The 142,849-nt window shown below is 35.0% G+C and overlaps 12 protein-coding genes across 15 annotated transcripts; 7 read left to right on the forward strand and 5 right to left on the reverse strand.

The window, feature by feature from the left end:
- Positions 1-13,583: 13,583 nt before the first annotated feature.
- LOC117907289 (receptor protein kinase CLAVATA1) lies at positions 13,584-17,445 on the reverse strand. The gene is made up of 2 exons (XM_034820790.1): positions 14,420-17,445; positions 13,584-14,160 (listed from the first exon to the last, which is right to left on the reverse strand). The coding sequence occupies exons 1-2, from the start codon at positions 17,019-17,021 to the stop codon at positions 13,808-13,810; spliced, it is 2,955 nt and encodes a 984-aa protein (XP_034676681.1). The 5' UTR covers positions 17,022-17,445; the 3' UTR covers positions 13,584-13,807.
- A 7,120-nt stretch (positions 17,446-24,565) lies between these two features.
- LOC117906744 (synaptotagmin-2) lies at positions 24,566-33,127 on the reverse strand. Its single transcript, XM_034819916.1, has 12 exons — positions 32,651-33,127; positions 30,426-30,524; positions 30,265-30,315; positions 30,052-30,175; positions 27,765-27,883; positions 27,528-27,629; positions 27,047-27,121; positions 26,626-26,702; positions 26,278-26,524; positions 25,795-26,145; positions 25,228-25,359; positions 24,566-24,902 (listed from the first exon to the last, which is right to left on the reverse strand). The coding sequence occupies exons 1-12, from the start codon at positions 32,759-32,761 to the stop codon at positions 24,771-24,773; spliced, it is 1,620 nt and encodes a 539-aa protein (XP_034675807.1). The 5' UTR covers positions 32,762-33,127; the 3' UTR covers positions 24,566-24,770.
- A 6,168-nt stretch (positions 33,128-39,295) lies between these two features.
- On the forward strand, positions 39,296-40,709 carry LOC117907113. The gene has a single exon (XM_034820501.1). The coding sequence runs from the start codon at positions 39,747-39,749 to the stop codon at positions 40,410-40,412; it is 666 nt and encodes a 221-aa protein (XP_034676392.1). The 5' UTR covers positions 39,296-39,746; the 3' UTR covers positions 40,413-40,709.
- Positions 40,703-47,435, reverse strand: LOC117907114 (DNA-directed RNA polymerase I subunit RPA12). The gene is made up of 6 exons (XM_034820502.1): positions 47,351-47,435; positions 46,892-47,028; positions 43,169-43,209; positions 41,226-41,309; positions 41,086-41,145; positions 40,703-40,978 (listed from the first exon to the last, which is right to left on the reverse strand). The coding sequence occupies exons 2-6, from the start codon at positions 47,007-47,009 to the stop codon at positions 40,901-40,903; spliced, it is 381 nt and encodes a 126-aa protein (XP_034676393.1). The 5' UTR covers positions 47,010-47,028; positions 47,351-47,435; the 3' UTR covers positions 40,703-40,900.
- A 2,484-nt stretch (positions 47,436-49,919) lies between these two features.
- Positions 49,920-55,773, forward strand: LOC117907555 (ABC transporter B family member 13-like). Its single transcript, XM_034821137.1, has 10 exons — positions 49,920-50,275; positions 50,490-50,544; positions 50,674-50,849; positions 50,969-51,169; positions 51,816-52,075; positions 52,189-52,502; positions 52,652-52,875; positions 53,014-53,806; positions 53,927-54,168; positions 54,262-55,773. Exons 1-10 carry the CDS (start codon positions 49,997-49,999, stop codon positions 55,480-55,482), a joined length of 3,765 nt encoding a protein of 1,254 aa, XP_034677028.1. The 5' UTR covers positions 49,920-49,996; the 3' UTR covers positions 55,483-55,773.
- Positions 55,774-58,087: 2,314 nt separating this feature from the next.
- Positions 58,088-63,591, forward strand: LOC117907073 (rac-like GTP-binding protein 5). Of its 2 annotated transcripts, none has more exons than XM_034820441.1 (8): positions 58,088-58,204; positions 58,360-58,611; positions 60,011-60,098; positions 60,190-60,299; positions 60,403-60,466; positions 62,818-62,882; positions 62,997-63,062; positions 63,160-63,591. In XM_034820441.1, exons 2-8 carry the CDS (start codon positions 58,513-58,515, stop codon positions 63,259-63,261), a joined length of 594 nt encoding a protein of 197 aa, XP_034676332.1. In that variant the 5' UTR covers positions 58,088-58,204; positions 58,360-58,512; the 3' UTR covers positions 63,262-63,591. The 2 variants fall into 2 exon arrangements, with proteins under 2 accessions (XP_034676332.1, XP_034676333.1); XM_034820442.1 differs by having other exon boundaries at positions 58,370-58,611.
- Positions 63,592-64,424: 833 nt separating this feature from the next.
- Positions 64,425-88,911, reverse strand: LOC117906648 (vacuolar protein sorting-associated protein 35B-like). 2 transcript variants are annotated; one of them, XM_034819763.1, is made up of 22 exons: positions 88,595-88,911; positions 88,426-88,522; positions 88,214-88,337; positions 86,544-86,729; positions 84,372-84,459; positions 84,116-84,172; positions 83,935-84,024; positions 83,712-83,834; positions 82,937-83,011; positions 82,809-82,868; positions 72,241-72,357; positions 71,660-71,899; positions 71,482-71,547; positions 71,181-71,270; positions 69,830-69,919; positions 66,876-66,965; positions 66,376-66,444; positions 65,769-65,849; positions 65,577-65,684; positions 65,377-65,480; positions 65,012-65,125; positions 64,425-64,903 (listed from the first exon to the last, which is right to left on the reverse strand). In XM_034819763.1, the coding sequence occupies exons 1-22, from the start codon at positions 88,685-88,687 to the stop codon at positions 64,693-64,695; spliced, it is 2,373 nt and encodes a 790-aa protein (XP_034675654.1). In that variant the 5' UTR covers positions 88,688-88,911; the 3' UTR covers positions 64,425-64,692. The 2 variants fall into 2 exon arrangements, with proteins under 2 accessions (XP_034675654.1, XP_034675655.1); XM_034819764.1 differs by lacking the exons at positions 86,544-86,729; positions 88,214-88,337; positions 88,426-88,522; positions 88,595-88,911 and having other exon boundaries at positions 84,116-84,249.
- An 8,639-nt stretch (positions 88,912-97,550) lies between these two features.
- Positions 97,551-101,419, forward strand: LOC117907699 (probable serine/threonine-protein kinase DDB_G0282963). The gene is made up of 10 exons (XM_034821327.1): positions 97,551-97,848; positions 97,918-98,058; positions 98,165-98,220; positions 98,301-98,460; positions 98,534-99,442; positions 99,562-99,810; positions 99,898-100,049; positions 100,152-100,379; positions 100,495-100,644; positions 100,851-101,419. The coding sequence occupies exons 1-10, from the start codon at positions 97,800-97,802 to the stop codon at positions 101,061-101,063; spliced, it is 2,307 nt and encodes a 768-aa protein (XP_034677218.1). The 5' UTR covers positions 97,551-97,799; the 3' UTR covers positions 101,064-101,419.
- Positions 101,420-101,705: 286 nt separating this feature from the next.
- LOC117906712 (DNA ligase 1) lies at positions 101,706-104,980 on the reverse strand. 2 transcript variants are annotated; one of them, XM_034819867.1, is made up of 3 exons: positions 104,696-104,980; positions 102,914-103,253; positions 101,706-102,782 (listed from the first exon to the last, which is right to left on the reverse strand). In XM_034819867.1, the coding sequence occupies exons 1-3, from the start codon at positions 104,774-104,776 to the stop codon at positions 101,869-101,871; spliced, it is 1,335 nt and encodes a 444-aa protein (XP_034675758.1). In that variant the 5' UTR covers positions 104,777-104,980; the 3' UTR covers positions 101,706-101,868. The 2 variants fall into 2 exon arrangements, with proteins under 2 accessions (XP_034675758.1, XP_034675759.1); XM_034819868.1 differs by having other exon boundaries at positions 101,706-102,779; positions 104,696-104,979.
- A 5,513-nt stretch (positions 104,981-110,493) lies between these two features.
- LOC117907922 (prostaglandin E synthase 2-like) lies at positions 110,494-115,284 on the forward strand. The gene is made up of 6 exons (XM_034821602.1): positions 110,494-110,854; positions 110,980-111,114; positions 112,719-112,806; positions 113,129-113,223; positions 114,569-114,736; positions 114,845-115,284. Exons 1-6 carry the CDS (start codon positions 110,533-110,535, stop codon positions 115,003-115,005), a joined length of 969 nt encoding a protein of 322 aa, XP_034677493.1. The 5' UTR covers positions 110,494-110,532; the 3' UTR covers positions 115,006-115,284.
- Positions 115,285-117,306: 2,022 nt separating this feature from the next.
- LOC117907571 (probable BOI-related E3 ubiquitin-protein ligase 2) lies at positions 117,307-118,585 on the forward strand. Its single transcript, XM_034821159.1, has 2 exons — positions 117,307-117,865; positions 117,974-118,585. The coding sequence occupies exons 1-2, from the start codon at positions 117,548-117,550 to the stop codon at positions 118,514-118,516; spliced, it is 861 nt and encodes a 286-aa protein (XP_034677050.1). The 5' UTR covers positions 117,307-117,547; the 3' UTR covers positions 118,517-118,585.
- A 3,374-nt stretch (positions 118,586-121,959) lies between these two features.
- LOC117906665 (protein FREE1) lies at positions 121,960-142,845 on the forward strand. Its single transcript, XM_034819787.1, has 10 exons — positions 121,960-123,008; positions 123,936-124,022; positions 124,149-124,280; positions 124,837-124,968; positions 128,726-128,791; positions 128,891-129,001; positions 134,265-134,354; positions 135,226-135,259; positions 142,334-142,404; positions 142,525-142,845. Exons 1-10 carry the CDS (start codon positions 122,052-122,054, stop codon positions 142,600-142,602), a joined length of 1,758 nt encoding a protein of 585 aa, XP_034675678.1. The 5' UTR covers positions 121,960-122,051; the 3' UTR covers positions 142,603-142,845.
- Positions 142,846-142,849: the final 4 nt, after the last annotated feature.

A 142,849-nucleotide genomic window follows, 5' to 3' on the forward strand; every position in this document is an offset into this window, starting at 1 on the left:
ATAGATGAAGTGAAACTCTCAATTTATATATTTATAGTCTCATGAGCCAAAATGCCAAAAAGTAGCCTTGATCGGTCGAGCTAAGACTAGTCGTTGGGCAATAAATGCATGGCAGGCGATCATTAGGCCTCAATTAGGCCTTGATCGGACATCGATCGAGAAGGCATAGCTATCAACCGAGAATGCAAGGATACTAAAAAGAATGCAAGGATACTAAAAGAGAGAATATATATATATATATATATATATATATATATATATTTGCATCTCTCAACTAGACCTCGACTAAGAAGGTATAACCGGTTGACCGGTACCCTAATCGATTGAGTCTGTTGATCAATACCTCGACCGGTTCATCATTTTTTGCCTGAAAACCTATATTTTTATATTATTTTCACTTCTAATACTTAGGCAAGATCTTTAGGTAAATTAATATGTCAATTTTGAAACGATTTGTCTAAAGTTCATTTGATAAAACTCAGGTTTTGATGAAAATGTAACTTTGATGCATAAATTGAGTTTTTAAATATGCATGAAAAGATATGAAAATCCTACGCGCACCCATGCATTCAACTTACATATGTTTCCTATGATTAAAGGGTCTTCCATTTGTCTTGATCTTGCATCCATTGGGTTAGTTGATGAATTTCTTAGATATCCTTTTGAATTTCCAAACTAAAACCTAAAATTCTTTATAATTCAAACTAATTAGTAACTTAACCATGGTTTGGCATCATTAAAATGTGATTAGGAAAACCCTTAGGCTAACACAAATAAATTTTAAAAAGGTTTTAACACACTTTACGCCCTCAACCTATCATGTGTTTTGCACATTGCTTCTTTAGGTTTAAAATCAAACACATTGCCCATTTAGGTTTAAATCGAACACATTGCACCCCAAGCTTATTAAATTGCAACACTCTACATTTTTCTTTGGACGGTGTTAATTTAAGTGGATGGAAGTGTCACATGTTGTACATGTGTCTGACCAATAAATGGTGGATTTGTAAATTCCTAAACCCAAAAAGCCGCTCCTCCCTTAGTCTTTGTTTTCGTTTAAGTTTGTAATACATTGTAGCCCTAACCCTGTTTGGTTGTTGAGAAAATGTAAAAACAAAATGAATCAAAGTTCTTAAATTGTAATATCCATCGATCTCACAACAACTAGTCAACATAGTTGAGTAGAGATTTCAATTTCCTTCTAGAAACTAGATCAAAGAAAACCCATAACAACCTAAAATTCCAATCTCCCATTTTTTCCACCACTTTCTCTACAACCAAACAACAACATATAAAGTCAAACCACCCAAATCCCATATTTCACTGAACATTTCACACACAAAAACAATTTCGTCCAAATGGTTGCACCAAAATACAAAAAAAAGTCATTCCAATAATCACACCAGAAAATGCCCATTTACAGACCCTCAAAATTCAAAACTTCAAGTTCCCTTAGTCATTCTTTGAAGGTGGAAGATCTACAATGCCTAAGAAAAGAATGTATGATTAGGGTTTGAAGATTGGAGTAAGAAATAAAGACAAAATGTTGAAACTGCTAACCATCTATAAAAGGGGAAAATGTTGAAAATTGCACCCCAAACAGGCTAGGTTTGCAATTTGTTGCAAACGAAAATGAAAATGAAGATTACAAGAAAGAGAGTTGTTTGAGGATTTTTGGGTTTGAAAATTTACAAATCCACCCTTCATTGGTTAGTCACGTGTACAACACGTGAGATTTTCGTCCACTTAAACTAACATCATCCACCAAAATGCAAAGTACTGCAATTTAAGAAGTTTGGAGTGCAATGTATTTGATTTTAAAACTAAAGGGATAATGTGCAAAACATAGGATAGGTTGAGGGGGTAAAGTGTATTAAACCCTTTTAAAAATATACTTTTTAATAAAATATGAATAGTAATATTATGATAAAACCATAAATTATATATATTTTTTATAAACATTTTTAAAATATATAAATATTGACGTCTTATAAAAGTATTGTTGATTTATTTTGTTAAAAATAAATAATAATAATAATAATTTAAAATCGATAATTTCTAATACTATTTTTTTTTAAATGTTAACTTGTAATTGTCTTTTTAAAAATGGTTTCTCAAAAATGGCAACCAAACACTAGTATTAATTTTTAAAAATAGATTTGTTTTTAAATCAAGAGGCCTAAATAGGTTTTTATTATTTAGAAAAAAACTTTCAAAAATATTTTTTTTAATGAAAATAAAAATGATTTTAAACTGCATATAATTTTTTTAAAAATACAAACAAAAGATTGTTTTAAACTATTGTAGACCTCTCTTTTGGGCTTGGTTTTCATATATATATTCTCATTTCATTTATTTTGGGGTCTTTTTCCTGCCACTTGGGAAGCACCTGGAGAAAGGCGTTTGAAGGGGGGACCGAGCTTCTAAGAAGTGAGCCGCATGGAACGCGTGGAGGAGCAGGTGACCGTCGCCATGGCGGTGGTTGAGGCTCCTGAGGATGCTGAGCGGTGAACAGTGGAGTAGCTGATGGCTTGCGGGGGAAGTGGTTTTGTCGGGGGATGGTCTTCGGGTTTAGGACTAGGAGGGGGAACGAGAGGAGGAGAGGAGAGTTCGAAGAGTAACCTTTGGAAAAAAGGTCCTGATCTCGGCATCTTCCAAAAGGGTGATAAAAACAAGGCTCGAAGTCAGGTGAGCTTCCATCTGCGATGAAGCTTTTCAGGTATGGATCCTGTTCATTACCTTCTCTATTTTGTTTTTGGATATCGATAAGATTCTATTTTGGTGTTTGGATGCAAGCATTGAAGATTTTATTATGTTCTTATGGAATCTGAGTTCGTTTGCCTCCATGTTGTGCTTGATTTCTAACTTGGCTTTCAACTTGTTTACACCGACTATTTTAAACTGCTCTACTCTGTTTCTTGATTGTTTGCGGGTTATCCTCGATGCCTGGAGTATACTTACTCATTCTCTCTGTTTTGGAAAATTTTGAGAGAAGATTCATCACATGCTTTTGATTTGTGGGGTCGTGCCTGCATTTCTTTTATTTATTTATTTATCATTCCACCCGGGGAAGAATTCGGTCCGACCGACGTTCCACCTTCTCCGGATATCTCACATCCGGAATTCTGTCCGGCCAACGTTCAATCTTCTCCGGATATCTCACATCCGGAATTCTGTCCGGCCGACGTTCCACCTTCTCTGGATATCTCACATTCGGAATTCTATCCGGCCGACATTCCACCTTCTTCGGATATCTCACATCCGGAATTCTGTCCGGCCGACGTTCTACCTTCTCCGGATATCTCACATCCGAAATTCTGTCTGGCCGACGTTCCACTTTCTCCGGATATTTCATATCCGGCGCCTAACGCCGGATAGGAAAGGAGGGCGATTCAACTTCCCCCGTCATACATGTCCGGATCATTTGATAGCGCTTACCCGGAGAGCATCCGCATCCGACAATTCAGATTCCCTGGACAGCTTGGCTCGTCAGACACTCGTGATTCGCCGCATCCATTTCCGCCCACAATAAACAAGCAAACTCCGAAAATACTGACGACCAAGTCTCCTGAACTTTCACTCATCTTTAATGCAAGATAGATTGGGCTTTGGTGGGGGGCCCCACACGCGTGATTTTATGATCGATTGGTGGATTGATTGATTTGATTGCTATATGTGATTGATTTACACTACTCTATGACATGCATGTGATTATTCTGTGTTTAATTGCTAACATTCGCTTTCATTGAAGTAAACCGATTCATCACTTAGGTAAATTCTTTGCCTCTTCTATTCATTCAATTATTTTGTTTTGAGTAATATTTATCTGGTATCCATGCTCGATTAATCAATTGTCATGATTGTTTCATTTTATTAGTAGAGACCCACTTTAGGGACTTAGAGGGGTGTTACGGTCTTTACCGTACCTTCCTGATAAGTAACATGATCCCTGAACCTGATCCGGTTTTTCACAGACCACCTTTTCCAAAGTAAGGAGTCACACTTAGGGTTTTTCTTTCTTATTTTGTTTACCCTTTAAAAATAAAACAAAAATAAGTGGCGACTCCAAGTTAGTTTTCTTAATCAAATAAAATCAATTTTTCAAAATAAAAATCGAGCTCGCCTTCTAGTGGGAAACGCATGAGCCGAAATGCGAGGTCCACAACTATATTTATAGATATTATTGTCAAATTATTAATTTTTTAATTCTCATTCATATTGTTGCCTAAAAGGATAAATAGGAATGAAAATAAAATTTTCATTCTTGTTCCTCATTCCCATATACCAAATATGTCATAAAAGTCATCCTATTAAATTTTGAAATATAATAGCTGGTATAAGAATGGTTTAGTCTAGTTTTATAAGAAAATCTGGATATTAATAGCCTCAAATAAATATTTTTGTAATTTAAATACATAACATAAACCCGCTTATAGAGTTACAATTAATATTGACGAGTCATATTTATATCCCGTCGAAGGTCATCATGTGATACAATAAATCAATTGAAATATGGCGTGAATAGTAATCAGATAAAAATATAAATTCAAATATGATTAATAATCAAATTGTATTATATGATATATAATTTGTGTTTTATAATCTATTTAACTTATTTAATGATCAAATCAAATTGAAGTCTATTTTATTTATCTCATAGCCCTAGATGTTTATAATTCAATTTTGTTTTATTTATTCAAAAACAATTCATAAATGAGTCTAATGTGAGTAAAATAAATTAGAGTTATGATCAAGTTATTCATCAAGTAGATATGGTGGAAATTATTAAAGTGGCTCATATGTGTTGATTAATTGTAAATTATTAACCATTTTTTTCAACTAGCCCATTAAAGTGATCTAGTAAGTTTTTGTTTATTTATTGGGTTTGGATATCTCATTAAGTGTGTGCTTTAATGTGTAGAGACCGTTTACTTTAATTTTATTTTTTATGATGAACCAAAAATAAAATAAAATAAAATAATATAAATAGGTTGAGGTTTGAAACCTAAACACGTTATAAATTCTACTCATATTTTATTGTTAAGTAAAATAAGGTTTTTCTCTTTGGAGAAGAAAGGTTTAGATGTGAAAGACTAAAACTTCATTTCACTGCATCACAATGGATCAAGGTACTCTTTCAATTTATTTTTCTTGATGATTTAACATGATCTTGATTTTGGGGTTATAACTTGATTTTATTAAATAAGGTTATAACTTGAACTATTAATATGAGATCTTAAATATGTTATAAAATGAGATCTAATATTTAGATATTCCTGTAAGTAGTTTGGGTAATCCGTACAAAATAGATTCAAGTTAAATTTATATTATATAAATTGACCAATAAAATAACTTATTTATTAAATAAGGTTATATACGATCCTATGAATTTGATGGCAATAGGATTAGACTCAATCCAAATTGATAAAAAAATATATTAAATTCAAATTATATTGAGAAATCGTCTATCGCTTTTATATATGGTCGTGAAATTTCTTCAAGAGCTTAAGGTTTTCTCGCAACCTCTCAATTCATATCATGTAATGTTTAGCTTAATTAAATTCACACAAGAGGTGGAGATTTCATGTAATCCAAAACTCATATTGAACCTTTGATGGACCCATGGTTCTATATTCATTGCTCTCGATTTTTTTTTTTTTTCCACACTTTACTTTCTAGAAGGGCAAAAACAAAAAGAAATTTAAACATAACCAAAAGGATTCTAATTCAATAGCAACGTAATCACTATTTCCCCCGCAACAACAAGGTTAAAGGGAATAATTTTCAAAGAAAACCTCTACGTTCTCTTAATCCAAACAGTAACACAACAACGAACTGCAGTGATTTTGCTTTATTCTAATAAAAAATGAATTTTATTTATAATTTTGTTTGTTAATTGTTTTTGAAACTGTTTTAAACCTTATTTTTTAATGTTTTCAAGAATTAATATCCATTTGAAAACTTAAAATATTTTTTTAACTTATTTATATATTTTTAAATAAGTTTTAAAAATAACTTTTATATTTAATATTTTATTTTTAATTATTATTGTTATTTAAAAAAATAATTTTAAGAAAACAAGTGAAAATGGTTAAAAGATACTCTTTTAAATTAAAATATTTTTTTTATTTTGAATAACAGAAAATTAATTTTTAACTTTTGGATTGGTTAATACGTTTGGCTAATATTTTTTTTGTTATAAGAAAAAAAAATTATTTTCAAACAGATATAGCTTTTTCTATTTTCCCTCGTTAAATATGCCCCTCTATTCATCAAAATATCAATTCTATTCATCTATTGGCTTCTCATGACATCATCACATCGATGTTGCATGTTTCATTGAATCATACTCATCCCAAAGTAATTATAATTTAATGTATGATTTAATTGGAGAAGTTGTGGAAAGATTGGGGTTTCACATAGGGTTTGCTTGGTTTTTTCATTTAACGTCTTAGACATTTTTATTAGTATGTGATTTAGTTTTTCACTACGCTAGGAAAAACAATTTTCATTTATAATAAAAAAGAACTTTTTTAAAACATATTTAAAAACATAAAAAATAATTTTAAAGTATTTCGATTCGAAAAGCAGATTTTTGAGCTTTAAGTTTTGTTTGGTAAATATTTTTTAAATAATTATAAAAAAATGATTTTTAAGAATAGTTTTAAAAAATTGTTCTCTAAAATATTTGTAAAACAAATGTCTGTTTGAGAATTTGAAACTTATTTAACTTATTTTCTATGTTTTCAAATATGTTTTAAAAATTTTATGTAATACTTTATTTTTAATCATTTATCATATTTGTATGATTATTTTTTAAAACATGTATTAGAAATATAAATAAAAATAATTAAAAAATATTTTCTTAAAACAACATCTTTTTTGTTTTTTGTTTTTTGACCGTTAAGCGTGTTTTCAAAAAACGGTATTTATTGTATAACTCATCCACTTATAAATCAAATAAAAATTTATAATATATTTTTTAATTCACATTAATAATATATTTACATTATTAAAAATAAATTTACTATCAATTTTCAAATTTCAACCACATTCAATTTAAATAAATCAAATTAAATCAATTATTATAAATCTTGTAAATCTCTTTAATTAACACTTACATATATATAAAATTGAAATTCCAAAAATTAAACTAATCTTAATGATTAAACACATTGCAATTATAAATCCATATAATTTTAAAGACAATATATAAAATGTTTTTGAAGATAGTTTTGAAAAATCAATTTATGAGAACAATTTTTAGTAGAAGTTGTATGAGATGAGAGTCTCATGCATGGTTTTGAATGAGAGAAAGAAATGAAGAATTCTCTTTTTGACTCTAAGGTGGTGTTTGTTTTTTTACTTAATTCTAAATAGAACCTTAATACTTAATAGTATTAAATATTAGGTTATTTGTTTTTGTAGTATTTTATTTCTATTAAGTATTAAAAACTAAAAAAAATCATTGTGTTATTTTTTCTATTTAGAAAAAGTTACATAATTTGGTTTTTTCTATTTAGTAAAAAGTTTATAATAAGTCAAGAAAAAGTAAAAAAACAAACAACCTAAATTCTAAAACTAAATGGTTTTCAGTAAAAAGCAAAAAAAACAAACACCACCTAACTCTCCTACTCCTATTGTTGTTTTTCTTTTTGTTACTTTCTCTCCTACTTCAATTGTTGTTTTTCTTTCTGTTACTTCGAAAGTAGTTGTTTAAGCTTCAACTCTTCTCTCGTACTTGGTACATTTATAAGTTTTCCCCTTATTCACTCTTCCATGAATAGTTGAAAATGAAAATTTATTCAAGATCTATTAAATCAAATAATTCAAAAGAAGAATAAACTTTATATTTAGAGTACAATCAACACAAGGACACTTTACCCCCTATTACTCTTCATGAATTGAAGTAAATTTTTTAGGAAAAATCAATATAATTAAGGAGGAATCAATGAAAGGACATCAATCCAAATCTTGGATCCATAGTTTCAAATGCACAAGGTGAGGAATACTATTTTGTGTCTTAAGCAAGGATGAAAATATCGGTAATCACGGATATATTGGTACTTCAATTTTACGGATATATCGAATATATCAGATATATAACGGAGGATATTTTGGAAAAAAATATCGGTAAGCTTAAAATTATTAAAAAATCATGAAAATGCAAGAAAAATCTCATAGTAATATAATTAGAAGTATAATAGACATTTTAAAGTTGTTTTATTGAAGAATTTGATATACATATGATATAATTTGTGGTATTAGATGTAATTATATCATGTCGATCTATAAAAAATGTTAATTTTGTAATTGTTCTTATTATAAAGTCACATAAAATACTTCATTTCATTAAGTATCAATAATTTTTACACATTACATTGCAATGTCCCTTTAGTACCAAAATGAGAATTGATGTGGTTCAATGGGATTGATAGATGAAGGAACCCCGTCTTGCTGTTGGAGACAATATTGATACCAACTCAATGAGCCTCGATAATATTGGTTAAAAATTAAAACATGTCATGCATATATCTCTTGAGTCTTGCCCACTACCTCTACATGGATATGATACTCAAAGTTTACCCATGTGTTAATGCCAAATCCTCCTTTCATCTGATATGGAACTTGGTATAGCATTTGTCTAGAGGGAAACAACATGATATACCATAATCTTCATCGATTGAACTTGAAAGTTGACCATAACTCATCACATGAGGAGGGTAGACGTTAGCCTCATTCGAGGAGTCACTAAATTGAGTCCTTATACTCATAGATTCAAAACTCCCTGAAAGTAAATCTTGGTTCCATCATTCGTTCTCTTCCTTTATAAGACTTCCCAATAGCTCCTATGCTTGGACCAGCTCTTCTAGAGCCACGGTCTTCATCCTGTGTGCAATGTGTGAAATCATTTTCACAGGTAAATGGGCTGATTGGATATTGACTATGTTGACATTCTTAAATATCTCCTCCTACATTATCCCCTCTATCATCAGTTCCACCACTTGAACCATCGTAACTAGATACAAAAGTACCTACAACACTAGGTCTACTACTATGACCAGCACTTGTGGAGTCAAGCTCTTGGTGGGAATTCAATGCTGCCTTAACTGAATCATCAGTATCTTTGTTAAAACTTTCAGAGTGAACTTCTTCGGACAACACACATTCAACATTAACTCCAAATTCTTGAGCATGAGCAGCAATTTGTGGATCAGGATTTCTAACTTCGTCATCTAAGTGTATAAGCCTAACCTATTGGAACAACTGATCATCTTCTTCTTCACCCACCTCGATTGAAATGTTAAGAAGATCAAAGTAATCTTTTTTAGCAACTCGATCATTTTCTGCCTCCATATCGCATAACTTTAACCTCATATTATAGTAACAAAAAACAAATTGCTCCGATCGAGGGTAAGCCAAACGATTTCGTTGCTTTGTATGGATAAGAGCAAACGTGCTCCAATTTCTCTCACAGATAGAAGATGACGCAGTTCGTGAGAGAACTTTGATGGCTAACTTTCTCAATGTAGGTGTTTGATTTCCATACATAAACCACCATTCAGCTGCAACCAATTTGATAATCGTATAAATACTTATGTGATGAATTTACAATAATGATAATCAAAATTTTCATATAAAGACTCATCGGGCACCATGGTTGACCTTGCTGCAATCATCGCTCAATCACCGAATCCTCTTTTTGCATCTCGAAAAAGCACAAGCTATGTATTCAATATTTAATTTGTTAATGTCATATTTGTTAGTAAACGTTCAAATAAATTGATGAATGAAATTATTGTTTTATTGACAAAAATAACATTTTTTTTATTTACCTCATTTCCAAATTGACCAAGCGATTCAGTAGTTGGATCTAATTTTGTAAAAACATCATGAACCACTTGAAGTAGTTCCAGATCACTACCAACTCCGTGCCTATATTGAAATATTGGATTCAAGAAGTATGCTACAATAAAATTAAGTATAGTTAGTATTTTTTTAAAGAAAATTAAATACATAATAAAAACTTATAAAGATAGATAGTACTTAAGTACCTACTGCATGAAGTGGATGTTTTAGTGTTTTCTCTCAACGATCTTTTATTATTTTGAAGATCCAATCTCCAGTTCCTTGACAAATAAGGTTCTCTTTCATCACGTGCATAAGCTTGTACACAACTGGCATTGTGGGAACAACTCCAGAATCCACAAGTCGAAGCACCACGTATAATGGCTCATATAATGAAACTATATTTGTCAATCTGTCCCAATACGTATGGTTAAACAATAATTGCTTTCATTCTCGTCTAAGTTTTGCTCGACTGAGCTTGTGTTGTGCCCATTTATCACTCATAAACAATTTTTTGAAATCAACCATTTTTTTTTAAGAAGGTTGTCAATACTTTCTCATTTGTGCAAGTAACCAACCATGATTGTAAATGAAGTTAGTTATCTTGCAAGTATTGTTTATCACATCGATAACACTGAGTCTTTTACCAATGTCTTCAAAGATTAAGTCGATGTAGTGCGTCGCACACGGAATCCAATATAAGTTATACTTCTTTATCAATTGTTTCCCTACTTTCATGAACGCCAACCCATTATCTGTGACAATTTGGACCACATTTTCTTTACCGACTTCTTTGATAATAGTCTTCAATAGCTCATATATATACTTATGGTCTTTGATATAGTTCGATACATCAACTGACTTAAGGAACACCATGATCCTTTTAGAATAAACCATGAAATTAATAATACTTAATTTCGTGGGCCTTGTCCATCAATCTGACATTATTGTGCACCCATATGTCTTCAATTTTTCTTTTTGTTGGTTCACATAAACTTCCATTTCTAAGTACTTGTTCTTTATTTCATATGGAGATGGAGGTTTGATTCCCATTCTTGCACTTCATATATAAAAAAATATGTAAAACATGTCACAAAAGACTATACTTACTAAAAGTGTGACACAATATAACATTTCAAAAATTAGTAATTACCTGCTTCTTGTGCATCAATAATCATATTCTTGAAGTGATGAGACTTTGCTTTTGCAAGTGCGACGCTCTCATAAATGAAGAATTTGTTAATTAAGTGTCCCATCGTTTCTTTAATTGCACCACCCTTGAATATATCTTTGATATTTTTTTTGTCTTATTATAGAAGACTTGTAAAGCAAAGGGGCAACAGGGGGTGATTGGTTCAAATGTCGCATACTTTGTGATTTTCGCATCGCCGTCGGTATGCCAGTAAACCATGGAGACTCCCCCATTTTGCATTTGCTTCCTACAATATTCTCATGTTGTTCACGTTCCCATTCTGATGCTTTCGAGGTACAAACTGCAGATCGATATGCATCCTGCTCATCTGGGTGCATATCTGTCGGATACATATACACATCTTTATCATCATCATCTTCGTTTACCAAATATGTATCACGAGTCCCCATTATGTCACGTAATTGAGCACGAATGTCTTGAATATCAACAACTTTATTTGCTTTTGCTTTCTTTTTGTCATGCACTAGCAATCGTATCTCTTTTTTCACTTCGAGAGGCACTATTGGACACTTTTTGGTGTTGTTATGCGTTAAATGGAACTTGAATCGTGTGATGCCTCCACTTTTCATCAACAACCCACATAAATTACAAATTGTTTCATTTCTGTTCCCCTCAATTGGTGAACAATACTTCTAATCTGGATCTTGCCCTGGCATGGTAGAACCACTTTCACTAGCCATGATAAATCTATTGCAAGAGAAATACACTTGAATGTGATTTCAATGTAAACAAAAATTAAGTCAACATTTAAATTTAAATCTATGAGAAATCTACAAAATAATAATAAAAAATGAACATATTTGATATTCCAAATATACTAGTTCATGTTAATTAAACTAATTAAATAATTTATCTAAGTTAATTTTTTGAATCTAAATGTAATTCTATGAAAAATTTACTAAATATAAAAATTAATCATAATTGAATATGAAAATAAATCTCAATAATCATAAAAAATGAACATATTTGATATTCCAAATATACTAGTTCATGTTAATTAAACCAATTAAATAATTTAGTTAAGTTAATTTGTTGAATCTGAATGTAAGTCTATGAAAAATTTACTAAATATAAAAATTAATCATAATTGAATATGAAAATAAATCGCAATAATTATAAAAATTGAACATATTTGATATTCCAAATATACTAGTTCATGTTAATTAAACTAATTAAATAATTTATCTAAGTTAATTTTTTGAATCTAAATGTAATTCTATTAAAAATTTACTAAAAATAAAAATTAATTATAATTGAATATGAAAATAAATCACAATAATCATAAAAATGAACATATTTGATATTCCAAATATACTAGTTCATGTTAATTAAATTAATTAAATAATTTATCTAAGTTAACTAGTTGAATCTAATTCTAACTAGAATGAATGTGAAAATAAATCACAAATAATCATCTAAAATAAACATATTAATTTATAATTAAATAATCAAATTAACCTAAGTTAATTCAATAAAAATATACAAATTAATTACAATTGAATGTAAAAATAACATTAAATCATCCATATTGCAAATATACTAATTAATTGAAAATATGTTAATTAATTACAATTGTAAACAAAATTAATCACAACTTAAAACAAATATACCTTAAATTGATTGAATAATTGAGCAACCTTATAAAAAATTGGAATAATGAGAAAACAAATGAAGAAAGAAATCAAAGGTGGATGAAATGGATGCAAAATGGGCTATTTATAGGAGAAATTTGGGCCAAAATAGCCGTTGGAAGATTATTTTACCGTTGAAAAACAATTTTGGCTGTTAGATCAAAATCTGGGCGAAATCTGACCATTGGATCATAAAATTACCATTGGAATCTCATCCTAACCGTTGTATCAAACCCATATTCAATATGAGGCGTTGGATAGATGACCGTTGCAGGCAAACGTGGCGGAGAACATCTGGGTTGTCAGATCAATATGGGTGTGATTTGAGCCTTCGGATCACGTTGAAAAGAGGAACAGATATTTCGCCTAAGTATCGACAATTTATCACCAATATATCGATGATTTTCTTCCATCAGGGACGCTTTTTCAATTAAATCGATGATTTTCTTTTTGATTTTTAGTGAAATTTCTCATCTCTAATTTTTCTTTACAATATATCATGTTGATGTCTCCCGAGACACGATACTTCGTTGATATATCTCAATATTTTCCTGAGGAAGAGTAAGGGAATAGACTAGAGGAGAATGCAGCCGTTAAGAAACTCAATTAGTAAACAAATACCAAACAGGACTTTAACTTCCAAGGTTTCCCACACTTTTTTTTTAGGCAGCTAAATATAATTAAAACTGTAATTAATACTCAGTTACCATTCTTGGGGCCAAATTGACGGTTGTACAGTTTCTTCTGACTCCACGGAAACCACACTACATGATTAGACTCGCCTTGAGACCACTCTACTCAGGCTATACCCACACCATCAAATCATCGAAATATGAGCTGGCCTCGATTTATTGGGGTGAATCGACGGTTTTTCTTCTGATGCGATAATGGGTCCATATTTTGATTTTGATGAAATTTGAAAATACCAATAATAACACTGCTCTTCGAAAACCAGAATGTTGACAATGACAAGCATGCAAGCAAACATCTTATATACAACTTACGATACAACAACCACAAAGAAAACAATAACAACCACATGCTGGGGAGTCAGCAAAACTTATTACACCTTCTACTTGCTATTATTCACTGAAAATAGGAGTGCCAGCATCCATTAAAGAGTGATGAGGCTTGGAGCATTCTGGGGAGGATTGGTGAGCATGTGAACCACCTCTCTCATGGTGGGCCTTGCAGAGCTCTCATCCTCAACGCACATCATTGCAATCTTGAACAGATTTATGACACCTGTCAGTGGGTACCCACTAAGCCTGGGGTCCACTACTGCCAGAACCGAAGCTCTATCCGACGGCTGAGATATCTCCGATGTTGTTTTCCGGACCCACCTCACGATGTCCACCCCGTCGCCGAACTCGCCCACTGGCTTCCGCCCTGCGATCAACTCCAGCAGCACCACACCGAAGCTGTACACGTCGCTCTTCTCATCTACTTTCAACGTATAGGCGTACTCTATTGGGGGCACCAAGCGCACAACAAAGCAGGCATTTAATATTATTCAGAAGTACTACGGGGCGGTCAGAAGGTACGTCGTTAAAAATGGCCAAGTTCAGGAGTGAAAGAAAGAAATAAACAATGCACCGCGAATTACGTTTTGAAGACCGTTGAGACAGAAGTGGTCCATGCCAGTCACGTTTTAATCAACAGAAATCGAAACAGAAATGGAGCTGGTACAAAGGCATTAATGGAAGTAGAAGACGAGATGACAAACCTGGGGCGATGTAGCCGTAGGAGCCAGCGATGGAAGACATGCACTCGGAGGCTCCAGCGTCCTGTAAGAACTTGGCAAGCCCAAAATCAGCCACATGAGCCTCAAAATCCGAGTCCAGCAAGATGTTGTTGGACTTCACATCCCTGTGAATAATGAGTGGGGAACAGTCGTGGTGGAGATAGCACAGCCCCTTCGCGGCCTCCACTGCAATTCTATACCTGGTTTCCCACTGCAAGTGGGCTCCCTTTGACCCATGCAGTATCTCTCCCAAGCTTCCGTTCGGCATGTACTCGTACAGCAACAGGTTGGTGTCTTTGTTCGACACGTAACCCAACAGTCGAACGATGTTTCGGTGTCGGATTCGTCCTAGCGTTTGGATTTCGGCGGAAAAGCCATGGTCGCTTCTTCCGCTGCCGCGCCCCACTAGTCTTTTGATAGCCACGTCAACCCCGTCTGGCATGGACCCGCGGTAGACGATCCCGGCACCGCCTTTTCCGATGATGTTTTCTTCCTTTAAGCATTCAAGCACGTCTTCAGCTTTGAAGTCTAGCCGTTGGAACGCTGTGAGCTTCCAGGCCTTTGATTTCTGATGCTTCTTTCTTCGGATTCTGAGAACTGCGAGGGTTAATACCAACGCGAAGGCGACAAGGGCAATGATCGTGATGACGAGTTTTGAAGAAGTAAACGATGACGTCTGCCTTCTGCCGTGAATTTGGGTTATATTTTGAAGCGATGAACAAGGGACACGCGGTAGGCAAAGGTTCGGGTTTCCAGCGAAGGAGCTAGAGTTGAAGACTGGAAACTGCCCGCCGGTCGGAATGATACCAGAAAAATCATTATAGGAGAGGTCCAGTGTTGTTAGACTAGCCATAGATTTGATTTCACTCGGAATTTGGCCGTTCAAGTGGTTGGTTGACAAATTCAGTATGCCCAAGATCCCAAGCTTAGCAATCCCCTTTGGAATTTCTCCATTCAGGCTGTTCTGGCTGAAATCAATTGATGTTAGTGAAGTACAAGAAACGATGGATGCTGGAATTTCACCGCTTAGGTTGTTGGCGCTGATATTGACCTTTGAAAGCATCTTTAGATTGAAGATTTCCCCAGGAATTTCATCGGAGAATCTGTTAATTTGAAGCGCCAAAGTCTGCAAACTAGACAGATTGCCAATTGCCGGAGGGATTTTTCCAGTGATCAGGTTGTTAGAGACCGTGAAAATTCCAAGCACGTCGCCCGAAATATGCGCAGGTAGTTCTCCGGTGAATAAGTTGTCGTCCAGCTCGAGCATGTTTACCAACGGTAAGTTGAACCACCCAGCGGGAATAGTTCCATTGAAGAAGTTCTTCATGATTCTTATTCGAGTCAGCGATTTGCATTCGCCGAGCTGCTCAGGGACCGGTCCGAAGAAATAATTTTCCATCAATATCAACGTCAGCAACTTTCCTCCTTTGCACAAATCCCGAGGTATCGTTCCGGTGAGATGATTCGTCGCAACGTCGAGGTTCTTAAGCTTCCCGTTACGACCGAGACGTTCAGGGAGTTCAAATGTGAAGTTGTTCTCCCAAACCTGAAGTACCTCGAGGTTTGGAAGGTCGCCGATAAACTCTGGAATACGACCGCGCAGTTGGTTCCCAAACAGATTGATCAACGTCAATTCCCTCAGCTGTGAAAAGCTTTCTGGTATCTCTCCAATGAGCACATTGTTAGAGAGATCAAGTGATTTTAGATTCACCAAACCTGACAGTTCTTGAGGTATGTGCCCTGAGAGCTGATTAAGTTGTAGAAACAACGAGTGTAACATCTTCAAACGGCCTAGGCTCGGTGGAATCTCTCCGGTGAGGTTGCAGCTCCCCAAGTCAAGAACTCGGAGCGAACTCAGCAACCCTAGCTCAGGTGGAATACCTCCTTCGTAAATATTAAAGTAACCAAGGAACAATCCTTGGAGGTTCGACAACCGAACCAAACTAGTCGGGATCCTGCCGGAAAGATTGTTTCCATTCAAACCCAGCAACTCCAAGCTGTGAATATCTGAGAATACTTCCGGAATATCACCGGAGAAGTAGTTGCCACCGAGATGCATGTGCTTGAGCTTCTTCAGCTTCCCAACCTCCGTCGGAAGCGGACCCGTGAAATTGTTGTTATACATGTCCAGAACCTCGAGCTCCTTCATTCCCACAAGAATACTCCCCGGAAACTCACCATTAAAATTGTTATTCGAAAGGTTGACGAGCTTCAGAGACGTGAGCTTCGCCATCTCCATCGGAAGCTTCCCGGTGAGATTGTCGCATGCCAGCGTGAGATTAACTAACTTGTTCAACATCCCGATCTCCGGCGGTATCGAACCAAATAGAGTAACAAACGAGAGGTTGAGAGACACCACTCGAGAATCCTCATCACATGAAACACCGGAGAAGGAGCAATGCGGAAAGAGAGACGACGAGTCATCCACCCAGTCCTCCAGACCAGAACCCTTCGGCCCTATCATGAAAGACCTGAGCTTCAACAGCACTTGTAGATCACCGTACGCAAAGCCCCGTGAAAACATCATCAGGCATATGAAAAAAGGAAGAGCATATTTCAAGGAGGCTCTCATCTTCATCTCCATCTTCAAAGAGGAAATCTGTGGTTGGAGTAACCGTTGTTGCAGTGATTCAAGCTCTGTTTGAAGCCATAATAAGTAGAGTTGAGTTCGGTAAAAGAGAATCGAAGACTGCAAGGATCAAACTTGAATGAATAAACAATTTACAAAAACAAAAAGGAAAAAAGAGATGGGATGAAAAGGAGTGGGGATTTCATGCGTGCTCCCGTTGTATGCAGCTCCTGCGGCCTAGGCATGACAGAGGCCGTACGCTAGGCCACGGAAGTAACCGAGATAACGGAGAGGTAACCTTTTCTTGGGATATTTTGATATTCTACTTGACGGAGTTAAAAGTTAAAAGCCGGTGATGGTAAGTACTAAGCACTAGCCCAGTGGGTTCTGGGGGTGGTAAGGCCGTGATGGTAGTCATTTGATAGGTGTATTTTGACGGCTGGATCTGGCGGTTTGAATGACAGGCGGATGATAATTTTGCTGGTCTGCTCCCTCCTCAGAACTCGTAGGGGCCAGTTGTTGTGCTGCTGACCTGCTTTGTCTTACTTCAAAAGCCCATAATGACAAGGCAAGATTTTACAACTGCCAAGGTCATTTTTATGCCAGGTAAAATCGGTTCTCCTATTTTGGATTTAGGTCAAACATCAATGTGGATGCTGTCCTTTGGGATAGAGAGAGAAATTAAAACACATGACTGGGCCTTGGAGGGTTAGAGCATTAGTTGGGCCCAGAGCAAAGGCCGCCCGTGTCTTTTTCTCACACAGACAACTTTCTCCTCTGACTCCATTTGGCCGTGTCCAAAAAGTCCACTCTTTATCGACTTCCTTTCCTTTTCAATCAGTCTTCTGCACCGTGGGCCCCCTCAGTCAAATGGCTTGTTTTTTCAATCACATGGTTCAGCATTGCGGTGTGTTTCTTTCTCGAGTTCACCACTCGTGACTCACTGAGTTTTCAACCGTGGACTTCCCTTTGATTAATATTTTGATTATATTCTCTTTAATAAAGTGGCTTTGCCAAATCCTTTATGCTGTGTGATTAAATTAAAGAAATAATTGGTCAAAGCACAATAAGTTGTGAACTTGTGATAGCCGAGGCAATGGCATTTATTCCTTTACGCCCACCAGCAATACTAATCCACTGGAAGTGGGAACAGATTCATATTCTCTATAAAGCTTCGGGAAAATTATAGGGAATTAGAATCCCAAGTTAGTGTTTTGAAGAATAAAGATGTATACTTTTGGTGCAGTTAAACGTATCTGAGTAACTAATTTCGCCCACTTGCCCTGACTGGTCCCATGCAACTCACCCCTACTAGAAGCTTCTAGCACAAGATAGATAAAACAGCTGTGCCGGAAGTAATGAAAGATACGTAGAGGTTTTGTTTTTGCGAGGAATGTAATAGCTTTCCTTTCTCCCTTCTTTATTTTTTAAATGTTACTTGTTCTCCCGGAATTTACGACTTTAATTCCAACGGCGTCAAAAGCACTCAATGCTGGTTGGAATTGGGTCTGGAGGCCACAGGCCACTAAGTGAGAGAGAAATCTGCAATGATATCCTACTTTTACTTGTTCTGGTAAAGGCAGCCTTTTCTAACATTTTTGGGAGCTGTGGGTGCGATTGATAGTTGATGGACTGGACGATTCTCAAGCTTCTGCTCTTCAACTGTGCAATGATGATGATGATGGAATAATTCTCGAAACACTCTTGTTCAATCTCAACAACTTCATCTCATCCAATTCCACAAATCCCAGGCCCAGTCTTGGCCCATTTGTGGCCCACCTTAATCCCTGTGTGACCACACTTGGTTTCAATGATATATTCCTTCAAGGTCTCAATCTTCTTCCAATTAAAGTTTCAGAAAACTTTGTAAGAGCACCAAGTTTGGATGTCACTTGATTGGCGAGTAAGGTACAATAATTAGTAGTAGAAGGTGCAATAATTGATAATAGCAAGGAAAACCTAAATGATGCCCCAGAATTACAAGAAACAATGACAAATAGGGCCAACTTCGTAAAACAGTCCATTCTCATTTATGAACATGGTCTTGGGCCGATTTTGGGCTTTGAGCCCAAGAAAGGCGAAGAGAAGAAGCCGTTTTAACTGACTTGGACTTGTCTGTAATCAAAGTTGGCTAAGTGCTTCTAATAAAAGTATTTGAAAAACTTTCTTGAGAGGTTCCTTTATGTAAACAAAGATACCCGTTTAGATACAATGAATTATTTGTAATATAACAAAAAAAAAAAAGCTTCTAAGTATTGATTAACTATCAAAATGACCATTATATTGAACTAGGCATAACGAAATAGCCCTTGTCTTGATGACACGGAAGTCATGATAAGATACTTATACGAACTATCCGAAAGTCGTATTGACATCACATAATGAACAAACCGTGTTAATAAGTTTTCGTGATGACTGTGTTAGTATCCACATGAACCATTCATCTGCTCATAGTAGTTGTGTTATCACTAACATGACCACACAAGTCCAACAATCAAAAGATAACACATGAACCTTTGATACAACATAAATACCAAAGATTGTTCTAGAAGAAAATTTTCTGTTATGGGTAGTTACAAATAGAAAATGACATGGACTCTCCATACAACATAAATACCAAAGGTTATTTTAGAAGAAACAAAAGGAAATTTTCATGTACTTATATATAATAATAATAATAATAATAATAATAAAATCTTTCTTTACATATTAGCTTAATTGTCATACTTTATATTAATAAACATTGGTAGCTAGCCAAAAATCTTTCATTATCATAAAGAAAAGTAAATAAATAAATTCTTCTTATAAAGGATTTTAACAATAAAAAACACAAAACTTTGCAATTTGGGCACATTCCTGTTCATTTATCTAATGACATGGAGAAGATAAGAGTTAAAAGAAATAGAATTCTAGATAGAAGGACTTCCAAATGGGAAGTTTTATTTGAAATTAAAGATGACAATAAGACGAGTTCGGGATGGGTTAACCCCATTCCAACCCTATCCCATATATTCAAATTTTTTTATCCTTATTCCATTAGAAAAATTAAATGAGGCAGGACGAGCTGGTATTTTATGAAAAATTCTCATACATGTCCCATTTGTTTTACTTTATTTTGAAAATTTTATAATTTTTTTAAAAAATAATTAATTTTTAAAATTAAATTAAGATAAATGTATTTTATGAATAATTAAAATATTATATTTTTTATAACTTATTTTAAAAGTATTTTATTTTTATTATATATATTAAAAAAATTAAATTAAATAAAAATTTGAAATTAAATTTATATATGATAAGGGTAGAGTGGGGCAAGACAATACTCGAATTTATACCGAGTTTTTAAAAAAATTTCAAACTCATCCCAAATCTGTTTATTTTAATTTCAAATATGTCCTATTAGAGGTGGAGCAGTTACTAAAAAAACCTTCTCCATTTTCATCACTATTTGAAATATTAAGCTTTTAACCATATGGTGGATGATTGTGAGGTCGAATCCACAAACAGCACAAGTGTTGTGTCATTGAATAATGTTTCATGATTTCCCTTGATATTTATCTTCTTGTTCTTTGCCACGCAATCTCTTAGTAAAAGATTTTATTGTGTAACGTTTAGTGTTATCCATTTTCTCGTTAACACAAACCATCATGTTAGCAAGAACATGGAAGTCATGGCTTTCTTTAGCATGACTATTCATTTGAACCTTTTAGACGAGTTGTGTCGTGGGTCACCGTGTTTATAAGCCACCCTCTAGGGCTTCATATAGAAAAAGCTTTATTTGAAATATTAGGGTTTGTTCTTAAACTATTTTTTAACTTAAAAAAATCATTTGACTATTTTTTCAATAAAATCGATATTTCAAGCGAGTGGATCACCTCAAATGAAAAACCTTCTTCATCCTTAAGTAGTTATAGACCACTTGTAATAACATAATTTTCCAATTACCTTTTGATATTTATAATTATTGGGAGTCTATATGTTATTCTCCGCTTGGAACAAGCAATAACTTCTTATAATAAAGATGAACCATGTTATTGAGAACACAATGTTTAGTTCGTGTTTTTGATAATATGGTAATTGATTCGTTTTTCTTAAGAATAATGTTTAGTTTGTGTTCTTGTAAACACAACTTGGTTCATATTTTCAAGAACACAACTACGAAATATCGTTTTATGTAATTATAACAAAACCTTTTATTAATAATCCCTTCATACCTCACAAAGTATCAATCCAATGTTAATTATAAAATATATCATTTTTTATATAATTAAAATTGAATAAAAATCTCATTAGTTGCTTTCAATAATAAATGAATTTAAAATATAATTAAAACGGAAGATATGTAAAATAATAATAATAATAATAATTATATATATTTAAATGGATAAAAAAATGTGACTCAGAACATAACTTAAGGTGAATGCTCTGGAAGTCAAAGTATTTCAATTCTTTTTGGGTATCAATTTTTATTTCTAATGCTAAGATTAAAAAATAAACTTAAGAAACAAACTTATTTAAAATTTTAGTTTTCACTTAAAATTATCATTTTTTTTGTACTTATTTACCTTTCCTTTCCATATCTTTACTCAATTTTGTTTTTTTATTTAACATGAATTCCTTAAAAAAAAAAAAAAAGAGTTAAACTAAAAACCAATAAGAATAATAGAAAATAATGCATCAAGTCTTCAAAATTACCGAAACAAATAAAATTAAAATGATAAATTCATGAAAAATATAAAAAATAAGTGAAGATTAAGCATTAAAAAAAAAAATAATAAGAGAGTTTGATAATTAAAAAGAAATTGGAAAGAGATAGAGACTAATTTGTAGTAGGGATTAATATTTTATTTTTATATTTTTAGTTTTAATTATATTTCTTAATTAAGCTTTTAAAAAATTAACAAGAGAATTAAACATAGAAAAAAAATAGAAGATAAAAAAAATTAAATAAATGAGAGATATTACTTTGTAACGAGAATTAATATTTTATTTTTATATATATATTTTTTTCAATTATAATTGACAACGCCTAACCAAGATTTTTTAATTTGAGGGGATTCCCACCCGTTTTTCTAAATTTTGTTGTAAAAACATATATGAGTAATATTTGGCCATGCAATTAAGAAACAATTTTCTGTTTTTAAACATAAAAAAATTATTTTTAAAAACTCAAAATACAGTTTGGCCATTATTCTCCATTTTCATTTTTTAAAAGTAAAGTGAAATAAACATAATTTTTACAGAATAAGAAGAAGTTGGTTTCATTGGTTGTTATAAATGAAAAGGAAAATATAAAGGAATTAAAAAAACCATAAAATAAAAGTAAACATAATATTATTATTTTTCTCTCTCCATTATCGAATACCACAAAAAAATATTTAAATATGATATTCATTTGAATTACACATATTTTTATGAATTTCCTTTAGCTTAATAAAAAATTTCATTAATCAATTAAATTTCAAATCAAATTATACTTTATACATAAAATGAATTAATTTTTAAAATAATTTAAAACTCATAAATCAATTTAATTAGTATTAGAAAACCATAAAATTCAATAACATTAAAAAGTTACAGATCAAAATTCTTTTTAAATGTCTTGTCTTAACTCTTATTTGTATGTAATCATATTGTTGCAATTTTTTTTTTCACTAGAAAAATAAACTCAAAATCAAGTAAGTCTTAATATGTTGGATTCGATTGATGAATTAATAATTTTTAAAAATAATATAAAATTAAAATAATGATCCAATTAATACAAAAAATTTATGGACAAAATTTGATCTAAAAAAATTCTATTGTTTCTTTTATAGATAAAGCCATAATTTTCTTCTTGTTTACACTAACTAAATAAACTTGAAATTTAATAAGATTTAATGCATTAGATTTATTAATAAGTCTAGTAATTCTTAAAAATAATTTGAAACTCAAATAATGATCCAATTAATACAAAAAAATTTATAGACAAAAATTAGTGTAAAACAACTTTATTGTTTTCCTTTTATGTAGAATCATATTTTTATAAATTTTTTATTAGGTAAATAAAATCTAAATTAAACAAAATTTAATGCATTGAATTCATTAATGAGTTTAGTAATTTAAAAAAAAATTCAAATAATGAACTTATTAATATATGAAATTTATAGATAAAAATTGGTTCATAATAAACTTTATTATTTTTTGTATATGATTATATTTTTATAATTTTCTCACAAGAGAAATGAACTTCAAAGCAACACTTTATATTAAGAGTACGTTTGACAATAATTTTAAAAAGTGTTTCTAGTATTTCTAACACTTGAATAATGAAAATTTTCAAGTTTTAAAATTATTAAAAACACTTCTTAAAATCACTACCAAACGGACTATAAATTTGATGATGGATTTAAAAAAATTTAAAAATAATTTGGAACTCAAAAAATAGGTATAAGCATAACAAAAAATAAATGGACGAAAACTTATATGTTATAAATAATGACTTTACTATTTCTCTCATATAAACAATTATATTTTTAAAATTTTCTCACTAAGTAAATAAATTCTAAATTAAGCGAGACGTAATTAATGATTTAAATTATTTAATGAATATAAAATTAATCTTATTAATTGAATATTAAATCAAAATATTCTAAAATATCGTATTCATAATTGAACACTTAATATGTAAATATTCACTCTCAATCATATAAATATTATCGGTTTTGCGCCTAATAGGTTTTTTTAGCTTTAAAATATATCTATAAGATTAAAAGGAGCCAATAATGTACAACATCATGAACTTTTCCTCCTATATGGCATGGGATATCACAAAATATGTGCATGTGATGAAAATTTTGTTATATTGACATGTTAAAAAAAATTTAAGATTGATTCGTTATTCATTTTGAATCAAATATTATTAATAATTATTATTATTCATTTTTTAAAAAAAAAAATCAATTATTCTCTTACAAAACTCTTAACATCCATATTTTTCTAATATATACTAAAATAGTTTTTTTTAAAAATATAATTTATGATTTTATTATAAATTACTAAAAACTATTTTTAATTTGTTTCTAATTATAAATCTAATTTCATTTTTAATAAGAATTAAATTAAATTAAATTTACAATGTTTTACAAGATCAAAATAGAAAAATTATTTTTAAAAATAAATACTTTATTTTTTTATTTTTAAAAACAATTTATCAAACACCTTTATTTTTATAAAATTTTTAAAAACTATTTTTTGGCCTTTTATTTAAAAACACTTTCCAAAAACAAGTATAGGAAAAAAAATGGTAAATCAGACCCAATAACTTTTTGAGAACAAATTTGAGGTGCTTAATTTTTTTTGTCTTTTTTTTTAATAGAATGTTATAAAAAAAAACAATTAAAAATATTTTAATAACTCTTGCATTTATAAAATATATATTACTTCTACATTGTTGTTTACATTAGAGTTTCTAAATAAAAATTTTACTTTCAAAATATAATTGACAACCGTGTTGGATAAGGCTTTTGGCAGTGGATGTGGGTTCACATCATTGGGCCCAGTCCAAAAGGCGGTCCATAAGAGGACAAATTGAAATTTGGAATAAAGGAAAAACAAACCCGCAAGCCAAAGATTCACAGAAACTTAAAGATTCCTTTTTGGGGTAATTTACAGAGCCAATTATTAAAAATGCCTAACATAACATCGACACAGAAACAAACGATTTCATTCGGTTTCCCTCATCAAACACCAAGTTTAAAGAAATGGGAGAAAAGCATTTCCCTCTTATGTTGAAGTTCGCCATTGCAACTCGATTTGAATCTTTCCGTTCTTTGAGTCAATTAGATGGTATTTCTCGTTGATCCGTTTGTTGCTAACAACGTCTGAGAGGTTTATATCCACATAACCCAGAGTTTCCTGTTTGTGAAAGAAGAAACAATATACACATCATTGCAGTTGCTAAATACAATAAAAAAGTATTTGTTCATGCAAACTGTGTACTGGTTGAAGAACCCAATTCTTATTTCCATTGCACTTGAATGCAAAGGTTTCTAATTTGGGTCATCATCAAAACAATAATTAAGAAAATGAGAACATTCCCCACATACTGAAACAGACTAAATCTGTGATAATGGGGAGATAAATGAACCCATTTTGAATATTGTAAGAAATTGCTTTGATGTCAGTTCCATTTTGGTTGAAGGAGGTATTTATAAAGATTAAAGAAGAGATGTAATTGTACCTTAGGATGTAGTAAGCCCATCCTTGATGAGGTGCTAACAACTTCTACATGTATTCTATCGTTGGTAGGTGGTTCCTCCAGCATAAATGTAAACTCCTCTTCCCATCTGGGGTCTCTGTTTTTCTTTATATACTGTGCATCAAATGCCAAACATGATCATCGAAGGATAGATAAACAAAATTGAAATCCATGAAAAAACTATACAGTCAAAAAGGAAGAATTTGTGACTCCAAGAAAAGGCCATCAACAAGCTTTTAACAGAATAGAAGCACTATTCTGTTATAAGAGGTGACTTATTGCTGAATATTTTACCAATGCTAGATTGAACAGAGGATCTTTGTCTAAGAGCAGCTTCACATTCACTAAAATAACCTTTTTATCATAGAAAATGATGGACCATCATCATTCATTGTAGACTAATATAAGCAAGAGAATGCAAGAAATAGAACACGGATTTTTGTAGCAAGGGGCAAAAATCATTGAAGTGTAGACACTGGAGAAGTATGGATCTTGCTATCACTGCTATAGACTGCAAACTTGTTACATGATAGAGATGTTAAAATTTACCTTGGTTTTTCTCTCCTCTCCCCTGAAAAGTAATCGAACATATGGATTTGTGTGATGCTTTCCCTCAACCTCCTGAGCTTCATGGACAATGATTACAAGCAAACCACCACCAGCAGGTGTTCCGTCAGGGGCCTTTTCTATCGCATTGGGATCTTCAAGATCCTTTGGTATTTCAGTGTCCTTAAAAGGTTTGTACAGAGCTTCTAAAACAATCTGTCCCCGTGACTTCTCATTTTGAACATCATTCGGGTCCAAGTTTTTTAGTAGATCAAGTGTCAAAACTTTTGGCTCATCAGGTGTAAGCTCTTTCAGGGGAATGACATTCATGCCCATCTTATCATGTTTACCAACCTAGGTAAAAAGGCAAATACAGCATGAGAAACAAGAATAGAAAGAAACCTATGGAACACAAAACAAGAACCAGACTAGGCCACAGAGGATCTGCACAAGTCAACCATGGGCTGTTAAAAATGAGAAGTATACCTGTTCCCAATCATAGACGTTGACCTCTAATGCTTGAGATTCTGGATCTTTAACAACCATATTAAACTCCTCATTCCATTCAGGATTCAAGTTTTTAAGTTTCACAGTAGTTTTCTTTGAAGGAAGTTTGTCCTCAGTCAACTTCATTTTAACATAAGGATCTGATGCCCCCATAAGATCCTTCTTTTTTAGCTTCATTGCCCTAACAACCTTCACACTGAGAATGCCAACAGGCTTTTTCATGGCTCTGCCAATTTCAAGGAAACAATGGTTAGTTTCAATCAAAGACTCTAAAAGGACATATAAAACTGTGATAGTTTGAAACAAGGGGAGCACACAGGAACTTACTTTGCAGGATCCATTATTGGAACTTCAAGGGTTTTGGGCCATAGGTACATATTTGCAACCTGATCTTTGATAAGCTCCTGCAGAAAAAGGAATAATGAGGAACTAGAACAGAATTACAAAATACAAATCTATAAATTCTAATAGAATAATTAAAAAGAAAAAATGACCTAAGAATACTGCACAATGGACAAATTTCCACCTATATGAGATTATTTAGATCTTATATTCTGTGCTTTATGGCATTGGAGGAAAAAAAACTATCTTTACAATGCAGTCCTTACAAAACAAAAAATCAGACTAAGTACAAAGAATTTGGATAGGCCACCAAGAATAAAAATAAGAACATAGAAGTCACTAGTTTTCTTCTTGCCATATTATTTTGAAAAAGGAACATCCAATGAGGCAACTAAAAGGATCATACCTGCACCAACCGATACAGGCCAGGAATGGCCATTACGTCTGCTCCTAGCAGCTTTAGTCCAAAGTCAACATGTGGCTGCAAAATTAGAAAATAATAATAATAATTATAATCACAATCATCATCGTCATCATAATGACAACAACAACAGTAACAACAGTAGTAGTAATAATAAATAGTAGAGAATGAAAGAGCGAAAACTATCTGACTTTAGATATAACCAAATACTGATTCTGGTGTTTGTGCACAATATTATAGAATCATAGATTATCTTGGACAAAAGATTTAGGTGAAATTTGTTGACATTAAAAAAATAAAAAATCCTCAAGTTTCATCTTAAGGCTGCCTCCATCATCATCAAGACACAGTACATATTCCAGAACTGAGTATGTTAAGCACCAAATTATAAAAAGATTCCTCAGCACAAAATATGTTCTGTCCAAATAAAGATGATTGCTTAATTGATAAAATTGTTGTAACACACCTTCTCCATGAGAGACACAAATATATTGGCGAAACAAGGAAATGATGGAACCAAAGGCTTCAGGGTGATGCGAGGAGCAGCAAATACTTGCAAATCAACCACCTGAAATACTCTGAAGGAATCAATAATTCATACTATATTCTATCTAGCATGCAGTAATAACTTCCCTCTCCCACTCATCACATCATATAACAGTGATGTTAGTTTATTTTCATTGACAATCATAAGGGCCAATACCTGCACAGTGGCTCTCAACCCAAATGCTTTTACTGCAACAGTGATGTTAGGATTCCCTGCCCACTTCATGGATAGTTCCATGATCAACTCCTTTTCATCAGTAGCATAGACTTTCATTCCTGACATGAATCCAAATCAAAAGTGAGCAATGTACTACTAAATACTGTGGAGATTAAAAAACCAACAAAAGGAAGAAAGAAACACAAAAGGTATAACTTTTTCCTTAATAACTTGGCCAAGAAAATGAATGGCATAAACTGAATGTTAGGAAACTTGCTAATAAAGATTCTCCAAGAATGAGAAATTGCCATATTCCAACTCTAAATGTATGACCACAGACAGTCTATTAGTCTACCCAAGTAATGACAGAAGAATGAAGAACAGTACTACTAACCCAACTGTGATAATTTCACACAATAGGCCACCTCAAGTATGCTACTACAAGTCAAACAATAAGTTCTAAGGTTACATTCAGTTAAACAACAATAGTTGCATACAATTATATTGGAGTTTCCTCCTGGAAGTGATGTGAAAAATGGGATTTCTTATAGGGGGAGGGATTCTTAAGAACAAACCACATCTATTGAAATGGTCAACTATTTGCAAAGATAAAAAGAAGGGGTGTTTAGGCAATAAGGATTTGTCCATTCTCAATAAGGCACTTCTAGATAAATGGTGTCAATGATTCACCTTGGAAAGGAATATGCTTTGGAGACAGCTTATACTGGGAAGGTTTGGAGAAGAACCAGGAGGATGGTACTCTCGAGTAGGGACAAAGGTTATGGTGTGGGCTTATGGAAATCAATTAGAAAAGGGTGGGGAAATTTTAAATCCAAAACAAGATTTGAGGTGGGCCATGAGAGAAGAATAAAATTTTGGCACAATGTGTGGTGCAATGATATACCATTAAAGGATTCTTTTCCATTGCTATCCACCCTTGCAACTTTCAAAGAGGCATGGATGTATGATGTTCAGGAGGTTAAGGGTGGGATGGTCACATGGAACCTGTGCTTCTTAAGGCACTTTTAAGATTGGGTGATGGATACTATTGAGGAGCTTTTTCTAAAGCTACACGTGTTAGGAAAAAATAGAGGAGGGGATGATAAAATGGTATGAAGGGCTAGCAAAAGTGACTAATCTCTTCCTCCATTGTGGGAAAGCTAGAAAATTATGGCACTTTCTAAGTCTCTTTATTTGACATTTCATGGGTCCTCCCATATTGGGTATAGAACTTGTTAATGGGCTGGAATACCAGCTTTGCAGGAAGGAGAGAAGAAAGGCTTGGTAGAATAACTCCTCTTGGCTTTTTCTAGACAATCCAGAAGAAATACAACCAAAGAACCTTTAAAAGGTGTGCAATGCACTATCTAATCTCTTAAGGCCTCCCTCTTATGTAATCTATACATGTGGTCTCGTGGGTATCTTCTAGTTGATAGTCAAATGGGTGCACTATCCTTGGTAGATATTATAGAGTGGTTGTGCTCCAAGTTCTAGAGTAGGGTTCTGGCTGCTGTAGGTTGCATCTTTTGTTTTCTCACATGTATAGTTCCAATGTACTGTGTTCGCCACTCTTGAATATATATAATGATGCAAATAAAACACATGACATTGGAACATTAGGAGATCTAAAAGTCAAATATTCTGCAGGATTAAACGTCATACTTGTCCAAGCTACATCATTTGGATGTAAACTATTTCTTGTTAAGTGAAATTCAAAGAAACAAAAAAAAAAAAAAAAACCCTCAACACCCACTTATAGCATTTTCACCATTTTTATTGCACCTAACAAAAAAATTTCCAAATGGCTACAAAAATATGAAAGAATAAATTCTCCTTGCATAAACTAGTTAACAGAATTTCACAGGACACAGCTAGCACAAGAAGCTTTAATTAGTTTCTGGGTGTCAGCAAGAGCCTGCCCAAGCTTCCAACATACATGAGCAGATAAGGATAAAGGATTATCATAGAAAGATTTTAGTGGAATGGGTCACAAGTTTTCAGATGAAAGAAATTTATCAGAATACTCTTCTTTAGTGCATCCATGGTTCTTTTTTGTGCCATGATTTAACCATCAAATACCATGAATACAAATGAAATCATTTCTTATCAGCACAAATAATTTGTCCGAGAATGATGCTTTGGGCTTGAAGATATTAGGATGTTGCTCCACCTGACATCCCATCCTAACTTAAAAAAATAATTACAAGTTCATTTGGGAAAAAAAATGCACACTGGACATAGTTATAAGGCATTACGTGTGTGTGTGTGTGAGCGAGAGAGAGAGAACCTTGAAATGTAGGTGGTAGGGAGCCCAAGGTGAGTGCTTCAAATTCAACTGAATCAATTTTGTATTTTGGAATTTGCTCAGCAATGATAGGTTTTGCTATGTTCTTCGCAGTCTTGCAAATTGCCTATGGAACTTGATAAATCAACACTTGATACAAAAAGATAAGAGATTGCAACTAAAGAAGATACAAACACCATAAAAGGGCACACATACCTTGTCCAGGTAAGGCCACATATTTTCTATGAATTTGTTAAGCCAGTCAACCTTCACAAAGACAAAACTTATAAGAATCATGTTCTTAAAGCTAAACTGTGCAGCTGGGACTTATGATTTAGATTGTATGAATAGATAACTCTGAAAAAATAATAGCGTACTCGATCATAGTCTGGATTTTTGACCCATTGGGGTATCTCTGGAAGCATACGTTGCAGAGTTTTTGAATCTTGTTCAACTAGAGGACGAACTATAGGATCCTGAATAAATCAAAATCCAAAGAAATGAGAATAAAATCAACTCATAGCATAATCAGTCACAACATGAAACACATTGTATATTATTTTATGTTTCCTTTCCATAACTTCTCTCACTAATCTACATGGCACTTAAGCCACAAACTAAGCAAAAGGTTTCAAAAAATGAAAGAGTAAAGAAGTGGAGCAGAGTGGACTACATGTGCAGGTGACTGCTGATCAAATAGCCTAACTTGAAATAACAGAAATGACCCTATCCCAAAATATGATTGTAACTTTTCCAGTCTGTATCCTCCCATCATAAGTATGCATGTTAAGGTGATGATTGACAGAATAAATGGTTATCAGCACAGCAAAGAGAATTATTTGATTGGTAATTTGGAAGTACTTCCTTACTTGTAGATATGAAAATTGAAAGGCTTTTTCTCTTAAAAGCAACAAACATACTTCTGGTTTGCTAAACAATTATTATCTGAGATCCAGAGCTAATAAAGGTCATGAAGGAACAAAAAATATTTTACCAAAAATAGAGGACAGACTATCAAAACCCAAAGACGAAAATAATTAAGATAACTTTCACAATCATCATCATACAAGCTTTATCCTACCAAAATACCCAAGTTCAACCGACATTGCTGCCATACCTAAATGTTTAATAGAAAAAACTAAACCAACCCCCCAACCCCCAAACACAAAAGAAAAGCAAAGAAATGTAATTCATAAAATATATCATAAAATGTTGCCATATGCCACTAAATATATGCCACGTGTCTAGATATGACACTTGAAAACCCTGTGTCCTTTGAAGTTCAGATTCCCTAAAGTTGTTGTCCTGGCAAAATGAAAGTGATTACCTTAGCATAATTTCAAATAGCTCATCTGTAATTGCCAAAAGACATGATTATCACAAGAACTAGAGCTCAAACATATTTTTAGAATAGGAGCTCTCTTCCAGTTCCACTGAAGTTGAAAAACGTAAAAGGTATCTTGTGGGTGAGGGACCAAAAATAACAAGGAGACCACGAAAAGAAATGAATGGCAAACACTACTGAAGAACTCACAAATTTTGATCTCCAAGACCATTTTCATTGTTCTGTTTTTCTCTATTTGTCACTTACTAGCTCTTTTGCATTGCATTTTTCATGTATTTCACAATTCCCATATCAACTAATACTTTTAGTTATTATTTCCCACACAATTATTCATTTTCCAGAAGCCATGGGTAAAGAGCATCTACAAGCCCCAAAGTCAAGGCCCGGAATTTGGCAGTGCCTCATTTCTAAATTAGTTTCATGTCAAAACAATTCAGACATATCTTTGATGACTGAAAACATCCTAAAGATAAAAGCCTAGAAGAGCAACGAACTCAATTAAACTGGCCCAGTTCAATAACAATTTCTGCAGACAACAATGCAATAGTAATTTTCAAATGTCACGGACAATGGAACCACCTGCCCTCCTGATCCATTATAATGCGGATATTACTAGGTGTAAGAACTTGCACCTTTGGTTTCAACGTCTTCCCATTCTAATGTATACCCACTCCATAGAATAAGACAAAACCCACTACACAATAACAAGAAAGAAAAAAAATCATAGACCCCCTAATCCTCTTCCTATCTTAAGTTTAGATCTCTGGCTCTCTAAAAAAGTTTACTACCAAATCCTATTCAAGAAAGACCTACGCCTAAGCAAATTGTGATCAACATCTAATGACATAATGGAATGCATCACCGAGATAATGGAAACAAATCCATTTCAGTTTTTCTTTTTTGATTTTTAACGCAAGCCAGAGTAGAATATGTGAACTCAAACAATTAAACTTAGACACTTGGCTGGTGAAGACAACGCAGAAAGAGGCATACTAAATCATACATCATTTCTTTGATTGTATATAAGGAGACAATCTTTACCCTACGTTTTCCTGTAGTTTTCAGATCAACCTAGGAAAAAGAAATGAACAAACACCCAAATTGGCAAGCACCCACTTTAGTATTGAAAACCTAAAAAAGGAAACATCTGAACAAAACAGAGCCAAGAAAATCATAGAACGAACCCAGATTGCAATCAAAAACAAAATAAGTGTGAGATGGAGAGGAGAAAATAACAGAGAGAAAGAAGAAACTGACCTTCACATCAGTGGGTTGGAAGTAGATGAAGAGGTAATACCCAATCAAAAGCCCAATTGAGATCCCCACACCAAATCCACAAAAACCCAGTATTGTACTCACAATACCCATCTTCAATCCTCTCTCACTTCACCAAAAACCACCAATCCACTCTCTCCCCAGTCCCAACTAATCCCAAAAACCCCCTTCCTTCTTCGTCCCTTCAACCTAAAACCCAGAAAGAAACTAACTCAACCTCCCAGAAAATGCAATTCCCATGTCACTTTCTTTAAAGAAAATATCATGAAATCTGCCTTGTTGAGTAAGAGTAGAAAGAAGCCGTTTGCGAGTGGTAAGACAATGCATCTTAATCTGGCATCAGTGGGCAATAAAGGAGCATTTATTCTTTAGCCAATCAGTGACCCATTCGATCCACACAACGGATTTGAAAAATGGAAATTATTACTCAAGGCGCGTGAAACTTTGGCAATTGTCGGTAACGGCGATGGTGGGGTTTTCTCATCCCTCTCTCTTCTTTTAAAATCTCATTCATCTTTGCTGTTACCGTCCGCTACAGTCTCGTATTAAGGAAAAAACAAATCAAGACAGATTTTGAAATTTCTTTGTGGGAAAAAATAAAAATTTTATTACACAATACTGAAAGAAAAAGTATCCATTTGCCGACATTTGGATTTTCTATTGACTTGGGATTTCCGTCTAACCTCCCACATTTCACGCAGCTATCCATTTTTTCCAAGAAAAGAATCATGCCATGTCACGTGAGGGTTGGCTTCTCCTTCAATTTTTATCATTTTTTTATATTTTTCTTCATATTAAAATAAAATCCTTGAAAGTCATTAATGGGTGTGACATGGGAAGACCAAAAGTTAAACTAGAAGAAGAGAAGTTGATGATGAGAAAATTGAAAAGGAGATAAATGATTACTATAACAATTTCTAATTATGGGTTAAAAGAAAATGTGATATTTTGTTGTCTGATTTGGGGTTTTTTTTTTTTTTTTTTCAATTTTATTAGTGTGGCTCCACCAATTGCATGTGGAATGCAGAGAGGGTGGGTTGGGAGTGGGCATGGTTGATTTGATTTTATTTGACGTTAGTGGGTCCTCCCATTTCATTGAAAAGAATATGTGCTTTTCTTTTTCCAAAGCTTTGGATTTCAAGCCAAATGTGATGATACAAAAGGCCATATATTAACTTGCCAAATGTGATGATCTGAGGGGCCTTGGAAGTTTGTACATTCATTTTTGGGATAGTGGAGAGATTCATCTTCCCTTTCTAGGTAAGTATAATATCTCATATTAAATTCCATCTCCATATTTGGTAGTCATGCCCAAACATGAAGCAACTCATGCTCACTTTCCATTCCAATTTTATTTATTTTTTAGGATTGACCATTTTTTCTCACATATTTGATTTGTATAAAATAAGTGATGAAATATAATATTTATAATTTATTTATTTATTTATTTTTATATCAAATGTGTTAATCTTAAAGAAAAGTTAACATATATATATAATTTAAATTGAAATAAAGAAAAAGCAGGATCACTCGTGTAAAAATATTGAAAGATTGACCAAGTAATAAGTTTTGTTCATCTCAATTCCTCTGCATTTCGTGTAGTGCAAACTATGAGAATGTAAAGTGGGTTGATAATGGAGAGGATGCCCTACTCTGAGTAGAACTCACTCCTAGCAGTGGGGCAGAGTTTATATGATTTTTGGGAAAAAATAACCTGATCTCAAAACAAATATCACTTCTACAGATTATCTAAAATAGTCATTTCTTATATTCACATTTTTATTTTTAAATGAGGTTGAAACGGCATTTTGAAAATACGACATCACTCAAGTCATATTTTGAAAATACAATTCATATTTTGTATTTGTCAAAATACATTTTAAGTGCAAATTTATTGTAATATAAGAGTTTGTTTAACTATATTTTTTAAAAATTGTTTTTAAATTAAAAAATAAAATACAGTTTTTAAAAACAAATTTTAGAAAATATGATGAAACATACTCATGTTTTTATTTTTATTTTTTAAAAGTAAAAAATAATTTTTATTTATTATTTAAAAATTATTTTCTATTTTACTTTGTTTTTAAAAATTGTTTATAGAAATCAATGATTAAACAGTGTTATAAAATTTAAAAAACAGTTTTGTGTTTTTAAATCAAGTTCTTAATTTTTTTTATGTTTTTTTTTCTTATATAATTTTGTTTTATTTTGAAATAGAATAGTATTTTGAAAAAAAAAAAAAAAAAAAGTCAACATGACACTCACGCGACCATAGGGAGCTGCATTGAATAAAGTTTCAAAAAATGTCCAAATTTAATATTATTTTTGGCAAAAAAAAAAAAAAACCATTTTGGCTAAAAATTTAATTTGTTTTTCATGAATTTGAATTTTTTGTTAAATTAATCCTTTAACCATACAAAATCAAAGCTAGAGTAAAACCAGTAACAACCCATCTGCAGTTTCTGCTTTTTGGTGGTTATGGTGTTAAATGTGTGATGAATGATAAGAAGGAAATGCTCACAAATAGGACAACTTGGTGGACGTCTCCCATAGGACAAGCCAAACTTTTCTTTTATCACACATGGAGATGTTTGGATAGAGAGAAAGAGAAAGGTGTGAGTTGGGAAAGTCATGATCCATTTAATACATCTTCCTCACAATTTTAGAACACCGCATACCATTACATCCCTCTTGATCCACCATTTTTATTTCATAATGGTAGGTTTCTAAAGTCTTCGAAAGCAACCCCTCCCTCACCCTCATCATCACTCACAACAAAGGCGTTAAAATTTGACACGATTCGTAGACCCAACTACCAAATTTGACATGGATGGGTTCGAGTATAGTTGTATTTGGGTGAAATTCGTATATATTTGTGTAACACATATATAATTAATTAATTAATTTAAATTGACTTAATAATTATATTTAAAATTGTGTTTTATGAATTTATATTTTCAACTTGATTATTATTTACATTGTGATGTTTAAATTAATTAATCGAATGTTCGAGTTTGAACAAGACATGAAGACAAATAGATTTCTTTATATTTTAATTAAAAATCATATAAATTAAGAAAAATAAAATTTGTATAGAAATGAATAAATGTGGGAGATTCGTGTGGGTTCCGTGTTTTCTCCGTCTATTCCTATTTCTTTGTCTTTATTCATCATGAATCGTTATGACTTGCGGAAAGTCCAACAGGCGATCAAATGAGGTGGCAACTTGAAATTCAGACAATATCCATACCTAAAATATATAAATATCTAGGGTGTGACTCATGACTTATGAGAAGATGTGGAGGGAGAGTGACCCTTAAAAGGAGGGAGGGAAGGGAGGAAGGGATAGAATGGTTGTGGTTAGAATCCAAACAAAAATCATTTTCAGAAATAAGAGAGGTGGGAGGGGGGCGGGCAATGGGAGACAGGAGAGGGCCTATCCAGCTTGGACAAACGGCTCTATATGTTAAATAAAACTGAAAAAGTATCATGTGAGAAATGGGAGACGGCAACATCAGGGAGTGGAGGCTTACATGTGTCGGCCTTTATCGTTTTAGACTTGATAGCTTTATCTATAATCTACCAGTCAATGTAAGGATCGACAGACCAAACATTTCCTTGCAGTGTTTGGAGACAGACCATACGACACACCCCTAACATTAGGTTCGTTATAAATGTACTGAACTCAAGTGGAAATCGGCTACGTTTATTAAGGTAATAAAGGCCAATATTTAGCTCCACTTGGGTTTTACATACATATTCATCCATTGTATGATGAGTTTGAACTTTAAATTAAATTAATAAGAAAAAAAATCGTTGAATTACTGTTGGAAGACGAAGGGTGTAAAAAGGGTGTTTTAGGAATTTTGAAAAAATATAGAAATTTGAGAAGGACGTTCATTGAATGTTGTATTTTGAAGAGATAACTTTGGTTTAAATATGAAAGTTATTTTTTAAAAAGATAATTTTAAAATTCGATTACAAATCATTTTTAATTGGATTTATGAAAAGTGTTGTAAGATTAAAAATGATTTCAAAAGTGCTAAATTTTAATAAATACATTTTTTAAATTGTTTTTTTTAATACCTTGGTGTTTGGATTGTCTGAAAACGTAGTGGATGTCGGCATTAATAGCCAAGGCCCAAACACGGTTTGTTCCTTCTTATTGCGGCTCAAAACTTGGACAAGTTGGGGGCTACATCCAACTCAATGGGTCAAAGGAAGGACCACAAAACCCCCATACGCTAGGCACTTTTTGTTTGCAATTTTAGATGGTGGGAGAATCATTTTGACTTCCTGTCCATCAATTTGGGCTTTGTGAGAAGCCCCATTGACAATCTTGGGCGCAGTCCAGGTCCTGGAGCGAGTAGACCCACAGCTTGTGGCACAAGTACAAGTCCAGCAACTGCATGCCCAATTGTGAAGCTATAAAGGCCTATGTAACAATTGAGTAGCCCAGATGACTCTTTTATGAACAACAATCATTGGATTGGGCCCAACATTGGGCCACAAGAATACTAGAATTGTAAGGTGAGTAGCAGACAGGCCCGCCCAGCTATATTGATTACCACAAAGAGCTACACGACATATCAAAAATTTCATTTGAAAAGGCCCAATTTTGATTCTACCCCGTACCAATTACAAAAGCGATTACTTAACATGAGAAACTTTGAAGGAACACCAAACCGTGACTCGGATCTGAACAAGAAGTGTTAAAAAATTAGGTAATTTATCATTTGACCATTCTTTTAAGAAACCGACCCTCTCTTCTTTATTGAGATAATAATACTTTGTGGCCAAAATTTCCCTGGTTTCCTTTACATGATGTTGTCCAAGTTCGTTTCTCTTTAAGAAAAGCCCATGTGTGATTATCACAACAATAAAGAATGAAGATGCCATACGGTTTACCTTAAGTCGAAGAAAGCCCACAGGAGAGTGCCACCTAAATATAATTTTTTTTTTTCAGGCCACAAAAATCCAACACCTACACGTGTTACGTTTCTATTGGCCCCGCTAACTTTTCAAAGTGACAAGATCTTTTCATTAACAATAATAATTAATATACGTGGAACGTGGGCTTTAATCAAATGGGTCGGTGCTTGTATTAACTACCGAACTCACGTCACCTTGAAGATATCAATATTGGGCAAAAAGCTGCCCCAAAAAGCATACCCGAAGCGCGTTTACTACACGCGCTGTGAAAATGTGAGTCGCCAGTTCCCACATGCTGATATCTTCTTTTCTCGAACCTATTGCGCGCGCCCTCCAGAAAGGGGCGAGTTGCTTTAAAAAGTTGGATCATAGGGTTTGGTAAAGTTGCCTTCGAAGGCCTTCCCCTTTTGTTAACTCCTTTTTCCTCCCATTGATGGAGAATCATTGTTATCGATGATCATGATGCTGCCGTGGGACCTTTTGTTTCCTCTTCCTACGTATATATATTTTTTATAGTATTTTTAAAATATTCAAATAATTATAAAATATATTACATATGGTTGAAATGAAAAATAACTAATTGAAAAATTAAAATAACAATGCAAGTTGCCCCTACATATTAATTAGGACAAAAACCAGTTCTCTGTCGTCGCAAATTCCTAATTGCGCCAGCCTAGGTTGGACTTGGGGGAGGCCCTTAAATGTAAAACTGAGTTTTCAAATTATGAGGCTTTGCCAGTTTTGTTTGGCCGGCAATTAGGAAGCCAACTATAATGAGTGGGATCTTAGGTTCTTGTTGAACATCAACCCGGGTTGGGCAAGGCCCACCACATATTTGGATTTCTATGGAATAATTTGATATCTTGTTTTTCTTTCTCTATAGTGTAAAACAAATGAAATTGGTCACCATCAATCAAACTTAGAGACAGATTATAATTATTAGAATTGACTTTAATTATCCGACTAACAATTTGAGTACTCTTTGGACGACAGGCTGATATTGAACCGTGAATAGCACGCGCGACAAGGAAGAGGGGCAAACTAAACAGAAACGCCAGACACCAGTACTCTTGAGAGATCTCACGTTGTTGTCACAGCGCCCATACATTCACAGGTCTTAATCCCCCGAGTCGCGCCAACAGGGCTTCCCCACCACGCCCCGGAGCCGAGGCTACTAGGCTACTCTGCACGCAACCATTCTTTTTTTGTTAACAAAAACGCATTTGTTTTCATAGGTAGCCTCAAAATAGATGACATCATCGGCTATATAGGGTGCAGTGTTTTATAATAGAACCGCTCCATTTCCCCAAAAATATCTCACCTTACCCCACGAAGAACCAACCAAAGCTACGCTACTAATGGGCCCCACTAGGCCTATAACGTGTATGGCCAGGATTTTTCCTCCCACCTTCCTTTCATACCACCTTCGGGGAACCCGAGGAGATGATCAACGACCACAATCATCCCAACGGATACTTCAATAGCGTGATCCTACGGTCAATATCGCATCGGCGGTTGCCGCCCCGTGGTCACTCTGGTCTTCGACCGAGGGGTAACCGACTCCAGCGGTTGTCGGCAAATTTGGAGTAAATAGTTTTAAATTTAAATTAAAAAAAAAATTAAATGAATTAAAATAAAGTAGCCGTTACAGCTTTGTTCTATAAATGGAGGTTCCGAGTTGACGAACAGATTCGTGAAAGTTCTATACACAAATCCAATCTTGACCTCTCTCCCAAGCTCTTTAGTTTCTGAGACCCTTTCTACAGATTAGAAGTTTTGATTTTTGTTATATAGGTTTTTTTTTTTTTTTTTTTGTGTCCTCTCAAGTGATTTTATTTTTCGGATCATCATTTTCTTTGAAACCAAACAATAGATTCGAGAGGGTCTGTCAGCAGAAGCTTCTTGTATGAAGCTTCGGGTTTTATGATTTGAGTTTTTGTTCTTTTTCTTTCTGTATAAAGTTTTCTTAGTTTGTTTTCTCTTCTCTTAGTTTTGGATGTTATTACCAACTTTCTCGAGAAAATCTTCATCGATTTTCCACTCGCACAGCAGGCTATTGATCGTGTTATTTTGAGATCATCGCCTTTTTCTTTTCCTTTGGTATTATCAATTTTTAGATCTTTGTAAACTGTCAAGATCTCTGACTATGGAGGCAGTTCTCGTTCCTTGTTCACCGGAACAATCCATTTCTCCGTACAGGCAAATTAGAAACCCTAAGAGAAACAACCGCCGATTCATTTCCAAACCTTCTGAAAACCTTTCTCCTTCAAGAAACATTCATGGCGGTCTCTTGTTAGCGCCTCCTCCTTCTCTTTCCTCCTCGTTTCACTCATCAGCTTTGCTTTTCGATCATCATCCTCATCATCAACAACCACCTCTCCTTCCCCTACCAGTCCCCAAAACCTACGCTTCTCTTCCTCCACGAAGCCCTCCTATCAACAAAAAGAACAAAATCAGAGACCAATCTCTAACGCCAAAGAAATCAAAGCCTTCCAGTAGAAGTCCTAAGAAGGAAGATTCGAAATCAACAGCAATATCAGATGGTTCGGTAATGGCAGCATCCACTAACAGGCTAGGACCGGAACCGAAGGATCTTCCGAAAGACGCAGTTTCTAGGATTTTGACATCAGGAAATATTGTTATTGAAGATTTGGACAAGTTTTCTGGTTCGGTGTTCACACTCTCCCCTCCTCCGAGCAGTTTGCCTTTACCTAAGTTCTCTCTCAGGCCGAAGCTCAGTTGCAACGCCGAAGCTGCCGGAATAGATGCCGGTGCGACGGACAATCTCCGTCGACTTTTACGACTCCCATGAAAACGCTCGTCTTTCTCTATGCAGGCTCTTGTTATTGAAATTTGAAAACGAAGTGAGGGTGTTATGTGTAAATAAAAGCATAAATCGAGGGTATGCTCTGAAGACTGTGTTGTGTAACTTATTTGTTGTTTTTGTTTTCCAAAATGTTTGTGATCACCACCTGTGTTTTTGAATTGGGGTGCACAAAACTGCGTGTATTAGGAGGCTAGGAGCTAGGTGCCTAGCCTTGGGCGAGCCCTTTTATGTTTACTTTCTATGTAGTTTTCTTGTTCTAATTAAATGTATTTTCGGATCTTATAATACTTCTTCCAAGGATCCTCCACCCCCCCAGGTGGGTAATGTACAAAAAAACAGTGCATTCATAATTTTGAAGTACAAAACCGCGTGTACTGCAAGACTGTTCAATTCATATTGCCGTTCATCATCCTCATCCGCCAACAAACCAAGTCACCAGAAATGGTCTGTCCTTCCTTCGTATGCAGAGAGTCTCATGTATTCTGTGACCACTTGTGTCCACATTTAGTGCACTCATAAAAAATGGTCTGTCCTTCGTCCGCAGATCTCAACTGTGTAGAGAAATAAAGTAAGAAAAGAAATGAGTGGAAATTTAAACATGAAGTGAGGGAGGAACCCTCTTGATCACAGTGTGGGAGCTAAAGGCCTAGACGCGTACTTGTCTGGTGTAATAATAGAGCCAAGTGTCATCTTCACATCGATCACATCTTCCCTTGGTCTGTAAATGTAAAGTTATTATGAGCTACAGATTCCCAGAATATAACAATGAATATTGGCCACTACAGCAAAGCATCTTACTTTTGCATTTTGGGCTTCTGACTCTTCAGTAATAATTCCATCTAGTTTTACAAATGGCTCAATGTTCAGCTCTCTTCTAATATCCTGCATTGACACAAATGGTTAAGAAAAGAAGGATTATCAAGTTTGAAGAGACATTGCCTATTCCTAATGCTAACATGTAGATATTGAAATAAGGTCCTGAAGAAGTTAACATTCAAATAATTGTTATCTGGCCTGGACCAGACTAGCTAGTTGGTCGGTGAACATGGAGCAACCAGTCAACCGCCACAAGCGGTAAAGCTGTACAACCAGATTATAAATAAAATGTCAAGGGTGAGGTGCTGAAAGAATCAAAACTTGAATCTTCTAATTTAATTCGAGGAACTTTGAACCAGCATGTTAGCATCGGACTTTTATTTCATCTGAAGCTTCTTGTATCTTTCCTCTTCATATGAGAAGTGGGCCAACAGAGTCAAACCTGCAATTTTAGCAGTTGATCTGTGATCCAATCAAAACAGGTCGATGGCCAATTTGGATTCAAAAACTATGTTCAAGAGATAAGGAAGCGGTACTTTATTCTTAGTAGAGATAAGCATGGAAAATGTTGGGGTTGTAAACTAAGCACAAAAGTCAAGGAATTGACATGACGGGTTGACACATGAACATAATTCGCTTTAGAGCTCATCTTCTTTGAGAAGTGAAGTTCAACTTGGTGTTTTTCATCCTTCAGGATCATCTCTTGTAGAAAACTTATGCATTTCTCTGATCATAACAGGGTTTATATCTCATAGTTGGCTATAAACAAGACTTTGCAAGAAGGTAAGGCTACCTAATCAAATTACCATGAGCTAACGTGAAACTACTTTGTCTTAACACATGATCCTGCCACCTTGACAAACTTCAATATTTCATCATTTGGGTATTTGTTAATTGACGCTATCTGAAGTTTTGCAAAGAATCAGATAACACCTTAAAAATCTCCTCCTAAGGTCCAACAAAATAGCTAAAAACACACAGGGAAAACATACATATTTCCAACAAACCCAGCATGGGTCTGATCAAATCCCTAGATAAATGGAGACAAACTCGTACACCACCTGTTCTTGGAGCATGTGATGGGTCTCTAATCCAGTCCCAGAGGCAAATTGCTCAAATCAGAATCATACATATGACATATGACTCTTGATAGTCATCAACAACCTAGCCATAAGGGGTTGTGCAAGGCCCGCCTCTGAACCCTAAGAATCATCTCTGTGTCCCAATGTTCATCCTTTCAACCAAAAAGGTGAATAGAGGATACACACCCACTCATAGATGTATACATATGTCTATATGTCTATTGATGGAGGACAAATAAACCTAAATAGGACAGTTCCACCAAGAAACAAAAATTGCATCCATTATTTTTCTCTCAATGATTTGTTCACTTTAGCATCCTAAAGGATCAAGTGATATAATAACATCTCATCTAGAGTTGTATTATAAAATATCTATAGAAGAATCCCTTTGGACTCCAACATAATCCATGAATGAAAATCTATGAACTGTTGGATCCAATCAACGAAATGTGTAAATAACAAACCTTATCTACCAAAAATAAATATAATCATTCACATTCACATTCCCATTCTGGATATTCTTCCCAGACCCAAGGCAGTGAAGGGAGTGTAGGTCCTGGTTAGTCAATGATGCTATCTAATCATTTCAGCAATTCTCAGATGACTAAATGGATGATCCTGGCCCTTTTTAGCACTTCACAATGAGTGCCTTGATCTCTCTTCTACACCAACAATAAAATGTGTTCAAAATTTTTATGCAAAGACATGGAGCTATGTGACATGTATATAATAACCATGTGCTTAATAAAACAATTTCCATCATGCAATTAAGCTGCAGCTATTTTGCAAGTCAAGTAACTCATCGCTGAAGCACATTCATCAACTCTGTAGTTAAAGGTATACCTCTGCAGAAACAGTGTAACGTATTTCTCTTCCAGAAATATCTGCAAATTGAGGAAGTCAAATTAGAAATCAACAAAAATTCAAAAAAATTAAATGTCAAGAAATCCACAGCTCTATTAACAAGTCAAGATACTCCCATCACTTAGGAGAGAGCAAAGAGACAATATAATAGCATTATGTAACCCTGTAACATTTTAGAGTGAGTACAAAATAAGGACAAGGTAACAAAATTTGAAGCACAAAGGGAAGAACTAGAAAGTAATTTGATGTATATCATGTTGAAGTCAGGTAAAACTACACGTAAAATGCACAAATATCAATGTATTTACACATGCTTCATATTGAGTCATTGCAGGGGTCATCTCAATCACCACTAACATGCTTTAGCTGTCAAAAGATCATATCTTACAATCATAATAATATAGCCATCACACAATCACATTGGTTTGGGCTCATCTAAAAATAATCTTTCTGCTTTTGATTGTATGGACAAAATTTGATATTGGTAGTTTATATCATCAAAATAGGAGCTTAAAGTGAAACAAAGCATCCATTAAACAGATCAAATTATAAAATGGGAAAAATTTAAAAGACTAATAAATGAAGGGGCCACTGAAAGTTTGTGTACCTGGTAACATGCTTTGATTTAATTTGTCCTATAAACATGAGTTTTGTACATGAAGGTTTGATTCAAAGGACACGAAACTCGTCTACTAAAGGACACAAAACTCGTCTTGTCAAGAATCTGGAAAGTCTATTTTTGTTACTTTTTGCTAAGCATATGACACGTGGTATAACTGAACCTTACATAAGTAGATAAAGGCTAAGCTAAAGATTTTTTAGGGACACAACACTGGCGCCATCTGTGGAAAGATGAGTGAAAAGCCCCATTCCCACTGAGGAAATACTTCATCTTCCTTCCAAGCCCCAGTGGTGGCTCTGTCCTTGACTGTTCAAAAGCATCTGCAATGGCTTCAGAACAACTTGGAAAAGCAACAAACAAAAAACCAGAACCAGTTGGAGATGCTCTTCACTGTCTCAGGCATAGGAGAATGGGGTCCTGCATACAACAGCAATAGAATGGACTCTGCAGTGCACCCCTGTTCTTATTTGTACTAAGATACATAGACTGACGTTGGAGACCCATACCAAGAGAATGCTTGGATACCATTTGATATGGTAGATGATTTGACATTTGGTACATGAGGATCAAGCACCAACTTCAGCCCAAAACACATCGCAAATGGATCGATGCCTGCCCATCCCACGCCTCCGCCTGCAAGATTCACTGTTCAGAGGGTGTGCCCGGATTCTACCTCCAATTCGTCCTCTTGCTTTTGTTCGTTGGGTGATATGGCAGCAGCACATTCTAATGTACTCAACACCTTGGTTTCACAATGCCAAAAACACTACATGGCTCAAAGGGGAAAACCCAGCCAGTCCATCAACACTTTCATCACTAACGGCAATAAGAAGACATAGTGGACAGCATTGAAAAAAATCAGTTATGTATAATTGATAATGACATTTTTTTGGGTATGGATCTTCAACAATGAATGTACAGAACCAGCTCTTTCTCCCCTTCACTACCCTTCTCTATTGACTCCTAAATGACATTGAGCAGAGTTGACAAGAACGATGGACTTTCTCTATCACTGAGCAATTTACCTCTCTTCTCCATCTCTTTATAGAAGATTCCCAAGCTGGAAAGCAAGAGAAAACACAAGAAAGTTGAAAGAGAAAACCTGGTTTATCCAGACATCAGTGATCACAAATATCTTCAACACCTAGAAGAGCAGTAAACTTCCTTGCAATTTTTTAAAGTTAGGCCATGTAACTTCCCAAGGTGAAATGCCTAACCCAGAAGAATGCTCAACTAAGGCGAATGCCCAACATGGTGAAATGTGCAACCCTCTAGGTGAAATGCCCAAACCCTCATGGCAAAATGTGCAAACCATCAAGGCAAAATGCCCAAACCCTCAAGGCAAAATGCCCAAACCTCAAGGCAAAATGCTCAACCCTTAAGGCAAAATTCCCAACCCTCAAGGCAAAATGCCAAACCTTCAAGGCAAAATGGCCAACCCTCAAGGCAAAATGTCTAATCAAGGTAAAATGTCCAACCCTCAAGGCAAAATGCCCAACCAAGGCAAAATGTTCAACCAAGGCGAAATGTTCAACTAAGGCAAAATGCCCAACTAAGGCAAAATGCTAAGCTAAGACGAAATGCTTAACCAAGGCGAAATGTCCCACCAAGGCAAAATGCCCACCTAAGACCAAAGGCTTAAAAAAAAAAAAAAAAGGAACTCAAGATCATGTACCTCCAAACATTGAAAACCCCATCCAATGCCATAGAGCTCACTTAAAAGACAAAGAAAAGTCATAAGGCAATCGTGCACTTCCTAAAGTCGTGCACATCTTGTGGTCACATTCCTTAAAATTGTATAAACCATCCTCAAAAAGAACTATTCATCAATAGTTTTGAAAAACATAAGATAGGATTGATTCATCTCAATTAAAAATAATAATAAAATAAAATTGGAAATGAGGGCTCGAGTTCTTAGCAATACAAGAAGGATATAAAGAGTGATTCTACATTTCCCTATTTACACAACAATCCACGCACCAGGGGGCAAGTAGCCCTACCAAAATAAAACACATGGCAAGATAAAGTATTTTTCTCGCCTGAAAACTCCTTAGTGAAGCTTACACACAAGAAAAAGAAGCAAGTGAAGGGACCATTAGAAAGTTTGTGTTCTAGGTAATATGATCCCAACCAAGTTCGCTCCCAACACATGAACCCTCTATTCTAAAGAAATGAGGGCTCCCAACGCAAATAATTTCCCTGACTTCTCTTAAGAACAAACATCATTGTCCACTCAACATACAACATGTGGCACCAAAAAACCCTATGTATATGTGTTTGGTTATAGCAAAGATCAAGACTATAGTAATGGAGCCCAAACCTAGATATTCCATTGTGGAATACTAAAAGCACTAGAAACTCAATGGATTAATTTTTAAAGCAAAAACTTTCTCGCTGTCACTGGAAAAAGCGCAAATTGTAGATCCATAGCCACATGTCAACAAGAAATAACATTCCACAGTTGGGGGTAAGTGGTCAAGTCAGAAGATTCCATCTAGCATGAATAAGTTTTTTCGCTTGGAAACTTGTCAGCCACTAAGCTTACACGCAAGAAAAAAGGGGGCAAGTGAAGGAACCACGGAAAGTTCTTGTACTTGGTAACACGATCTGGTCTAGATCCCTATAAACATGAGTTTCATATTTATACAAGCACAAAGGTTGCAATTCAAAGGACACGAAACTCATTTCTTGAAGAATATGGAAAGTCTATTTTTGTTTCTTTTTGCTAAGCATATGACATGTGGTATAGCTGAGCCTTATACAAGTAGATAAAGGTTAAGCTAAAGATTTTTTAGGGACACAACAATAAAAAAAACAAAAAACTCTAGCAATGTGGTTAGTTGCTTTGAATTGGAGGCCCCAATTCCATATCCACAATAATTGATCTATGTTTTTCCCTATTTGGAAGTCAATTTAAGTTCCAAGCAGCCCGATCAACAAAAAAATTACACGGGAAAAGCAAGATTATCAAATTCCGTGGAATAGAATTTTCAAATCAAATCCAATCTTGAGGAACCAAATGAAGTGTAAATAAGCAAGCTTTCTCGATTTAAAAAATGTACAAGTGGAAGAGGCTATACCTTTCACTTTTCGCCTGGACTTGCACAAAGGGCATTCAGCGTACTTAGTTGAACTCATACATAGCATTGTTCCGCACAAATTACAGAACATGAAATCACGTTGCCGGCTATACGCCATGAAATATCCCTTTGATGGGCTGTTTCAGAACCAATACAGAATTAATACAAATTTAATGAGAGATCAAATAATAGAAATTATGTGTTGGGCAGAACAAATCCTAACTAAGCCAAGTAGCCAGACGACGCTCATCAAGACCTAAATCATAGATCAAGTCGATACTAATTCTTGAAGAGCTAAATATCCTTTAGTACAATTAGTTCTTAAAACAGTCTGGTTGGTTGCCGAGAAACCGTAGGAAGGAAAAAAGAAGACTTGGAAACTTAGAACCAGTTTGAGATTGGCGTAGGAGTTTCAGAAAACAAACGCAGCATTCAAAAGAGGAATTGTCAAAGAATCACCTGATGGGTGCCTTCCAAAGGGGAGGGAGCGTGATTTTCCCTATACAACGAGGCGCTGCGACCTGTGAGAGAGAGGGTTTTAGGGGTTTAACGTCAGGTTACCTCTCAAACTCAAGTTGGGCCCGGCCGCGGTCAAGCACAGCCTCGATTGCAGGCCTTTCACAATTTTGGCCCAAATTCCTAAATTGGGCTGGGGTTTGATTTTGATACAGAGGGAAGACAAAAGGAAATGACATTTACAAATTAAATTAAGTCCATTTTTTTTTTTTAAATTGATTTTAAAATTAAAGCATTTTAAAAAATAAAAATAATTATTTAAATAAAAATTACTTTGAGAGCCCGATTAGGGTCGTCTTCTATTTTTCACTTTTAGTTGAAAGCTAAAACCGAAACAAAGTCACAATTATTAAAGGGAAATGTTGGTATTGTTAAAAATTATTAAACAAGAAAAGCGGATTTTAACTCACTAGTATAAAAAAATATTGAATTTTTATTTTTATTTTTATTCATTTAAAAATGTTTTAAAATATATATATTTTTTTATAAGTCAGATAATTATTTTTTAAAATGACAATTTTTACTTATGAGGTTAATAACACCAATTTGAAATAATAAAATAAGAAATTCCAAAACCTAAAACTACAATTAAAATTTAAAAAAAATTAAAACTAAAAGCATACAAATAAAATATTAACTTTCACTTTGTAGAAAATAGAAATATTAAGAAAGAGTTGGAAATATAATTAGGTCAATATTTTATTTCTTTAATTTTTAGTTTTTTTATGATTTAATTATATTTAATTCATAAGTATTTTAATTTTAATTGTATTTTTATTTTTAAATTTTTTTATTTTATTGTTGATATGGGCTAAAAAAATTTTGTTCAATTTTATTTAAATAAAAATAAAAATGAGAAGATGAGTGAATTTATAATATATATATATATATGATATAAAATCATATTAATTAAAGAATTAGAAATATTTTATTTATCACTTGAAAATGTTTGAGATCTTTTTTACTAATAATTTGTATCTCATACTATATAATAAAAAATTTATAATATATTAATTTATAAGATACTTTTATTAAATTAAAATAAATTAATTAATTTTTTTAATAGTTTTATATAATATTATCGGGTAAAAGGGTATTTCAGAAAATAATTATTTGACGTATGAAAAAGTGTATATATTTTAAAATATTTTTTAATAGAATAGATGTGGAGTCCCACAAGATTTCTCATATAAGTTATTTTTTAAGAAAAAATTATAAGATATTTGAATAAAATTAATCAAATAATAAAAAAGAATTTTTTTTCTTAGAAGTGAATCCAAACAAGCTGCGTTCTGAGGGGAGGGGGATGATGAAATGCGGAGAAGAAACAGAAGGAGTGGAACCAAACAAACACCAAGTGAAGATAAATAGAAATTAGAAAGCCTTATGATAGGATTATGGTTTGGGTAAATAATTAAAATCATGTCTTGGAATTAAAGCTGAGCAAAAACATAATGTGCAGCCGCGGGAAAGGTAGTTGGAAATTAAATGCTGAATGCCTTGAGTGGCTTTTGAATTCTTGTCCATTTTCACTACACGATTCTTTCAACATCAAGTCGCTCTACTTGGAAAGCAGCTTTCACATCAAAAATTGAAAATTCACAACAATGTATCCCACACAGCCTTCAATAAAGGCCACACATTCGATCTTACTAAAAGTTTGTCTCAAAAATTTTCTGAAAAATGACTCATCTTACATCTCCCCCTTCTCTGCTCTGGACCATTTAATTCCCTACAACACACTCTAGTGCCCTCTGACTTTCCATCATATGGTTAGTTGGTGCCCAGTGAGCCACATCTCGTCCTGCAGGGTAGTGAAACCATGCCATCCATGTATCTCCAGTTTGTTTTCTTAGCTCTTTTTTGAGTGAAGCTCCAATATGGTGTGGGGGTGAAGAGCTCAAGTCACTGTCTTGGACCCCATCTGTCTTAATTGAGACGCCAGTAGATGGCTTAGCTGTAATGAATCAAATACATGATCAGTGAGGTTAACCACACACCCTCTCAAGAATTGCCCAAGTAAACAAATCTTTGGTACACTAATCGTAGGGTTCAGTGACTGAAAATGTTGTACATAGTAGCCTGGACCATGGCCCCACTGTGAAGGATAATGATCAGGTAGGTCAGAGTATTAAATTCATTTGTGAAAATTGAGTGGTGTGGTGCAGCAGAAAGGGAATATAATTGGCTAGTAAAAAGGCCTTTAATTGGATGAATTTTGGATGAGTTGCTTGAGCAGGGAAGGGCCCATTGGCGGCAAGAAAACAGAAAGAAAGGGGCAGAGAAGTTGGTGGACTTGAATGTGGTGGGGCAGAGAGAGGTGGAAAATGTAGATGAATGTAAGAAATATTTGGCTAAGAGGCAAAGCTTCCGGAGCATCTTACGATTAACCATCACCACTATTCAAAATACAGTTAAGAAGGCGAGTTGTTGGTTGGTCAACTAAAAGGACTTCACATTTATTAGTTGATAGGAGACTGTTCAATCTCCACAAGCTCTCCATGACACTAGTAACTTTCATGTTGCTTAGCCATTTCTAATAATTCCCTACCTCTCTCCCTCTCTCTGCAGTTTAATCTACGTGCTTCCATGGAAGGACTAGAACTTCGCTCCATTCAGATTTCCGATCAGAACCCACTTCCAGAGAAGGATCAGCAATCCAACTCAAGTCCAAAAGACACTGTTTCCTTCTTCGGCCTATTTGCAGCTGCTGATACATTGGACTGTTTTTTTATGTTCTTTGGTAGCATTGGGGCTTGCATCCATGGTGCTGCACTTCCTGTGTTCTTTGTTTTGTTTGGCCGAATGATTGATTCTTTGGGACGCCTATCTTCAGATCCAGATAAACTTTCCTCTCAAGTTTCCAGGGTACGTTATAAATCTTCCCCTTTATGTTCTGGTGCTAATTTTTACTTGATTTAAATTGTTTAGACAAAAGAGTTCCATTGTGTTCAATTTTGGTTTATTTTCAAGCATTGATCTTAAAACACAGAAATGGTAATGGCTGCTTGAGTTCAGTTCTATGTTTTCGGTGTTTCTGAAAAGCCACTAACTTCTACCATTTTTTCCTCTTCTATTGCAGCATGCTCTATACTTGGTCTATCTTGGACTTGGGGTTTTAGCATCAGCATGGATCGGTACATTCTACAATTCTAAGCTTAATCCAGCTGGAAGGCTTTAATAAATTTTCTGTTCCTGCCATCTACTTCACTTTCCTTCTCCTGGTAATTGATCATTGGCATCTATGCCGATACCATGTCTTTCAGGTGTTGCATTTTGGATGCAAACAGGGGAAAGGCAGACGGCCCGTTTGCGACTCAAGTATCTTCAGTCAGTCTTAAGACAGGATATTAATTTCTTTGACACTGAGGCCAGGGATAAAAATATCACTTTCCACATTTCAAATGATGCAATTCTGTTGCAGGATGCAATTGGTGACAAGGTAGACTAGAAAACCAAAGTCAAGAGTATGATAGATAATTTCTTGACAGTAATCTTGATGAATGCTTTTGTCTATGAGAATAATTCTTATTTTGTACTTTCATTTGTATCTTAATGCAGATAGGCCATGGTTTACGTTACCTTTCTCAATTCTTTGTTGGATTTGCAATAGGATTCACATCAGTATGGCAGCTTACACTTCTCACCGTGGCTGTTGTTCCATTAATGGCTATTGCTGGAGGAGCCTATACAGTAATAATGACCACCTTGTCAGAAAAAGGTGAGGCTGCCTATGCTGAAGCTGGGAAGGTTGCAGAAGAGGTAAACTGCATGCCTCTCTTCAACGATTTATGCCTTTTGGTGCATGTAAAAAGTTTCTACACAATTTATATAACTGGGACCCAATAACCAGCTTCTATTCATGTATATACTTGAGGACTTTTCAGCCCAATAAGCTTGTGGAATGCAATCTATCAAATGGTTTGTTCTTCCAATCATAAGTGAAGAAAGCTGCTCCTTGTCATACTCTTATGGCAAATTGATTGTAGTCTGCTACTTTATATTTTGCTTCTTGGCACAGAAGGAAACTCAGATTAGGATCACAAAAAAACATAAAGATCAGTAATAATTTTAGGACCTTTAGTCTACTCTCATATGATATTCAGTTCAGAATTTCTGAAGTACAGCTTACAACCATGAAAACATTCTTATCCAACTTTTTTTCCTTTTTCTTGCTTGATTTTATTGTTGCAAACTTACTCACAGAGCGTTAAGGAGTTCTTCATCTCCGTACTTAAACCAGCATACACAGCTATTAACACAATATTTTTAAGAGTATGCATTGAAATTGAGTATATTCACTTGTAATCAATTTGGTGTCTGGCTTAATGGTCTATTGTCAATCTTTTGGGCTGTTTTAACTAATGAAGACCATTAACACTTGCCTTCTCTTTGGAACATGTATCAGGCTATTTCACAGGTTCGTACTGTATACTCATTTGTGGGAGAGGATAGAGCAGTTGAAACATATTCAAGGTCACTTCAAAAAGCCCTTAAACTGGGGAAAAAGAGTGGGTTTGCAAAGGGAATTGGTATTGGCTTTACATATGGGCTTTTGTTTTGTGCTTGGGCATTACTTCTCTGGTATGCCAGCAAACTAGTCAGGCATGGGGACACAAATGGGGGGAAAGCATTCACTACAATTCTCAACGTCATATTCAGTGGATTGTAAGTCCTCTGCTCCTCCAAAAGATTTAATGGCTCATTTTATTGTCAAAAGTTTTTCCCTAACAAAAAACAACAGTTTTTCCCTAACAAAAAACAGACTTTTTATCTTGTAGTGCTCTTGGTCAAGCTGCCCCTAATCTTGCTGCCATTGCTAAAGGCCGGGCTGCTGCAGCCAATATAGTAAACATGATTGAAACAGATTCTACTGCTTCTAAAAGGTTAGATAATGGAATAATGTTGCCAAAAGTAGCTGGACAGCTTGAATTTTGTGAGGTCTGTTTTGCTTATACCTCACGACCTAGTATGGTCTTCGAAAATTTGAGCTTTTCTATTTATGCTGGGAAGACCTTTGCTGTTGTTGGGCCAAGTGGTTCAGGAAAGAGCACCATTATTTCCATGGTTCAACGTTTCTATGAGCCCACTTCAGGTATCTGAGCACCATCCTAGCAGAGTCCATTTCCTTTTACAGTTGGACTGAAGTCCATGATCTGAATTAGCAAATCATCTGTTGAATTGTTAGTTCTAATATTTCTAAGAGTATATCTGTGGCTTATGCTCTACTGATACATACATTAGGTAAAATACTGTTGGATGGACATGATATTAAGAATCTCCGATTAAAATGGCTGAGAGCACAGATGGGGTTGGTTAGTCAAGAACCTGCATTGTTTGCCACGACTATAGCTGGGAACATTCTGTATGGAAAAGAAGATGCTGATATGGATCAGGTCATAGAAGCTGCCAAAGCTGCAAATGCACATTCTTTTGTTCAAGGCTTACCTGATGGTTATCAAACTCAGGTGTGTACTAATCCCAGGCCTCGTGTATTTTAGCCAGTAATTATCTATTTATCAATGAAAGGAATCAACATAACTACTCCAGTTAATAGCTTTCACCCTTATATTCAAAAGTAATGTCTGATAAGTTTGTAACTTCAGGTAGGAGAGGGAGGAACTCAGCTTTCTGGAGGGCAGAAACAGAGAATTGCAATTGCAAGAGCAGTGCTGAGGAACCCAAAGATACTGCTGTTAGATGAGGCCACTAGTGCTCTTGATGCAGAATCGGAACTCATTGTTCAGAAGGCACTAGATAAAATCATGTTGAATCGAACAACAATCGTTGTTGCACACAGATTATCCACAATTCGAGACGTTAATAAAATCATTGTTTTGAAGAATGGCCAGGTTGTTGAAAGTGGGACTCATTTGGAATTGATTTCCCAGGGGGGGGAGTATGCAACTTTAGTGAGCTTACAAGTATCAGAACATGGTAAAAGTCCAAGTACAAAGGTTTGTCAAGACACTTCTGGGATTTCTAAAAGTTTTCCAGAATCCCCCAACAGTCAGAACCACCAACAGGAGGTTAAGTCAATTACCAAAGGAGAGCTACAGCCATATGATCAGAACATGGCCTCTTCCAGCTCTCCTCCAATTCCATCACTTTGGCAACTAGTTAAACTAAATGCACCAGAGTGGCCCTTTGCTGTGCTTGGATCAGTGGGCGCAATTCTGGCTGGGATGGAAGCTCCTCTGTTTGCCCTTGGGATCACACATGTCTTGACTGCATTCTATTCTGGCAAAGATTTCCAGATTAAGCGAGAGGTTGACCACATTTCTCTCATATTTGTTGGAGCGGGCATTCTTACTATTTTCATATATCTATTGCAACACTATTTCTATACATTGATGGGCGAGCGTCTCACCACTCGCATTCGGTTATTAATGTTCTCAGGTCCTTTTCTCTTCCTTGTACAGTATTCACAGTCCAAGTCTATAACGCCATTTGTTGATTCTTCTCGTGGATGAGGGAGTTTAACTCTTATATGCATTTGTTTCATGTTTTGAACTGCAGCAATCCTTTCCAATGAGATAGGCTGGTTTGATTTGGATGAGAACAGTACTGGCTCTTTGACATCAAAATTAGCGGCAGATGCGACATTAGTAAGAAGCGCACTTGCCGACCGCCTCTCAACCATTGTGCAGAATGTTGCTCTCACTGTGACAGCATTTGTTATTGCCTTCACATTAAGTTGGCGTATAGCATCTGTTATCATTGCCTCCTTCCCTCTTCTAATTGGAGCTTCCATAACTGAGGTAGTCTAGAAAATCCTCAGCTAGCATCAATTTGCAACTATATCATCAGTATGTCATTGTAATTTATACCTGTTTACTTTCTTTAATCTGCAGCAACTATTTCTTAAGGGTTTTGGAGGAGACTACACACGGGCCTACGCTCAAGCAACTGCTGTGGCACGAGAAGCAATTGCCAATATTCGTACCGTTGCTGCATTTGGTGCTGAAGACCGAATCTCACTCCAGTTTGCTTCTGAACTGAACCAACCAAACAAACAAGCACTTTTACGTGGCCATATATCAGGTTTTGGATATGGTGTATCACAGCTCTTTGCATTCTGTTCCTATGCACTTGGCCTTTGGTATGCATCAGTTCTTATCAAACACAAAGACTCAAACTTTGGAGACATCATCAAGTCCTTCATGGTTTTGATAATCACTGCATTTTCAGTGGCAGAGACACTTGCTCTAACACCTGACATTGTAAAGGGATCACAAGCACTTGGATCAGTCTTCAGTATTCTCCAAAGAAAAACAGCCATTAACCGTGACAATCCTACATCTTCAGTGGTAACTGATATCCAGGGAGACATAGAGTTCAGGAATGTGAGTTTCAGATACCCCGCAAGGCCTGATCTCACCATCTTCAAGGACTTAAATTTGAAAATCTCAGCAGGAAAGAGTCTTGCAATAGTGGGCCAAAGTGGGTCAGGGAAGAGTACTGTGATCTCACTGGTTATGAGATTTTACGACCCAACTTCAGGGGCAGTCATGATTGATGGATTTGATATCAAAGGCTTAAACTTAAGATCGTTGAGGATGAAAATAGGTTTAGTTCAGCAAGAACCAGCATTGTTCTCTACCACAATTTACGAGAACATCAGGTATGGGAATGAAGAGGCATCGGAAATTGAGATACTGAAAGCAGCCAGGGCAGCAAATGCTCACGGCTTCATCAGCAGAATGCCTGAAGGGTACCAAACTCAAGTGGGTGACAGAGGAGTTCAGTTATCAGGGGGACAGAAGCAGAGGGTGGCCATAGCTAGAGCAATATTGAAAGACCCATCCATTCTCCTTTTAGATGAAGCAACAAGTGCCCTGGACACAGCATCCGAAAAGCTGGTTCAAGAGGCTCTTGATACACTAATGGAAGGCCGAACAACAATTTTGATAGCACACAGGTTGTCAACTATACACAATGCAGACAGCATTGCGGTACTGCAACATGGTAAGGTAGTTGAAACCGGAGACCACCGGCAGCTCATCACCCGGCCTGGCAGCATCTATAAGCAGTTAGTTAGCCTACAACAGGAAAAAGGTGAAGTTCCCAATTGATCATTTTGTACAATATGGAGAATCATACACCAAGGATTTGAAGCCTAACATGATTGCTTTGCTGCCGATTACTGAGGACAAGCATAAAGATTACCTCGGATATTTATATATATAGAAAAACGCATATATATTCTCTAACAATGAAGTTTGCTTATGCTGTTATAGAAAGCGAGACATTCACTTCTTATTTTCCTCTGTTTTTGTTTTTGCAAATAAAGTTGAAGGTCCGGCCACCCATAAGGGCTGCCTAGTGCCTACATGATGCTGAAGCATTGTGTCGAATTTTCCGTACAGAAATTCATTGTTATGCCAATATTATATTGTGGATAGATGCATCCAGGTTTTGCTGTTCCCGAAGGGCGTGGCCCTGGAATTGGAATCTCAACGAAAATGCCAAATACGACTAACAAGAAAAGCTGGAATTTGCAAAATACTAAAGATGAAAAGAAAAAGAACAGAGATAGTTGGAGGGTTGGTACATTGTGATCCAAGGCACATGGGAGTAGGTACCAGTACCCACGCTCACTGCCATTTCATGTGCTTTCCCAACTTCAAGGTTGTACTCTATAGCGTAATTAGCGGATTTTTTAATTAACAAAAAGAAAACCAAACTTCAAGGTAGCTTTTTTCAATTCCTTTGTTTTTGAATAGAATTCGAATGAAACGGTTAATTATTTGGTGCGCATGTCGCATAGGGGGCACGTCTGTTGTATGATTCTGCGGCACTGAAATGGTTGTGCGCAAAAAGACAAAACAATGTTGGCAGCCACGTTTGTTGGGGGTCCCATGCTTTTCTCTTTTTTTTTTTTTTTTTCTTTTTTTGGGGCGAAATGGGGTAAGAGGGGCATAAAGTGAACAGGGGATGAAGTTCAATCCAACCCCATTTCCCCCACCCCATCCAACCCTGCCCTGCCCCTCCCTGCCCTACCCTACTCACGTGCAACTGTGGACTTCGAATTTATTGGACCACCCCATTTCTTATCCATGGTACATATCAATGGTAGCGGTCCAGGCGGCTCATAAGTCATGAGATTGTTAGGTTGGAAAAAGGAAGGCCATGCCAACCCATCAGCCAGCACACCTCATGATTTTCAAATCCTTTTATATATATATATATATGTATAGTTGAATTCTGTACTATTAGTGTTTGTTTCATAGAAAAATATGAATTAATCTATGAACATTCTTCAAGAGTCTGTTAATGCATGTTTTATGATTTCATAGTCATATGTCCAGTGGGGAAAGAAGTGTTTTTTTATTGTATCTATGCAATGATTTTTTTAATTATATAAATATTTTAAAATCATGAAAATTCATTAGATTTAGAATATATAATGTTTATATGAAACGGAACGGATCGTTACTAATTGACATTGAAGGTTTTGTTTGTCCAAATCCATAAAAAATGTTCATGTGTTTCATCTCATAATCTAATAAAATATAACATTTATCAAAGTGATTATGTAATTGTGATATTTTATATATTAGATTTAGAATAAGGTATATTTACATATGGATTCATGATGCTATGTGATATCAAGTAGCATAAACACAATGGATGATGTCAAACATTTAATTTCATTCATTTCTCTTATAATTTTGACTAAATACATTTAATCTTTATCGGTTCAAAATTTTATTAGATACATTTTTTATATTTTTTTATTTGTTATTTTTAGTTATCTTCTAGAGATATTGCATGAAATTTTGAAATCATTTGCCCAAAACTAAAGGGAGGATGATTGAAATGGATGAAATTACAAATTGTACGTACACCAACAAATGCCACTAATACTGTTGGGAATTAAAGACACCCCAATAATGGTCACAAATTTGCCACCTGATTGAGTATGTTGCATGAGTAGTCACACGAAGGCCCATATTTATTGCTGCCCCATCATTCCATCAATGCAATCGCCTTAATCCCATCTACAAGCCCAGGCCACCATATGCCCATCTTTCTTTTCACAATCCAAGCAACATTTTTTGTTCTTACCCTACGTTCTAAAAATCAAAACGTTAATCACACAATCAAAAATTTGTCTCATTACCCAAAGTGAAAAAATAAAATTGGACCACACTCGAAAGTCGAAAGCATGAAGCATCGCACATGTCGAGCACTCAATTGAATTATGTACCAACTTTTAATTTTAAATTTGAGCGCCGCTCATATCATAAAGTATAGAGTACACAACTTTCCCGTGCATAAAAAAGTATGTCACAAAAACTTCGTGTCCTTAGAGGCATACATGGCGCCTTGTATTTTTATTCTTGATATAAATCAATCACCCTTTGGGAATAAATAATCGTCAACAATCTCTTTAATGGAAGGAAAGCAAATTTTGGCAAATCATGACTTTAAAGGTGACAACTAAAATATGTAGATCGTATTATTAATAAGGTTTCAGTAGTTTGGTATTGAAAGAGTGGGGCGCGTATCCAGCTCGGAGTTGTGTGTTCAATTGTGTCATATTTATGGTCATTGGTCACACTTTCCGTTTTGAGTTGTAATAGTGAATATAGGCATTTTCCCTTTTAAACCATGGGATTGGAGAAGGTGTAGTTTTAAACAACCAAACAGACCCTAACATAAAAAGGGAGGGAGGGGAGAGAGAGAAAGTGGTTGATTTGTGGTGAAGAGTATGATTGGTGGTGGTGATCGATGATAGCTGGCAAGGCTCAGTCAGCAAACGCTTCAACCGCATTCATTCACGGTTCCAAGGTCATCTCTCTTTCTCCCCCCTTCTCTCGCCCAACCAACGCGTTTCGGATTCCGATTCTCTCTTCTCTATTCTCTCTCGCCACATTTCTCTTGCTCCTTCTCTTTCCTTCTTTCTCTCTTTCTGTCTGAAATCGGCGTTGCTTCTTCTGAATCAGGAGTTTTCAGTTTCTGTCTTAGGGTTTGGTACAAGGCAATGGAGCTTTCCTGATTTCTTCTTTACCAGATGCACATCTGAGGAAGAAGGAGTAGTAGAGAGGCGTTGCGATTAGGTCATCGTCGGACAGAGATCTGCTGCCTCGCCGGTGGAGATGAGCGCCTCTAGGTTTATAAAGTGCGTTACGGTCGGTGATGGTGCTGTCGGCAAAACCTGCATGCTGATTTCCTACACCAGCAACACTTTCCCTACGGTTAGTTCCCCATTTCCTGATTCTAGGTTTTTGTATCTTTGGTTCTTGGAAAGATCGAGGGAAAGCAAGAGGAACCAAAAGAAAATGCTCTAAAAGAAAAGAAATTGCTTAAATGAGTTATTGTTTTAGTGAGCATTTCGAATGATGTTCTCTTTCTTTTCCTTTCTCTCTCGCTCTCTTCCGGAGAAGCTGGGACACAATTGACATTTGTTATTTTCCTCTGCGCTAGGGAAAAATTAATGTTGGTTTTCTGGTTATTTTTGTTTTTACTTTTATTTACATTTTCGTTGTTTTTTCAATAATGCATATGAGAGAGAAACTTTGCAAATTCGGAATTTTGTGATAATGTTTAATTGGGCTAGAATTGTCATCAAATTGGGAAATTATAGTTGTTCGTAGTTTTTAAAAGGATTGTGTCCAGATCGGGTGGAAGCGGGCCTTTATATCTTACTCTGAACTTCATACTGGAAATTGTTCTTTACACGAATCCAAAACAAATCTAGATGCGATGTTTGCTGAAAAAAATAGGCACTTAAAAGATGGAAAACCTATGACTGTTAACTGGGCCAGTATGATTGAATTTGTGAATATAGTTTGTGATTGTGGGCATCCCACGGAAATTGAACAACTATTGTGTTCATAATGGCATCTGAAACTAAATCCATTATCTAGAGTGGGATCACTAGAAAGGGGATGTCATCACCCAACTGGGGAATGGGGATCAGACTTTGGGCTTTCTTGAAGTTCAGAACTTTTAGTTTGTGTCTGTCTTTTAGAAGGTTCCTACCTTTTCAGTTAACGGCTGTTTACTATGATCTGTCTTGCATTCCTATGTAAAATGCCAGTGATCATCTAAGTTTTAGTTGGGTGCCCAAAAATGTCCTTACCCACAGGTTTGTTTTTTCTGTATAATTGAAATGTATCTCTATATGACTGACTAGAAAAAAAAGATCTTTGTAACCAGCCTCTAGTTCTTAGGTTTGAGGTATGTTGAGTTGAGTATATATACATTCAACAACACAAGAACTTGCTACTTCCTAACATAAGCATCATTTGGAACTTAATCTTTCTTAATCTGTTATGCACTCTATCCTTGATTTGATGGTCTGAAATAGACAATATTAGTTTTTCTGGCTATTTTGCCCCTGACTGGCTTCAAAATTTAGGAAGTCTGGATTTACCTTGTGGTTTGGTAGATTAAGAAATTCTTATTGTTGAGTTTCCTTTCTTTGAACAGAATATCCGGTTCATTGTTTATTTGTGATTTATTACCTTGTGAGATTCTTTTATTTCAGATTTCTTTGGAGTTATTCCTCATTTCCATAACTGCATTTGGGGAGAAAAGTTACTAACTATGTGTGTCAACACGTTCTTCTATTCTTAATGTTGACCAAAACAGGATTATGTGCCAACTGTTTTTGACAATTTCAGTGCAAATGTGGTTGTTGATGGGAGCACTGTCAATTTAGGGTTGTGGGATACTGCTGGTAATCTTATGAACATCCTTCTGGACTTCTTGATTCTTTTATCAGTTTCCTCATTTCTTGTTTTTAATTGACTATATTCGATTTTGAACAGGCCAGGAGGATTACAATAGATTAAGACCCTTGAGCTATCGAGGGGCAGACGTTTTTATTCTTGCATTCTCTCTCATTAGCAAGGCCAGCTATGAAAATGTTGCCAAAAAGGTTGCCACTTATTTAGTCTCCTATTTTTCATTATTTTTCCTGTTAGATGTCTAAATTTACAGAATGCTGATAAATTGTTTTCTTCTTTTGATTTCAATTTCAGTGGATTCCTGAACTGAGGCATTATGCACCTGGTGTTCCAATAATTCTTGTTGGAACCAAGCTTGGTAAGATTATCTCTATCATATGCTTGTTAATCATAATTTTGTATTGCTGTTGTTATTTTCTTATCATCAGCTGAGTTTGTGAATTGAAAGTTCTCTGATTTTATTGGAAGTTGATACACTTCTAGGAGTTACAATGATTATTATACTACTTGGTTGCCTAATATACTCTTTCTGGAGTTAGTAGGTTACTTATCTCTTAGATGTAATCAATAGTTGGGAAGATCTGCATAAAAAATGGTATTTAGCCAAAGTTGAACTTATTGGGGCGCTGTCATGAGAAATCAGCTGTGTCTATAAGCATGTAAAATATACTTGCTTAGAATTGCTTTGTCGTTTGAACACTTTAGTTCCTAGCACTTGTGGGTTTCTATGATACAAATGATCGGCATTTTAATTCATTAAGGGCAGGGTTGATCTTCTTATGTTATTGCTTTAAAAGTTCCCAGGAAAATGAATTTCAAGTCGGATGTATTTATAGGTTAATCATTTTGCGATTAAACTTGATTTTGAAACAGTTAGCACTTAGCAGAGAATCAACTTCATTTGTCTTTTGTTTCTCCCTTTTTAGTGCTTAAGGAGTCATTTTCAACAAATTGAAGCTATTTTTCAGAGTAAATACATAATCATTGTTGTGCTGTCAAACTACTGCAGGATTTGAACTTGCCATCTACAACCTTGCTATTTATGGACTCTTGAATTTTGGTGTTTGATATACTGATTGTTCAAAATATAGATATGGAGATGAGTTCCATTTGTTATGTCTATGTGCTTTATATAGCACACTTGCTGACCCAATCTGTCATTGGACTTGTGGATTCCGTCTGATTTGCTCTTACTCAAATTGAGAGTAGGTTCTTCTCAATATGTGGACCAGGATTTTCAGGAGTACAGATTGCAGTGCCTCCTAGGGATATTTTAACCTTTGCATGGAAAACTCAATAGGCAGTTGATGACAGGTAGAAACAATAAAATTTTCTCATTGCCTTTCACCAGACTTCAAGGATTGGTTTGAAATTTAGCTTAATTTGAGTTACTTTTGACCTAGACACATTAACATGTATACATTATATCCTTGCATATGAACTTACACGGGGACTCTTGACCAACCAATTATATTAATGAAGCTGTTGTATGCCATCTGATAGTTTAGAAGTATCTTCTTGTGCATGTGAACATGTGTTTGGAAGTGTCATGTAACTGGTGTGAATAGAAAATTAGAAATGGTTCCTTTTGTCCTTGGGCATTTGGATTGTTGGATATCACACATTTAGCTAAAATTAGAATAAGCTTTACGACACTTGATGAAATAAATATGTTACTTAGCTATATGGAGCTAATTCACGGATGGAGCTGTTGAACTGTTGCCTTTTTTTTTTTATGATATTTCTACCTCAGCCTTAAATAAAATTCAGCATGCTACTTGGAAGTTGGAGCTATTTTGTATGTTGACTGTGACCATTATTACTTCCTTTTTTTTGTGCTTTCCCTGGTTACTTTTGATCTCATCTAATGAAATTTTGATTTAGGTGGTTAATATCTTTTAGGAAGTTATTATTTCTTTCTATGGTTTCAAGCTTTCTTTTTCTTCTTTCTCAGCTATTCATTTTAGTATTATTAGCATTATCCACTGCTAGATACGGACATCTTGTTCGATTCTCTTTTTCTTTATGTGAGTGTCAAATTTACAACTCTTTTTCTTTATGGGAGTGCCAAACTTACAATATGCTATTCTTGGTTGTTGGGAATCACTGCCACTTATGTAGCCAGGATCACGTTTAGATAAGACGGCATATTATTATTCCTAAGTTCTTAATTTACGGAGAGTAACATATGAAACATTATATTTTATTATAACAAATGCAGGATAATTAGATGCTCAATTGGTTCTACTCTTTTACTGTCCTTTTTCCTCATTCAATCATTTTTGTTATTGGCCTTCTGTACATGGTTCAACTTCATTTAAATATTTGGTTTACTGAAATTTTTTGTTTTTTGCTTGTTCCTTTTTTTCCGCTGTTACTTGGATTCAAACCTGGTGACTTCCCCATCTCTCCAACCCTTTGTCATTTTATTGTTTAATATTTTGTGCTGGACGATCAAAGATTGTTTATGGATATCTTAGGCCACAGGCAACTGCAGATCTTTGTTCTGTCTTGTTACTTAAGTATAATATATGACTTCTGCACCTGAGTAAATAAAAAATAAAAAGGAAATGGTCCTATAGTCTTTTCTAAAACTTATATGAATATTGACTTATCACTCAGCTTTAAGCTTGCCTTCTCATCAGTAGTCCTTAACCTTCTCCCCTCACGAAATATACCCTCAGTTTTAATAATCTTTTACATCTGCAGATCTTCGGGATGATAAGCAATTCTTTGTAGACCACCCTGGTGCAGTGCCTATTACTACAGCTCAGGTAAGGATCATGGCCGCTTAACCAGTAAAGAAATTTCCTTTTTGGTTTTTTTTTTTTGTTGGGGATTTTTGGTATACTTGTTCTTAATCTTTTGTTCTGGCCTTGCCTCTAAAGGGAGAAGAACTGAAGAAAGTGATTGGTGCACCTGCCTATATTGAATGTAGCTCAAAAACACAGCAGGTATAGACATTACATTGATTGGTGCGTTCTTGTTTATGGAAAGGTTGTGCTCATGTTATCATACACTGATGGGAATCGTCTGATGTTACAACTGCAGAACGTGAAGGCTGTTTTTGATGCAGCTATCAAGGTGGTGCTCCAGCCACCTAAGCAGAAGAAGAAGAAGAAGAAGGCACAAAAGACCTGCTCTATATTGTGATGAAGGAAAGATTAGGTTTAATCAAAAAGAGAGAAGATGACCTGCCAGCCCTCTGACTGCAGTCTCTCAGTCACTGTTATCTCCTTTTCTCCCGAGGAAGCGGCAAGCCTTGGTGTATAGTCTCGACTGACATACTAGGGATTTCTATGAAAGCGTCAGATGGTTTGTTTCTTGCTTTTTTACTCGTTTTCAGGATCTGTAACTGGATGACTGGCATTCCTTGGTAATATGACACTTCTTTTGCTTTTGTGTTTAAATTTGTCTCATATGTTTTAATCAGATATGAGGGAGATCCCTACTATTATAAAAACAACTGTTTTCTTGCATCAACTTTGTTTTTTTGTTAACTTCTGGTGGTATAAAAGGCTCTTTCTCCATGCCCCTGCTAGAAATGGGAATACATTTGTAGTTTGCTTTCCTCCTGCTTTTATATATTTGCTACCAAATCACTGCAAGTTTTTGTTGGGTGGCTCTGCATTCTCAAGCAGTCAAATTGTTAAGCATGTTTGTAGTATAATGTTTTTGCGTGTTTTATGGTGCATGATAAGCTTTTTACCTAATCGACTTGGCGCCTGGATTCGCTTTCTGTTTTTCATTTTTCAAAAACAGAAAATAACATAAACCCCTATATAAAATGAATAAGCTTTTATGTATGTATGTTTTTAAAAATTATTACTAAATTTTAGAATTTTAGGTCGTAAAATTTTTAATATTTTAGTTTTTATGAAATGGTTTTAAAAATTATTTTTTTAATATTAAGAGTTTATTGATGTTTGCTTTTAAAAATAAAACATATAAAGTTTATCCAAACATCATATTTAGTTTGGGCCACTCCAGAGCAGATCAGCCTCCCCTTCCATGGACCATACTATACCCAAAATTCCCTTCAGGGACAAAAAAGTTTGGGCCATTCGTATCAACACATAAGGCGCTAGAATTCCTTTCACCTCTTTAACTGAAACAAACAATGATATCATTCAGGATAGAGGATCTGAAGCGTGCCCAAGGACTTTTTAGCCATTGCTGATTTACAGCTTAGTTCATTCCCTTTTATTAATTTTTTTTTATTCATTTCTCTGTTCTCTTGCATGATAACCAATGTTAAATCACAATAAGTAGTCATAAATTTGATCCTCTATATTTCCGTTAAATCTCTCCTACCACAAAGCAAATAAACAAATAAATAAAATAAAATTAGATATTTCATACAAAATAATGGCTTGGACACTCAACCAACTACTTTTAATAAATACATGAATGTTTACATAAGATATCATGAAGAAAACTATTTTGTGTACCTTGAAAACACAGCTCTCATTTCCTTAGGGCGAGGAGATCAGTTCTCAACACCCATACCACCATTTTTCCAACCCCAAAACGAATTCAAACAACAATTTTCTTTTATGGCCCTTATCTTCCTGGGTCCATCTTTCACGCTTTGATAGAATCATATTTCTCACCCATCGCACCACCTTTCTGTTTCTGGAACTGAATGTACCGCATTGTGCTGGCAAAGAAAGCATCTGAAGGTGGATCTGGGGTAGTGGACTCGCTTTGCATCTCACTTGTAATTAATTCTATCAAACCCTGGATTGCTGAACTTGTGACCTGTGAGTTCCCCTTCTCAAAAAAATAAATGTACCTGAAACATAATGTATCCAAATCTTACACCCATCATGTAAAACGCAAAACAAACAACTGAGAAAATAATTAACAAGGGAGTAATCTGGTAGAGATCCAAGCAACGAACTTGTTCAGTATCTCCACAAAGAGTATGACCGGTCCACTGCTACCCCGTGCAACGGTGGCCATTTGTTGAGCAGCATTGGCAATCCTTAATGCACGCTTTAGGCAAAGCATGACCCTGTAATTCCAGAAACTCCTTGTAATCATAAAAACTTCTTTGGTTTCCACTAATTAATAAGAGTACAAATTCCTTTGCCATGAACTAAAGGCCTGGTGCCAAGGGAAACAAACCACTTAACAACAAGAGAAGGTAAGGAACTCTACACAAGTTATTTCTTTAATTGAGAACACCCAAGATGCAGAGTAAACATGAAATAAGACCACACAAGCAAATTCTAGGATCTATCATGAGGGGTTGAAGGAAAGCACCTTTCTCCATCCTTAATGCCATCTTGATCGTCAACCCAAAAAAGATGGGAACATGCATAAACTGCTCTGCATTGATCAGGTTTCTTTAAAAGCTTTGCTGAATACTGGCCAATGAAAGACAAGAGGAAAAGGTTTAAACAACTTTTGGCATAGAAAGTTCAACAAGTCAAAATAATCAGATAGAATGTAAACATTACTACCCCGGTGGCTTTGTGCGTTAATGTATCCCTATTCTCAACACCAAAAACATTCATCCTCTGCAGAGTCCCAATTATTAGATGAATTGCAGTCACTTGAGCTTTGGAATCCTAATAGCCAGGCACAAAATTCATCTGAGAAAATAAATAATTGGGTGATGCATGCCACTTTTTGATCGATCAATGAATGTTTACCGCAATTTCTTCTTCATACAATATGAATGCCTGAGTGAAAAATTCATAAGCAACAGGCTCAAGATCACAGTCATTAGCAGCCTGGTTATCAATGATCAAGGTATAAATACAGGTTAGAGAAACAAACAATTCTTGCCCACCAACACCTAGTCAGTAACAATATTAAAGACTCTGTTCAGTGGAAAATAAAATCAAGACAATGTGTCATATCATTGACAATGTGTATCATATTATTGTTGTTGGATGAAGCAAATGTTAATAATAGAGCCAAAAATTATATGACGAAACAATGAGGCCTGTACAACCTCATCCTGTATTTTTGAAAATGATTTCCTTCAAAATTTTCCAAAGCATTTTTCCCAACTGAATTTGGAAAGCTATAATATCTTGACATGTATCAATTTTTTTATTAGGTAACTTTTATTTTCACTTGTTTGAAATCAAACCTGGAGCCTCTCAAATCCCCACCCAACCCCTTGTCACTTGAACCAAGCCTCAAAGGCAACAAGTATCAGCATTTTTATGCCCCAGATAACAGTTATGGGGGTCTTCTGGAATCATTTCCAGATCTAGTTTTCTACAATACCAAATGGAAGTCATAGCATACCTCAGCACATTGCAGGTACAACCTTAATGCCAGTTCAGGTGAAGGAACAGATGAAAGAGCCTCAATAGTCTAAAACAAGAGCAAACAATGTTATCTATGGCACAAGGATTAGGGACATACACTCCATAAAGACATGCAAAATGAAGGAAATACATAACCCAAAGAACCCAAAGTAACTGAAGTAAAAACACAACCAACAGTTGACTGGAAAAGAGCATCCTGAGCCAGTATCAGTTAAAATGTTGAGCTATCTAAATAGAAATATAAACATTCATGCCAAGTAAGCTTGTAAAGGAACAACCATAACCTAGAATAAAGTTGCACAAATCAACAAAAAGAATACAGTTATTTATGAGAAAAACCACAAAAATATAAAACATCTAACCCAGAGGCTGCATTACAAGATTGCATGGATGAGTGTATGACTCCACACTGGATGCATCCGGAGATTGATCACACAACCTTAACAACAATTCATAAGTCTCACTTAGGCCAATTACCTGATTTAAAAGTTGAAAAATTTTTTTGGGAGTTGCAGGCTCTTCTTCACCAACAACATCACCTTCCTGACCTTGCAATCGCCTGACCAACTGCAAGTCATAAACAATGTTCTGAACAAGTCAAACTGAGATTCATTTGAAGAATTTAAGTGGTTATGCTTACTGTAAATTGTAAAAACAAGATCCAACTATCTGTGGGAAAAAATGTTCCTTTGAAGTTGAGAATAGTGGCAAACTAATGGTGTCAAAGAACACATATTTGAGACTCAATAACTTGACAAGATAGCCCAATTGGTCAACGCAAACACTGGGAAGTGTGGTCCCAATAAGTGGCACATGATCCTGGGTTCGAATCCTGCCACTGATGATACCTTAAATTTACCTGGTGCTGGTTGTTGCGGGGCGGTTAACACCCTGAAGTTTGGGTCCGGAGAGTCCTAAGGGCTTGGCCATGGAAGGTTCCTCGGTAATCCATTAAAAAAAAAAAAAAAACATATTTGAGACTCAATAAATTCATTTTTCATTTTTCTTTTGACAATCCGGGCAGCTAAGTAATCAGAGATCTATTAAGATCAAGTTTTTATCTTATTTCTTGAATCTTGGACCATCTATGAACCCTTTTCTAGTTTGGCTGAAAAAAAGTAAGAAAATAAAGATAATTAAAAATTCGAACCTAACTAATATCTTTATGGACAATGAATCTGGATGCTGCTAAGTTATCATTGTTATGACTTTTTCTACGGGCAAAAAAGAGACATTAATAAGATCAACACAATACTAGGAGTGTGCAAAGTGAAGCACAACAAATAAACGAAAGCCAATCATAAAGGCAAAAACCCAACCTTACCAAGCAATCACTGAAATTAGAGGAGATGAGTTCTCAACCCCAAGGGAATCCTTTGACCAAACAAAGGATGCTTTGAGAAAGACATCCTTCAATATCAAATTTGTGCAGTCTACACTTATGAAATTCCTGTAATTTTTTTGTCCAAAAATGCACTAGAACAAACAAAGGAAGCCAATCTCCACAGCCTCCTCATCCCTAACTAACAGAATCACCATTGAAACAAAGAGTCTTTAGCAAAAAGAGAGAACCTAGGACACTTCCCAAAAAAATGAAAATCAATGAGCTTAAACAACAAATAATCTTCGTTGATTTAAACTCTTGCTTACACATACAGCACTATTGACCAAAGACCATTCTGTTAATGAGCTGATTGGTTGGGAAGATTTTTTTATTTTTCCAGAGCTTCCCAAACAAAAACAGGTGATGGTGGAGCACCACAATCCCAGACATTGATGTGATTTCTGACTCATTACAACTTATATTTTTTGTTTTCTTATTTCTTCTTGCATCTCCATGTGTGTTACAACTCATACATATTTTGATTCTGAATATATAATCAGGGAGAAATTACTAAAAATTACCATGTCATGTATGGTGTGAAAACACAATGACTCGATATGTTTTACTTCTGGCATATGATTGGAGAGATTACTCAGAAGTTAGTGTCATATACAATACGCAATGTAACATACAGACACACAGAAACAAATGAATATGCACACAAACTAGTAGCGGAAGTTCTTCCAGAACTTCCTCAGCATTTATTGCACTTCAACCAGAAAAGTTCTTTATCCATTTGGAGGACCATGCCCTTCCATCCCTTCCTTATACCTAAAATAAGAAAATACACCAACTTACCATGACTACAAGCACATGAACATCATCAAAACATGAAACATAAAATGTCCAAGCACACTAAATATTGTTAGTTAGTTTCTTTCATTTTTAATCCAGATGAGCTTATTTATTTTTGAAGAAACAAGCCCAAATGTCACAACTTGCCTAAAATGATAAAAGGCGGCAGGAAGTTTTTGGAGAAACCTAGAGGCATGTACACATCTTTGTAAGGGAATGAGAGATAGTGAAGTTGTGTAGAGAATTCCAGAGAGTTCTTGAGAACACTTATGTTCAAAGCTTGTATATAGGCTTGAAGATACAATTCTCTAGAGAAATCTAGAATTATGGGGAACCACCAAAGTTCTAGAGAGTTTCTTTGGCACCTATAAATGGGTGATGACCTTATTTGGCCAAAACACAAAGCACTTGAGAGTTTTCCAAGCATTATAATGTGTTCTTATACAATACAAGTTCCATTCTTCCAAACTCCCTAAGAGTTGCTTCTTTTTTCGGTCTCTAACTTCTAAGTCTTGTGACTTTGCTTAGCCTAGTAAGCTAAGTGTGTGGGGAAGGTTGACTTAGCAACTTCAAGTGACCTAAGTTGTTTAAGTGCAGCACGAACACTTAGGAAACAACTAAGTCCATGACACAAAGCTTAAGTCATAGAATAGAGAGTTAAAAATTGATTCTTCCTTTCTTTTGAAGAAACTTAACAAATACTTCATTGCTTAATATTTTGAACACTTTAGAACCTTCGAAGTTTTCTTGGCCACTTTGACGTTATGTTGTTGATAAGAGAATCATTAAAATATGAATATAGATTATTGAATACCATTTGGTTTTTTACAAGAACATGAAATGAGGTTATCACCAAAGACTTTTTTTCTTTCTTTTTTTTGGCTTAAGCAATGAGAGCATAAAATTTAAGCCTCAAGTCAGGTGGTTTCAGCCTTTAAGTTGACAAATCTGAATTCACAACTGTCACCCTGACGACTTGTAATGCATTAATTTTTGTGTAGTTGCCCTAGATATCTCTATCTAAAATGTGCAGCAAAGATTCTTCCAACAATGTTAGACACTCTTTTTGATTTAACTTCTGTAAAACTAATCTTGAAACCCAGTCTCAATATTACAGGGCACTAATAAACATCCAGTGATAAAATTCCACTCCTGAAGTTCTTTTCAAAGACATGATGCATGCATTGTTCCTTCATGAGTATATCAACAAAATGATATAGCATGCCATATCCAGAAAAGGGAAGAAACATACTCTGAGAGCAGAAAAAATAAGAGGAGGAACAGTAAAAGGTAGGCGCCTCAACCCTCCAGTCATAATATGCTTCTTCACAGTGCATATAATCTGAAAGACCATAAATAATGAAATTTATTAACTTCTGCTGGACCATAAAAGCATAATGAAACAAGAAACACCATAACAGAAACTAAGCAGCAGTGAAATACAGGTTAATATTTCTGAATTGAGGGAAAGAGTGGTAAGATGACACCAATGGTTACATACTTATTAATCTCCTACCTTTAAGGAGTATGAGATACAATTAAAACACCAATTAAAACTTAGAGGGTGTTTGGTAAAACTTAATACTTATTACTTAATGACTTAAGTTAACTTTAAGTTAAATTACACTTACATTGTTGACTTAAAACTTATTACTTAATTCTTACTTTTAAGTATTAAGACCGATAAAATTAACTTAAAACTTATACTAAATCATCAAATTGACATATTTATCCTCATAAATTATAATTATGGCAAAAGAGGTTGAGTAACAATGGAAGTTATGGAGTAGCAAAGAGTTCGTGGAAGTAATTAGGACAAATGAAGATGTGTACTTAAGAATAAGTTAATTGTTTTTACTTATTACTTAAAGTTGTTTTTGACTTTAAGTCAAACCATTAAGTTATGTTACTAAACATACTTAATTTACTTAATAACTTAAATTAAATTATTAAGTCACTTTTAAGTTATTAAATTGGTTTACCAAACACCCACTTAATCAGCATGAAATGCACTGGTTATTTCACATGATCTTCAATTTTGATGAGGGAAATTCAGTATAACCGTATCTGAATTAGTGAAACCTGTCCCCAGTCCCCTCTTCCTCCCAGCATATTAAGTTCTGTAGGGAAAAAATATTTTCTTTTGTCAAATGCTAGAGATTCCCAAATTGAAACCTGTGATAAGTAGAATTTGTGGCAGAAAAACCCTTTGACCTAGTCATATCAGTCACAAAGTTCCAATAGAACAGAACTGTAAATGCATGTTTAAATAGTACAACCAACCTTGAGAAAAAGACATACACAACTAAGATCCATTACAACTCAAAACCTACCATAGTGAAATAAAATTGTAGCCTAGTCATATAGCACAAACCACCATTAACCTGGATTCAGATATCCTTTAAATACTTCATTTTGGAGAGATTGGGTAAGCAGCTGATTTATGTTATTATCACATATTCAAAAGCAAAATAGTGCAACTCAAATCAAGAGTTGTGCATTAAATTTAACTGATTTAAAGAGATTTAAGGAATGAACAGATTTAGTAACATTAGCATCAAAAACAATATTGTGCAATAGAAAACCTTGAACAAATCAATTACCTTCAACATTTCTTCAGGGTCATCATTGTAGAACATGTGTATGAGACGAGCAACAGAATTTTGTTCATCCTTGAAATCCTCCTCATCAAGCTATTGTTGCATAAAGTAAACAAGAAAAACAAAGATTGTTATCTATACCAAATCTACAGTGATAATTCAAGAAGAAAGTACAAGGAAAAAATAAAATAAAACTTATAGAACTAAGCAATGACTTATAGTCGGACTACTCTGAGAATTCTAAACATTCAAATATCCCTATACCAATACGAATAGGTAAATTGAAAGAAACTTTTACATGTACCTCGTCCACAGGAAATCCATCCAAATCCTTAATCAGTCCTTTTATTAATTCAAATAAGGCTTCAACCTACAAAAAGATTCTTTTATCAGTTCAATCAGCACTCACAATGTCAAAAAGATGCACTGCATATTTTGAAGGGGACTGCTTGTAAATAACACAGAGAGAAAAAAAGGCCTACCTTGTCAGCAGTAGAAATACAAGTACTGTTTTTCATAATGCTTTGAATAATAACCATTGCCATGATTTTATTTGTTCCATTATCGAGATGGTCCATAACACGGGGATAATTAGAAAGTGTCAGGGCTGTGACAATATCATTGTACTTCTCCAATGGGGCGCTCAAAAGTGCAACAATTTGTTTTGTTGCCTTACTATCTTCAAGCTTTGGCTTGCCAGAGAGTTTCTTAACACATGCTCCCTGTGAAAAATTATCAAAAGGAAGAAAACCTCCCATCATTGAACTTCATTTATGCAATCTAAGCTACACAAAGATGCTCTCTGAATTCCACACAAAGGAACTGGCAAGCATCTAAAGTTAAAGACCATGCAAATTTAGGGTAAAACTTTTGAGCAGTCAAGTGAGTGATTTTCCAATATACTTTATGCAACAGCTGCAAAATTTTGCATTCAGATTAGTAGTATTTTGAAGTTTAGAAAGTGCAGCAGCCAGAAAATTTTATAGATCATGTATCAGCATTCGTCAGCAAAACCATGTGCAAATGGATCATAAGCATGAACTTTGTATAATTGGGGACATACCAGTACTTGATCCACATAATCAAGCCGATCAGGATGAACACGAAGAGTAAATGTAAGAAGAGAGACATATAAAGTTATTGCTCCAACAACGGGCATGTCAACCTGTGCTTCTATCACCTGACATTAAATTATAAACAATGAACTTCAATATTTAGTGAAAACAAATCCATATTCTAAATTAAGAAAGTCATTGTTAAGGACATACATATACAGAAAATTAAAGAGATGCAATGCTTGTGTAATCTAAGGTCATCTCATTCATTCATGGACCCATAAAAAGATTCCCTACGAAGCATCTCAAAAGCAGAAGCATCCAATAGACTTGAGTCCAATACAGTGAGAAGGCACTAGAGATGCAACTGTTTTTAGTACAACAAGAGAGAAAATATCTGGTGCACATAAATTTTTCAAGGAGCACTGATTTTTTGAAAACAAAGACACACAACATTGATTTATTGTTCTCTGCATGCTTAACATCAATTTATTATTCTCTCCTGAAATGTCCCTATCTTCTACATTTGCTTTCAATGAACATTTTTCCAAACAATAATTTGACAGGACAACAATAATTCTCAAGCATAAAGATGCAATGGCAGAGAACATCAGAGGTAAGCCATAAATGAAGGAAAAAGAAAGGCTAGGAGAGAGATACACATCATTTGTGACAGCCTTTTACTTGTGCTTGCAAAGCACAAGCTTAAACCAACTTCTATTTGGCTTATTTGTTGATGTTTAAGAATTATGTTTTACAAGAGCTTTTACTATTAAAAGAGCTTTTTTTCCTGTGTGTGGTAAGCACATTTGATAAATATCTTATACACTTGCAATGATTATTTTATGCTTGTGACATGTTTTCTTGACCAATTTGAAAATATAAAGAGGTTCAAACTTTGTTCTATAATTAATTGATATTCATCTGAAACATAAGTATTATTCAAGATTTAAACGTCCACATCAAATCATTTAAGTACAAGAAATATAAATAAAAATGATTAAATATGGAAAACTATAATCAAACCTATAGTTTCTAAACAAATGTAAATAAATTGTGACAAATGAAAAAAGGTTTTTGCATAGTTCTGAAAGGCGCGCCTAGGCTCGGGGCGGCGCGACGCCACCCTCCGGCGCCTCGCCTGAAGGGAGGCGACGCCCCTTCACGAAGGCGCCGCTTAAGCGCGCAAGGCGCTCGCCTCCAGCAAGGCGCGAGGCGGTCGCCCAAGTCGCCTCCGACGGCCCGACCAGGTACACGCTCCTCCTTCTCCTTCTCCCTCCTCCAGTCGAGTTGCAGAGACGCGACCAGCGGCGCCAGCCCTAATTTTTTTTTTTTTTTTTCTGGGCCCAAAACGAGGCCGTCTTGGACCCTGTTCACTTAAGTGCACAGGGACCAAAACGACGTCGTTTTGGAGCCTGTTCATTTAAGTGCACAGGGACCAAAACGACGTCGTTTTGGACCCTGTTCTTTAAAAAAAAAAAACAGGACAAAACTACGCCGTTTTGGCCTGTTCCTTCCATCCAAACCCCTTTTCTGGTCTTTCCACCACTGCCATTCTTTGCCCTAGCCTCTTCCGTGCTGGAGAAGTGAAGAAGAAGAAGAAAAAGAAGAAGAAAAATAGGGGGAAATAGGAGAAAAATAAAAGGGAAATAGGGTGCGCCTCACTTCACTAAAGCCCGCGCCTTAGATGCGCCTTGCGCCTCAGGCTCCAGGACTACTTTGCGCCTTGGTGCGCCTTGAGCCTTTTAAAACTATGGGTTTTTGTGAAGTGTATAAATAGAGAAAACAAATAAATTAGGATTATCTCACATTAAAATATTTATCTAACACTAAGGTCTCTACCATTCCTATCACAAATAACTCTTATTCACTATCATCTATAATCAAATGAATATTCTACTCCTTTGTATCTTGTTTCTGTAGTTAAAAACTTATGATATACAATACAATACAATACAACAATATAATACAACTTTTATGGAAATCAATATGCACCACCGTTCCATATCTCATCTTAAGTATATCTTATGATACATATGATACACAACACAATTCATCATGCAAAGATAAAACAGTCACCTTTAACTATTTTTAGTTGTTTCTAAGACCGCATTGATTAAAAGGGAGAGAGGTAAAATGATCTTACATGAAACAACTACATATTTATTGTCAATGGTACACATGAAATGTTGAAAGTTAAATAAATTTATTTTTTTGTAATGAATATTAGGGAATTGTCATTTGAATAATTCGAATGTTAACAACTTGACATTAAAATGATGTTGATCGGTGGATAAGATTTTTTACTTAATATATTAGTCTTTCTTTTTTGTTTCCAGATATGTTTTTAGTGGAGAGGGCACGATAACAAACATAGAAAATTGGAACTTTAAACAAAAAAAACAAAGACATACATATCAACCACACATTCAAATATATATGTAGTTAGAATTTGAACTAAAAAAACCTAAGTCCCCTGCCATGAGGCCATAAAATAAGTTTCTGCAAAAGTATAAATAGAAAAAATAAATAAATTAGAATCAGTATTATTTCATGTCAAAGAATAAATAAACAGAAATAAAAATTTAGACAGATTGAATAGTTTAGGACATTTTCAAAGGTGCAAGGTGCACCTAAGGTGAAATAGTCACCTATGGTTTAGGTACAAGACACAATATAAGGGGCATACTCGAGCGAAGTGAAATGCTACCTATGACACATACCAATTTTATAAAATATGATCTAAAATCCAATTCAATCAACAAAAGAAAATTTAAAATTCCAAACATTTAAAAGAAGCATTCAATAAAAATGTAATAAAATTATATAAATTTTAATATTTAGTTAGAAATTTTAAGAATAAAAGTGTTCTAAAAAGGAAAATTAAAGTAGACTAAGTGCGCCTCTCCAACAAGGCGCTATAACCAGGGAGCAGTTGTGACTTGAGCCTAGGCGCATTTTAAGTGTGCCTTTGACAATTATAGTTTAGGATTAAAAGAGGATATATTTGAAATTTCAATTTTTCCCTTTAAAATAAAGCGGCAAAGGTGGTTTTTTTTTTTTTTTTTGATAAGTATAGTGGCAAAGGTGGTATTATAAAAGTTTCATTAAAGTGCATAGAGTTTCCTTACAAAAAATTTTCTAAACATCTTTTGGAAGAAGCCACCTTATCCTTGCTTCTATGTTAAGCTGTTTTAAAATCAAACAAGCCCTATAATCAAAACTTCCCAAACATTATTAAAAGGTTCATATTTAGAAAAAGCTTTTGGCTTCTCAAAAGCCAATCCAATCGTGGCCTAAGTATGGATTATAGAAATCCTATAGTAAATGCCATAAGATCATACACATACATACATACATGTGTGTGTGTATATATATGTATATATATGTTATATTCTCATGATGGTTTTGAAGAAAATCACCAAAAAGGCTAAAGAAAGCTTTAAGTTCTTTCCAATTTTTACTAAGGGTATGGCTTGTTACTAAGGGATGTATCTCGAGTTTCCTTCTTCCAAGGTGTTTGAACCCAAAGTCCTATTAAATTCATAACCCATAACTCAACTCTTACTCTCACTACCTGACAATAACCTGGTAGTGTTAGTTGGAGGACCGAAAAACATACCACCCTTGTAGGTGTCATCCAAGGAAGACAATGTCTCCTCTCTAGTCCAAAAATCGAGGTAGAGATACTATCCTATGAAAGGAAAAATATATTGTAATTGGACTTCTTGTTCAACCATAGTCACTAACCCTTTAACTACTCTCAATAGTCCTTTTACATGAGGGGTTGTACCCAAAGGACAAGTAGTCAGGCACATGGAAGGATCTTTGCTTTCACTCAATAGGACCTTTAGGCTACACCATCAGTCGTAGCAAGTATCTTTACTATTTGTGGTAAATGAGCTAAGGTTTTAATTAATCCTAGCTCAACCCATTCCTTTGTTACCTTTGCCTTTATAGAAAATTTACTTGTGGTGGCAAGTCTATTAAATTGTGAGTTGAGCATTAGGAACCCTATGGGAGTTGTAGTAATTGTGGACACAGTGTATAGGGGGGGTGTGGTGACTATAGGTAGGAGGGAGCTGCTAGTGAACTTGGTACTATTGGACATTCGAGACTTTGATGCTATCCTCGAAATGGATTGGTTAGCTTATCATGCATCAATTGACTATTTAAAAAAAAGAGTAATGTTTAGGATACTAGGATTACCTGAGTTTGGAATTATGTACTAAGGAGTATTGGGACCACCTTGTTTGATCTCAGCAATCCAGGCAAATCGGTTAATGAGACAAGGATGTCAATTGACATCCTTAGATCTTGTGGTAAACACTAACACACCAGAAATAGGGTAGAATTAAGCGATGAACTGTCCTATGAGGAAAACATGTCCATATTTTAGATCATCGGGAGAAGATCCTACACAACAAGGTAGTACCATTAGTAAAAATCTTTATGGCGCAATCATCTTATTGAAGAGGCTACTTGGGAAAAAGAGAATGAGATGGGGGAGTGATAACCCCCACTTGTTTATGTAGAACTATAGGAAATCTAAGGACGAAATTTGTTGAAGGGAGGGGGGGTAAGATTGTAATGATATTAGTTTTCTTTTATAAATAATATTTTTGAAGTTCCTTGTTCATCACTTTCTTGCTTGTCCTTTACCATGCAACCAAACATGAAGTGTCAAAACCATACAACAAAGCATGAGGTGTTGAAAGCATGCAATCAAGCATGAGATGTTAAAAGCATGTAATTAAGCATGAGGTGTTAAAAAGCATACAACCAAGTATAAGGTGTTTAAAAACATGCAACCAAGCATGAGGTGTCACAATGCATTAAATCAAGCGTCATGTGGTGAAATGCATGCAACCAAAAGAACACCTAATCGCTTTTATCACGTGGCACCTAACTGGACAAGGTGACTCATGAACCTACTTCACATACTTGAGTAGCTACAAAGATGAAACATGTCGCTACATATCATCTCCATGAAATAAGAAAAACACTATTTTTTTTTTCTCTTGGTCGACACCTAGGTAAGCCATGCAATAAGTCACCTATAAACTCACTTGCTTTTGGTTCCCACTCATCCTTAGGAGTGTTAACCTACCAAGAAAGACAAAAAGTATGGAGAAACTCTTATAGTGCCATTATTTTGAAGTTGGATTTTTAAGTCGTCGTAATGGAAGTGTTGTTACAATTTGAGTTTGTAATTCTAATTGTAAGTGATCTTATAGTACATTATTTTAATGTAAAGCGCAATAATAATTCTAGTATTAGTATCAGTGATAATAGTACATATTAGGTAAGTCCTCATAAAAGACTAGATGGGTCACAATAGTCCCACTTAAAATCCAGTCTCCTTATATAGAACTTCCCCAAACCGTACACATTTTCGAAGCATATCTCATGATATTTGGAAAATAATGCATACATATAACATTATATGCATGAGATATATAATTCTAAAACCAATTAAAATCATACACTATATGATCACTCACAATTAGAATTACAAACTAGAATTGGAGCAGCACTTTCGTTATGGCTTAAAGATCCAACTTTGAAATAATAACACTATAAAAACTTCTTCACACTTTTCTTCTTTCCTTTATTAGAAGGTGAACTATGAACATTCCTATTTATAGGGGTGGGTGGGAACCTAAAACAAGTGAGCTTTTAGGTGACCCATCGCATGACTTATCAAGGTGTTGACCAAGGGAAAAAGATTAGTGTCTTTCTTAATGCATGGAGATGACATGTGATGATGTGCTTGATCCTTAGTAGGTGAAGGAGGTTTATGAGTCACCATGCTTAGTTAGGTATCACATGATGAAAGTGGCTTAGTGTCCTTTTAGTTCCATGCATTGCGATACCTCATGCTTGGTTGCATGTTTTTAAACACCTCATACTTGGTTGTATGCTTTTCGACACCTCATGTTTGGTTACATGCTTTTGATACCTCATGATTGGTTGCATTCTTCTCAAAACCTCATGCTTGATTATATGCTTTTCGACACCTTATGTTTGGTTGCATGCTTTCAACACCTTATGCTTAGTTGCATGGTAAGTGACAAGCAAGAAGGTGATTCAAAAGAAAAAACTAAGAAATATTATTCATAAAAGAAAACCGAGGTCATGACTACGAGGGTAGTTGAAGGGTTGGTGATTGTGGTTGAATAGCATATCTAGTTACAATTTATTTTCCTTTCGTAAAATAGTATCCCTACCTTAGTTTTTGGACTAGAGAAGAGACACTATCTTGCATGGATGACATCTGCAAGGGTAGGTTGTCATAGTTGATATTATAGCTTAGGTTATAGTTCTTGTTGACTATGTACTAGGAATTCTCTTCTAGAAATACTATGCTTTTTGGTCCTCCAACTGACACTACTAGGTTAGTGTTAGGTAGTAAGAGTAAGAAAATGAGTTATTGTTATAAACTTAGAAGGACTTTAGGTTCAAACACCTTGGAAGAAGGAAAAGTCAAGATGCAAAGTCCTTTAATAACAAGCCATACCCTAAGTAAAAGTAGGAAAGAGCTTAGAGCTTTCTTTAGCCTTTTTGGTGATTTTCTTTGAAACCTTCACATCCCATATGAAGTGGTATGACTCATGAAACTGATTAAGCCTAAATATAAGATATCCTAAACTAAATTAAGATGTTCCTCTTTGCAGAGTGAACAATATGGTGCATCATACCGGTGGATCCAGGGTTCCATGAAGGGGTGCGATCCATGATGTAAACAGACTATTGAGGGTAGTTGAAGGGTTGGTGATTATGGTTGAACAACAAGTCTAATTACAATTTATTTTTCCTTTTGTAGGATAGTATCTCCGTCTCAATTTTTGGACTAGAGAGGAGAAACTGTCTTGCATGAATGACACCTACAAGGGTGGGTTGTCACACTTTCACTCATCTAAGATTTGACCTTTGGGTGAAAACTCCTCAGCTTTGAAATTCTATAACCCAGAGGCAGTTGAGGCTAAGCTGAAATTTTGCTACAAGAGAGAATTCACACTATGTCCTCACTAGCTAGTTGCAAATATTATTCATTTACAATAATGATAAACAAAATAGACCAACTAGTTGATAAAGAAGAGACTTGGACTTGTAAACATGAAGAGAATTTGGCATTGGCAATGCCCTATCCAAAAACAATTTTCTCACGTAAAACTTCTTTTCATATTACCCAGAACCTAATAACTTTTGGCATAAACCGACCTTTGAGAAAACAATATAAACATGAAAACAGGTAGACCTCCCATGTAAACAATACCAACATGCAGTTAATTAAGGCATTGCATGTGACTAAGAATGGCCTCCCAAAGATGAGTGGGACATCATTGTCCCCTTCAGGAATGAGTTGTGCGTATCTAGGACCATGAATACTACTGGATAGTAGAATTTATCCATTTATACTAATCTGAAGGATTTATCCCTTCTAAAATTTGTCCTCCATCAATCTGACACAATCCTAAGGCCTGAGTTCTGTTTTTATAACCAAATCATGTGGATCACAAGGAAAATGTTAACCCTAAGGGTTTGGATTCAATTATGCTAATTCCTAAGTGCAACTTGTGTAACTTGAAGCCTACATAAACAGTATAACCCAAATGGAACTCATTGCCCTATCAGAGTGGATGTAAACTCACCATATATAATTCATTTTGTGAAACAAAAGAGTTATCAGAGAACCACTGTTCCAGACTTTTTAACAGACATCCAATTTCTTCCTGACTTCATCAAGTTATAGATTGATAGCTTGTTAACCGGACCAATGACCTTGAACCAGCAATGCCAATTCCATTGCAAATAACTTCATTTAATGAAGGGAAATAACAAAGGATAGTTAAGTTGGAGAACATTAGAATTTTTGTGAAAAGTGGAAACCACAAGAAACTTGAGGAATGCATAGAACATTTTTAATTAAGCTTCATATGTTAAAGAGAACAATACGAGACACTAACGCCGACCCAACTTGACCTCTACAAATGAGAAAGTATGTGCATCAAGGATTGCGGGGAGTAAAATAGCTGATTTTTTAATATTTCAAGAAAATTCAGGAAAGCATAGGAATTAAGCTTCATATGTTAAAGTGAACATTATGAGACCCTAGCACATACTCAACTTGACCTCAACAAATGAGAAAATATGTGCATGAAGGCAATATAAGAACATGCTGAGCTTAGAAATGGGTAGTTTGACCAACTTTCAAAGTTTAAACTACACAACTATCATAGAACTTCCATGGATGCACCGCATGTGCATGTGCACACATGTGCGCATGTTAAAGGAATAGGAATATTCAGATTCTCGAAAAACAAGAATAGAAATTTAGTCTACAGTAACACATCATTGCATAACTCCACAAAAAAAAAAGGCATGGACCATGAAAAGGATGCCATAGACATTACAATGAAAGAACCTGCATAATTATCAGTCTATCACATTGTGAATACAGATACCTCCTATTCACTATTGTTAGTGTTTAAGACAAGGTGACCCTTTATCCCCTTTCCTATTCACTATTGTTGCAGATGTGTTGAGTAGAATGTTGTTGAAAGCTGAGGAAAGAAATTTGCTAGAGGGCTTCAGGGTAGGCAGAAATAGATGCAGGGTGACCCATCTGCAATTCGCAGATGATACTATCCTATTTGCTAACCCTAGAGAGGAAGAATTGCAAACTCTTAAGAGTTTATTGTTAGTGTTTGGCCAAATCTCCGGGCTTAAGGTCAATCTTGACAAAAGTAATCTTTTTGGCATCAACCTTGATCAGAATCATCTTTCTAGGTTAGCGTTGTTGCTTGACTGCAAGGCTTCAGATTGGCCCATTCTTTATCTGGGTCTTCCTTTGGGAGGGAACCCAACTGCTTGTTGATTCTGGGATCCAGTGATTGAGAGAATCTCTAAGAGATTAGACGGATGGCAAAAGGCTTACTTATCTTTTGGTGGTAGGATAACTCTCCTACACTCTTGCCTTTCCCATATCCCTAGCTACTTCCTTTCTTTGTTTAAGATTCCAGCTTCAGTGGCTGCAAAAATCGAGAGGATGCAAAGGGACTTTCTATGGTCAAGGGTTGGGGAAGGTAAAAGAGATCATCTTGTTAGGTGGGAAGCAGTGTGCAAGCCGAGGGTTATAGGGGGTTTGGGGATTGGGAAGATTCCTTTAAGGAATCGTGCTCTTCTAGGGAAATGGTTGTGGAGGTTCCCTAGGGAGAGTACATCTCTTTGGCATCAAGTCATTCTTAGCATATACGGGACACACTCAAATGGTTGGGATGCCAATACTATAGTTAGATGGTCACACCGTTGTCCTTGGAAGGCCATAGCACAAGGCTTTCAGGATTTTTCCAAGTATACTCGGTTTATCGTAGGAGATGGGGAAAGAATTCGCTTTTGGGAAGATTTGTGGTGGGGGGACCAAACTCTAAAAGACCAATATCCAAGACTATTTCGAGTAGTAACGGATAAAAATATTCCAATATCTTCAATCTTTGGTTCGTCTCGCCCTCTCTCATGGAACTTTAATTTCCATCGTAATCTAACCAATTCTGAGATAGAAGATCTAGAACGCCTTATGCACTCTCTAGATTGTATGAACTTATCCTCTTCCGCTTCAGACGCGAGATCATGGTCCTTATGTTCTTCAAGTTTATTCACAGTCAAATCTTTCTTTACAGCCCTGTCCCAATTGCCTGATTCATCTCCATTTTTCCCCACTAAGTTTGTTTGGAAATCTCAAGTCCCTTTCAAAGTTAAGGCCTTTGTCTGGCTTGTGGCACATAAGAAGATGAATACCAATGACTTGCTACAATTGAGGAGACCCCACAAAGCTATTAGCCCTGACATATGTAAGTTGTGTATGGAACAAGGAGAATCAGCAGATCATCTATTTCTCCATTGTTCAGTGACGTTGGGGTTGTGGCACAGACTTTTTCAGCTAGCCAAGATGGATTGGGTTCCTCCGAAAAGCATTTTAGACATGATGTTCATCAATTACAAAGGATTTGGCAAGTCCAAGAGAGGGGTAATTCTATGGCAAAACGCGAGTATAGCGTTAATCTGGGTTGTGTGGCGGGAAAGAAATGCTAGGATATTTGAGGACAAGGCTAGGAATTCAGGGAATCTTTGGGATTCCATTCATTTCCTTGCGTCCTTTTGGGAGTTTTGTTCAGCGGGTTTTAAGGGCACCCCCTTTAACGTATTACAACTTGATTGGCTATCAGTGTGTAGTTCCAATAGTTCCAATGGGATGGCCTAGTGTATTGTTATTTTTTCATGTTGTTTAGTTTTTTTGGAGGGAGGATTCCTCATCCTCCTTGTGTACTTCTTTTTCTATCAATATATTCTTGCGTGGTTTCTTATCAAAAAAAAAAATACAGATACCTCCTATTACAACAGAAAGTTTCACACAACCACATAACAAATTCTAGATATGGTCGTGTCTAGCCTGTATTTACTGTGCATTTCTCTAAGTGGCAGCCATAAAGCAGGATTCTCATGCTATACACTGAAAAAATAAAACTACGAGAACTTAATGTTCAATTGAAATAACAGAGAAGTGATTAATTACCTTCCCAATGGCACTGCTCAATTTAGCAAAAGCTTCTACTTGCAGGAAATCAGGTAATACCTGCACCAAAAACATGATCAATGAAGCTTAAAATTACAAACCCATAAAGTATCATATGGATAACTTACTTCTGCACTTGAAGCTGCATAGTTTGATAATCTCTCCATTAGTTGAGACAACACTGTCTTGATGTCAACAGTAGGCTGAGAATTAAAACGACGTCATGAAAAGCAAATAAGTCAATAGGCTGTCTTTACCATTTTGAAGAAGAAACAAATACAGTCTAAGATTTCCTGATAAAGTACCTAATATATACCTCTATAACAAGAATCTACTCTACTACCTGCATAAATTTTTCCTACCTAGTGTGGAAACTTCATCATTCAAGTAGGAAAAAATTTCTCCACCCATGCCACCCAAAAAGGAGACATAAGATTAACCATTTTACATGATTATTTACACATCCAATTTTAACATGTTACAATTTCTTTATAGGAACCCTTTTATGATATAGATGAGTAAAGAAAGGCAATTAAACGCACATGGCCTATACCATGATCCTTATGATGTTTGAGCAGGTTTTCACTTCTATGAATTGAGCAACCGTGAATTTAGGAAAATATTGTTCTGTATATTTCTGTTTAAAAATCTTGGAAAACCAAGATGCATAATAATGGAATTCATTTTCAAGTAAAGAAATATGTATTCCTACTTCATCCAACAAAGAAATCAAGGGTTGGAAACAACCCAAAGGTTTTAAAAGTTCAGCAGAAAAACAAGAATTAGATTTGAGAGCCTGCTAGGTGAAATTTAAAAATAAAAAAAATAAAAAATGAAAAAAGGCGTACAGATTCTAATATCTGAAAAGGGAAATGATCACAAGTATGTAGCAATGGTACTCACCTGAAGTTGGGGGCAAGCACCTAACAACGTCTCAAGCGTCTGCAAGTGGTACTCATCAGGAAATACCTGAATTATGCAATCCATCAAATAATATTGTGCAAGCTCATCTTTACAGTTGACCACCTGTGAAAAGAGATTTCAATGCAGATTCTACAGATGGTTAGCCAGCAGTAATGGTGGCTTCTAAATCAGAAAGAAATGCTGAGAGAGAAGATTAGTAGACCTGCTCTAAGACCCTGGGAAGAACAGTATCTTTATACATTTCAAGGTCAATACCCTCAATCTGACTGAGAACATGTAGATTCTTCCCAACCTACAAAGAAAATACAGGACAGCACCATAACTTCTCTATAGACACTGCTCCAACTAGTGGTATTACATAGACCCAGATTATCTGATCTTACAAGATCCCGAAGTTCACTTCTTTCCTTTTCCTGTTTCTCTTTTGCCCGGCCAGGTCCCTGCAGACCAGAAAGCCCGATTGAAGGCCTCAACTCAGGATCACCAAAGAGTATATGATTCACAAGGACCATAACACCTGCATGGCCAACAATCATGCCGGCATGATTCATTTTTTTACCTCTATGGCATGCAAGTACTGTGGTGCCATGTATGTCCAAGAATGATGGTAGACAACAGTTGAAATATCGTACAACGAACCTGATGCTGCATGCGAACCCAAAGTTTATTCATCTCTGTGAAGTTCTGTAGTACAAATTCTACAGCATCCATGACAGTGTCAGCATCTCTGTACAAAAAAAAATGGCAATTGCAAGTCAGTCCTTAATCACAAAATCAAATCTAATCCAATCCAAATTATTTAATACATCACATCATTCTTTTAATGATGTATTGAAGGTTGAGACCTCCATCAAGATACCATTTATGATACTCCTCTAGGGAGGAAATCCATGTGGTACTTGTTTTACAATTTAATGTGTTAATATTATACATTTTTTAATAGTAAAAATATTTTGGGTTTTGGAGGACTTCCTTGAGGTAGGATTCTTCAATGCATTGCTAGCCTCACTTTGATTTGAACTCTTTAGCAGGAAAGGAACACAAGGACTTCTAATTATGGGTGAGGTCTGTGGAAGCAGTTTGAGACCTGTTTTACTTCTTTTCTTTCCTTTGGGTTTCCTATAGTAAAGCTTTTGTAGGCACCCTTTCAACCTTGTTTTGCTTGATTGGAACCTAGTGGGTACAACCACAACATTGATTAAGGATGCACTTCTTCAAAGGTTACTGCATCCAATAGTTTTTGTTAAGCTAAATTTTGGCGGGTGTTTAGGGATTGGAAGGTTACTGAATGACCATTTTGGTACAGTGGTAAAAGCATTTTCTAAATCTGTTGGACATGGTTCCAGCCCTTGAGGCAGGGATTCCAGCCCTTTTGGAGGGTTTGTTGTAGGTGACAGCTTTGGCCCTCTCCATTCCCCTGGTATAAGAAGATTCTACTATTATTATCCCCCTTTTTTTTATTTGGGCAAATAAGAGTATTATTAACAATTTCTAATCAAAAGAAGGCCCGATTAAAGTACATAAGAAGTATACAAAGGTGCCAAAAGGGCAATGAGATGAAGAGATTAACAAAAAACACCTCTCTCCCATTAGAAAAAAAAAAGGCCTAACCAATAAACAAAATCTAAAATAGATATAGAGGCTTCCTCTAAAGACTTAATAACCTACAGCCAGAGGAGAGCACAAGAAGGAGATTTTGAGAGCTTGATCTAATTGTTCTTCACTAACAAAAGTTCTACTATTCCACTCCTTCAAAATGGTCTAAAATAACCACAAAGGGGCAGCCCTCGACACTTTCGTGTGCTTCTCCTCCCCAAAAGGTCTCCTGCCAATTTGATAAAGTTTTTCTAACTATAGAAGGCAAAACCCATTCAACTTTAAACAATAATTGTCATAAAATTCTCGTTTTAACACAATGAACAAGGACATGATTAGTTGATTCCTCCCTAACTTTATAAAGACTACATCTATTCGCCAAAGTCCACATAGGCACCCAAAATAGAAAGAGGACCATGGAAGTTTGTTGGGTGGTTTCACCAAATTATTGATATTTCTCTAGTGTTGGAATATTCCTTCTATTGGTTTTCTCACTTAGGCAATCATGCGGCTGTTACGTTAGCAAAGAGTGGAGTAGGACATTTGGTTTTTACCTCAATGATAGTGTGCATTGTCCTAACTAGTTAAAAATCTTAGATGGATTTGCCTTTTTGAACTTGTATACACCCATTTTCATTTTTATTAGACCTTGTAGACTTTGTACAGTGGTGTTTATGCTTGTCAGAAGGATTTCTCATTTTCTTTTTACTTCTATTTCAATGCATTGAAATAGATTTTTTGATAAAAAATACTAAAAAGGTTAAATCATATGTTAGGACATAGATTAGCATTCTTCATATATGTTTAAGAAAGTAGCTTTTAGCACTCTGTACACATGCCGCATGCTTATTATGCATGCACACAGTTCCTACTGTTTAGAAGGATGAATTCCTATCTCCACAAACCCTTATCAAGATAAGTTGTCACCTCCATGATTGTCATTGTTGATTGTATCATTAATATCTTTATTGATATTCCAAAATTAGTAATTTCTTGGATATCCATTTTTTTTAAGGTTATGGTATGTTTTCTGAATGCCCAAATAATATTCAATATATAAAGATATCAACCAAAAATTCAAAAATGGTGTACAAACATACAAGCCTTTTTTTGATAGATGGTATACAAACACACAAATTTGAAACTATCAACAACTAACATGAAGAGATCCACTTTAAGGAAAAGTAAAGAAACATAAATGAGTTATCTCCTTACCCTTCATAGTCAGAGCCAATGTCAGGTAATTTATCTCTACTGACTTGAGAAAGGTAACTTCTTAAGAAAAGTCCACGTATAGGATGTTGAATACCACGGCACATTTCCACAAGATCTTTAAGGACATCCTTAGGAGGAGCCTCCTTTGATTTGATATATACAGATCCTACCGTACATAAGAGATACCTGATAAATCAACAACACATATTCATATGCTCTAGAATTGGAGATGGCATATTTAAAAATTGCATATGCTAACATACAGACTAAAATACAAACTTCAAGCAGACATGCATTAAAAAAAAAGTGATGGAGAATACAGTTCTAAATAACTTGAATAGCCCAAGTGGCAGGTTCCAGTTAATAGAGTGAGTTACTCCTTGCATATTTCCAAAAGCATCTGAAATACTTTACAATAACGACTACATTACTTGTTTAAAGCACCAGAATGAACATAATCAACAACAAAGTCAGCATAAACTAACTAGCTGTGCATGAACACAATATCTACCATAACAAACATAATGCTAGTATGCCACTATCCATGACCAGATAAGATAAATGATTAACTAAAAATGTAGACTACTTTTGAAGTACCAGCATATTTCCTATTAAAAAATGGATGTTATGTTAGAAATAAGATGAGATTCACAATCGTGAGAGAATAGAACTGACTGAGCTACTACTGAAAAATAGACCTTTCAAAGAACAGTAGGCTGTAGGCAGCAGATCTGGTTTAATCTAAGATTGGTTTAATCTTTAAGACCTGTACAAAAGAGTTTTAACTTATAACAAAACAAGAGAAGCAGATCACACTGGGCAACAATTATGATAAAAATATGAGGGCCATACTTGGGCACCATTTTACAGCCTGAATTTCATGCAAAGCCTTGAATCAAAACTAAGATACCCATGTCATGATTACTTGTGTCCTTCCTTCTGGTAAATTTCCATTCTTTATTTTTTAATTCTTTAGGATCCAGCTCTGAACTTAGTTCTGGCAGTGCTTATCTCTGATGAGGCAAAACATACCATTTAGCAAATTTTAAATGTGCTCAACAAAGTAAGGAAAAGCCCATTTGATCTCAACATAAATCATCCATAATAATTAAAAGTGGTATTTTCCTGTCCATCCAGGCCATGTTTTCGGAGTTAGACAAGACTGAATTATTGGACCTCTAGAATCTTCCAGCAATCTAAGTTCTAGAAGTTGAGGTGCTGGTTTTGGAAGCAACCCAGTCTATATAATGGGTTTATGTCATTAATTGCATTTAATGAATTTGGATTAATAATTGCATCAGTTATTTTTGTTTTTCAGATGATAAACCAAAGTTTCACAATTTCTTTTTATTTTATTTTTTTTATCAAAAATCATTGGGTTGACATGAATCAGCAGTCTTAACTGGTTTGACAGTCAGCACAGAAATAAAGAACTTTCCCGCCTGAGCCCTGATCCAGGACTAAAGCCATTGCTACCCATAACATTCCAAGACCATGTAGAACTGCTCTAACAAGTTCCCAATATATTTGATCATTTCCTTAAAGTATGGTCACCATTTGTTAATAGGTGTTGAACTTGATGGATTTGCACCAATTTAGTAACACATAAAGTAGCAATTAGAAGAAGAAGACACGATTGGAGAATTAATTGATTCAGTCTTCAAACTTACAGTCTAGGCAATATGTTTCCGGCATGCTGAACTAGCTCATACAGATCAATGATAGAACAACCATGCCTGCTTTCGTCCTTAAAGAATATCTCCAGCTTCCTCAATTCATCAAAAGCTCGCATATCTAATGCACCAAACGCAATTCAAATTCAAACAAAACAAAAGATCGAAATAGCGCACAAAGGCGAGATAGTCGATGATAAAGATCTCACAGAGTTCGTAGTATTTGTGAGGAGAGAGTCTAGAAGTCCGAAGCTCCGACAGCATCTGAGCGGAGTACTTGAGGACTTCTCTGAGATTGTTGGAGTCCTGAATCAAAACCGGGAAAATTAGGGTTTCTATGAAAATAGGGTTTGGAAACTCAGAATTCAATTAAATTACCACAGAACGATGCATATAAAAGGCGTTGTGTTGAATCCCAGCGATCCCTTCGGCAAGCCATTTATCCTCGTCCTCTGCTATGTTCGATATCATCTTCTACCAGTGCCTGGAGAGGACCTTCACAGCGGAGACCGCCTCTCCCAGGGGAATGATTTCTCCAGTAATAAATTCCCAAAGTCAGTAAGGCAAATCACGTGAGCCGCGACCGCTCCAGATTTATAACGGCTATAGTGATTTTGGAGGAGAAACGTGGGTGAGAGTCGAGACTGCGCTGCAAATGCAGTGGCTCGGGGCTGTGACCCTGTGACCCTGTGACACTGGCCCGTGGTTTCGTGCCCACTTAGTCTGTCTTGACCTACGAGATTCCCGGGATGCCAATCTTCATTTTTACCACCAGCTTTTTACCGCTCTGGTAAAATTACAGATGATGGGAGGAGGATCATCTTTAAATTAAGGATAAAAAAAATTTGACATTAGAAAAACGTGAAGAGAAGTATGACTAAGAAGCTTAGCATTACTCGTTTAAAAGAAGTGTCTCAAAGAAATAGTATCCAAGGTTGTATCGTCTTTTTGTCAACATGCAGAACTTATTGTAAACCTTTTAATGATGCATCTTTAGTATGGTAATGGAATATTTGTCCTAATATGATGAAAAAAAATAAAAAAAAATTAAGTCACATAATTTTATTCACCTCCGTTTTGATTAAATACATTTAGTTCTTATTGATTTGAAATTTCATCATAAGTCTCTCTTAATCTTTTCATGTGATGTTTTTCAAAATAAAATAGGTATTAGATAAATTTTTAAATATAAATAAATAAATAAAATTAAAATTAATTAAATTTTATATAGTTTAAAATTATTTAATTTTTATATAATAGAATAAAATAAATGAAATAAATTTAAATGACTATATAAAAATAATTTATTAATTTTAAATCTATTTTTTTCTTCTATTTTTTCCATATATTTTACCTTAAATTTTTAGGGAACCAAACATAGGTTAATAAAATATAATAATTATGTATTATGATTTTTTCATTGAATTTATGTAGGAACCTACCAAAAACAATATATTAATTATTATAAATCATTTTTTTCTTTCATATCATACACGAGCCTACCAGATCGAAAAAGGGAAAAAAAAATATTCATTTGTAATAAACTTTTTGAATAGATAGAAGAAAAAAAAAACATAAAAGAAAGAATCGTTGTCAATGAGCATAGACTTATGATGAAATCAAAATCCTTAGAAATTCCGTCATGTTTGGAATTAAAAACTTCAAAATTTTATTGTAAATCCCCATTCTAAATACCTCAAATCAATTATTATCTTTTCTATACAAATCCCTATATTCCAAACAATAAGGTCGGAGTTACAAATATGATTTGAAAAATACCTTATTATAAAATTTTATATAGCCATTTAAAATAACTTATTTAAATAGATTTGCTTTGTAAAAATTTTAGAATAAACAATGATACATTCTTCTTCTTCTTCTTCTTCTTCTTCTTCTTCTTGATGTTGTTGTTGTTTAGGTGTGACAAATTAAATATAGTCATGTTGGCAATAAATCCAGTGTTGCATACAAAGACAAAAACATATTGAGTGAAGGGTTAAAATTTTTGGGAGAAAAAGTATGACAAAAACATATTGAGTTAAGAGTTAAAATTTTTGAGAGAAAAAGTATTGTAGAAGAAGATTAATGTGCCACATGGTCCCTCTTTTGACTAAGTTGCCGTGGTCACTAAATATATCTCAAGTTTGTGTTTTTCATTACTAAGACACAAACTTAGAGTAGAGCATTTGAGAACTTTGAAGGTGTTTGGTACACCAATTTAACAATTGAAAGTGACTTAATAACTTAATTTAAGTCATTAAGTAAATTAAATATAAATAACTTAATGGCGTGAATTAAAGTTAAAAATAAATAAAAACAATTTTTAAGTTAATATATTTATTTTGTTCTTTTATCCTCATCTATCCTAATTACCTCAACGGTCGTTTTTACTATTCCATAACATCTATTGTTACTCAACCTCTTTTGTTTTACTCGTAATTTATGAGAATAAATATGTCAATTATTTGAAATAAATTTTAAGATAATTTTATCAAATAATTTTAATACTTCAATTAATAATTAAGTGATAAATTTTAAGTCAACAAATTAACTACAATTTAACTTAAATTCAACTTAAGTCATTAAGTAATAAATATTAAATTTTACCAAACACCTAAAAAACTTAATAACTAAAAGTAACTTAATAATTTAATTTAAATTATTAAGTAGATTACACATGTTTGATAAGACAACTTAATATTATAACTTAAAGTTAAAAATGATTTTAAGTATTAAGTTAAATAGTTAACTTATTCTTATTTTTAATCTTAATTGTCTTATTTGTCCACATTTAATAAGAATATACTCAACAACCACAACTCCTATGACTCATTTTTTTTATAGTAAATACTTTAAAATTATCTTAAAATTTTACAACATTTTAGAGTATGGATGTTTAATAAACAAAATCATTGCTTAAAATTAAGTAAAAATAAATATTATTTAATTTTTTAATAATAAACATTAATTATAAATAATAGGTAAATATGTCAATTTAATTACTTAGAATCACTTTGAATAAATTTTAAGTTAACTTTACCAAACAACTTTATTACTTAAAGTAAAAAATAAATAATAAGTTTTAAATTAACAACTTAAGAGCAATTTAATTTAAAACCAATTTAAATTATAAGTATTAAGTTTTACCAAACATCCGCTTTGTGTCAAAAAAAGTGCTAAGAAGACTGTTTGTTATCGATTGTAATACATACCTATCAAAATCACAATTTTTAAAAAGTGATATAGATATCGTAAAAGTTTTATTAAACATGGAAAAAACTTATTATACAAGTTGAAATAAAGTTTGTATAATAAGTAATTGTTCTATAAGAAGTAATATTAGCTTTACTCGATTGGGACAAAGGAGTCAACGGTTTTGCTTGGTGGGTGGAAACCCGACAACTCAATTTATCTAGTAAACTATACAAGGTTAATGTAACCCATTTTGGATTATCCACAATATCATTTGAAAAGAAATTTCATTCTAATTTAATAAAGGATTCAATATACTTCTCATAAATCCACCACTTTGTTATTATATTTTTTTAATCTTAAGTAATATAATTTAATCATAAATACTAAATTAATTATATATTTATCCTAAAAATATCTCATAAATAGTTAATAATAATAATAATAACCAATAAATCATAAAAAAAACGATATGAAAAGAGAAAAATATATCAAGAAAAATTATCCTCCTTTGTTTGGATGATATGAAAAAATGAGATAGAAAACAAATTATGAAAAATTTAAAATATTTTCTTTGGATATTTTCCTAAAAAAAAAGTTTAGAAAAATGCATTTATTAACGATTTAATTTTAGTCACCCAAAATTTCAAAGGATAAACCAACTATGGAGATTTTTTCTATTTTTTCTTTCTAATTTTCCTTCTTTTTTTTTTTTTGACTTTATGATAACTAAATATAATTTTTTTTAAAGCAATATATAATAAGAAAATCAATGAAAATAAATTATAGTGTAAAAACATTGCAATAGAAAAGAAAAAAAATCTCATATAAGGTAAATAGTTTATAATTAATTAAAATTAAAAGGTTTTATTTTAAAAGGAATTTAGAGTGTGTTTTATTGTAATGGTAAGAAGTGTTTTTAATATTTTTAATACTTAAAAAATAAAAATTAAAATTAAATATTAAAAATATTACAAACACTTTCTAAAATTACTATCAAACGCACTTTTAATTTCAACATAAATTAATTAAATATAAAAGGATCTAATACAATTTCAAGACATAAGCTATATAACATTATTTAATAATAAAAATCCTTATATTTCAAAAATAATAAATTTGAAATAAGAAGAGTTTTAGAAATTTAAAATTCATTTACTGTATTTTGCCATTAGTGGTTAGTTTAGTCTATTTTATTAAACAAATTCACTTGTTTTGGGTGGTTTTTACTAAAAATAAATAAAAAATAAAAAATAAAGGTAGTTAAGTGGTTTAAAATTTGATTCAACATTACTTTTGATTTCTGTTATTTCTTCTAATGGAATGATATCATCACCTGTGTATGCAACTCTTAGGGGGTGTTTGGTACACGAGAATACAAAGTGAGAATGGACATTTCATTCATTTTCTCATTTATTCATATGTTTGGATAAATGTCAAGAATGAAGAAATAGAATAAAAAATTATTCAGGGAGAAATCAAATCCAACTTATAAGTCGGATTTGAATTCATCAAAAGTGGATGGTATTTTGATTCATTGAACCTATTTGATAATATAAAATAACCTAAATTTACTATTTTACCATCTTATCTCATTCTTCAAACCCGATGTTTATCTTCTTTGCAAAGCTAGAGACCCATTTATCATCCACTTCTCTGCAACAAGTGATTCTCCCAAACTAAATCAATCAAACCTTCCACGATATTTAGAAAAAAAAAAATTCAATTTCTAATTTCTAAGGTTTTGGATGTTCATTTTGATCGTTGGATCCTGGATCCTTCATTGTTCGCTGCAACTAGGTTCTGAAAACTCTCTTCTACATCTCCGACCAGGTTTACCTTATTCTCTCTTTCTTATTCTACTTTTTTATTTGTCTTTCTTCTTCTCTATAAATCGATTATTTTTTTTTATTATTATTGATTTGTGTTTGGAATCTTGTATTTGATGTTTCTTTATCTTGTATTAATACAGAGTTATGTCATATAATTTTTTTTAAAAAAATTTTAGTTAAAGCCTCAATTGGTAACCGAGACTTTATTTTTGAACTAAAACCGTAATTACCAATTGAGGCTTTAGTTTTTGAACTAACGTCATAATTGTCAATTGAGGTTTCATTTTTTAATTGAAGCCTCAATTGGCATCTAAAGCTTCACTTTTTAACTAAAGCCTCAATTGTCAACTCAGACTTCAATCATTATTATTATTATTTTTAATTTAAAATTTAATTAAAAATATATACTTTAATAATAAATTATTTACATTTAAACTTAAGAATATAGTATTACTTCAACAAACATAAATCGATAAATAGAAGATATTATAAATGAATATTTTATTTATTAATAAATTAATAATTTTAAAATAATAAATTTATATAACATATAAATAAGATATAAAATTATATGATTTATTAATTTAAGATATTTAATTTTTTAATTTTTTTATATTAATTTATTTATATTATAAAAAATTTATCTTTATCAAAATAATAGTATATTTCTAAGCCGCAGTTCCCAACTGAGGTTTTACTGTTTTAGTTAATATTTTTTTTTTTTTTACTTTCAAATTTAATTAAAAACTATTAAATTACAACTTATTATTGAAATTAAAATATATACTTTAATAATAAATTATTTATATTTAAACTTAAAAATCTAGTATTACTTCAATAAACATAAATTGATAAATATAATACAATAAATGAATATTTTATTTATCAATAAATTAATAATCTTAAAATAATAAAATTATATGACATACAAATAAGTTATAAAATTTTTATAATTTATTAATTTGAGATATTTAATTTGTTATTTTTTAAAATATTAATTCATTTGTATTATGATAAATTTATCTTTATCGAAATAATAGTATACTCTTAAGTTTCCATATATAGATTTTTTGACAAAATTAGTTAATGAAATTAATTAGAAAAGCCTACTACAAAATATAATTTTTAGTAGTTTCATCAAAGTCACAAAATATACCCACTAAACATATATATGCTAAAAAAAAAAAAATCATATATAATCTCATATGTCTCCACAAGGAGAGAACCTATGAATAAATTTGACATAATACAAATAAATTAATATCTTAAAAAAACAACAAATTAAGTATCTTAAATTAATAAGTTATAGAATTTTATATTTTATTTATATGTTATATAAATTTATTATTTTAAGATTATTATTTTATTAATAAATAAAATATTCATTTATAATATCTTTTATCTATCAATTTATATTTGTTGAAGTAATACTATATTCTTAAGCTTAAATATAAATAATTTATTATTATTATTATTATTTTAATTTCAATAATAAAATATAATTTAATAGTTTTTAATTAAATTTTAAATTTAAAAAAAATAATTGAAGTCTTGGTTGACAATTAAGGTTTTAGCTCAAAAATGAAATATTAGTTGTCAATTGAAGTTTTAGTAAAAAAAAAATGAAACCTCAATTGACAGTTGCAATTGCAATTTAAAAATTGAAGTATCAGTTGACAACTTAATTTTAATTTAAAAATGAAGCCTTAGATGTCAATTAATACTTTAACTAAAATTTTGAAAAAATATATATATATTTTTTAAAATATCAAATTGAATATAAGTTAGATAAAGTGATTACATCTAATATTAATATTAATATTAATATATATTTATTTATTTGTATACATGGACCATTTTGACCCAAAACTAGACCCAAAAAAATTCAATGGTGTAAAAGCTGGCACACCTGTGTATGATGCGAGGATGCTGGGGTGGGCGTCGTGCCATCCTAAAGCCTCGGCCTATGTGTCAGTCAGCTAGCCTGGTCTTAGTTACCTTTTCAGGCCTCCCTCTTAGAGAGGGTGCAGGCCTAATGTCATATGCCTTTGTTTTAGAAAAGAAGCGTGTGACACTCCATTGTCCATGGCTTTTTAAGGGAGTAGTAGTAGGGTGGAAGCATGGGTTTTTGTTATTGAAAATTGAACATAGAAGCCGTCCAAAAGAAAAAATTGGAATGCCATGAACTAACAAATTTGGAGCCAGGTGTACTTCATTTTTCCTTATAAATATTACCATTTATTTTTTTTAAATATTCAAGCAAAATAAAAAAAGCTTAAAACATATTTCCAAATTAAAAAAACAAAATCATTTTTTTAGGAGACAATTTCTTAAAGAACAAAAAAAAAATTCTAAAAAAAAAATTGATACTATATGTTTTCATATATTTTAATAATATTTTAACTAATAATATATTTAAACAATAAAATTATTATAAATATATGTATTATAAAATTAATTATTTTTATATACTAAAATGAATAATGATTTATTTTTATTAATATAATTTTATATTAAAAATTAATTTATATCGATTAATTATAAAAAAAGAAATTAATTTATTTTTTTTATATTTTTCATTATTTTTATTAAGAAATCGTTTTCAAATCATTTCACTTCTTCTTTTGTTTATATTTTCTTTTTCTAGCATTTAATCACATGAGCATTAAATTTTATAAGAGGTTTTGTTTTTTATATTTTCATTAATTTATTTTTGTTTTTCTCGCATCAAATTTCATCAGTTGGTTTATTTCTAAAACATTGGAACAGACTCTGCCAAATTATCGTAATATTAGTTTTAACAATTAAAATGGTTTAAAGGTTTAAGAATGCATTGGGCTTCAAAGGTTGGAAGCCTGTTTGGGCCTAGAATTGGACTTTTGAATTTTTTTTCTCTCAAATTTTAAGTTTTGGGCCATATGAACATTTGGGCTTTGGGTTGTAACACCTCATGTGTTGACACCAACACCTAATTAAAACTCTAACCTTAAGTGTTAATAATCACGTAAAAAAAATAAAATATAAAAAATATATATATTTTTAACAAATAAATAGTGTAAGTTGAGTTGTGCAAAACCATTAAGATATTAAACCTTGTTTGATTCAAAGACATAGCTAGAAAAATAAAAAATAAAAAATGATTACACGAAAAACAACAATGGTTCAATACTAAATTTTATTCAAATTTGTGGTAATAACCCATCTTTTTGTGTTTTAAATAATTTTTATTGGATTTAAAATTCATTTGATTAGTAAAAAATATCATATGATTATAGGTAAGAAAGAAACTGGTAAAATCAATTATGATGAATTTAGAAACGATTCTAAATTACAAGTACCCTTCTTAGCCAAAGCAATCTGATATCCATCAAACATTCAATCATATTATATTTGAGTCCTACCAATTAATACAATTAGAATACAAGATTTACTCATTTGAAACAACTCAATTCTTCAGTGCCCAAAGACCTAGAAAAAAGTTTTAAAGAGCTTCTTACAAAGGTACCTTATGATCCATCTTTTTTTTCTATTGTTTTTAGAGTGCGTTTGGTAGTAATTTCAAAAAACATTTCTAGCTTTTATAATATTTAAAAAATAAAAAAATTTAAGTGTTAAAAAGGTTAGAAACGCTTTCTAAAATCACTACCAAATGGACTCTTAAACTACTTTTATGTATACAATTATGTAAGGATAGATTAATTAACTCAAATTTATTGTGAATATTTGTGTAGATATTAATTAGATTTTATCCATGAATGTCATCTTTATGAAATTAAAGATTCTTGTATATGGGATGTGTCTTTTTCAAAGTGGTGGTTCCCTCCACTTTTAATAATAGAAGAACCAAAAGAAGATGGACCATTAATAAGCGAGAGGCTGTTCCTCTTCAGATGTCTGCCTTTTCTTTTTTGTCCTCATTGGATCAATCATTTGGATCCATGGGTCGTTCAATGGAGGGGATGAGTCTCGCTTTATTAGAATGTTTGTACAAAGGGATGAACTTGAATGGATAATGGATGATTATAGCCATCAGATCTATAGAATATAGTGGGTGGTCAACCAAAGGGAGGGACAGAAAAATCTTTGTTTATTATGAAGATGAAAGCATGTTTTGCACTGCAGCAGCCCACCCTGTGAAATGTGATAAGGTTGAATTAAAAAATAATTGGAAGTCAATGGCTTCGTTCTAAAGACTAAAGATGGCTTCCTTTCATTTTCCCTTTTGTCATAAGAATGTGATTTTTACATTGGGTCATACTAGGTGGACTTGACTATGTTAGGCCGCGACCCAAGGGCCAAGATGTCGAGTTGTCTTAAAAAATCAGTCAAAATTAGGTAAATCCGTGCACCATCATCCTTCATTTTTTTTAATCTTGTATTCTCTTCAACACTTTTGAGCTTGGCTTTGTTTGTTTTTTCCTTATAAAATAATCATGAAGGGAAAGAATTTTCTTGGGATTTGTTCAAATTTCGATGATGTCTTGTAATTTGAAACTTCAAATGGGCATATAAAGAATATTATTGGTGTGATGGCTTGTGTGGAAAGATAGTATATAGACATGTCACCAGAAAAGAGCCGTGGGAGTTCTACACATACAAGGGGCAGAGGTTAGAAGATTTCTTATTTCTGTACCTAATTCATAGAGAAAATGTCTATCATTAACAAGGAAAATGCAGAGAAGAGAAAAGAGAAGAAGAGGCAAGTGCTTTATAGGATAGCCATGAAGAACCCTTATGCAGAAATGCTCAGTTGTGATTTCATTGAAGTTGCCAAGCTGAAACACGGCCTAGTTGCAATCCAAGTTTGCCCAGATTCTGGTATTTGTTTCAGTTTTCTGATTTTCTCTGCAAGTTGTCTGTTTTTCGGGAGAGTTGGGCTGAGTTTTGTTAATTTTTCTCCTTTTCAATTAATCCATCCTTCCAGATCCTGTTTGGAAAGAGATGCCTTCAAATTGTAGAGACGTGTGTAAATCAGAGCAGGTATGTTTCTCCAACTTCGACCATTATACGTCTGCTGCTAATTTGTCCCTCTAATTCTAGTTATCATACTTGTAATTCAGGTAAATTTTGTAAGTCCAACATGTGAAGCAAATTCAGGAGGAAAGGCTTTGAAGCGGGTGTCAAAGCGTTCTTCCAAACGAGTTCCTGGGACTACTGCTGTTTTATCCATAGCCCGGAAGAAGATTACCTCCAGAAGACGTTTACGCTGTCATTCGGCAGGTTTGATTTGTATTCTCATAGTGAATCCCTTTAAATTGTTGAAGCAGATTGCTGAGTTCTGTCAATTATGCAGGTCCTGAATTAGAGTTGAAGTCAATTCTCTATCCTAAAGAAAATAAAACTGGATTCAGAGATGTTGAAAGAACTAGTAATTCTGAAAGTGCATCGGATGGTGGTGGGGGTGGAGCCTTGGAAGATGGCTTTGTCAGCCTTGTCCATGAACACGGGGAAGCTCCTTTGAGCACATCATCTCTTTGCTTAAAAGAGCTGCAAGAATCTACTCCTGGTTGGCCCCTCCTCCGAACAGCTGTTCCGGTGAGTGAGGAAGCTTTGAGTAAATCAGAAGCGAGAGAATTGTCTGTGGTCCAGTGGGTGATGAGTCTGCCTAACCGGTCATGCCCTGTAATTATGCGAACTCAGAATGAAGAAAATGATAATTCTATAGTTCATGATGAATGGGAGATCGAAACAACAAGTGTCCAAGTTGTTCAAACCTCTGAAGGCAAATCATTATATGGCAATCAGAAAGATGAGAATCTTAGCCTTCAAGCTATTCAAGCTTCTGAAGACAAATCAATGGATGGCAATGAGAACACAGAAAATGAGGATTTTGGCCACGCTTGTGAATACAAGGGGCAAGTTTCCCAGCAACAATCTATGCTAGGTTGGCCTCTTCTCCAGAAAACAGCTTCTGCAACTCCAGAAGCCTTCAGAGAATCCAAATTAGCTAATAAATTGACTGTGGTTCAATGGGCAATGAAACTGCCAGATCGAAACCAAATTGGCTTGGGTTCAAACACAATAGAAATTACTCCTCTTGAAAGAGAAACCAATGATTCTGAAGTTAATGAAAACAACATTAATTCTCCGGCAGTATCAGCAAAGCTACCCAAGGAGTTGGATCTTCACAAAACAAACTCATCTGGTTGCAGATGGTTCAGCTATGAGGAGATAAAGAGGGCAACTTCTCAATTCTCCTCAGGTCCAACAATCATTTATCAATTTCTGAGGCACAAGCCTTCTCTAGTTGCCATATGAGTCTTTTTCTTATTCAAGGCATTTGACATAGTCCCATTTCTAAATTATGGTTTTTTTCAACAGAAAACCTCATAGGAGAGGGAGGCTGCAGCAGTGTATACAAGGGGCGTCTTCCCTGTGGCCAGCCAGTGGCAGTAAAGATTTCAAAATCATACAAGGAAGCATGGAACAATTTTTCCCAGGAAATCAACATCACGACTTTGTTAAATCACAAGTACATCGCACCCCTCATTGGCATATGTGTTGAAGACAGCCATCTTATATCGGTCCATGACTTTGTACCCAAAGGAAGTTTAGAGGAAAACCTACATGGTATCTCCTGTCACATAAAAGAGTTTACTTCTACTTAAAAAATTTTGGGCTGAAGCTATATTTACATGAGTATTTTCTGCAAGACAGGTGATCGGGTATTGCCATGGGAAGTGAGGTTCAAAGTGGCTGTTGTGGTTGCTGAAGCTCTGAATTACCTGCATGATGAATGTTCTCCGCCTGTGATTCACAGAGACATAAAATCATCGAACATTCTTCTCTCAGATGACTTTCAACCACAGGTACTAACTTTCACATATTTTTGTGTTCAGCAGCAACATTGGGGATATGCACCTTGAAGTTCAAAGTTAAGCGGATTTACAGCTCTTCTGTTTATATTGCAGCTATCTGATTTTGGGCTTGCCATAATGGGACCTACAGATTCAACTGAAATATTAGACAGTGATGTAGTAGGGACATTTGGGTATATTTCTCCGGAGTATTTCATGCATGGAATCGTCAGTGATAAAATTGATATATATTCTTTTGGGGTGGTTCTTCTTGAGCTGTTATCTGGAAGAAGGCCAATTAATTCCAAGACCCTCACAGAAGAAGCAAGTTTGGTCAAGTGGGTAAGAGAACTTACTTTGCATACATGATTTCTTAATGTCTAATAGAAAAAATGTTCATTTTTAAAGACTCAATACATGGAAGCATAACCAAGGTATGTTTATTTATTTAATCCAGGCAAAACCGATACTAGAGAGCGGGGACCTAGAGGCCTTGGTGGATCCAAATTTGGATGGGAAATTTGACAGTGTTCAAATGCATAGAGTAGCTCTAGCAGCAACCTCCTGTATCAATGAGTCAGCTGAACTCCGTCCTAAAGGCAGCCAGGTACTAATAATCTGATCCTCATTCCTACAGTCCTACTTAGCGTAATTGAGAACTTGGCAGGATATGGGAAAGTTTTGGAGGCTTTTGAAAGCTCAGAAGCATCCCCAATGTCAAAACTTTTTTAAAAATCTCTATGAATTTGCCCTCTAATCGAACAGAACCAGTGGCATGATGCTATTTATTCAATTGTATTGTCCCTGATTCAGATACTCAAGCTATTACGAGGGGAGAAGGACGGGGAAGAATGGTTCAAGATGCATGTTAAAGAATTGAAGGAGCGAGGGAAGAGGGAGGATGATGAATTTGATCTGCAACTTATTTCCAAGCCATTGCTTGATGTGGAGGATTATATTACATCACATAATTGTGCAGCAGAACAAAGGAAACATTTTACATTGGAAGAATACTTGAAAGGATGACATGGGCATGACTGCCATCACCGATCTCGTCTCATTCTTTTTAGCCTGGAATGACGTGACCCTGGATGGAGGCAATTTTAGCCAACAAACTGGGGAAGCGTAAAAGTGTCTGCTGAGGGGATTGATAAATATAAGTGCCCATTGGCAAATAATGATCTTCTGTTTTTCTTTCTTTCTTTCTTTCTTTTTTTCTTTGGATAAGTTGCCCAATCAACCAAAAGGCATTTGATTTCTTTTCCTATCCTTCATCTTCTCACCATATTCGTGGGAATTGGGGGCTCAACAGACCCCTTGATAACGAAACCAATTGAACGTAAGTCAGGTGAAACCACCAAAATAATAGTATTTCTTTTGAAGCCCCGTGGTCAAATGCCTGATTTTTTTTCTTTTTAAGCTCAAGCTCATTAGAATATAACAATAGTGTTTCTATTTTTTACTTTTAGAAGTAAAAATAGTAATGTGAAATTTTTAGAAATTTACTTTGAAATATTGTATGATTTTTAATTAAAAAAATAAAATATTAAAAAAACTAATATTTTTAAAGATAAAAAATAAAAAATAAAAAATAAAAAAAATATCACACTTCCCAAAATGTGAATAAAAAATTTGGAAATAAATGAGAAAATGCCCTGTTAAACGCTCTAATGTCAACTTAGATGTTGTATTGATCACACTGCAAGTAATCTGGCATAAAACCATAAAGAGGGGTGTCCCATGATTCTTTATAAAATCCTCTGCACCGCTGACAAATTTGGAGTCAATGCTATGATTCTTTATATACAAGATTTATAAGGTCCGCCAAAATTTAAAAAGGGACAGTATAAGGCAATGCATATACATCAGCCTCCGGAAGATACTGTGCGCGAGGCCAGCTTCCATAACACAGGTCATAGTTGATAGTTTCATGCCGCTTACTCTCGTGCCTGTCTCCATGTTTTTGAAATAGCCATTCTTGATCATCCAAATCAGTCTGCTCAGCCTGCAACAGCGGAGGGACCCAGTCCTCTACTAGAGCTTTATACCGAGATTCTGCTCTCTGCTTCTTACTTTTGCTTGACCTTGATCCTTTGCTGGCATTGGCATCATTTTGTACAACAATTTCAGGCACCTTGGAGGTTGAACAAAGCAATTGCTGGTCAGGGTTGAGTTTCTGGTCAACAGTACTGGTTCTCATAGAAAAGATTGGTGGCGCTTCAATAGATTGACCAGATATTTCATACTTTTGCTGGGCAGGTAAATCCACCCTTCCAGAGGTACTGCAGCTCTCCGCTCTCAGTGATGCCTCAGGCTCTCTCAGATTTGTAAGTGGCATCCATACTGAGCGGTTCTGTTCTTTTCTGAGTAATGTTTCAGGTTCTTTGTGCTTTGATATAGAGCAGCTCTTCTCTTTGTTGAGTGATGCCTCAGGTTCTTTGTGCTTAAGAAGTGGCAGCTGCATGGAACTGCTCTGTTCCTTGCTGACTGATGCCTCAGGTTCTTTGCGCTTTAGGAGTGGCAGCCGCATGGAACTGCTCTGTTCCTTGCTGACTGATGCCTCAGGTTCCTTGTGCTTTAGGAGTGGCAGTCGCATGGAACTGCTCTGTTCCTTGCCGAGTGATGCCTCAGGTCCAAAGTCCTTTGGAAGTGGCAGCCGTTCTGAGCAGTTCTGCTCTTTGGTGAGTGATGCCTCCGGTTCTTTGGGCTTTGGAAGTGGCAGACGTAACCGAATAATGTTCCCTGCTTGATGTTCATAATGATTTAAAAATTATTAAGTGCCTGCTGAGGGTTTAAACTAACAGACAGAGACAAAGAGGGGGGAGCCAGAGGAGATGCAAACAACATACACCTCTAACAAGTGAAAAATCACATACCATGATTACTGCTGCCACTTGAGAGTGAGGTATCCCTTTTCCTCTTGCGGCTGTTCTGGGTGCTGTCAGATGAATGGCAGGAGTTCTGTGAATAGATAGGCTGTCCATATTCTTCAGTGAGATCACTCTTCTCCAACTGCTCAGCTTCATCTTTTCTAATCCTTTGAGACTGCCCCTTCTTGTCATTGAGCTTACCATCACCGATGTCACTGGCTATATCCTTGCCCTTCTCTTTCTCTTTTTTCTCCCTCTTCTTCTCCTTCTTCTCTTTCTTCTCTCTCTTTCTCTCTTTCCTGTCCTTCTGATGTCTGTCTTCCTTGGCCTTCTTTTCTCTCTGGAGCTTTAAAGCACCAGAATGACATTTTAGAATATAGGGCTAGTGTAGACCAAAGAGTGAAGCATGACCAACCTAATGACATGGATAATCTGTGCTTGTGATAAATATAATCCCAAAAAGGAAGATAGACTCACATAACACGTCCTAATACAAAGTATCAACTATTCCAAGGTTTTCATATGATTACTAAAGCATTCTTGAAAATCAAAAGGATGCCAACCAATAGCTTTTTTGATTTGAAAGGATGAATACACTACCATCACACTTTACTTCTCAGCCTAACAAGAGTTTACCAAATGCCATTTGACAAGAAAATGCCAACTGAAAAATGATTGATTTAATTAGTCTTGAATTTCTAAAACCCCGCATCAATTTTCTTTGGTAACAAGCAGGATACAGGTATTTCTATCTTAATTCAAAAGCTTTCAAGTCATTCCAGAATATTGCTGGATAGGATACGAATGAAAGATAAAATTAAGCTGCACATCCTCTACCTAATATCAAGTAAACTCTACAACCCTGTTTGGAAAGTGCAATGCTGTGATGAATGAATAACTGTGACAACAAAATCCTACAACGTAATAAGAGTGCATAATAAGAGCATAATTGTCTTAACAATCAACAAAATCAAAGATTGTTGCGCACCCACTATGATACAAGAAAGGGCGTCATAATTAAAACCCTAAATACACTTTGAAATGCAATATCCCTTTCTCTCCATCCCATGGCTTAGGGGGTTTCGGCAATAACGGTCCATCTAGCCTCGATAAGAGCAAGCTTAGCCAGGGATCCATCTCTCCTTATACCCATCTTGCTCAACACTCAGCTAATAACAGTGCCATGTCCCATTAGCTTAAAATTTAGCCACAACGAATCGCTCGACCTAAATTTTCAATTTGTAACAATTAATCAATTGGAAAATAATTGTTTGTTAAGCCTTTGGCAATTAGAATTGGTACATCCATTTGTAAAGCATAAAAATTTTCACAGTTCTAGTTTTCTTTGGAATAAAGATTTAGATAACTCAAAAAAAAATGGGATTTTATAATTTGTAAAGAAGGTGACTCAAATCTACACCCAACCTATACCATTCTTCCATCGCCAATCAATTTTAAGCCCCTTGGCGGTCAAAAATAGTACAAGATCTCCATAACCTCGCATATCCTCGAATCCAGTTAACCCAATATACACATCCAAGAAACGAAGGACCAAATCCAAGTTTTTTCTCTCAGTAAATTTCAGATCGTATCCCGTATACGCTACAACCTCTCATCGAAATCAGAACCACCCACAAAAGAACCGACGATTCTCCTATACCCGAAGAACCAATAAACCCTAACAAAACGTTTCTTCTCGTAATTTCATATATACATAAATACGATTGCTTACAATCAGATCAGCATACAAAGTCGAGCATAAACCGAAAAACCAAGCGCTCAACCAACCTTAGTCGACTCGAGCAAGGCCTCATCGACTGTCCTCCTTGGAAAATACCCTGGAGGCGGGTAAGGAAAGCATCGAGACATCCTCCTTCTACTCAAATGACCAAAAAATGTATGGAAAAAATCCGGATCCTAACAGAACAAAGGTGAGAATTCAACAATCTGATGTTCGATTGAGGAAAAAAAATCGAAAATCGAAGATCGCAGATCAAAGAAAGCTAATTTCGGAAACCCTAGGTTTTGGGTCGAGGCGGCTACAGAAAGAAGACTCGAACCGCGTCTATATTCTCCAATCGCTGGGCGGACAGGGGTATTTATAGGATGAGATCCACCGTCCTTTTTATTCGCTTTTTCTTTTTACCTATCATGCCCTTGAACTTTATTTCTATTTCCTTCAAACTTTCGATGGGCTTTCCACGTGTTTTCCTTACCACCGCCTCCTTCTCAGAATCTCAGGGCGAAAAATTTTTGGATTGTTTTTATTTCACTTTTATCTTGTAATAAATTTTAAAAATATTTTATTTTGATTAATTAGATTTAGTGTAGGATTCTAATTAAATCTCTTTTATATAGAGAGCGTTTCTATTTTGGATACACTTTTTATTTTATACTTTTTAAATTAAAAAATAGTAACAAAATTAAAATAACAATAACTCTTATATAAAAATATATATTAATTTAGATTATCACCCTAAAGTTTGTTTTTAAAAAATTTAAAATTAAGAGAATAATTTTTTTTTTTAAATCATGATATTTTTAAAACAATTTTTGAAAAGTACTATTGTGGACCCCGCATTTTGGCTTATACTCTTCTACTTGAGGGCGAGCTCGATTTTATTTTAAAATGATTTTATTTATTAGAAAATGACTTAAGTCGCCACTTATTTTGTTTTATTTTTAAAAGGGTAAACAAAATAAGAAGAAAAAAAACCCTAAGTGTGACTTTTATTTTGGAAAAGGTGGTCTGTGAAAAATCGCATCGGGCTCGAGGGTTAGGTTATTTATCGAGAAGGTACGATAAATAACGTAGCACCTCTCTAAATCCCTAAAGTCATGTCTCTACTAATAAAATGAAGTTGACGTGGCAATCAATAAGAAAATCAATGGATATTAAAATCGATCATGCACATATGATAATCATAACATGCATAAAGAATGACCAAAATGGGAGTGGATGAGTACCTGGGCAACAAGCCATAATGCACTATCAAAAAATGGGGTTAGTGAACAATTGATGAATACAAAATATAACTTGCATGTCACTAAACGGAATACAAAATCATCAATGGCACACATGACACTTCACTCAAGTTCATTTTTATTTCAAATAAGACTTCTTTGATGTTGGGCCCCACCAAAACCCATTTTTATTTTTGAATGAATCAATTTTGTAAATTCCATCACTAAGAATTACGAAATTAAATTCACACTTATTTTAAAACATTTTAAAAAACATGGAAAATGTAAAAATGGTTTGCCGAAGAGAAAATGACAACCAATTTTATTGAAAGAGATGGATTTTTGGGATTTAAAAATTCTGAAGATGAAAAATGTGGAGATTCGAAATTATTTGAAAACTAGAATTTGGAAAATCATTTACAAAATGGGGTTGAGAAAATTATTTTCAAAAATGAGAGGATGAAAAAGTGGAAGATGACACATGACCCAAAGGTGGTCATGTAAACCATGCGGACTGGAAGCATGCAGGAGAAATGTGTACATGATGCCCAACAGATCACTGATTCGGTCACCTCTAGGACAAGCGAATCAAATGCACCAAGGCCAGTGATTCTCTTCCCCATATTGTGAGTGCCTGACATCCAGTATCAAGATATCTCTCTAGCTTTATTGGAATCTCCATGGTCAAAGTGAACAGTGATGGGAATACCACTTTCTATTGCCACATGTGCCTATTGGGTGATGATGAGATCAAATCGTAGGACCCCATTCAATGCAACCACATGAAGAGTTGTGATTCCCCCACTAGCTGCCTTGTTTACAGACTTGGCCAAAGCACTCTGATCATATGCGTTCTTTTAATTGAAACCGATACCTTCATTACCATTATTTTAAACATTTATAGCTTTATGAGAAGTAGTCAGAACAAGGTTAGTCACCACAAGTCTCATGCATCTTACGTGCCCATTTACCACTGCAAAATGTAGATATATTCTTCTACTCAAGTAATCTGCCTGTGTGACGTTGCATTTGAAGAGTAGTAGAACCTGAACAACTTCCCAATACCCATATCTACAAGCTCGCATCAATGTCGTATGACCATTGTAACTTTTGGGATTCACATAAGCTTCATTCTCTAGCAGCAAAGCAACAATCTCATTACGGCCCTCTATGGTTGTGAAATGGAAAGGCGAGTTGAGCCCACTGAAGGTGGAATACATGGCTAAACGTGGATTATAGTCAAGAAACATCTTAGCTTCCATCGAACCTCTATCTCTAGACACCGAGATGATCCGTTCGTTGGAGACCAAACACCCGGATGAGTTCTCCATTTCTCTCTCAAATCACCACTTCCTCTCCTTAAGTCTTCCTCTTTCTCTTTAGTGTTCCTTCAGAGAATTAGATCATCATAAAAAAAGAACTGGTGTTTGTTGCATGGAGATGTGTTTATGTTGATGAGGCTGAGTGAAGGCATCGGTGATTAGGATGATGGCTGATCAGCACCGGCTAGTGTTCTAGAACCCTGGATTTTGGCGACAGCCATGGCATCTGACTTGCTTCAGAACCCAACTCAAGCTTATCTTTATAAACTATGAGGTGTGAGTCAGAGCAAAGATGCCTCTACGTGACTTTAATAGTGGGCATAGCATTAATGGAAGAACGAGTTGCTGGGGAGGACCTCTTTTATCATCCATGGTAAGCTATTCAACCAGATTTTCCAGTCCAGGACCCAAAAAACAAGTCACCAACATTACTTCCCTTGCAACATCTACATGAGCTCCTCACTTGTAGCCTCTGCATGAACCTTTCACAGTGGATTTCACGGCATGTATAAGACTTGCAATCATAGAACTCTTTCCTGTAGCCACAATGATGAGACCCCAATGCATGAGGACTGATAGGTATGAAAGGTGTGGACATCAATAGCGAAATGGATGATGGGAGGAGTGGATTATGGGTATTGGAAATGTGGTATGAAAATGGGTTTATTGGGGCATGGTGCGAGGAGATGGGAATGTGGGGGTGTGAAGATGTAGAGAGAGAGAGAGAGTGTGGTGACAGGTACGTGGTGTTAAAGAATAGGGATATACATGAAGCATGAAGGATAGGTATGGAGATTAATATGGCCATGCAAATGTGAGGAAGAATGGGTTTGATGGGTTTCAAAGAAAAAATAGGTATGTGGTGTGGTGTAGAGAGAAAAGACATGGGGGCATGGAGGGTATGATAATGGGTTCTGGTGAATGTATATTGCGGAATGGGAATATAAGTGACAGAAGGAGTGGCAGAGCTTGTTACTCTTCATGCTTTAGTTGTACTATAACTTCCATACACAATCTCTGTCTGGCTGTTTCGTCCTGCATGCTGCCGTTGCTATTCACAAGCCCACTCTTGACCCAAGCAATGTTGTTCAACTCTACAACTATGGATGCTAATTCATGACTAGAGAGTGATGGGTTCACTGTAAACACCTTCGAGGAAATTACAGACCTCTAAGTGTGATTTAGAGGTTTAGACCAAAGGCTCCTCCATTAGGGCCGCCCCTTTGTTTTCAGACTGATAGGGTACATTATCCATCAACTTCGCTTCTCTTCCTTCTAGGGGTTTCCATGAGTCAATGTCGCCATCATTGAACTGCCATCCTAGAGATTGACCGAACCCAAAATGCTTGCTAAAAATTCTCACACAGCTCTTAGAACCCGATCCGGATTTCCTTGTTCACATGCCCAACAAATACATGCATAACGTCACCTAACCATGTCAAGCGTGTTGCGGCTCTTCATACCCATAGCTTGAGAACATGTTTCTTGCAGTGTCTTACCTCTTTATGCGGAAATGAGGAAACGAATGCATGCCATGGAGGGGTACCAGGAATAGGGGAAGATAGCCAAAACAGAGCACAAATGGTAGGAAAAAAAAAATCATACAAGCCACATTTCATATTGTTATCAACGGGCCTTGATGATGGTGTGTGAAATCAAACGAATATTAAACGAGAACAGGGACATGATTGCAGATATCTCATGAGGAAAATGAACAAAGCTAAATCAAAATAGAACTCAAGATCCAACGGAGAAGAAAAAAGAAAAAGAAAGAGAAAAGAAGCATATCGGTTGAAGCACATATGAAATCCATAATAATTATACCTGAAAATGCTCCTCGCCTGCAAAGTGGGATGTATTTCTAACTGCCCTTACTCTAAAAATTCTCCAGCTGATCTCCTTCTCAAGCTGCCTACAACTCTTTATGTCTCAGATTCTTCTTCCTTCTCTGTTTATCCCAAGATCTCTAAAAAAACCAACAACAAAAGCCTCATCTTTCTCTAGTAGTTGGCTACCCTCCCAGAAAATCAGTCTGCTACCTTGTTTGTCCCTCAAGCCAACGAATCCTCCCAAAATATCTCCCCAAAACCAGCAACAAAAGCACCACCACCTCCTGCCAGAATACACTTCTAGTTAACCTCTAGCTTGCCCTCTAAGTTAACCTCTCTCCCAAATATCTCCCCCTAAAAACCAACAAAAAAAAGCACCCCCCTCCCCCCCCTCCTCTGGTAGCTGGCTACTCTCCATAACAGAATATGCTCATTTCTGAACACTCATTTCCAGGTGTCAACCTTTCATTGGCTCATTCAAACCACTACTTGATTCCATAAGGATCAATGGGGAATGGACATGTGGCCCTCCAGGATTGCTCCACCTGGCAAAAAAAAAAAAAAAAAACGACCTGCAGAAAAGCCTTCCCAAAATGGGGGTCTACAACTATTATTTTAGAGTAAGTTATAAAAAATTGTTTTATTTTATATAATAAATAAATTTACTATTTATCAACAATACATTGAATAGAAAGAGACTGATAGGAAGAAGGAAGATAGTCACCTACTTCCCCCATCCTAGGCCATCCCAAAATGGATTACTAGACAAATAAAAAGACCGAAAAAAATTACTTACATTTGCCAAAAACCAAAAGCTTCTATCCTTTACAAAACACAAACTATATTGTTTTTGCAAACATATACATTCATTCTTTAAGTTTCTTGGAGATTACCCGGGTGCCATAAGGAGAACATATCAGGCAAACCCGTAACAAACAAATAAATCTACATTTTAACAAATTTATGAGAATTATGTTCTATCCATTTTTGATCTTATTTTTTTTTATAAAAAGCTGTGTTTTTATTTATAAAAATAAAAAACAAAAAATATAACCAAGTATTTGAATATAAACTAAAAAAAATGTGCATATTTGGTGAATGAATGTCATATTTTTGTATATTATTGAACTTCTATTTTTGAAAAGAAAATAATAAGTCAAAATCTTATGTTTAAAACTTTTACCTTCATTATTGTTTTTAGTTTCATTCATCTTGGTGTGTATTAAATGCATCCCAAAGATAAAGTTCAGTGATATATTAATTCGTTGGAAAAATGAAAAAAATAATAATTATGAAATATTAAATTAAAATTCAAAACTTTATATCAATTTTAAAGAAGAAGAAAAATTTTGACCGTTTGAGAGAGTCGCTCGGTGAAAGTTAGGGGCATTTTGGACAAATCGAAACAATTGGCTTCCATGGTTGAACCACTTAAACCGACATTTATTACGTCTATGGCACTCTTCTGAGGGGGTTAGAAACCTAGAATGCGCGGCTTAATTGAGCAGGCATGAACAAGGTTAACAAACTCACCGTCCTCGGCCGAGCCATTGGCGGCCGGGCCTCGGCCGCCGGCATCGGTCTCACCACTCAACGCCGGCTTCTGCAACCGGCTGTGTCGGGTCTTAACTCAGCGAGCAAGCTACAGCGGTTCCCTCATAAGCTCGCCGGTCACTTCCCCCTACCCGCTCTTGCCGTATCTGGAACTATGTTATTGTCCGGACTGGCTCAGGATGTTCCCGCCGAGGATCCGGTGCATCCCAAGAAGTTCCTTCCAAACGACGTAGTTCTGTATCAGTACGAAGCCTGCCCTTTCTGCAACAAAGTTAAAGGTAATCAATGAATTTCTATCTATATATTATCAATTTTATTTAATTTTAGTCGAATCTATCTTTATTGATTATAATTTTTTGTTTTTAAATATTCAAAATTTCTCTTTTTTATCTAATTTTCTCAGCATTCCTGGATTACTATGATATTGGATACCAAGTTGTGGAGGTGAACCCCATAAACAAAAAGGAGATAAAATGGTCCGAGTACAAGAAGGTGCCTATACTAACAGTTGACGGTGAACAAATGGTCGATTCATCAGGTTCTTGATATATGTTTCCCCCCTCTGTTTCTTTTTTCTGTTTTGTTTTTTGGGTAATCCCTTTATGTTCGGTTTGGTTGAGGAGAAAATGTAAGAGAAGAAAAGGAATTGCTAATTCTGAATTAATGATTTTCATTATTTGTGTTGGGAGAGGAGAGTACTATACCTCAATTCCAGTGGGGCTAAGGCAACTATTTGGCTTAGTTGAATGGAGATAAACTCGTTAATTGGGAACGATTAGAATAGAGAACACGTGATTTGAGATTCTAGGGTGTGTTTGGTTCCTCCTTTGGAAAAATTGGACAAGATGTTTGTTGGGGCAACGAGTGAGCTCCATCACTCTCCTCCCTAAGATTACACTTCACATAGTACCATCAATATCACCTGTGACAATGATAACCAGAGATTCCCCACGGTGCAGGGTAGAGGAGAGAGAATCTAAGCAAAATTTTGTAGAGTTTTCCTTTGGAATTGGCTTAGCCTACAATAATCTCACCTCTGATATTTATATGTTCAGGCTCTCCCTTGTGAGGTAAGGATACCCGGGATTATTGGGACTCGACCATGGTTTAAAAAATGGCACCAGGGGCATTGGGGAACCGGGGTTATGATTCGTGTTCTTCATGATCATGGCTGCTTGGCAGTGTTCTCTGTGAATATGGTCTTAAGGGCAGCCCTCTTCACTTTTTCCTCATTGAATCCATTTTGTCAACTTGGTTAAGAAAATGCATGGACAGCCATTTCAGACAACACCTGTAGATGGGTAGACTTCTGTTCTCAAGTGGCAGGTAGGACTGAACTGCATTGCCGTCCTTCACTGAATCTGTCCAGCACTAACTTGTCTGCCGGGAACAAGCTTTTTCATGGGTTTGTCTTGAGTGTCCGTTTAACCATTAATCTAGCTGAACTAATCTAGAGTAGAATATGAGAGTTGAACTTTGCATTTAGTTTGGGCCTGTCTGAACTGCCTTTCAAACTGAGGGGCCTTCAATGGTTCTTCATTTTATGTTTGTGATTTCTGTTGAAGAAAAGAAACAACTGAAAAATGAATTTTCCCCAAAAAGACCTTCTGCCTATATCTAAAGGTGTGATCTGGGAAACCAAACAAATCTTATGCTACTTTCTGCTTTTCTATTTCTTTTAGCAACCAAATAGATCTGCAGGGAACAGGCTTTTGCATGGGTTTGTCTTGAGTGTCTGTTTAACCATTAATCTAGCTGAACTAATCTTGAGGAGAATATCAGAGTTGAACTTTGCATATAGTTTGAGCCGGTCTGAACTGCCTTTCAAACTGAGGTGCCTTCAATGATTATTCATTTTATGTTTGTGATTTCTATTGAAGGAAAAGAAATGACTGAAAAATGAATTTTCCCCAAAAAGACCTCCTGCCTACATCTAAATTTGTGATCTGGGAAACCAAACAGATCTTGTGTTATTTTCTGCTTTTCTATTTCTTTCAACAACCAAATAGAGGGTAATATTTTTCCTTTCTTGAAAATACTTTGGTTCTTCATGATGGTAAAGCAAATTACCACAATGACTTTCAGTTATTTTGTTTTGAGGTTAGTTTCTATAAGTAAAACCAATATGCTTTTTGTGTGCAGATATAATTAATAAGTTGTTCCAAAGGATTCATCCTGAGAAATACCTTCATTCTGTCCCAGATGGTGATGAAGAAAGAAAATGGCTTGGGTATGTGTGCTTCTCTTTCATTGACCAACTCTAAGCATTTTGAAGCTACTTAGGTTATTGTCCGGTGTTAATTCTTATGATTTATATACTTTAATTCAAATGGTCAATCGGTCAATATCATAATATAGGTTTAATCTAGTTGCTTCTTATATGAATTGAATGCTGTCATCGTTTATGTTGATGCTGCCATTATCAAATAGCTCGTCTGTTTTCACATTATATTTATTGGCTATTAAAGTAAGCATTTTCCCCCACTTTTGATTGCTGAAATATGGATTTTAACATAAAGTGTGAACTGATAATGCAACTACTCATAATGCAGGTGGGTTGATAATCACTTGGTGCATGTCTTATCTCCAAACATATACCGGAGTGCTTCTGAGGCTATCGAATCATTTGACTATATCACAACCCATGGTAAGATTTTAGTCCATCTTTTTAAGGTAGTTTAAGATCAATGAGTTTCTCCCTTAGTATATGCTGTGGATGCAGAAGACCTTTAATATATTGTTTTTTATGTCCATCTGTATCTGTCAAACACGAGCACGTTGATACAAAGTAGTGTATATGACTGCAGCAGGGCAACATAAATGCATAGATTCACACTGATCTCAATGTTTTGCCTGGATTGCTGCTTAATAATCTCAATGTTTGTCATGGTGGTTGATATTCCCTAATTAGATTATCTCATGTCTAAACAAGTTTGATCTTTTCTTTTTCAATTTTTATCTCATATACATGAGGGCTCATTTGGAAAGTAAGCAGCCTGGATGCATCAAGATCTCTCATTAAAAGGTTGACATATAATGTAATATGTTGTATTTCTTCTACTTCTCTTAAACTGTGTACCTCTGCTGGATAGTTTAGAGGACAAGGTATTATAAAGTGTTTTGGATTTGCAAAAGTAACAAGGTTGAATTGGCAGTTCTAGATATCTGGATTATATATAGAGTGGCAAAATCACTCTTCAAACTTAAATTATCCTGGTATTGTGATTGGAGCAAGTGATTAGATTTGAAAAAGATGTTGGCTTTGAGATTGAGTAGAATGATTGCTTTTGAAAAGGGAGAGGTGGGGGATGGATGTAAAGATAGGTAGAAAAGAAGAGGAGAAAGGATGGCGACTAATACTTTAAAGAGAGAAAAGCAGGGTGGCACAATAAAATATTTGCTGGTTGGAGTATCAATTTTTCTGTTCTTTTGGCTTATTTAGCCTCTTGATGCCTCTGCTGTCTCAGAGAGCAGTTCACAGACAAGCATTTAAGCCAGAGTAAATAAGTCTCACCAAGTGTATTTTTATGTGTTTAAATTAACAAATCACTAAAGATCAATTCCTCTGATCCATATCCAACCTGTTCAGAGAAAACCATGAAGAATCACGACTTTGGATCCTCATTTGAAACTTTGAGCTTAAATTTCATTCTGTGTTGTTTGCATGTGGATCTTGGGCTAAAAAGACTTTCTATATTGAAAATTTCCACAACAAAAAGGGAAAAAAAATGTAAAATTTTTCAGTTTAACCTCAGTCATTTAGCTCACGCTGTCCATGGAGAAATAATTTTATGGTTAGGACATGCCTTCTTGCAAATTCTACTGAAGATGGATTGGTAGTTTCAACTTCAATCATAAGTTGATTGCTTAGTGTCAGAAATTTCTTCTGTTTTTTGTCCATATGGTTTAGATCATAGTTTGTGCTTGATTAGCATTGAACACATCAAATTAGCTACTAATATAATTATTGCAATTCTCTTTTGAGATTGCAGGCAATTTCAGCTTCACAGAGAGAATAATAGCAAAATATGGCGGAGCTGCAGCCATGTATTTTGTGTCAAAGAAACTGAAGAAGAGGCATAACATCACTGATGAACGTGCCGCCTTGTATGGAGCTGCAGAAACATGGGTGGATGCTCTAAAGGGCAGGAAATTCCTTGGTATGCTTCAAAAGACCATGTGTTAATTAATTAATTGGATATGAAATATTTGGTCTTGGCGGTGAGACCATTAACATCTCTGATGTTTCCTCTCTTCACTCATTACAGGTGGCCTGGAACCTAATTTAGCTGATCTAGCTGTATTTGGTGTTCTGAGACCCATCCGACACCTCAAATCTGGGAGAGACATGGTGGAACACACTGGGATTGGCGAATGGTACAGTCGAATGGAAGCTGCCGTGGGGGAGTCATCTCGAATCAAGGTGTAGAGCCGTCGTCTCTTGTATGTCTGTTGGGTCAAAATATGGTCAGCCTCAACCTCAGGACCTTCAATATGCTCTTCAACTCTAGTATGACTAAACAGAGATCAAAACTAATAATCTCGAGATGCTTATGCGTTTTGGTAAGTGGAAGAGAAAGTGCATGGCATGGTTGTTTATAAAAAGACATTGATCAGCTGTTATTATTACTTTTATTCATTGAATACTTTGGAACGAGTAAAAGTGATGATCAGTGATAAAATTAAGCACTTCTTTTATTGTTTCAAATGTGTGTGATGCTGTTGTCTTATACTACGACCTAGGCAGTTGTGTGTTTCCATGCTATGCAGTAACAGTGAGCATCTCACCATGCTGCCGTGCCTTGAATTTGGGGCGGCCGCTAGTCGGTGGAGTGCAATGCTTTAAATCGGGAAGTTGCAGACAAAAGTATGGGTTCAGCGTGCTGAACCTTTGGAAAAGAAGTTGCGTTTTATGTTAAAAACAAATAGAGGGGCCGAGGGCACTCATGTGTAGCAGACTCAGCATTGAGAAGAGGGAAAGAAAAGAAAAAATGGTTTAATTTAAAACGTTTTCTTTCCCGTCGGGTTCCCAAACAGGCCTTCGAATGCAAAAGCAAAATATGTAATGCATGAACTTACTTTTAGTCGTGCCAATAGCATTGGAGTGACGTGAGGATTGTAGGGTTAGTAATTCTTGTTTTCTGTTTGTTTTTGTGTTGATATAAATCAAAACTAAGATAATTAAATTAAATATGTCAATTCGAATACAATTGAATTAAAAAGCATGAACTTAATAGGATATAATCATAAATAGGTAACACATAATATGATCTAATATGTAATTAGATCCAGTTAGATTTTATGTGAGTCAATGATTGATTTTTCAATGTGATATTTTATGACTTAATTAACTAATTTATTCAAAATCAAATTTTAAACGAGTTGAGATTGAATTAGGTTTCTAATTTGGTTAGATAAACTTAAGTTGATGGTTCACTTGAATTAAGAAATAATTAATTTAAACTTAATCAAATGAGTTGAGATTGAATTAGGTTTCTAATTTAGTTAGATAAACTTTAGTTGATGGTTCACTTGAATTAAGAAATAATTAATTTAAACTTAATCAAAATTGAAGTCAATCTCAATTTTTAAAGTTTAGGATAAAAGTCAAATTTAAGCTATTTGGATCAGACTTAAAATATATATTCAAAATCCATTTGTAATATCTTTATTTATTTATTTATATATTTATAAAAAATTTTAAATAGTAAATAAGAGAAAAGGAAATTTTATATATATTTTTAGAAAAAAGAAAAAATATATGATATAGTTTATAATTTAATAATTTAGAAAAATTATTCTAAAAATTATATATATAATATCACACCCCTAGACCTTAAGATGAGTGCAGTAACCGCGTGGCGACCTTTGGCCTCTTTCCACACTCTAATTGTTTCAAAAACCCTCCACGTGCGGGTCAACATATCAAGGTCATTGCATTCAACGGATAAGATCGGTTCACTGTAAATCGAGATTTGACGTGACATGTAGGCGGAGGTCTCAAGGTGCAACGTGGCCAGAAGAGGACACGTGTTTGCTTAAAACTTCCCCAACTCATACATGGTGGACCGTTCCATCTACAAAGAAATTCAAATCCAACGGCTATAATTGGCCAGGCAATCAAAAAGCCTCATCTCGATCCAAACGGCACCAGCCTCCAATGCACGTTCAAAAAAAATATTTACAATAATCACTGATGCACCCCATATTTTCGGATTATTCTCGCGTTTTTTTTTTTTTTTTTTTTTTTTCATATCCAAAATAATAATAATAATAATAATAAATAAATAAATAAAAAGAAGATAACTCAATCTTCAGCTTTTCCCGATGACCAAACTGACAAGTTTTCCAATGCCTATGACGCCTTTCACGTCTGAATTGAATCAAAAATTTGTCACAGTATTTTCCTTCAATCTCTCTTATCTCACATATGTGCATTCCAAAACTTCTGTCACAAAATCTGGATGCGTACGTTTATGTACACCGCCTCCCTTGCATCTCTCCTCCTTTCTTAAATGCTTTCGAGGCTTTTGGGCTTTGACGAAACGGGGAGGTGGAGAGAATCATAAACCTCTATTTATTTTCCATTTTTAGGTTGGGGTGGTAAACACTAAACTTGTGGATAAATTGTAATTTAATTAATAAATGAGGGGGAAAAGAAACATTTGTCAGTTTTTTTCCACTCTTTATATATGCCATACCGTCCACGGGTTTCGTTCATAATGGTCTCTTTCAGTTAAACCAGAAACCAAAGCACCAATTAAGAGAGAGAGAGAGAGAGAGAGAGAGAGGGAGAGGGTCATGCATCTCTTCTGATTTAACAAGAAATATGATTTCCCTTTTTCTTCTGGTTTAAAACCTAACCAGTTTGGTTTGCGTTAGGGTTCTTTTTATTATTAAAGGGCTGTCGAGTGTGCGAAGAGAATAGTTTTGCTTTGGCGTTTGTTCGTGATTTTTTGGTAGCGGTTGGCATGGCTGTTGATGCACAGTATTATTCTGAAAGTATGGGTTTGGCCATGTGTGGCGTACAGGATTGGTGGGTGAACCCCGTTTCTTCTTCTGGGCTTGACGTTGATGCTTCCAATTTCAATCCTCAGCAACTGCCTCAGGTTCATCATCTTCATAACCACTACAGCATTCAAGATCTCTGTGTTGACGATAACACGAGTCCAAATCCCTTCCCCTCTTCTTCAAGCAGTGATAAGCTTCTCCCAATGGCGTTCTCTCAATCTTTGGCCGATCAGCTTGAGACCCAGAGACTCGAAATCGATTGGCTTCTTCATTTTCAGGTCAGGAACAATGTCTATTCTTTTAATAAGGGGTTTCTTTTTCTTTTTTTCTTTTTTTTCTTTTGTTTTTTCTTTGAATTTGAGTTTTGTTGATATTTTGTGCAATAGCTTGAGAGATTGAAATTTGCTTTACAAGAACAACGAAAGCAACAACTGGGGTCGCTGTTGAACAGATTGGAATCAAAGACGATAACCCTAATGAGACAAAAGGAGGAAGACTTGGCAAGAGCGAGGAAGAAAATGATGGAGCTGGAAGATTGGTTGAGAAGGAGAGAAGTGGAAAGCCAAGGATGGCAGCGAGTGGCGACAGAGAACGAAGCGATGGTCAAATATCTAAACAACATGCTGGAACAGGTCAGAGAAACGCACTTATTGCTGAGCAACGGAGCCGAAGATGCAGAGTCGAATGGGGGTGGTCCCATTGACAGAAGAGAGGACGAAGGCAGGGGAAGAGACAGAGGAGAAGGAGGAGAAGAAGTGAAAGACCAGTGCAAAAAGATGGCATGCAAACGCTGTAATTCTCGGACCTCGTGCTTTCTTTTCTTCCCTTGCAGACACCTTTGTTCGTGCAAGTCTTGTGAGCCCCTTCTTGGTTGCTGCCCAGTCTGTAAATCTGTAAAGGAGGCAAGCATGGAGGTTTTCTTGGTCTAAGAAGAAGATTAAAAGAGAAAAAAAGAAAGGAAAAAGGCCCAAGCAATGGAAAGAACAGAAAAGAAAAGAAAAAAAAAAAAAAAAAAAAAAAGAAAGGAAAGGAAAATTTTTTGGGAAGAACACTTTTTGGATTCCTGTACGGTGTTCATGGCGTTCCTCATTTTCTTTTTCCGGGCTCTCTGATATCAATTTTTTTTGGCGTACAACGGACGGCCCATCTCAATCGAAATGATGATGATGATAGCAGTAGCATTGTGAAATTGCAGGATGAGAATCTCGGTGCCTTTTCCTTTTCTGGCTTTATTAATTTTCCTGATTTAGCGATAGAGACTGATTTGCTCCCTTTTCTTTTTCTCTTGTTATTTTGTTTCTCTTTCTGTTGTGGTTTACAAGGAGAAGAAATTGGCAGCTCCCTTAGCCGTAACAGTGTCCTGTTAACTGACACCCGAGATTTGAAAGCAAAGCTGTCATTTATCATGGAACCGCCATTACAGGCTGATCCCTCTCCCCCTCCCCCTCCCTCTCCCTCTCCCTGTCTCTCTTTTGATTTAGACTGCCACAATTACTTTTCTTTTTGAACAAATCAATTTCAAATCAGGAACTGGTTTTCTTTTATGAGAATTAAAGTACGATATTTTTGGGTCTTTGCTGTAATTCTTATTAATATTTTATACGTTTTATATTGAATGTTCTTTATCCAAATACGTATAGATTTTATTTAAGTTAATTGAATAATAGCACTGGAAACTGGTGTGTTTGTACTCGTGGGACACGTGTATAAAAGGCAAATGAAGATGTGGCAGTGGGCCGGGTCCCACTTGATTTGGAGGTAGGACCCCACCAAGCAGGTTTTTCATTTTTTGCGGAAATAACCTTTTCCGAGGGATTATTGGTTCCCTTGCTTCATGCTCAATCTTCCGCTGGGTGCGGATCCTTTGCCGTACGCGTGGATGATGTCCACCTGGACGGCCTCGATGCTCTGCCCCTCCGTCCCTTCACTTGACTATATCCGATTGCGGTGGACAGTAGCGGATTTGGACCGATTGTTGGCGCGACTTACTCATTGTTGTCTTTTGGAGCATTTTGACGTAGCATTTGGTTTGCTTTGCTGTTTTAACAGCCTCTTCTTTTTTTTTCCTTCTCGTTTCTGACCCCTTCCATTTATGAAATATTGGCATATTTGTTTTACATTTTTTACATAAAAAATTAAAATATATTCTATTTTATTTAAAGACATTTATCACCCATTTTTTAATTTTTAATTTTTCAAATATAAACTATCATATAATAAAATAATAATAAACTATAGTCCATAAATATTATCTATAAATTAAAATTGTAATTTTTTTTCTTTTCCTCTCAAAATCTTCATATCATTTAAATATCTTCATCCCAATTTCTAGCATCATATTCCACTTATAATTATATTCCACTTCAAAATAAAATGTTTTAATTTTTTAAATTGAAAAAGTAAATCATTAGTCATAATTTTTCCTTATCATGGGACATTATGGACGATGATTTTTACAAAGAAAAAGACATTTTATTTTGATTATTTATTTAACTATATAATGAGTGAAGAGTTATTATAAATATCTTGTTGAAAAATGAAAAATTAAGCCTTGGTAACAGTTTTTTAAAATAGTTTTAAAAATGATTTTATAATGTTTTATGAATCAAAAGTTTATCTGTGAATTTGAATTGTTTTTTACATATTTTTAAATAATTTTATATTTAAAACTTTATTTTTAATCATTATTTATATTTATATAATTATTTTTTTAAACAATTCTAAAAAATTAATTAAAAGATGTTATTTAAAAATACCATATTTTCTATTATTAATAATAAAAAATATAAAACACTTTTATGGTTATTAACCGTGTTTTTCAATTTTTTTTTATTTGGAAAACTAAAAATTATTCAATTGCAATGTGATGAAAAGACAAGAAATAAAGGAGATTTACCTACTGCAATCCTCATGCTTCATACACGTAGAAAAAATTTAAAGACTCAAAGTTCTCTTGAAGTTCGAAGTCTCGCTTATAAATAGAGCTTCAAATTTCTTCATCAGACAGAGGTTGGAAATAGTTGGGCAGAGAGCTTCAAGAGCAGAAAATCTTAGAGAGTGTGTTGTCATAATAAGAAATCCAAGTGAAGCTCATCCTTTCATCCCAATTTCTAACATCATATTCCATTTAGAATTATTTTCCACTTTATTATGTTTCAATTTTTTTAATTGAAAAAGTAAATCATTAGTCATAATTTTTCCTTCTAGGAAAAATTATTCTCCATCATGGGACATTATGGACGATGATTTTTACAAAGAAAAAGACATTTTATTTTGATTATTTATTTAACTATATAATGAGTGAAGAGTTATTATAAATATCTTGTTGAAAATGAAAAATTAAGGTAACAGTTTTTTAAAATAGTTTTAAAAATGATTTTATAATGTTTTATGAACCAAAAGTTTATTTGTGAATTTGAATTGTTTTTTACATATTTTTAAATAATTTTATATTTAAAATTTTATTTTTAATCATTATTTATATTTATATAATTATTTTTTAAACAATTCTAAAAAATTAATTAAAAGATGTTATTTAAAAATACCATATTTTCTATTATTAATAATAAAAAATATAAAACATTTTTATGGTTATTAACCATGTTTTTCAATTTTTTTTTATTTGGAAAACTAAAAAATTATTCTAAAAAAATAGTTGTTAAATGAGTTTTTAGTTTTATGTTTTTTTTTAATAATAGAAGTTTTCAGAAATCAATTTCAATAATTTTCTATTTGATTTATCGTGAAATATAAAAATTTTAGATATTTAATTGATTATAAATAGTAAATATATAAGATTTATTTAAGAAAGTATAAATTATAAAATTTTATTTCTTTATATAAGATATAAAAGTTACTATTTATTATAAATAGTAACCGGTAAATTTTCTCTTTCCTTGGAGCACAAAGGAATCGGAATGAAATTAATCTTCTATATTTTTCAAGAAAAAAAATAATTGATACTCATAGATTTTTAGTGTTTTTCAATCAATCAATTCATTGCTTTTTGTCTTATTAAAGCTAGGTGTTGAGTCTGAATTCAAAGAGAAGAGAGTGCATTCCAAGCTGGATTTTTCAAATCATTGAAACTATAAAATCACCAAAATTTTAAATTTATAAGATAATTATTACTTATTTTCTAATTAATTTACCAATTTTTTAAATGATATATGAAAAATTAGTTTCGATTTTTAAATAATTATAATTTTTTTGGACTGAGAAAGATTAGATCTTGCGGGGGATCAGAGTCCGCATCTCTATGATCCTATGATTGGCAAATATCAAGCACTGAAAGTTTCGTCTACGTAGTCCATACGCAAGAAGTCCCCGGTTTTTCAATATTCTTTTTTTTTTTTTTTCGTTCTGCGTGGGAAAGAAGGTGAAGAAATATAGCAAGCAGAGAGTTGTTCTGTTGGTGCTTCGTCTCTCTTCCTCTGGTTGCGAAAGCCTAATTCGGAGATAGCAATGCAACAGGGAGATTACAATTCTGTTTCTTATTATCAATATCAACACCCTCAAAACCCTAACCCCAACCCTATCCCCAATCCTAATTCGATTCCGATCGATCCCCAGCCAAATCCTTCGCCTTCGACCTACGCTTCTGCGCCTCCGTTTACCACTAGTTATTCTCCCTCCGATTACTCTGTTTATCCCCCCGCGTATCCTCCATATCCGCAAAATCCCGAGCCTGTCCCCAATATCCCTCCCACGGCTCCTTCATATTCTCCGAGCCCTAATTTGCAGTCATTCAATCCATCGCCTCAGCCGTCGTCTTTTCCTCCTTTCGAAGCTCAGGGTTCGTATCAACCTCCGGCGCAGCAGCCTCCGTATCATCCACAGTACGATCAACATCTGACGGCTCCCAATTTCTCCAACCCTATTCCCAATTCCAATGCTAATCCGTCGTACGCAAATCCTCCTGCCTACTCGGCTTCGTACAGCCACGTAGGCTCTTCCGTGCCGCCCGTTTACGAGAACCCGTATGAGACTACTCCAAAATTTGATCAAACTGGCGGATATTTTGATGAAACTTCGGGTAGATATGGAGGCTATAGCCGGACACGGTCCGATTTAGGATCTGAAATGTATTCGAAGAGATCGGATAGTGGGGTGTCGTCGAGGTACGATCTAGGTTCAATTCGAGATGAGGGGTATGGTGATGGAGTGTATGCTTACGAAGGGAGCAAGGTGGAGCCCTATGGTGCAAGAGGCACAGCTCCAAAGTCGTCGACTTGGGTGGGTTTTGATGATTACGGGAGGTCAATCAGTTTTCCTTCTGGTAAAGACCAGCCATCTGCCAAGATCGTGAGAGCAGTGCCCAAGGCGGAGACCCAGCAAGATGTAAAGAGCGGGGTGCAGAAGTTTCGGGTCAAGCTATTGTCTGAAGGTGGAGGACAGAGCTCCATGGATGTTCTTTGTCAGGTTCGTATGGATTTGCTTATCTCATTGTTGTTTTATTTATATTGGATTTGATGAGTACGAGAATGTGGCGTGGTCTATGAATCCTTCGTTGAACAAGCATCATTATTAGTAGATAGATTGATCATATTGGTTAGTTGAATGGCATTGGGTTATTTACTTTATTCATAAATCTAAGATGTCACAGAGAACTTCCTAGGAATTTCTAAGCTCGCTTTAACAGATTTGCTTTATGATTTATGTTTTATTTCGTTGTTTTATCAATTTTTGCCATGGACTTATTTATTGTTTAGACCATTCTGAAACTTTTTCATCTGAACTGAATTCAATTTTTTGTCAATTGCCTAATTGGTAAATCTGCTTGTTATTAAGTTTATAACGTCCCATCTATAATTAAGACCTCTTCTTTGGAACTAAGGATCCATACTCTTTATATGTATTAGTTTTGGTTCTGATGTCCTATCCTGCTAAAACCTCTGATTACCAATATCACAAGATTTTTGCCCATTTTGGACTTTGGATGTAAGAAGAATGAGGGAAGGGAAAGGAAAGGAAATACTGAAATAGATTGTCTTTTTTTGTTGAACAATAATCTGCAATTTACAATCTGATCCCCTTATTCTTTTGAAGAACAGAGCCTTATTTTGGTTCCATTTTCCATTTGCCAAAATTTTTATTTTTTGTTTTTTAGAACGCTAATTGACTTATGGGGCTTGTTGATGTAGACCAATCAAATGGATGTGATGCATTTGCATGCTTCCTTTGGAGGAATGAATGTGTATAGTTATTTATGTTAAAAAAACTTGAGTTTGGAATGCTTTCATCATAGTATATAATATAAGTGCCAAGTTTTGTTTTGCTTCTTTCTCCTTTTTATTGCTTATTTACTAATTTTTTTACTCACCTTTTGATTTATGATTTTCATCTCAGATTGGTTTGGATGGAATTCGTATGCTTGAACCCAGCACTAGTCGAACATTGAGAATATATCCACTTGAGACAATAACAAGATGTGAAGTGAGTTGGTTGCTTCCCTTTTTTTGGATTTCCCTCTACTGTCTTAGTTTTTAGCACTATATTTTCTTATGGTATACTATGGTGGATATGTAGCATTATCTTGAAATGTTTTCTCTTTTTGTTCAGGTCACTGACTCATCCACTTTTGCATTTTGGTCCAAAAGTTCTGTGGATATTGAACCAAGACGGATCAGGCTGCAATCAAATAGCTATACCACTAATACTATTTTGGACACAGTGACAGCTGCAACCGTGCAGGTTGTTTTCCTAGTTCATTGATGATTAATAAAAAATTATATAAATATATATGATGCCTTAGAGTTCAGTTATACATGCATGTGTTTATAATTTTGAAGGACCAGTTTGGGAAACCTTGAAGTTCACTTTAGACCTTTTAAAAGATTGTTTCATTGTCTGTAATCTTGGGGAAGTTCTCAAATTCATTATCATTTGTGTCTGTGTGAACTTCACGGGCATTTTTTGTTTGAATATTATTTAAAAGGTACAACAATTTGAACTACCCTTAATTTTTTTTACCCCCTTTAAGAAAACTCATGATACGAGTGATATGCATTGTGAAATCTATAATGTTAGAAAACAGTATGAAGGGATAGAAAGAGAATGTTTTGTTATCTCTGTGTTAATTGAGTAACTTTTGTTGTGGGTGTCTCTTTTTTGACCAAGCTCCTATGTGAACTTTGATCATGTCTTCTACTTGTTGCACATGGACATCTAAGCTAGAGGGAGGAACTACTCTGCAGCATTCAGTTATTTGTAATTTTTGCTAATAGATTTGTTCTTCTTCTAAATATAGATTAAGGAGATGGGTGGTAGAAGCAGGCCTTCCGAATCTTTAAAGACAACTGAGCAACCTACCGAGAAGAAGAAAGGTTTTGCTGACTGGATGAACATAATAAAGCCTGGAAATGAGGAGAAAGATCATTGGGTATGTTGAAATTCTTGAGATGGTATCATTTTAATTGTGCATTTCTTATTAAAATGGCCATGATATTGTTGTAAATTTGTATTTGCTTATATGCATTGTGAAAGTATGGAATGAGTGTGTTCTGTTGTGGGGTTCTTTTATTGTTCTTATGCTTATTAGGTGTCTATGTACATAAAATTATTAACTTTTCATGATTAGTATATTTGAAGGAAGAAAGAAGTCTTCCTCAAGGGAGATAATCACCCTCTTTAGTCATCTACTTTCTTCTCCACTCTCTTTTATGAACATAGCCTTTCGTGAGATGAAATTCTAGATGTGTCTGTTTTATCAAATTTGCTATTCAAAATGTTTTTGAGTGATTAATGCTTGCATCATTACAGATTTAGAAAAAATTTGCAAAATGTATGCTTAGTGCATGAAATAAACCTTTAGGCTAGAACGTGAGATTGTGTATATACAGATAATATCATTTTCTTTTCAGGGTAAGCAATGTCATGAGTCCTATGATGCTACTACATGTCAATTCTATGTGAGTCATATACAAATAATTTTTTTTGATAGGCAAATGAAGCAAGCATAATATTAAAAAAGTGCCAAAATAAGTGCACCAGAGTACATAGGACATATACAACGGTCACTGAAAGGCACAATGAAACAAGCTGAAACATAAAAAACCACTCTCCCTTAATGTGAACTCAACCAATCAACAAAATCAATTAAAAATATTGGACCGCCATTTATGTATAGCTTCACCTACAATGCAAGATTACCAAGAACATGTTTTTTAGTTTTTTGTAAGAATGCTTCTCATTTTCAAACGATCTTTGATTCATTTTCTTTCGTATTGTCTAAAAAATGCACAATGGTATGACTTTCAACACCTTTCGTTTTTTCCCCACTAAGGAGTCATGCTATCCTGGGATAGTCTCCGACCGTGGAAGATAACACCCAAGATACACCAAACAAGGAAAACAACAACCGTCGGCATAACCCTTGTCTTGGCAGGGTGAAAGAGGATATGAATGGGTTCTTCCTTGTCTTTACAAAGAAAACATCTGCTTACCATTGATTGAATTCCTGCCATGTATTTTTTAATCTTAAATTCATGAAATCACATGAAGGAGAGTTGGATGACTAAATGAATACAAATGATTAACATGATGTGGAAGAAATTGGGAATTGATAGCAGAAGATGGTTTCAAAATGACGTAGAAACCTATGAAAAAATGATGTTGAAATAGGGAGTAACATAAAAATTTACATGTCATCCTCTACCCAATCGGTTTTCACTTTGGGGTGCTGATTCTCGACTCAAGTGTGAGTTGTCTAATTGTCCAAAGTTGGTGGAATGATTACTGTTGGAGTGCAATAATGCTGCTCTTAAGTCTGGGTATGGGTCACCTAAACGATGGTTTTAGAATAAGCCCGTAGGGTGTGATGTTGAATGCCATAAAAGGTTTGGCCTATTCTCAGTGAACACTAATTGGTTTTTAGATGAGATGGTTAAAGCTCGATCCAAGAATTGGTATTAGAGCCAAAGGTCATGGATTCGAGTCATGGGAGCGTCATGTTGGGGGAGGGATTGTTGGGATGCAACAATGCTACTCTTAAGCCTGGGGATAGGTCACCCAAATGATGGCTCTGAAAAGGTTTGGCCTACCCTCATTGAACACCAATTGATTTTTAGGCGAGATGGTTAAAGCCCAATCCGAGAATTACATTTCTTATGGTGTTTGTTCAGCTAACATTCTTAGACCCTGTTTTTAATTCCAATAATTGAAAAACTAAAAAAGGAGGATCTTGGGATGATGGTTACTCATAGTTTTAAAAGGCATGCTTAAAGCGTACCTAGGCTCAAGGTGCAACCACTCCATAGCTATAGTGCCTTGCTTGCCAAGACCATGCGCCTTGTTGAAGAGGCTCGCCTTGTATATTTTACTTTTCATTTTTAAGCACTTTTTATTCTTGAGTTTTTTAATTGTATATTGAAATTTATATAATTTCATTACTTTTTTTTAATTAAATGTTTGAAATTTTAATTTTTTTGTTGTTGATTAAATTGGATTTCGGATCATTTTTTATAAAATTGATATGCATACTAGGTGAGGTTTCACTTCACTTAGGCGCACGCCTTGTGTCGTGCCTTGCGCCTAAGCTGTAGGATACTTTTGCGTCTTAGGTGAGCCTTGCGCCTTTTAAAACTATGTGGTTACATGATAGAAATGTCTGAAATGTTATGAACTAGGGAGTATTTTAAACTATTAAAGGTTGAAGCTTCTTCTGGAATCCAGTGAGGTCGTGGAAGGTTATCAGAATTGACTGGATGGTATTTAGAAGCAGATCTTGTTTCATCATGGATAATGGAAAAAGGGTAAAGTTTTGGAAAGATGATGCGATGAATGTGCTTTGGAAGTATCCTGCCTGTTGTTATTCTCTATTGTCATGCTAAAGACTCTTGGGTAGTTGGGATGTGGGAACAGATCAGGGGAGGAGGGCATGGAGTCCCTACTTGTGTAGATAACTTTATTATGGGGAATTGGAAGAAGTGGAGCTTTAAGACCACATTCAAGTTCATTAAGGGATGTTGAGGACAGGTTGAGCTTGAAGGAAACCAAGACTGGCAATTTTTCTGTCAAATATTTCTACACTTTCCTAGCTCAGGGAAGAAGTGCAGCGTTAGTTTGAAGTCCATGGGTGCCAACAAAAGTGAGTTTCTTTGCTCAGGAAACTATTTGGGCAAGGATCTTAAAGCTTGATCAGCTTAGAAGAAGGGGATGGAGTATTCCGAACAGATGTTACATGTCTGAATGGGAAGAAAGTTGGCTGGTCAGTTGCTCTTTCCCTGTTCCAAAGCAATAATCACATGACAGCAGGGTTTTTCGCTGTTCAGAGTGCTTTGGGTGATGTAGACATATGTAAAAGGAATTCTTCTGAATTGGTATGACTCTTTAGTGAGGAAGAAGCAGAAGAGAGCCTCGAGGGTCCCTCCTTTGTATTTGTTTTGTATTTTATGAAAGGAATAGGTGGTCATTCGAAGATGCAAAATTATGGGTTTAAGCAATCAAATCTTCCTTTTTATGAATTTTTTGGATTAGATTAGAGTCTATATAGATGATCCGCCTACGATAGACTTTGTAGATTGCTTGAGCACTAAGTAAGGAGAGAGAGATTGTTTTTTGTTTTCTTTCTCCTGTTTTGCTTTCCTGATTGGTTCTATCTGTATATGTTGTGTCAGATTGCACTCTTTTTCAGGCACTTTTAATATATTCTCCCATTTTGCCTATCAAAAGAAAAAAAGAAAAAAAAGAAGGGTTAAAGCTCCTTTCTTGGGTCTCAGCTTGTTTTAGATATAGCTTACCCAATATATGGCTCAAACTTGGCGCTGGTAAATTTTCAGAAGCTGTTTATTTAATTTATTTTAAGTATTTCTTACAGTAGTGTTTTCTAAACTATGTGGATGCAAGTTTAAAACATAAACAGTTCCCTTTCTTAGAAAGATTATGTGAATGCTGAGCAAGCTTTATAGGAAGCAATCACAATGCTCTCCTTGCTCACTTCCAATTGTGAAATAGGTGATAATTAAATAATTTTCTTTCATGTACTGGTTTGGGAGAGTTTACTGAAAAAGAATGGGTTCTTTCCCAACTTGTGAATTGACTGATCATGTTTGAGTAGGGTATAATTATTGTGCACTATTAATCCTCTAAAAATTTAATTTCTCATTTTCCCCCGCCCTTTCTTTTAATTAATTTCTCAGGTCCCTGATGAAGCAGTTACCAAGTGTACAGCCTGTGGGACAGATTTTGGGGCTTTTGTGCGTAGGGTATGCCTTTACCTGTGGGTTAAGTGTTAAATAAAATTCATGTTCTTATGGATATTTCAAATTTTTGGTAAACCTTGTATTGTCTCTCTTTATTTACAGCATCACTGCCGGAATTGCGGAGATATTTTCTGTGACAAGTGTACTCATGGTAGAATAGCTTTAACAGCTGATGAGAGCGCTCAGCCAGTTCGAGTTTGTGATCGATGCATGGTATGCACTTATAATCCCTTTTTATCATTTTTCTTTGTATCCCTTTCTACGTAATTTCTAGTGTAATATTGGATGATTGCCCTATATCCATTAATATTGGACAGTTTAATGCACAAGAAATAGAATTGTAATGAAGTACATTTTAATTTGCACTTGGGCAACCAGATAGCTCCACTAAAAAGGCAATGTGGCAATGTGAGTGTATCTTTTGATGTTGAGAGCATTTTAGGTGAGATCATAGTTTTAAAATGCACAAGGTGCACCTAAAGCACAAAAGTCTCCTACAGCTTGGGCACAACACTAGGTGTGCTTTTGAGTGAAGTGAAATGTGACCTAAGATGCATATCAATTTTATAGTATATGAATATGATATAAAATCTAATTTAATCAAGGAAATATTTAATTTTCTAAACATTTAAAAGAAGCATAAAAATAATAATAATGAAATTCCATAAATTTCAATATTCAGTTAGAAATCTCAAGAATGAAAATATGTAAAAAGGAAAAGTAAGTAGACTAGACACACCTCTCCCACAAGGTGGATGCCTTGATAAGTGAGGTGCTGTAACTAGGGAGTGGTTGCACCTTGGGCCTAGACAAGCATTAAGCACGTCTTCTAAAACTAGGTGTGAGAGCCAGAACTTGCTGCATAAAATGAAATAAAGTAGTAGACAAAACTCCTCATTTGGTATGTCCAATAAATTGATTCACTGTTGGATCAGTTTGGTTTCATTTTGTTCTTTAAAAATGCACAGGTTGTTCTGGAATGTTGCTGCTTCATTTTTTCTGCTGTTGATTTTTTAAGAAAATCAAATAGAGGAGGAGAAAATACTGTTCTGATGGCCTTGTTTTATTTAAAATGTAATTAAATTAAATTCTTATCAATTATATTTATATTTCTATTTATCTCATTATATTCATTGCCCATTGTATAAATACTGCTATGTTCATTACCGATTTTATAAATACTCAAACACCCATCGGGTAAACCCATTACCCCATTATCCAAGACCCATTTCTTCATCCTCCCTGCACTCTTCTTCTCTATCAAACCCATTTTTTCTTTCTTTCTCTGCAACTGGGTGAATGAGAATAAAACCATCTGCGATTGATTTTCCTCAAGGCTCAAGTTCCAAGCTGCTTCTCCTTTTGAATTGATCCACGCCATATCCGAGTCAAACTTGGATATCTGTTTTGTGGCAGGCTTGGCCGAGGCGGATACGACTCAGCTGAGTTGTATCAGTCTTGGCTGATATGTCAAACTCTGCTACAAGCAGCTGGCAGAGGATAAGTCATTGGGCTACATCCATCTATCGTACCTAAACAGTAACCCTTTTCTTGTTTGTTTGCAAGGAGACTGAACTTCTCCATCCTTTTCCACCCTTACCCAAGGCCATATGTTGTTGAAGGTTGAAGCACTGCCACCAGCCTAATGTTTTTAGTTATGCAACTACTGGGATTACCAAACATGTTACTATTTTCAAAGACTAAAAACAAGACAGAAAATCAGTTGTTTGGTCGTGTGTTTAGAAACAAAAAAACTGGGATGATTAAATGGACCATCGATGAAGTTGGTTCAGCAATGAGACATCACCTCTCATTGGTTTTTCAAGCTTTTGAAAAATGCAGGGGTTTGAGCATTGTTAGGTTGATTAATGACCTATCATGATTTTGTAAGCTCGAGAAAGATTTAGGGGTTTGAATGTTGCTAGGTTAATTAAGGATATTTAGTTGTTCAACCTTGCAGAAGAGGACTTGCATCTAGTCATCCTTCTACTCATGTCTGGTGAACACACTTGCATAAACATGTATATCTTATAAATAAAACGAACATTAGGTTTATTGATGAGTTATTATGATTTTGCAAGCTTGAGAAAGATTTAGGGGTTTGTATGTTGCTTGGTTGATTAGGGACATTTAGTCATGTTAAACCTTTTAGAAAAGGACACACAACTAGTTATCATCCTATTCATGTTTGGTACACACACTTGCATAGACTTTTTTTTTTTATAGGTGAATGCAGATTGTATTAAAATTTTAAAAAGTATACACGATGTATACCAAGCAACCAAAAAGTAAGAAGGCACTAATACAAACAAACTAGTAACCACACCCTACAAAAAGCCTAACTTGTCCACAAAATCTAACATCGACATAGATCTATTCTCTATGTACAAACCCAATTCCAAAAAAGATACAAAAAAGAACTTTTAATTGTTTAGTCCAAACTTTCACAATTCTCGAAGACTCTCTTATTTCTCTCCCTCTAAATGGACCAAAAAAGGTATAAAGGAACAACTTTTGAAGTCTTTTTCCTTTTTTTTTTGCCAACACAACGGCCTCCCCAACTCAAGAGCAACCCTCTCACTGAAGCATGCATCACCCACTATACATAAAGTAGAGCTAAAATCAATTGCCACAAAATTTCAAACAATGAAGGAGAAAATGATCACCTATTTTTTCTTCTGCTTTGCACATATAGTATCTATGAGGCATCTTCCAACCCCTCTTTTTGAGCTGATCTTGAGTTAAAATCTTGGTCTAAGTTGCTTTCCAAGTAAAAAAGGCTAGCTCTTATAGGAGTTCAAGAGTTACTGCCTCTTAATCAAATTGGTAAGCTAGATAAGGTGATCTTAATGTCTGTCTTCACCTTTTGAGGGATATTGGCTCTTCCACAAAGCAAGCCTTTTTTGGAATCACTCCTCCATCCCTTCCCAAACGCTAGAAGACTTGTAAGGAGCAACCAAAGGGAGACCTAAGTAGGTGGTTGGGACTGCACCCACCTTGCAGCTTAGAACCTCAACAAGCTCCTCCATATTTGGGACATCCCCAACTAGAATCAACTCACTTTTCTCCAGATTAATCTTGAGCCATAAACATGCCTCAAACCACATGAAGAACCAACTCAAGTGCTTTAGATTTTCCTTACTAGCATCTCAAAGGATGAAGATATCATTTGCAAAAAACCAAATGGGAAACCTCTACTCCCACATTGTGCCTTCCTTTGACTATGAATCCATGAATAAAACCACCTTCCCTTTCCCTAAAGAGTAAGTTGGAGAGAGTCTTCATTGCCAAGATGAACAAATGAGGAGACATAGGGTCTCCTTGTCTCAAATCCCTACATCTTTGGAAAAAGCCTGAAGGGGAACCATTTACTGAGACAGAAAAATGTGTTGTGGGGATACGCCATCTAATCCATCCTATCTACTTGGAGTCAAATACCATTTTTTCTAGAACTGCAAGCCTATCAAAAATTTTATTTTCCAAAACTACAAGGACAAAGTCCAATTCATATGGCCATAAACCTTTTCAATGTCAAACTTGCATAGCATTTCTCTCAAATTGTCTTTAAATCTAGAATCAATGGCATCATTTGTTATCAAAACATCTAAAATTTGTCTCCATATCACAAAGGCATTCTGAAAATTTGAGACTAAGGTATCGACCACCTTTTTAAGTTTGTTTGCTAGAACCTTAGCTAGGAGTTTGTATAAACTTCCTACCAAGCTAATAGGTCTAAAGTCCTTTGGATTATTTGCCTCCCCTTTCTTAGGCACCAATACTAAAAACATTACATTTGAACTCCTCTCAAAGTACCCCAAGTTATAGAATTCTCCGAAAAACTCCATAACCTCACATTTCACAAAATCCTAACAACATTGCCAAAAAGCCAAGGAAAAGCCATTCGGACCAAGGGCCTTATCACCACCCAAGCTAGATAAAGTTGTAAGGACCTCTTTAGAGAAGGGGATCTCTAAGGCTTCTAAATTTGCAAACAACAAGGAATAAAAAATCAGCTCATCTATACTCGACCTCCACTCCCCCGCCTTAGTAAGAACCCTTTGAAAAGAATTTGCCACCCCTTCTTTAATGTTGTCTTCCCCGACTAGCAATTCACCATTTACCCTTAACTTGACCAAAAATTGCCTCCTTCGAATATTGATCATTTTGAGGATAAATCCAGGTCTTGTTTGGTAACTGTTTTATGATGTTTGGTAGAGTAAAAGTTTGTTTGATAGCCTGAAATGTTTGTAATATGTTTTTAATATTTTTAAAAAATAATTTTTATGTCTAGGGTTTTATTTTTTTATCATTATAAATGTTTATATAATTATAATTTAAAACAACTCTCAAAAAACAAGTAAAAATAACTGAAAACAATTAAAAGATATTATCTGAAAACACCCTATTTTCTGTTTTCAGAGAACAAAAAACAAAAAACAGTTTTTGGTTACCAAACGTGTTTTTTAGTTTTTTTGTTCTGGAAAACAAAAAACTATTTTAAAAAATAGTTGCCAAACAAGTCCCTAGTCTTTTTGTCCCCTTATTTTAGTCACAACTCTCTTGATTTTTGTCTCTAAGAGATCTCCTTCATCTTTGCCCATTTTGTAAACTCATTCACCACCCCCTTCTAACCTCATATTCCTCCACTGTGAGGGCCCTTACCCTTTCCTTTGCATCCCACAACCCTAATTAAGCCAAAGACCTTGAGTTTTTTTGTGGAAAAATTATCGAAAACCTCCTTATTCCAGGGTCCTATTTCAAAGCTTTAAGCTTAACCGCTGGAATGTGACTAAAGGAACCCTGAACACTGTACCCCTCCCACTAGTTCCTGATAAGATCTTTGAAGCCTTCCACCTTTAACCACATATTTTCAAATTTGAATGGTGTCTTTCCTTTCCTTATCCCTCTACCATCAAGCAGGATTGGTGCATGATCTAAGGCTGGATTTGGAAGGGTGCTTTGGAACAGACCACTGAACTGATTCTCCCAATCATCGAACACAAGAAAATGATCCAGCTATTTAATCTGCCACACCAAGTAAACAATCCACCAGACAGAGGGAGATCTGTAAGACACATCTCCTTGATAACCTTTGAAAAGTGCCTCATGGAAACTGAGAATCTTTGACAGTTCCTCCTTTCCTCCAGGAATCTCACTACATTTGAAGTCCCCTCCCACACACCAAAGTTGTTCTAGAGGCCTCTAATATTACTCAACTCATTCCAAAAGTGTTCTCTCACAGCCAAAACAGGACCATAAACCCCCGTAAACATCCAAACAAAATATCCTCGTAGTTTCTGAAGGGACAGGAAACTGAATAGACACGAAACTGGTAGAACTATTGAGACACAAATGTCAACTATTAGCATTCTAAGGATGGCCTTTTAGGCAGCATTTGGTTCACTTTGCATAGACATGTATATCTTATAAATAAAACCGATATCTTCAGATCTATTGATTTCATGTTCCATTGCAGGCTGAAGTGACACAGAGGTTGAGTAATGCTAAGGAAGCAGCCAACAAACCTGCATTGCAAAGTCATGAGGATCTTGCACGGAAACTTCAGGTGACTTATAATTTGCAATTTAAACCTATGGTGTTTTATGCCTCAGTTTCATTTCTGCATGGTACAAATCTTAAGATTTAAATTTAAATAGAGGAATTTCTTTTTTGCTTAATATGGCAATACTCAAGTCTGACCATTATTTTTGTGCTGATGAGTCTAAATTTGTTTATGAAATCACATCTTGCTCTACCTACTCTGAGCTGATAAATTATTTCATTCTGTAAATTGTTAAACATGTTTAGCTTTTCTAGTGAGGATGTTCAGATTTCTTATTTTGAGGGTGAATCCAGTATTTATGAAAGCTGCTACTAAACTATGAGTCACTTCTGCCCTTCCTATTTCTCTTCCTTGGATGTACCCACCTGCAGCTGTTTCTTATTACCCTCTGATTGGCCAATTTTGAATCCATTAATCTTGTTGTAATTTCCTCTTCTTTTTTTTCCCCTTCTGGAAAAAATTTTAAATTTTCATTAACATATAAATACCTAATAAGCATTAGATCTCCCTGAAAAGGATGTGATCTGGCTATATCTTCCATTATGGCTACCTTGTTACAATTTGCTCCACTTAACTGTTCCTGGCTCTGGCATCACCCAGCAATAATCACTTGTTTTCAAAATCCCATTAACTCTTTCCTCATGGTCTCTGTTTCCAACACACTAGATCTAGTTGCTGATTATTGTTATGATACCTGAATAAATTTGACTTTGCTAAACATTTCATTGAATTTGGAAATGCTTCTTGCAGTTTTGGTTAATAAAATATTGGATCCTAGATTTAGATTTTGCCACCATGGAGCATCTATTCTTTTATATGCCTGTATGTCTACTTTTGGTTTTGTTTTTGTCCTGATGGTGTTGATTTGTGACAGGAGGAGATGGAGAGAAATCGCAAGACATCATCAGGTAATCTTCCGTGCTGGAATATTTGTTTTATATCAGAGGTGGCAGTTGTATATGCTTTAGCCTGTAGTCCTATCTGTTATCCTGTTCCACATTTTGTATATGTATGTGCACTACAGGACCTATGAAATGAAACTAGTAGATATCTGCAAGCTCACTCAATAGGGGTTCTTTAGTTGGCAATCTTCATAATTAAAGTCTATGATGTAGGACAACCCTAGGATGGTTGCCTACACTCAAGGGTAGGTGGGTTAGGGTTTTATTTTTAGGTGTAAGAAGAGGAATAAGGAATAAATTTTATGGTAGAGAAAAATATAAGATAAGAAATAGAGAAAAAGAAAAAAACAACGAAGAAAAGATCGAAAACCTTAGAGTCTCACTAAGGCCTTCTAGGAGTCACCTAGAAGAAAATCAATGGAGTCTCACCATTGAGGGTTGCAACCTTGCAATGAAAGAAAACATAATATTATTAATATCAATCATCCCTTTGATTTACATTTATTATCCTATTTATAGGTTTCTCTAAGAAATCCAAGTCTATTAAGACTCTAATAACCTATTATGATTCTAATTCTAATTATAACATCCAAAGTCTACTATGACTCTAATAACCTATCATGATTGAAATTCAAGTTATATTATAACTTAACTAGTTAATCCTAATTAGACTCCAACAAATATTTATCCTAATTTAATTCTAAGTAATATTAATCCTACTTTAATTGTAACTAATACTAATTCCCTTTCTTGATATATATATCTTGGAGATTCATCCTCATCAATTCCCCCCGACTTGAAAAAAAACTTGACCTCGAGTTTTAGTGATTTTCCACGATGAATTGAAATTCCAAGCTATGCCTTCCACCCTTTCTTTCTTTGTCGTCTCTTTCCCATGGTAAGATAGGATCTCAAGATCTCTTGAACTTGTTCAATTTCACACAAAATAAATACTAGACTTTGAAAAACTTTTTGATGTTGTACAACAAATTGATAATTCTGGAAATAATTATGTGTCTTCAACAAGCTTGTGGAAAGTTGTTTCCCACACTCTTCTTGTGAATTGTCTTGTGGAAGAATAAGATTTTTGAATTCCCTATGTTCAAAAGAAATTTTAGCAGATTCTTCATGCTTGCCACTACTCATGATCATGTTTGGCCTAGGGGAAATCAAGAATCGATTCTTTTGAAGCTTCTACAAGTTCCTTGAGTTCTTCTACTGGTTGATCTAGGATTAGTTTCATCACCTCTTGCTTTCTAGATTCATCATTGATGATTTCTTCCTCCTTTTTAGTAACTTTGACTTGCTTTTTTGTAAGAGTATTTGATAGCTCTTCTATTTTTAAGGCTGCTAATTTTTCCTTTGGTTGCTTATGTGGTGGTATTTCCTTCATTGGACGAAGGATCTTCTTATGCCCATTGCACACAAGTGTGTTAAGTGTTCTCATATCCATCATGTTGGACCCTTTCATCAAAAAGTCATGGTCTTCCAAGCATAATATGGGCGGCTTTCATCGGCAAAACATCACACCATGCTGATAACTCAAAATTATTACTGAAATTAAACGTCACTAGACAACGAGAACTCACCAAAATAGATGTGTCATTTACCCATGCTCTTTGATATGGATTTGGATGATCTTCTGTCTTTATATTAAGTTTCTCAATAAGCTCCTCTGAAGCTAGATTGGAACAACTACCTCCATCAATAATCAAAGTACATAGTCTCCCTTGGCAAAGAAACACGAGTAGATGCTAGTACGTCGCCAATCCTCCTCTTCATTTAGCCTTGGTATGTTCACCAATGACAGCATAAAAAGGTTGTAGCCGTCAACCATGTTTGCATATGTTGCTCCACTCCTCAATTACCTATGCCTTCATGCCAAGAATTTTTGCTTTGATACCAAAATTGATGTAGGACAACCCTAAGATTGTTGCCTACACTTAAGGGTAGGTGGGTTAGGGTTTTATTTTTAGGGTGTAGGAAGAGGAATAAGGAATAAATTTTATGGTAGAGAAAAATATAAGATAAGAAATAGAGAAAAAGAAAAAAACAACGAAGAAAAGATCGAAAACCTTAAAGTTTCACTAAGGCCTTCTAGGAGTCTCACCTAGAAGAAAATCAATGGATTCTCACCATTGAGGGTTGAAACCTTGTAATGAAAGAAAACATAATATTATTAATCTCAATTATCCCTTTGATTTAGGTTGATTAGCCTATTTATAAGTTTCTCCAAGAAATCCAAAGTCAACTAGGATTCTAATAACTTATTATGATTCTAATTCTAATTATAACATCCAAAGTCTATTAGGTCTCTAATAATCTAGCATGATTTAAATTCTAATTTTATTATAACTTAACTAGCTAATCCTAATTAGATTCCAACAAATATTATTCCTAATTTAATTCCAAGTAATACTAATGCTACTTTAATTGTAACTAATTCTAATTCTAATTCCCTTTCTTGATATATATATTGGAGATTCATTCTCATCACTATATCTCAGTTAATGCTGATAATTATTGCTTGTCCTTGTGAATGTTCAATTTTAATGCCCTTAAAGCCTAGGATAGGTGGCCTGGCTCAAGTGGTAAAAAGGATAGGGTGGGGATGAGAGGATGTTCTAGGTGGGGATGAGAGGATGTTCTAGGTTTCAATGAATGAAAAATAAAACGGTCCTTGTCAAAAAAAGAAAACAAATAATAATAAATAAAGACTAAAGAAAAAAAGAATGGTTCATATTTTAGGTAAGAATTCTAGTTATTAGTCCAACCAATATGGCAGGTTCAAGTTTTTTTGATGGATAAATAGCAATATATTAAAACAAGGCACTTTAGAAAAGTGCCCAAAGTACATAGGTAGTTTACAAAGGACGCCTAAGAGCGCCTTAAAAAATTACACTTTGCAGGAACATCCCCTTGTCTTTTTGGTTCAAAGCCTTATAGAGATATTTGACAATAAATTTATCTTCCTTTGACTTTGTCCATACCACTTGATCTTCCACGTCACTACACACCCTCCTCCCTTGCAATATTGGAAAAAAAAACTCTACATCAATCACCTCCTAGTCATTGAGTTGTCTAGAGAAACGAGGATCCTAAACTCCCTCTCTAGAATGGTTCCAAACATCTTCCACCCAAGCCTCTTTAGCCAACAAAATAGCAAATAAGGAGGGAAAAGAGGTGCACAGAGGATTGTCTCCACACCACTTGTCCTACCAAAATCTAACTTTCCTCTCATTCCCCATAGAAAAAACCATATTGCCGCCTACCATATCCCATTCTCTCCTGATGGCTTTCAACAAATCTACCCCAAATCTTTCTCACTTCACAAGAACACCACCCATCCTTTTCTTCCCCATACTTCCTACAAATAACTTGCCTCCAAAAGGCCTCCCTATCCAGTGCCAAACGCAAACTCCACTTGCATTGGAAGGCCTTATTAATCAACACTAAATTCCTCACTCCTAAACCACCCTTGCATTTATTTGAGTAGACAATAGACTAACTAAATGAGGCTTTCTCTCAAGGGCCCAACCTCCCCAAAGAAAATCTTGTTGGATTTGCTTTAACCTCAATTTGACTTTCCTTAGAATACAAAGCAAAGACAATAAATTGGCATATTGGAAAGAGTACTTTGAAACAAGGTAAGCCTACCTCCTTTGGAAATATATGGTCTTTTCCAAAGCCTTTCCTCCACACCATCCCAAATTTCCACATCCTTGAAACGAGTACCAAAGAGAAGACCCAAGTAAGAAGATGGGAGCGTGCTCAACTTGCAACCAAACTCATGAGCCAACTCTCCTACATTCTCTAGCCCCCCCATCGGAATGAGCTCACTTTTTTCCAAGTATACTCTCAACCCTGACATGACCTCAAACCATATAAGTAGCCAACTCAAAGAAGTCAATTGATTCAGAGGAGGCTCACAGAATACTAAAGTGTCATATGCAAACAACAATTGAGAGATTTCCACTCCCACTCCTCTACCATTAAACTGTCACCCTGACAAGACTCCTCCCTTAGCTCTATTCAACAAACAACTGACGGCCCCCATGACAATCACAAAAAAGTAAGGGGATAGAGGATCCCCCTGCCTTAAGCCCCAAGAGCTTTGGAAGAAACCAGAGAGATTTCTGTTGATAAGGACAAAGAAGCTCACAATAGAAATACACTAGTGGATCCAACTGATCCACTTAGCTCCAAAGCCCATTTTTTCTAGCAACCAAAATATGAAATTCCAATTTACATCGTACGCCTTCTTAATATCAAACTTGCATAGAATACCACCACCATCGCCTTTCTGCATTGAATCAATAGCCTCATTAGCAATCAAAGAGACATCAAGGATTCGCCTACCCTCCATAAAAGCATTTTGGGACTTGGATACAACCTTTCCCACTATCTTCTTAAGCCCGTTAGTTAACACTTTAGCTAACAACTTGTAAAGGCTATCCACCAAGCTTATAGGCTTAAAATCTCTGAGATCTTCACTCCCCCTCTCTTAGGAATTAACACTAGAAAAGAGGCCTTAATGCTCTTCGCAAACCTACCACGTTCATGAAAATCCTTAAAAAACCCCATAACTTCTTACTTCAAAAAATCCTAAATGAATTGCCATGGAGAAGCCATTGGGTATGGGAGCTTTATCCCCACTAAGATTTGAGAGAGCACCAAATACCTCTTCCTCGGAAAAAAGGACCTCTATCGCTGCATCCTCACCTCCTAAGACCCCAACCGACAGCTCACTGCAGTTGGGTCTCCACTCCTTTGATTCAGACAAAAGAGAGTGGAAGAAGTGAACCACCCCTTCTTTGATCTCTCTCTCCTCTGCTACCCAAGTCCCATTGATCCTGCTCTTCACCATTGAGTTTCCTCTCTTATGAGCTGAGGCCATTTTGTGGAAAAAAACCAGTATTTCTATCTCCCTCCCTCAACCATAACTCCCTAGATTTTTGCCTCTAAGAGGTTTCTTCCATCAACACCCACTTATTATACTTCTCCATAGCTTGCTTCCTGAGATTCTGTTTTCTACAGACAAAGCCCTATTCCCTTCTATAGATCCCAAAATAGCACCTGGTTCAAGGTTGCCTCTTTTCTAGTAGTAGTATTTCCAAACACATCTTTGTTCCAAATCTTTAAAATAGCCTCAAGCACTTTCAGTTTTTCAGATAGAATGAAATTGAAGGACCCTCTGAAATGGAGACGCCTCCACCAAATTCTTAGCAAATCCTTAAAACCATTCTCCTTCAACCACATATTCTTGAATTTGAACGGGGATGGACCTTTCCTTTTATGCCTCCACCATGTAACAAAAATTGGGCCGTGGTCAAAAACAGGTCTGCAGAGAAGACACTAAAGAACCCCACCGAAATAGCACTCCCAATCCTCAGAGACTAAGAATTTTTCTAATCTTGATTGAAATTGATTGTTCAATCTTCCCTTCCACATGAAAGAACCCCCCTGCAAAGGGAGATCCTGCAGTTCCAAGTCCTCGATGACTTCTAAAAATCTTCTCATTGTTGAAGACAACCTAGAAGCTCATTTTTGTTCTCTCATGAATCTGATTACATTAAAATCTCCTCCTAAGCACCAAGGATCCTGACACAAACCCCCGATAGTCCCCAACTCCTCCCAGAAAGCTTCTATGAACCTCCCAATAGTAGTGGCCATGCCACCCCATAAAAACCCAACAGAATCCATTCTCAATATTTTTAAATCGATTGGAAATCGAAAAATCCCTAATTTCCATACCAGTCAGCTTTAACAACCTGTTATCCCAAAAGACTAACACTCCCCCTACCATAACCTGAGAATTGAGAGCACCCCACTCCAAGAACCTGCCCACTCCTAATGAATGAACCAAGCTACACAATAGACTTTAAAACTTAGTTTCCTGAAGACAAGACCAAATCAGCTCTCTGAGCCGTAATCATTGATTTGATCCTCTCACATTCCATGAAAGAATTCTTAGGTGGTTTGGTTTTTTCTTCAATTCTAAATAGAATTTAAAACTAAAGTGTTTAATAGTGTTAAGTATTAATTTGTTTGTTTTTGTAATATTTTATTTCTATTAAGTATTAAAAGGTAAAGAAAAACCAACATGTTACTTTTTCTATTAAGAAAAGCCAAATATTTTAGTTTTTTCTATTCAGTAAAAAATTTATAATAGGTCGTGAAAAAGTAGAAAAATAAATAACCTAAAGTTTGAAAGCAATTTGCTTTCAGCAAAAAGTTATAAAAGCAAACATCCTCTTAGTCTCATTTACCAACAGAATCCAAACCCCAATTCTCTCTAGAGAGAACTCTTCCACTGCCTGAACCTCTAAAGTTAATTGAACATTCCAACCTTCTAAGCTCCCTTTCAAACCTTGAGGATCCAATCTTACTCTTTCTAGGACCGGACAACTGGGCCTTTTGATCTTTTCTCATTTTCAATTTTTTAAGCAAAGCTAAGATCTTCTCCTCTTAGCCCTTAGTCGGAATGCTCAGAAAATTACTGAACTGAGCGAGGCAACTTGAGTTCCAAGCCTCAACAGATTCTGCCTCAAACCCTAGCCTCCCCATCTCACTGTCCCTTTCCTCTTGACCCTCTTCCTCTACCACTACCAGAGCCCTTTCCTTCCCAGAAGAGATCGCTGCAGAGCTACCGTCAGCCAAAACCACACTTAGGGGACAAAGGTTTGCTTCCACTTTCAAAAGCTCCACACCTGGGCCACAACCATTATCACAGGCCCCTTCTGAAACCCTTTCCTGACAAGAAGGGAAAGGGTGGAATTGGTGTGACATCAGATTCTGTATTTGATCTACTGCTTAAACATGATTAGAACTTTCAACTTTGAGTCCACTCATCCATCATGTCATGTACGTTGTCCACACTGTATTTGATTAGGCTTGTGTAGTTCACAAAAATTGGCTTTTGTGTGATTCAATCTTGTTTAATGTCTTCCTGTTGTTGGGTGATTGACAAGTCAAGATATCATGTTAGCTCCACTTTTAGAGTATCAAACACCTTGCAATGAAATAGCTTGAGAAGTGTTTCCAGTCCTCATGTTATGAGCTATGATTTTACTCTTGCAGGCTCCAAGTCTGATGGATCTGGGAAGCGGATGAAAGAAGTTGCCTGTCCCATTTGCACTGTCCATTTGCAGGTTTGAAATTCTTTTAGCTTTTTAGAATTTTAGGTTTGAAATTCTTAAATGTTAAATGTAATATAACATTTATTACATCAAATGTTATAAATGTGGTGGCTGTAATGCTGATTATTGCAGGTCCAAGTTCCCAGCTCAGGATCTGAGACCATTGAGTGTGGGGTTTGCCAGCATCCTTTCCTTGTGAGTGCTCATTGATGGCAAACAATTTCAAATTATCATTGAAGGCACCCTCATGTCTCTGTTAAAATTTTTCATTATTTTCTACTGGTTGATATTTTGATATTTGGTAAATTTCTTGGTTGTGTGAGCTTTGATCTGATATCAACTCAGTGTGTATATGAAGTTAATTTTACTTGGGAGCCTATCAATCAAGGCACATTTTATGTATAAAATTGATCATTATATTCACTAATGGATTGATGTGTTTGGTTCATGGCATAAG

This window comes from Vitis riparia, chromosome 18, assembly GCF_004353265.1.
Source record: "Vitis riparia cultivar Riparia Gloire de Montpellier isolate 1030 chromosome 18, EGFV_Vit.rip_1.0, whole genome shotgun sequence".
NCBI classification, from domain to species: Eukaryota; Viridiplantae; Streptophyta; class Magnoliopsida; order Vitales; family Vitaceae; genus Vitis; species Vitis riparia.

Excerpts from the sequence above, each read along its gene's own strand:
- LOC117907289 (XM_034820790.1), bottom strand. The coding sequence starts at position 17,021 with ATGGAGATGAAGATGAGAGCCTCCTTGAAATATGCTCTTCCTTTTTTC. Across the intron at positions 14,161-14,419 it reads CTACGGCTACATCGCCCCAG|AGTACGCCTATACGTTGAAA; the intron begins GTTTGTCATCTC and ends TGCCCCCAATAG.
- LOC117906744 (XM_034819916.1), bottom strand. The coding sequence starts at position 32,761 with ATGGGTATTGTGAGTACAATACTGGGTTTTTGTGGATTTGGTGTGGGG. Across the intron at positions 27,884-30,051 it reads CCTACCACCTACATTTCAAG|GAATGAAAGTCTATGCTACT; the intron begins GTTCTCTCTCTC and ends GATTCATGTCAG. Across the intron at positions 26,703-27,046 it reads GCCTGTATCGGTTGGTGCAG|GAGCTTATCAAAGATCAGGT; the intron begins GTATGATCCTTT and ends CTTTTTCTGCAG.
- LOC117907113 (XM_034820501.1), top strand. The coding sequence starts at position 39,747 with ATGGAGGCAGTTCTCGTTCCTTGTTCACCGGAACAATCCATTTCTCCG.
- LOC117907114 (XM_034820502.1), bottom strand. The coding sequence starts at position 47,009 with ATGGCGTATAGCCGGCAACGTGATTTCATGTTCTGTAATTTGTGCGGA. Across the intron at positions 41,146-41,225 it reads CAGAAGCCCAAAATGCAAAA|ACCAAGGGAAGATGTGATCG; the intron begins GTAAGATGCTTT and ends TTACATTTACAG. Across the intron at positions 40,979-41,085 it reads TCTATTATTACACCAGACAA|TTGAGATCTGCGGACGAAGG; the intron begins GTACGCGTCTAG and ends TTCTCTACACAG.
- LOC117907555 (XM_034821137.1), top strand. The coding sequence starts at position 49,997 with ATGGAAGGACTAGAACTTCGCTCCATTCAGATTTCCGATCAGAACCCA. Across the intron at positions 50,276-50,489 it reads TTTCCTCTCAAGTTTCCAGG|CATGCTCTATACTTGGTCTA; the intron begins GTACGTTATAAA and ends CTTCTATTGCAG. Across the intron at positions 51,170-51,815 it reads CTGGGAAGGTTGCAGAAGAG|GCTATTTCACAGGTTCGTAC; the intron begins GTAAACTGCATG and ends AACATGTATCAG.
- LOC117907073 (XM_034820441.1), top strand. The coding sequence starts at position 58,513 with ATGAGCGCCTCTAGGTTTATAAAGTGCGTTACGGTCGGTGATGGTGCT. Across the intron at positions 60,099-60,189 it reads AGGGTTGTGGGATACTGCTG|GCCAGGAGGATTACAATAGA; the intron begins GTAATCTTATGA and ends GATTTTGAACAG. Across the intron at positions 60,300-60,402 it reads ATGAAAATGTTGCCAAAAAG|TGGATTCCTGAACTGAGGCA; the intron begins GTTGCCACTTAT and ends TTTCAATTTCAG.
- LOC117906648 (XM_034819763.1), bottom strand. The coding sequence starts at position 88,687 with ATGATATCGAACATAGCAGAGGACGAGGATAAATGGCTTGCCGAAGGG. Across the intron at positions 84,460-86,543 it reads ATTGGCTCTGACTATGAAGG|AGATGCTGACACTGTCATGG; the intron begins GTAAGGAGATAA and ends TTTTTTGTACAG. Across the intron at positions 71,548-71,659 it reads GTATTTCTACTGCTGACAAG|GTTGAAGCCTTATTTGAATT; the intron begins GTAGGCCTTTTT and ends ATCTTTTTGTAG.
- LOC117907699 (XM_034821327.1), top strand. The coding sequence starts at position 97,800 with ATGTCACCAGAAAAGAGCCGTGGGAGTTCTACACATACAAGGGGCAGA. Across the intron at positions 100,050-100,151 it reads CAGATGACTTTCAACCACAG|CTATCTGATTTTGGGCTTGC; the intron begins GTACTAACTTTC and ends TTTATATTGCAG. Across the intron at positions 100,645-100,850 it reads TCCGTCCTAAAGGCAGCCAG|ATACTCAAGCTATTACGAGG; the intron begins GTACTAATAATC and ends TCCCTGATTCAG.
- LOC117906712 (XM_034819867.1), bottom strand. The coding sequence starts at position 104,776 with ATGTCTCGATGCTTTCCTTACCCGCCTCCAGGGTATTTTCCAAGGAGG. Across the intron at positions 103,254-104,695 it reads CCTTGCTCGAGTCGACTAAG|CTCCAGAGAGAAAAGAAGGC; the intron begins GTTGGTTGAGCG and ends GGTGCTTTAAAG. Across the intron at positions 102,783-102,913 it reads AAGTGGCAGCAGTAATCATG|CAGGGAACATTATTCGGTTA; the intron begins GTATGTGATTTT and ends ATGAACATCAAG.
- LOC117907922 (XM_034821602.1), top strand. The coding sequence starts at position 110,533 with ATGAACAAGGTTAACAAACTCACCGTCCTCGGCCGAGCCATTGGCGGC. Across the intron at positions 110,855-110,979 it reads TTTCTGCAACAAAGTTAAAG|CATTCCTGGATTACTATGAT; the intron begins GTAATCAATGAA and ends TAATTTTCTCAG. Across the intron at positions 112,807-113,128 it reads GAAGAAAGAAAATGGCTTGG|GTGGGTTGATAATCACTTGG; the intron begins GTATGTGTGCTT and ends CTCATAATGCAG.
- LOC117907571 (XM_034821159.1), top strand. The coding sequence starts at position 117,548 with ATGGCTGTTGATGCACAGTATTATTCTGAAAGTATGGGTTTGGCCATG. Across the intron at positions 117,866-117,973 it reads ATTGGCTTCTTCATTTTCAG|CTTGAGAGATTGAAATTTGC; the intron begins GTCAGGAACAAT and ends TTTGTGCAATAG.
- LOC117906665 (XM_034819787.1), top strand. The coding sequence starts at position 122,052 with ATGCAACAGGGAGATTACAATTCTGTTTCTTATTATCAATATCAACAC. Across the intron at positions 129,002-134,264 it reads GAGTTTGTGATCGATGCATG|GCTGAAGTGACACAGAGGTT; the intron begins GTATGCACTTAT and ends GTTCCATTGCAG. Across the intron at positions 134,355-135,225 it reads ATCTTGCACGGAAACTTCAG|GAGGAGATGGAGAGAAATCG; the intron begins GTGACTTATAAT and ends GATTTGTGACAG.